Source organism: Sturnus vulgaris, chromosome Z (genome assembly GCF_052056855.1).
Source record: "Sturnus vulgaris isolate bStuVul1 chromosome Z, bStuVul1.hap1, whole genome shotgun sequence".
NCBI lineage: Eukaryota > Metazoa > Chordata > Aves > Passeriformes > Sturnidae > Sturnus > Sturnus vulgaris.
In genome coordinates, this window is record NC_142283.1 from 81705045 (window position 1) to 81809684 (window position 104640).

Consider the following 104640-nt stretch of genomic DNA (forward strand, 5'->3'; position numbering starts at 1 on the left):
AGCCACCCAATTGATGCATCCTTTTGAAATCTAGCCTCTTTTATGAAGCAGGCTGGGGAAGGCATGATGCCCTTTATTAACAGATGCCCACTCACTATTTGTAAGATTTAGCCTTGATCCAGGAATAAATATCAAATTGTGTCTCAAACAAAAACCAACCATATAACCTGTAACAGCATCCTCAAAAATCTCGTGTATAGAGGCTGTGGCCTTGTTGGCCTTCTCACCAGGTATTTGGCAGTTGGAAGAAAAGCAAAATATCCCCTAATACTTTGCATAAATTCTCCTTGCCACTGTTCAAACCTTTAACTTATTTAAGGCTATTACTTTTTTTTTCTTCTGAAAACCTGTGGGCAAAGAAGGTAAATTCCCTTCTGGATGTTTATTTGTTATCTTGGTTTGTTTCTTGTTTTTTTGGTTGGTGGCTTTTTTTGTGTGTGTTGGCTTGTTTTTGAATATTGTGAACGGCGTATGTTTTGCCAGCTCACCTTCAGCACAGTCTTACCCTTAACTGAAAATCCGACAGTTCATGTTTGAGAGAGCAGAGCGTTTCAATTTCCCCTGTGCAAACACGTGGCCGAATGTAAAATCACCTGCTTTTATGCCAAGGCTACACAGAAGAAAAACGGAGATCAGCTGGCCTCTAAAATTGCCCTGATATATACATCCACATATTTCCAAAAAGCATGGCACAAAGTTAGAGGTGCATGTGCTCCTGCCACAAGACTGCCCCAGCTGTTACAGAATATCCTGTGATATCCACTTTCCATACTCTCTAATATTCTTCAAGCACAGTGATCTCATTCCCAACCGTTCCTTACATCATACAGAACAAAACCATGCAAGAATTCGTTTTGAAAATATCAACGTGATTTACTAAATCCATCTATTTTGCCACAGATGAGCTGTTTGGCTATTTTATCCATGTCCATGGTATTTGTGTCTGAGATTTGCCCTGTCAAATCTCCCGTGGGATTAATTCCCAGAGTCTTAAGTCCCAGGAGTGGATTTCGTCCTGAGCTCTTGGAAGAGCTGTCTTGCTTTTCAGCGTGCTTAAATCCCCCAGGGTGATTCCACAGGCAGCAACCTCCGGGCAAGACAAACCTCGGGAGGAAAAGAAGACCCAGCACAGGGTGAGTGTGTCAGCAACGGCAGCTGACGCAAACAGCGACACCTTCACACCGGGAAGTCACGAAATCCATCAGTGCTGACCCAAGTATTTTGGTCTTGTCAAGCGTCATTGTTTTGGACTTCTCCTGACCTCACTTAGCACAACGATGCCACCGCCTGTAAGCTTTGTCTGCAGTATTCGCCGTGATAAGTAGCTCTGTAGGCATTTGTTTTCTCTCATCAAATCATTAAATGGTAATGCAGTTGTTAGTCCGCCTTGCCCAGTTCGAATACGTTTTGCAGCCAGTAACCATTCCCAGTTCATTAAGTGCCTGACCTCAGCATTAACACCCCCTCTGCTCGGGTTGCCTTGGAAACAAAGCTTCCTGTGCGTAATCCAAGCTTATCTAGCTCTTTATCCTACATGTGACCCTTAATTACTTGCTAAATTAGAATGGTTTTCTGAAAATCACAAGAGGAGGTTAATATGTTCTTCCAGAGCTGGTCAAGCTAAGATGACACTAAATTCACAGGGAATTCAAATTCCATGATCCCTGAAGGCGTCTCTTTCAGAAGGAAGATGAACTTTCCCAATGGGAGGCAGTGTGCCATGATAATGCTCCTGTCACTCACTTTCCTTGCCCTGCTTGTCCAGACCCAGCTTAATCCAGTGTGAACAACGGAGTAAGTAAATATCAGGTTGATTAATTATGGTGCAAGATTCAGTAACCACTTGTCTTGTGTAATTAACATTGTAATTGAAATTCAACAATACACTTCATACACAGATTGCTGGCCCAGGAGGAGGAGCAAGGGAGAATCTTCAAGGCTGGATGACAAGGAGATGAAGCACAGAAAACCGGGACTCAATATATTAATTGTCCTTTTTGAACTGTGGTACATTTCAAGAAATTCTTCTGCCAAAAAAGTGGGTTTTTTAAAGGCTGGATTGATGATCTTAAAGGTCTTTTCCAACCTTAATAATTCTATTATTCTAAAAAGAACAATTGTTACTTCCAGATGACTTGAAGTAGAGATGAAATGGGGTTGGATTGTTGAAATGTGGCTTAAAATTTCTGAAAGTCCACTTTCCCTTCACTGATTTGATAAACAGACACAATGAAAAAGGGTAATGCTCTCTAAGATGCCCAGTGCTTTTCCTATCCATTGTTTCCAGTGACAACTCAAGAACAGTGAGTCTTGGGCTTCAATGAGTGGCTTTAAAGCTGTGCTAAGGCTCAAATGCTAAGGCATGGTCTCAGGAAAAATCAAAACTAAAATCCTCTGTGACCTCCACACAGCATTTAATTAACTGCATATATACTCAAGCACAACCAGTGCAAAAATCCCAGTCTGTTTCAGCATTCCCATCTCCTGTGACGCAGAAAATAATTCAGCAATAATTCAAGCAAAGGCTTGCTTTCAGGGATATTTATAAAAATCATGGACTGATCACTGCTATGGGAGGAGACCAGACAGCTCCTCTGGATATAGACACAGCCACTTGCATTTCTGCTCAAAATCCTCAAGTTCAACACAAGACACCTCAGAAGTTTATTAGCATAAGCAGTGGCTCTCCCCATACCTTTTAGGAGAGTTCATTATTGGAGCCTCATTTGTTTTCCTTTTCTCTCCTCTGCCCTTTCCAGTGTGGGCTTGTTAATGTGTCCAAATGCTCAGAGCTCTGGAGGTTGAAAGAGAGATTTATAGTTACTGTGTGTTCACAGAGGTTTTGACTTCACTGACGAGACTTATGGAAAATAGAATGACATTTTTATAAGAATAATGACAGAGAAATTAAACCAACTACTTCCAGGCAGAATTTGAGACAATGAAGGTATTTCATTTGTTAAAATTGTACAGAACTATGATTATACAGATTATCGTACTGTCAGTGCTCTCAGTCCCTGCCAATCCAATTGTGTTTCAGGTCAGTGTGCCATTTTCTGTTCTCTTTATTGAGCTTTCATTTCCCTGTCACTGGGTTTGAATTAAAATATAATTTTCAGGACAGAATTCAAGAAAGTCCTTACAAATAGGAAACATATTTTCTTTCCTCCACTGAGTTCATGCAGCAAAATAATTTGAAGAGACTTTACTTGAAGAGTCTAAAGTGCTAAATATCTATAATTTTGGGAGTCTCTGAATGTTTTCTTGCATTCTCACAGTAGATTGGAGGGCAGCTTTCCACGCCTGGAAAGAATACTTTCCAAGGAGTTTCCATTTTGAAAGGAGGTTTTACAAATCCTCCATGCACAATAGCTAAGACAGTGTCTATGCCAATGGCTCTAAATGGCAAAATTTCAGCCTGCTTTCACCTGTGTGGGTGAGGGGATAAGAGCGAATTGTTTCAGGTCTTGTGCTTTTGGGTTTCCAGTCTCCTTCAGCGTGGTTCTGGTATTTTATTGGCGTCAATTCAGAGCCTACTGCCAAATGCAGGAAGCAGACAGGAGAGTGCATCATGCTGCTCTATTCGGACCTCTGGTGCACACACCATTTTATCCTCCTGAACGAATTCCAGAATTTTACCTCAAAAATCGCTTTCTAGATCTTTAAAGGACAGTAAAACAGCTGAGTTTCCTGTGTCTAGAAAGCTGTCAAGAAGAGACTCCCAATTCCCTTGATATCTCCCACATAAATGGTCTAAAAAAGCAAAATAGATTCATAAATCAGGGATGTTTTAGAATATTGTTGGATGGAAGATACTATACAAAACAAAACATCAAGCACTTCCTTCTCTATAGAAACAAGTGTTAACTGATCAAGAACACTCAATATGTTTATATATAGATATTGTAAAATTTATCTCAGAAACATTTTGCTTGCTAAGTCTCATCTGGTCATATATTTGCTTACTCCTTTGTGTAGCTGAAAAAGAAGTGAGAATGTAAGGTTTTATTTTCACCCATGCTGAAGGAAATGTGTACCATTTTAGAAAAAGAACTTAATCTCTCCTGAATGCCTCCAAGATCATCCTCTTCTATGGTAGACTCTGAACCTACTTACTGAGTCTAACATTGCTCATACACGTAGATGAAGAGAAAAAGAAAGGATGTCAGAATCAAATGGGTACGAAAAATAGAACAAAACCCAAGGGTGGAAAGAAACTGAAAAGAAAAACCACCGCCCCTGATAATTATTTTATTCTCCAAGAAGGCTGTAAGACAGGCTGCTAAACGAAGAGAATGAAAAAGGAAGCTCTTAACTGCTGGTTCAGTGCTTGATTTAACTGTGAGACAAGCCCTGACCCTGCTCTGTGACGCTGCACACTGACACAGCCGTTTTCCCATCTTGGCAATGTCGGGGGCTCTCCCCATCTGCCACCACTGTCACCTGTCAGGTCGGGGCCTGCCTGTCACCTCAGGTTTGTTCTGCTCACCTCCGCGGAAGGTTGGCCTCTCATGTTGGGAGAAACTGGGTGGATTTTCCTGCGGGACTTCCGACTACTCTGCAAATGAATTGAAAAGAGCCCGTGGAAGTGTGGTCTTTTCTAAGAAAGTAATATTGAGGGGAAAGAACAGATTATTTCTCTTTCAGACATTCTCTGCACTGTTAGCGACTCGCAGCTGTTCGAGAGGCCGCACGAACGCGGCGGACCCGCATACCAGCTAACAGCGCGCGGCTCCTCGCACCCGGGCCAGCTCGGAAATTCGCTGAGAGGCACCGGGATGGGGAGCAAGCTCCGACCGTGCCCGGTTGCCCGGCCCGCTCCCCGCCCGGCTCCCCCTCTTCACGCCGCCCTCACGCCGCCCTCAGCCCGGCCCGGTTCCCGCCCTCACCTCGGCCCCGCCTCTCTCCCCGCCCCGCGCGCGCCCGCCCCGGCGCTCACCCAATCAGAGGCCGCCGCGCTGGCCCAGTGTATCGGCCCGCAGCTCGGCCAAGATGGTGGCGCTGCTCGCCCCGTTAGTGCTCCTGCTCGCCCTCGGCCGCCCGGCCGTCTCCGGCGCGCAGGCCACGGAGGGCGCGGCGGCTGCGCCGCATCGGCGCTTCGAGTACAAGTACAGCTTCAAGGGGCCGCACCTGGTGCAGGCGGACGGCACGGTGCCGTTCTGGGTGCACACAGGCAGTAAGTGCCAGGCGGGGGTGGCGGGGCCGGGCTGAGGCAGCAGTGTCCGGTCGGGGGACGCGGGGTCTCGGGGAGAAGCCGAGGGCGAAGCTGGCCCTGCGTGCCGTCCCCTCGGCGCCAGAGGCGCGTCCCGCGTGGCACCAGAGGCGCAGAGGAGATGCTGCGGTGGCGGGGAAGTGGCCGGGCCCGCCGGGCTCCCACCCACGGCCCTCCTGGTGTGGCGGCTGCGGGCCCTGGGCAGGGGACTCGTGGCGCTGCCGGGAAGTGCTGATGTGTCTCTGCCGCCGCGGTCGAGGTCGGCCCGGGCTGTGCTGCCAGAAAAACTGTTGGGTTTCATCGTCTCAAAGCTCGAAATGCAAAGTGTGCCTCGGCGAGTAAGACTTGGTTGAACAACATTTGTGCAGTTTCTGTGCGCTCTGGGTTAAGGGTTCCGCTGTGCTCCGAAAGGCTTGTTGCCCTTCCTGAGTGTCCCGCCTTGAGAAAGGAGTTTGTTGACAGTTACAGTTCCACACTCGCACAGTTTCTCTGCAGTAGCTTCTGCTGTAATTTTGGTTTTGGTCGGGCTTTAGTTGCTATTACTTAACTCTTAAATGTAACTTTTTTACTTGACATTATGCTACAAGTGACGTGAAGGAAACAATCTACGGATGAGGTTTTTGCCCTTGCTTTTTCAAGAAAATAATCCCTAAAAAATACGTTTAATGCAAGGAAATTAATCTCTCTCTGAATGTAGCCTATTGGTTTTTTACACTGCTAAACTCTTGTTTCCTTTCTAGATGCCATCCCAAGTGCAGATCAGATCCGTATAACAACCTCCTTGAAAAGCCAGAAAGGCTCAGTATGGACGAAAAACAAATCAATATTTCAATATTGGGAAGTGGAAGTGACCTTTCGAGTTACAGGAAGAGGCCGTATCGGAGCTGATGGATTGGTAGGAGCAGTTTCATCTAACTGAGAAAAATAAATGTACTTTAAAAGTCTATCTTAACTCAAGACTTTTTGCTTTCTTCATAGGCAATTTGGTTTACAGAAGAGCAAGGCTTGGAAGGTCCTGTTTTTGGGGCAGCTGATAAATGGAATGGTGTTGGAATTTTCTTTGATTCATTTGACAATGATGCAAAGGTTGGTTGGAAGGAAACTCTTCTAGAAAAGATGACAAATAAATTTTCTGCCTGTTGAGGAAAAAAACGGGATATTATTTTCCTACTCCTCCCCTCTTTCATATCAAAGGGATAAAATAAAACAGTCACATTTCCCTTATACTGGAAACATCAATTTCTACGTGTGTCTTCAGAGATGCTCTTTTTATTGGAAGAATTCTGCCTTGAGTAGCTCAGCAGCAAAGATTTTGTAGCAGATGAGGATGACAATTGCTGCTTTCAATTCTCACTTTTCCAGTCCAGAATGATCCTGAAACTTAAATAATACATAGTAGGTCTGATTTGGTACTTTTGTTTTCCCTGCACAACTTTGGCTTGCTTTTAGACATTTTAGACTGATTTTAGTAGTAGGCTGTCAGAGATGTTGCTGATATTTCCCTTCAAATTAAACTAATCCATTTGTGTGCCATTTCTTTCCCTAGAAAAACAATCCTGGAGTGATTGTTGTAGGCAACAATGGAAAGCTGCTGTATGACCATCAGAAGTAAGTTTATTTTTAGTGTTGTTGCTGAATGCTTGCTTTTGAATGATGAAATGTTCCATAAAACCCTTGGAGAAGCAATATAAAGGCTTCTTTCATGTGAAACTTTGTTGTTTCATTTACATTTGAGGGTTTCTATTTGTTAAAACACTGCTTTGGCAGAAACAGCAGAGAAATTGGCAAGTGATGGATATTGAAGTTGCATATGCCCTTTGGGATGGATGAACTCAGAGAAATATAGGTACAGTACAGACTGCTGCTTGTGAGGATCCTCCACAAACAGCTAATAATTGGCAGGAGTGACTAACTGGAAGCTAATTGCTGTTATTGTAATTAGTTGCCTTAATTTTGATTTCTGATTGTTTATCAACAGCACAATGAACACCTTTTTGTATTTCGGAGAGAAGAGGTGTCAAGCTCTACAGCTCAGTTCCATCTAGGTTCCCAGGTGCAGGAATATATCTGAAAATTATATCTTAGGCTGTATATTAGAAAAGAGGTTTCCCCATTGCTGCATTCCCTCTGCATTGTGTCCTGTGTACTGCATGCAGTACTGGAGATCTCTGCAGAAAGCTCAGTGCAAGTACAGAACTGCCTTGGAAAAGCTTGCAGATTGAAAAGCTGGGATGAGGTTGCTTAGTGAGAGTCAGACCCTTTTTGGGTCCAGTTGATTAATCATAACACAGGGTTTTATTGATACTCTCTTTTTGCACAGTGATGGATCCACACAAGCACTGGCATCCTGTCAGAGGGACTTTAGGAACAAGCCCTATCCTGTGCGAGTCAAGATCACATACTACCAAAAAACACTGACTGTAAGTCTGAAATAGCAGAATTGCCTGTCTTCCTCAGCTTCTTAAATGTGAGACTGGCTTTTCACAGAGTTGCAGCGAATATGTCAGTTCCAGTGTTGGAAATGGGGAGCTTGGCAGCAGAGCTTGGAAGGAGGTGCTGTGTTTAAATGTTACACAGGTTCTTTTGGCTGTATTAGAATGCAGGTATTGCTGATTTTGCTAACGTGACTTAGGAGGCAGTCATGCCAACACACTCATAATGTGCTCATACCCTGCCATTGCTCTTGACTTGCCTGGAGAGGTGTCCCAAAGTCAGGATCTGTTTAAGCTACAGGTGACTGAGCAGCTCCTGAACTTGGTATTCCTTAAGCTGATCTAAGAGTTGCTGATTTTTGAAGAAGAGGTTCTTGAGATATGGCTAAAAACCGAATACATTTAACAGTTGATTTAAATTTTCTACTTGAGGCTTCTCACCTCCAAAAAATTGTAGGGCTTTGAAGACTAAAGGTTAAAAACCACTGGTATAAGGGAGTCTTTAAGACTTGTTAAATACTATTCAGCTGATTGTGAATTCCTTCTAGGTAAAGAGAAAAATACTAATGTGGTGCCGGGTTGTCAAAACTACAGAGTGTGAGTTTGTTGGCTTCTGATTCCTTCTGGAAAGGTGCTGTTCATATATTCACAGGTAGCACCTGTAAAGTGCAGAGCTATCGTTTTGTAGTAGAAGTTTCTCTAAAAGTAAACATGACTGTGTAGAAGAGGGCAGACCTTGTACTGTGTTGTAATGGGAAAAGCTGCCTGTCACTCCTGAATGAAAGTTAAACTTCAGCCTCCAAGACTGCTCTATTTTCACCTGGCCCTGATGCCTCCTCTAGGAACTCTTCTGTCCCAGATGGTGCTGTGAAACTTAGCACTTCTCTCTTTCTCTGGGGATGCATTTGCAGAATCTCCCTAAGCTTTGAATCAGAGCTGCAAGGGATGACTGGTGTAGATCAGGTCTGTGTTGCCCAGAACCTTCTTAGGATGTGGACTTTTGCAAACAGAATGCTTATGTAAAATGTTGGTAAAATGTCTCTTTCAGAAAATAAATAGTTTTTTTGTTTCCCACATGAGCTGCTGAGTTACCCACTGTTGTATTTTGTGAGCATTGCTGCAAACTGACGAAAAAATTAACACAAATGTGGTTAAAATCCTAAATGCTTGTCCTTTTAGGTATTAATTAATAATGGTTTTACTCCGGATAAAGAGGACTATGAATTCTGTGCCAAAGTGGATGATATGGTGTTGCCATCACAAGGGTACTTTGGAATATCTGCAGCCACAGGGGGACTTGCAGGTAAGAAATGTTAAAAATTTTGGCAAATGCTGTGGGAACTTGCAAGGCTTGCAAGAGAGGTTGGTTGAGTGGTTGGGTTTTTACTACTAGTGTTGATCCATTATACCAATTTTTGACCATGATGATATAATTAATCCTCTTGCAGTCCCAAATTACTGATATGCTCATGATATGACTCCAGCTAAAGAATTTTGGGGTTTTCCTGACAAATCCCCTGTATAGTCTGATTCCCCACTGCACCAGCTCTTGGGAGGATGCTGTTTTTTGAAGATCCTTTGCAAGTGGAAGATTGGCTTGGGAATTACAGACATTTGTAAGGTGGTTTTATTTTGTTTGTTGAATACAGATGACCATGATGTGCTGTCATTTCTGACCTTCCAGCTGACTGAGCCTGGGAAGGAAGCAGTAAGCATTTTTATGCATGATTAATAAAATATTTTATTGTGCATGTTAGTCTATGTGCAGCACCAGATTATGTTATTTCCTCTTTCCACACATGGCATTCATTGTTTCACAATTTTGGCATCTAGCTGTGCTGTTATCTGGTTTAGAAAAATTAAATTAATATTGTAATGTTTCAGTAATATTTGTCATTAATATTCTCAAGACCAGAATTCTGGAAGCACCACTCAAGCAACAAAAGTCGTGATGTTAAATCAAACCACGCAGTGTTACAAAGTACATTTTCATTTGGAAGTGGGCAAATATCTGTTCTCACTTTCAGTTTTACCTGCTTAATGATTCTATACTGCTGTGCTGCCCTAAAACAAGACAACTGCTAAACAGCATTTATCCTTGTAAAACTAGTTTTAATTTTCTATCGGGAAAATTTTCTATTTGATCTCCATGAGAATGTGTGGTTTTTCACTTGAGCTAAATGTACGAATGTGCTGCAGTAATTTTGTTACATGTTCACGTATGAAATCTGAACAGCTTTGCTACAGTCAGTTGTGTTAAGAGTGGGGGAGAACATGAGAAAAATCTCACATGTGCCTTTCCCTCTAATAATGTTTTAAAGCCAACACCAGATGCAGAAATCCCTCAGAAAGATAAAGAGAAGTATCAGGAAGAGTTTGAACACTTCCAGCAAGAATTGGATAAGAAGAAGGAAGAATTTCAAAGGGAACATCCTGATGTGCAAGGACAGCCAGGCAAGTTATTTGAGCTATTTTTCAGTTGTTCAGGAAAACATTTGTTTTCCAGGATGTCCAGAACTAGGGATACTCTGGCTGATCTTGCTAAGGTCCCACTGATGTTACTCAAATTATTTTTAAATCTTTAGAAACAGCAAACACATTTCAGTAAAGTTATTCTGATGGTGCTTGGATTGAGAACAAAATGAATGACTGGAAACGTGCTGGGAATTAGGAACAGCAGAAGGGAGAGAAGGTCAAAGTGGTGATTAAGAAAACATGGCCTTTTTTCATTATTTAAAGGACATCTTTTTGGTCTGCTTCTGCACATTCACAGAGAATTTTTTTAAAGGTGGGCTAGTGCATATCTTGGAACATGTGCTTACCATGGAAAAGCTTTTTCAGGCTTGCCTAATGCTGGGCAGACAAGAACCTGATTATTTGAAAATATAATGGAAGCCATTTGTTGCTTCTGTGGACTTTAATGGCTGTGTTTGGCTGCACATACACTGGGAATGTACTTCGGGCATCTAGACGGGAAATTTCAGGTTGTCATCTTTATTGCTCAGTGGTAAGTTATGACTGTTCTAAAGGTCCCAGACGTTATTTTGATCTGCATTTTTGAGATACAGTTCAACGTTTCTGTGATAAGAAATAATCCCTTTGCCCCAGAGTCTTTTGGACTTTGGGATGGTGAAGTTGTAGGAGAAGGTAGATAGATGTGAATATGTTAAGGGAGCAAGAAGAATGATCCAGAGCAACCTGTGAGGAAGGTGCACCTGTGTAAGAGCCCCCTGTGCTTTTCTCTCAGCAGCAGATGATGTTTTTGAAACCGTGAGTGATCGGGAGCTGAGGCAAATCTTTGAGGGGCAGAATCGAATTCACCTGGAAATCAAACAGCTGAACAGGCAGCTGGATATGATTCTGGATGAGCAGAGGAAATACGTGTCTGCAGTCACAGAGGAGATTGCCAAAAGAGGAGCAGGGTTTCCAGGTCAGCAGGGACAGGTAAATAAAATCCGTGGTGATTCAGAGCCCAGCCTGATTTCAGCAGTGGGATCCATTTATTTTTTCCAAGATATGTTGATCTTTGTCCTCCCCCTGCCCCTACCAGGTTTCCCAGCAAGAGATAGACACAGTTGTGAAAACCCAAGAAGAGGTCATTAGACAAGTAAAGGAAATAAGGTAAACACCTTCCAAATATTATGGCTGTGTTTTGGATTTTATGATTTCCATTTAAATCCTGTGTATTATTTCAGTTTCATAAACTTGATGTTTGTGTCAGTTCCTTAGTGAAGACTCCATGCATATATTTAATTTCTGTAAAAAAGTCAGTTCATGCCTCAAGGATTGCTAAGCACCCTAATTTTGTAAAGAAATGTTAAAATTAAATTTTTTAAAAAGCGTCTCTTTTTTATCATGAAATTCCACTTCAACAGGTAAGTTCAGCCCCTTTGAAAACAATGAAGTAAAGCCCTTATCTTGAAGGTGCTGTACTGCTAAAATAGATCTGTGAAGATGCTTGTGTTTGATGGGGATGTCTCAATACTTCTTTTAAGAAGTTTTACTGTTGCTGTCTTAATCAGGAATGGCTTTAAGCTGGTTTAGCCCTTCATTTGTAGCATTCCTTAACTTGTATTAAAAAAAAAAAAAAGAGAAAAACAATTCCTTCAGTTGTGCTTTTTTCCCCCTGTATTGGTTTAAGGTCTGCTCTTGTGATTTATCTAAGTAGGTCAGTTTTTTGTAGAATGAAGATTAGTGTGCTTCCATTTTTGCACTTGTTCTTCCACAGAAGCTTCTGTGTTAATATTCTTGACAAATCTTTATACCTTGCAAGCAAATTAGATTTTCTTGTTAACGTTGGCACTGTGCCCTTTTAGTGACTACTTACGAGCTCGGAGTTTGCGTAAGTGCATCCTAATACCTTTCTTAGATTAGAGAAATGCTTTATTTAGAGAGAAAAATAAACAGGCCCTTGGTGCATCACTTGTCATCCCGCAGGAAAAGGACTTAGGGGCCGAGTAATTTTCTTGGAAGACTGTGGATTTCTTAATCACCTGATTACCAAAGAATCCTGCATGTTCCTACAATAGAAACTGTCAGCAGGGTGTTATTAATGCAGAAGTCAATGTAAATTCCATTTGATACAGTCTGTGTCTATTAAGGGGAGTTATTTTGTCTGGGGAAGGTGGGTGTGCAGGTTTCTGTTCATTAGGTAGAGATGGTTCTGTTAGGGGGGAGAAGAGCCAAGTGAGTGTCCCACTCGTGTTGTAACATGGTGAGGTGTGTGGAAAGACAGAATTACTATCAGTGGTCATTAGGCACTGGGCATGTAGGTTTATTTAAGGTAAAAGCTTCCAGTGACACATTTGCTTCTAAAATATATTGTTATAACACTAATTGCAAGTCCAGGGAAATGAAACATTGCTGACCACTCTACAGAGAGCTAGGAGTGTTCCATGAAAGCACTGAATTACACTCCCATCTGAACCAAGTGGAAAGTTTTAAGTAAATTAAAAAGAAATCCAAAGGCATACATTTTGATTGTCTATTCTGTTAATAATGAAAAGATTATCATTCACATGATAAATATTTTAGCTGTAGAATAATCCTCTTTGCAAGTCAAAAGAAACAACACAGTAGGGGAAAATTATATAAACATATTGATTAGAGATTAAAGGTTTTTTTTGCTCATTGACTAGTTTACCTCAAACCAAATTAGTTATGAAACTTCAGCTTTTTCTGGATTTAATTTCATTTGTTGTAGAAACAAAATGAATTCACAATAACACAATATTAAGTATTATGACAATGCACATGGGAATTGAATTCCACATATAAATGGTAATCATGAAACAAGGATGTATCTAAATCTTTTCTTATCCCTAAAGCCTCTTCCTTGTTTTTATTTCTTACATGACAGCTTTTATTTGTTTGTTTGTTTATTTATTTATTTATTTTTCAAACTGCTTTCGAGTTTCTTCCAAGATTGCATTAAACTCTGCTGATCCTAAAGCCTTGGCAGGCATCTCAGACAGAACTCTTGTTCTACAGCCCTCATCAGTCAGGCAGGCAAAGCAGATGTCTGGCAACAGAAAATTTCCTAGTTCTTATTCTCAGCGTGACTGAGAGATGGAGCACTCCACCAACGGCAGCTGTCTACACAATTAACTGTTTTTAAAAATCACAGTTTGACTAAAGGATTATTTCTTGAGAGGTGTTCTTGAAAGCTAGTAAAATTTGCTGCCTTTTGGTGCCACTGTATATTTCAGCCTGATTCTAATGAACTGAAAGCTGTCCAGAATAACTGGTGTTTGTAGAAAAGCTGGTGTGTGTTGAGAGCTGGTTTGTTTCTTGTCTCGTTTCAGAAGTTCTGTGACTGATGCTCTGAGATCCATCAGTGGGGCTCAACATGCTGGTTCTGCTGGAGTCTATGAAACAACTCAGCACTTCAATGACATCAAGGAGCACCTTCACGTGGTCAAGAGGGACATAGAGCATTTGGTACAACGCAACACGGTAATTTCTGTGCTGGGAGTGTAGAGCATGAGTGTAACACAGCTTTCTTTGGCTCTTAGTGAAAAGCTGGGATGAGCCAGCGTGCAATTTAGGGAGCAATTAATCCTTCATTAAGCTGCTTCGCTAAAACTATGCTGCCTTGACCTAACTGCATGATCTGGGTCTTGATGAGAAGTTTTGCACAAAGAGCATGATTTTTAGTCTAATTTCCTGTGGAAACAAGGTCAAGCAATTAAGTTTTCTGGGTGCCTTTTTTTTTGTGTTTGTCCCCCTACTTAACAGCTCTATACAGAGGAGATTCTGTGGTGCTTCTGCACACAAGGGAGAGCTTTAATCAGGGGAAACTCAGGCAGGCTCTGCTTAAGGCTCCTTAAAGCAAAAAAATGACTGTGTTCCCATTCAGGAGTACGTTAGTCTAGCCTAGGTAGCAATTAAGCTCAATTAGCTTATGATCCTTAGGAGGTCCTTGATTAATTCACCATCTTTATGTATTCTTTCCCGTATAACCATCGATTTAACATCAGGCCATTGGTCTGAGAAATGTAAAGGTGGAAGGGGAGAATGAGATGAGGAGTAGGAGAGGAATGACAGTACTCTGAAAAATAATCTGTTTTCTGCTTGTGCTCTGATATTTACATCACATTGCAAAGCCCTGTTTTGTAAGTCTTTTGATGGGATGTCTTGTTTGCTCTTTTCTTGATTTTCAGCCATCCAGTGACAAACAAAAGTGTCCAGAGTTGCCACCATTTCCATCCTGCTTATCTACAGTGCATTTCTTCATATTTGTGGCAGTGCAAAGTGTGTTATTCATTGGTTATGTCATGTATAGGTAAGTCCTGTGTGGCTGGAAGACAGCAGGGCAGATGGTTTTAGAACTGCTGACTGATAATGCCGTTGGGTGTCATTGTGTTAATCTTGTTAAAACAAGCAATCATTCAGATTGGAAGAGACCTTGGCAGGTCTTCAGTTCAATCTTCTGCTGCAAATGGGGTCCACACTGAATTCAGACAGGGTTACTTGGGATTTAAACTGGTCAGGTCTTCAAAACCTCTAAGAATGCAAAATTTACCACTGTCCCAGAACCCCCTGGAAATATTGAATTATCATAATGAAGTTTGATTTGTTCTACCTCCACTCACCTACCATGGATCAAGTGGGAACCTGACCTATATCAATTTTCAACCTGACTGTTGCATCTTTTTTTTTTCTTTTTTTTTTTTTTCCTTTTTTTCATCTAAGCTAATTGGGATGGTCTTTCTGTTCTCTTCCCCCTCATTGTGATGCCATAATGTTGAAATCCTATTTGCATTGATGAAAAGGACTACCCCCATGCTTGGCAGTCTTTTTGCCATCAGCTGGAATGGTGATTTCCAGGACAAACAGTTCTTTGTGATGCATTTGTAGTCCCAGCACCTGGATATGATTGATCCACAGTGTCTGAATCCACTAAGAAAATTAATGATCTGTGCCAGAGGGAAAAGGAAATCCCACTAAAGTCAATTTTTTCCCTGCTTAGTTGCATAGGTTTCCTTTTCTAATATGATATTTAGGCCTATCAGATGCTAAGAAGCTTCAGAAAATGTTCAAGAGTATTTTAAAAGTCAGTTTGTTTGTTCCTTTGTTGTTTCTGGCTTGTGTCCAGAATGTGGGGTTGTTTGTTTTTTTTTTTTCCTTTCGTATCTGATGCAAAATTGGAACTACAGTGATGCTACCCCATGTCTTTCTCAATAGAAAAAATTATGTTCTCTTCCTGTGATATGACTTATATTGTCTCTAAGTCTTTATTGATAAGGAATGGAATCTTCTAATCCTCAAATAAATGAACATTTAAAGCAGTTAGCTAGTTTCAAATTAAAAAGACTTGAAGAATTCTTTTCTGCCTTTTCTTTCAGGAGCCAACAAGAGGCAGCAGCCAAAAAGTTCTTTTGATGACCTATTCCGTTTGTGTGTACATAACAGCAGTCTGTATGCACAGAAAATTCTACACTTCTGTAAATGAGGGAAATTTTAGTGTTGGATATACTTCAATATTATAAATTATTGAATTTTGCTAAATAAAATGAGTTCTCATTTAAAGTCTTGATGCTAAAACCAGGGAGCAAATGCTGGATGGGGGAAGACTGTGCAGGACCTATCTAGGTCTGTATTTTCAGCTGACTTTTTCCTAAATACTGAAAGGCAAACTCCCCACGCCTCTGCTGTTGTTAAGATTCCAGAAGAGGAGCTGAAACACCCAGGCTTGGTGTTTGTTCAGAGTGTGAATTGCAGAGGGAGGATTTCTACAGAAAACTTGCTATTAAGTGTCCTGACATAGCAGTCAAAAAAAAAAATAAAAGAAAAAGAAGGTTAAAAAATCCCAAACCTCAAAGAACCGTTCTTTTATGGGATTTGTTGTTGTTGTTTTGGTTTTTTTTTTTTTTTTTTGGCGGGCAAAAATTTATTATAAACATTTTATTTGTTTACCACTTGGATCTAACAGTATAAGAATATTTTAGTTAGTTCCTATTTCAACAGTTTTTAATATGTGGACACAAAGACAGGCCTTTAAGACCCTGACTCTTGATACCTGATGTAAAAATCCAATTATACAGAACATGCAAAGAAAGGCTTCTCTCTCTGTTTGGCAGTTTGATTTTGGGCAGTGAGAAAAAATGTGATAAAGTAGTTTCTTCAAGTATATTGTGGGGCTAATTTCTTTTTTCATAGTTTCAAGTCTGTCTGTCATTTTTGGGGGAGATTTCTAGATCTTTTCCAGCAAAGATGATTGCTTTATCCATCTTCCAATCTGATTGTATCAAGGATATGTTTAGTATGGGAATTTGTCTTTACTTTTCTAAAGCCATCTCGTATCTTTCATGTATCAAGTACAGATGCTTTGATTTAAATCTTGCTGTGAGTATTGTGAAGTACAGGTGTTGAGTGTTAACCCATTTCTTCACAAACTTGCTTCAGACATGTTTGTTAATCTGTAGACCCAGTATTTTGTGTCAATTCCTGCTTGGATATCAAAAGCATAAGACTGTACATGTGATTTTGATTTTTTTATCAAGTGAACATTTGCTTCGGGAAAGGAAGAGAGCAGAGGGCCCAACTTAGGAATGTGAAATTAATTCAGTTTGCCTTGTTTACATATCTGTGGTAACTTTGTCCTTGAGTTTTATGTAGAATTAGAATCAGTATTTCTGTGGTTTTCGAAATTCTATAAAATACACAAATGCATCAGGATATTTCACTTAGAAGTGTTAATTTGTTTGTCTGGATCTGCAAAAATTACCTTTAATATGACTACTCCTGTTGCATTTCTACAGTCTGCTCCCTTGGAGTGCAACATGCTGCCAAATTCTCTGTGATGATGAAAACTTCAGTATTGTGCCTGTCAGTTTGGAGAAATGATAAATCTATGCAATATCTTTTGTTATTTCAAATACAGTGTCCAAAAAGTGAATGTCTGTGCTATACTAAGAAAATGACAATGGCTGCACACCAATTAACACATCTGCAGTATGGGGGATACTGCAAGTGGTATAGCTCTATAGATTGATTTCTAAATTTGAGCAGGTTTTGCTGTACTAATGAGATAAACTACTGCCTCAGGCTAATCAATGAATAAACAACTTTTCAGATAAAGCAGAATAACAGATTGGAATTTATCTCTTCAGTTCTTTCAACACCAGCAAATATTTCCAGGTGCCTTGAGTCTAAGCTATTACAACTGTGACTCTTGTAGTGAAACTTAATATATTTTCTTAAACGGTTCTGAAATTGTACAGTGGTGTTTCAGTTGCAGAGCTTCTTGCATCAGTGCAATATCCAAACAGAACTCCTTCTCTCACAGCAGGCTTTGCAAAACCCCTTATGCTGAAAGTATTTTGATACATATCTGGCAGAATGAGGAGCAATTCTGATGTGTCCGTTGGAATGAGAGGAGGTTGGAATGGATTTTTGTTACTGTGAATTTACCCACCCATTCCTTTGATATAAAGCTGGAGCAGCCCATATTTCAGTTTGTTTGGTTAGAAAGAAGAGCAGGTTGGGGGTGATGTGTGGAGGGAAATTTGAAGCCTGCAGTTTCCTCTTCAGGATCAGACACGTCTCCCACATGCAATGAGTAAACTTCAGTGGTAGGGACCAGGAGGTCTGACATGGAACACCAGAAAACTGGTACCTTTGCTTCATGATCCATTGCACAGTCACCTCACCTGGGAGCTTCCATAAGTCATTGAATCAGAAGAAAACTCCCAACTGCTCAGCTCCAATTTCATCCTGTGTGTTCTTGAAGTGATAGCAACAAATTAGGATTTTAAGAATATTTTTTTAGTCAATGTAGTCTCCTGTTAGGTTTCTTTCAACAGTGACAGTGTGTTTGATTCTTACCCAGTATGGTTTCACAGCTAGGGGGAAAAGACACCTTGGAATGCAGTTGGACAATATTGGGGAGAACAAGTGATATTTGAGTTGTGGACAACAAGTGCAAATATTTGGCAATGACAAGATAATGAGATTGTACTGGTGGGGGTTTATTAAACACGTGGTTGCCCCTGAATCTTTCAGAAGTCAAATGCACAATATGGTTTGTAAATAACCTGGTTTACGGTTTGTAAATTAACTGCTCTGATTTGTAACTTCTGTGGGAAGAAAATATGACCTTTCTCAATGGATCAATTACTGTAACACCAAAAAATGTCTACTGTTTTTTTTAATTTATTTTAAATTCAAACAGCTGACAGTTTAATGTTTGTTTCTGACTGATGTAAATTGATACGTGGAGTTCAGAGATAACCTTATTTGAATAAAGGTGCATATTTTTAGTAAGCCTTTTTCGTTTCATGTGGTACATATCCATGAAATCTAAGCAAGTGTATTTGAAACATTCTTTACCCTCAGTTCAGAGTCAGAACACTTACAGACCTGATACTGGGGAGTTAATAGCATTCTGAATTTGAATTCCCTCTTTGACTGTCATTTTTCCCCAGCCCAGAACAAGTTTTTTAGCAAGTGGAGGAATCTTGAATTGAATCTATTCAAGATGACAAAGCCCTAAAATACTTCTTTCTGATGGTCCAGCTGCTAGAAAAGGCAACATCCTCTTGGGAGATGGAGGAAGGAGGGGGCAGAATCCCGTGTCTTTCAAGAACACCTAAGTATTTTTGCATTATATGACTGATAGGAACACAGAATCTAGAAAAGATGGGGAATTCGGATGGCATTTTTGGGCTGGCCTCCCTCTGGGATTTGCCTGTTTCAACACTGAATTCGGTGCTGGGGTTAGAGATCTGTGGGTATGGAACACAGGCTTTCACATGTTACCCACTTGCATCAGATAAAACGCAATAGAGTCTTTAATTTTGATTTCACTTAAGCTAGAAGGAAAAGACAGATTTAAAGCAAAGGAAGTGGCAACATGAGTACTTGATTAGCTGCTGGGTGTATGTTTTCATGACGCCTGGGCTTCCTGTCATCAACAAAAAAGCAGTACGTGTTTAACTGCAATGGAGCACCTCCTGAAACAGAATTCCTCTGGGGTACTGGCTATGCTGTGCCTTTTGTCACCAGTCTCTCCCGTGTTTCTCAGCAGCTTCAGTGCCAATAGGCCCAGTAACTTTTAAAGCCCTTTTTGTTATCTTTGATCTTAAATTAACATAGGAAAGCCTTTTGCTGATTGAAAGGTTGAGAGCTGGAGGGCAAGACCTCTTAGCAGTCCCTCCCCAAGCTAGTCCTTGACTTTCTCAATCCTGTGAAACCATCACTTTTAGGCACAAAATTATGTTAGAAACATTTCTAGAGGGATCAAAGCCTACACCAAAATCGGGGAAGCTTCTTTTCAGTAAAGACCAACAGCACGAAACTTAAGAGGTATCACTCCCCATACACATGGAGAAGACCCTTGGGATACAGCACTGGAAAAATCAGTGTTTGCAGAACTCCAGCCAGGAGTATTCTAAATAAAGATGAAGTAGTTGTTACTTGGAATTCATGATTCTGAGTGATAGTTTCAAAAATAAAGTTAGAGTTTCTCATGTAGTCACTAATGATCCAGGATTTCAGATTGTCCTGTGGTGAGTTTTTTGTTTGTTTGTTTGTTGTTTTGTGTTTGTTTGGGGGGTTTGTTTGTTTTAATTGTTTTTGGGGTTTTTTGGTGGTTTTTGTTTGTTTTGGGGGTTTTTTTGTGGGTTTTTGTGTTTGTCTTTTTTAATAGTAATAGGTCTGCTTTAATTAGAAAGGCTGTAATATAGATTAAGGCATTAGGCAAACTGCAATCCTCCCATCTCTCCGTTCTCATCAAAATGATGAGAGTGCTGGGAGAGCCATTTAGATAATCAACATTTCAGAATGTTGCATTAAAGTATGTGCAGTCAGTGCAGTAGGATAAATGCTCAGAACCCAAACTCATGAACTTTGGAAACCTAGCAGGTGATTTTCTTTCCCAAAATAGTCTATGACCTTGGCAGCAGCTCCTGGAAATCTTATCTGAGCATACCTGGAGAGGCTAATGATGTGACTAAAGGTTTGAAAGAAACAAGAGAAACAATCTGTACCCAAAAGCTACCTAGACTGTTTTATGGCATACAGATCCAGATTTATTAATCCTTTCTCAGCAATTAGGATTACAAACAGCAGGTGTTTTATGCAGCCTCAAAGCAGGGATCTAGATGGAGGCAGCCTGGGGAAGAGCTGACAGAAGGAAAGAATAGTAGGAAGAAATGACTTGCTTTCTTTGGGGTTACTTTCTTAAAATAAAGCAATCACAGCAGTGTTGCCTCATTCATCTGCAAGATAAACCAACCATATGAAGAGGGGCTGAAGAAAAACCACACAAAATATTTCTGTCCAGTGAGATAAAATATTCATGGATAAAAAGAAACAGGGTTTTTGCTCAATGAAGTATTCAAGTTTTCAAATCTCAAATCTGAGTGTTTTGCACTCAGTAGGCTGAATTTTGCTATTTTGCTGTGGCTATTGAGTCAAGCAGGTTTTCAATTCAGATCCAGGGATTGTTGTGATCTCTGTGAAACTGAGAGCAAACTTCAAGACTAAAGATGTCAAAATGCTATTGCATACTATAATTGATTTGTGTGTGTGTGTGTGTACAATTAGCTTAAAGTATTAATGGAAAAAGTAGGTAGTTGCATCTAATGATTTTTTTGGAGTAATCTGAACCATCTGCCTCTATATATTAAGGAGTTCTTTCTTTAATCCAGATTATGGCTGACAAACTGGTTTTGGCATTCACGTTTCACCAGCACTGTGCCCTTGAAGAGCTGATGTGGCTGTAGAAATTCTCTCTCTTACAACTGTTGTGTTTGAAAACATTTTTTGTTTGGCTTTCTTGTAGTTATTTTCTTATACCTCTTTTTTTTTTTTTTTTTTTTTTTTTGAGAAGATGGCCTTTCTAATGAAAACTATGTTGAGCAACCAGGTAAAGAATTTGGGACTTGGAGGTGGAGGGGAAGAAAGCAAAGAAGAAAGCACTCCTTCTGACCCAGCTGCAGCTGCAGGAATGACCAGAGAGGAGTATGAGGAATATCAAAAGCAAATGGTTGAGGAGAAGTGAGTACCTGTTCCCTTATTATGAGTACGGGGCTGCTTTTGGTAACTTTGTGCAGATAAAAATAACCCAAGAAAAAGCCAAACATGCAGCTCTTCACTATTTTTTTTTTTAAGCAGATGAATCTTTGCTAAAAAGACTTTCCAAAATAAAAGTTACCCAACTGGAAATGATAAAATATTATGCTCCCTCTTCCTGCCCCCCTCTCCATCTTGCAACTCTCTGCTATGCTTTCCTGCTATCTCTGCAGCTTGATATGCTGGACTCACTCCTAGGTGATGTTACTTTATGTAGAAAAATTTTCCAAGGTGTCAGCAGTGCAGCATTTAATTCTCAAATGTATATGATTTGTTCTAGAACTCCATGTGGAGCACACTTCCAATATGTAATATTTCGTTGTCTACATTTGTTATGGCAGACCTGAAAAAGTCCTGGGTGCTCATTTATCTTGAGCAAAGGTTTAAGGCAGTTATTTTTTTTCTAAAATCTATTAAATAAAGTGGAACTTTAAAATCAATTAAGTCTCAGTTTTTTCTGAAAAGACAATCTTTATCACCTGCTGTGTTTATGAAAACAAGTAAAATGGAGGACTTGGCATGTGTAGGAGTTCAAACCATGCAAAATTATAAATAAAACGATTGACTTTTAAATCTCAAATGCATCTGTTCCTCTAATGGTCAATTACATAATGGTGGTGTAAATCCTTCTTGTAAGATGATTATAGGTGCCAGGTTAATGACTGATGGAACTTGAGGTATCCAGGTCTGTATTTAGCATCAGACATTTCTATCAGGAAGCCCTGAAGAGGTGTCGTTTGGTCTGGAAAAATGCACAGAATGTTTTGCTCTGCCTTTTGTCAAGGGATATTGAAAAGCGAAATGAGCATCTGCTGGCAGGGAGATACTTTCTGGAGACTGAGAAGGAGCACAGGATTCCTGGCACAGGGAAATACCTGGGAAAAGAATGATTCTCTACCGTTCAATGGGGCACGTGTCCTTTCCCTGCTGAACCGTACTGAGGAAGCAGGGCAGGAGTTAGAGACTCGATGAGAAAAGATCATCTCAGGATGAGAAGTGGTTCTGTGTCAGAAATCACTGACACAGCAAGAGGATGTTCCTGTTTCAGGGCTCCCTGGATTTTGCCCAATGTTCAGCTGTGCAGGAGTGGAGACCAGAAAAGTAAATGTTCCTTGCTGAACTCGTGCTCAGGCAGTTCTGAACCCGTAACCAACCAGGCTTTGGGGTGTTCTCAGATTTTAGATTTGTTTGTGGGGGCTTTGTTTTTAGAGGGAGAGAAATCCAAATACTCATTTTGGAGGCAGAGGAAAAGTAATATTTCATGTTGGAAGTAGCTTTTATGTGCCAAACTACCTATACTGAAACAAGATCATTTTTGCAATAGAATTTCCATGAAAATGCTCCCGGGGAAAAAAGAAATTCAAGGGAGAGGAGGGGTGAAAGGTGAATGTTATCAAATGTTACCAAAAAACTTCGAGGAGACACATTTTGCAAATGAATAAATGTGTAATCTAAAAATAAAAATGGTGCAGACCAGTTTTTAAATCTAATGCAAACGTTTTACAAAATCACAGGTGAAGTCAGTGCTTTTCCATACAGGGAAGCTTTAGAATTCATTGCCCTTGTGAAACAATGAATGCACAAAACCCAGGAAAATTTACAGGTGACAGAAGCACAGGAAGTGTGGCCCCTTGTCATCACTTTATTGATATTGCTCCTTTTTCACCTTTGGACAAGTTACTTACCTTGGGGAATAACTCCCGTGTGTAGCTTTTTGCAGCCAAGCAACTGGTCCAGTGGAAAAGATTGTTTCTATTAGCATCTTGAAGAAACATTTTTATTTTTATTTCCAGGATGGAAAGAGATGCAGCATTTGCACAGAAAAAAGCAGAGAGAGCCGTTCTGAGGGTTCACCTGAGAGAAAAGTACAGACTGCCCAAGGTAAGCCTGTAGCTCATTAGCTCAGCTAGTCCAGAAACCAAATTTCAACCCGTTTGAAGCTGCCCATTCCTTTTTCTTTTGTGATCTTGGCACTGTCAAATATTTCCAGGAAAACCAATATATTGAAAGCAAAAGCTTCTAGCAACTTATTTTGAATTTTTTTTAAATTATTGTGTTATTGTGTAAGCTTCTGCCATGGGCAGGAGAGAGGTAATACAGGACAGAGTATTCTTTCCAGGAGTTTGGATCACACATTTGCTCCGACCTGTCACTACTGGGAAGATATTCACATATTTCATTTATACCCCTCGAGAATATGTGTGGTGGTTCTTAGCAGTTTGAGAGCTTATTTGTATTACTCACCTGCCAGCACTGAGTCGTTGCCACTCATTTTCTGATCAGTATTTTCCAGTGCTTTTTGATTAATTAAAATGGAGGAAGGTAAAGAATCCATCTGCTGTAAATTTAACTGATAAAAAACGTAGTGCTTCATCCAAACAAGTCATTTAGGGACTCATCACCAACAGAAAGAGACCAGCATTTGTAGCCTCGTTTAGCCAAACTTTTCAGTAAGTGTTTAAGGTGGAGTTGGGTCACCTCCCAGTGGCTGTGCCTCTCCCAGAGGGAGGCCAGGTGACAGCTGAACTCAGGTAAGATGTATTTAACCCCTAAGAGCCTGGTTCTTCTGGTGCTCTAGCTAGACAACGTACCCTGAAGGTGAGTTTAATTACAGAAAGATTAATTATGCAAAAAAATTAAGTCCAAGATTTTAAGTGATTGATTGGATTGGAGGCTTAAGTCTCTAAACACCAGCATTTTAATTAGCAGCTGAGGAGTAAAATATCATTAGGTGTTGCTTTCCTTTTGGAGGCATATGCTGAGACAGCAGCATTTATCCAGGGTCTCACCAGAGCCTTCAGCTCCAAGAGGGGCTGCTTTGGAAAGCTCCAGGATACCTGAGTGCCCAGGTCCCAGCTAAACATCAGTGGAGCTGTGTGTCTCTGGCTTTCAAATTTTCCCACTTACAGGGCGTTTTTCAGCTCAGATGATGTCCAGGTCACCTGTCCCCCTTGGCTGGGCACCTCTTAGACACACAGGTGTGCAGGTGGTGATCTAATCCATCACCAGCAGGATCTTCACTTTTCCATGTACTAAGCACTCTCTGGGGCCATATTTCAGCAATAACAATAGAAGGCTTGTCTCCAAGGCAGGAGATAGCTCTAAGCCAGAAAAAAATATTGCAGGGCACCTTTTTCTGCATTTATTTCTCGCTATGTAGCATTTTTTGGTTTTCACCAGCCCTTGGGAAAACATGTTATAGCAGGAAGAAAATTAAATTGTTACATGCATGCTTTTTTGTCCCTGAAAAAGAATTCAATGCTTTGATAGAACAATCTGGCAGCAAAATGCTCTCAGACTTGTGATAATGCATTAAATATTTTGAAAATTGAAAATAATTTCAGGTAGCCTAGTATGGGCTAGAAACACTGAATATTACCAGTATCAAGCACTAGCAAGGATTTTAAGTAAAAGCATGAAATTCAGGACTAAGCAAGGCCCCCTTTGCCATGTAAAATCTAAAGCTCCGTGCTATCTGGGCCAGATTTATAAGAGAAAGTAGACCCTTAATGAACCTAATCCTATTAACAGAGTTGTCAACTTAGCTTTGTCCTCAGAAATATGTTTTTAGCCATGAGACATTTGAACTATGGACAACTTTTTCATCTTTGGCGTGTTCAGTGCATCACAGTCATACCAAACATTTAAAAATATTATATAAATACAGACATTAATATTTTAATAATAATATTGATTTCTTTAAAAACTCACCAAACTCTCCTATCCACTTGCTGCGTTTTTCCTGAACTGGGATTCAGCCATGAATTTCTGCACGGTCTAAACACAGGGGCATGAGTTGCTGGTGTGCTGTGGAAAAATGGAGTCCCGATGCAGATGTCAGGAGGGAACAGTCTCCACTCACCAGCTCTGTGCTCCAAGCTGTGATCTCTGGATTCCCTGAGGGTGTTTCTGGGGAGGAAGGCTGCTGGCTCAGACATTTGGCTCCTCGTACCCACTTGTGAGGTGCTTGCAGCCCTTCAGTGGCATAAGGACGATGGTGCTGCTGTGTTGCTAATTTAAGTCCCACCTGCAGGTCAAGGCAAGATGAACTTTGATTTTGCATCTCTGCACATCAGCATAGATAAATGTTATGGCAGGATAGGTTCGGCATAAGGAAAGCAATACATCATGCAGCAATGCTGGAAAAGAGTTCTGTTCCCCTGTGGATTGGTCTGTGAGCTTTATCTTTTTTGTTTACAAGCAGACTTCATATAAGCAGTGTTGAACCAGCATTTGGTCTTTGCTTCTTAAGTTGCACAGAAGACTGTAACATCATTGTTCAGAGAATGGAAAGTGCCATTTAACAAGCAATACCAAACTTTATTTGTTCTTCTCCCTGCCTGGAGGGGATCATCTCCCTTTGATGGAGCTTAACAAAACTTCTAATGAATGAAGCTGTCTCTCTCTGAGGGAGGTTGCTTTTCCTGCGGTGGACATGGAGCTGTCTAATGTTTAATCTGTATCCTTTACCTGTGGGAGCCAGAGAAGGAATTTCTCCTGTGGTATCACATGGTGACCATCTCCTGCTTGCACTATCTTAATCCTTCTCCCTCTCTCTGATTCATCTTTTTTCGCATTTCTGTACACAGTTAATGCTACAAAATCAAGTTGGTATCCTTGAACTGGACCTTTGCACCTTAATTTGGGCAGAGGACTTTACCATCAAATGGTAACAAAGCAGATACTCAGACAGTTTTCTGCTCACACCTACCTGTGTATCATTGTATATGTAAAGAGCTCTATTGCATCTATAGCAAAACAGATCTGGGACTGACTACATCAAATGCATAACCAGGGTCAAAAAATATTACCATGCACACGGACTCTATCAGCTGTGCTGTTGAATTGTCAGAATAATGTCTGACCCAGTTTTGGCCTGGGCACTCTCCCAAGCAGTTCCCAGGGCCAGTTTGGGAGTGTAGGACAGGCATTCCCAATGGGCTGCTAGATGGGACCACCCTGTTTGGTAGGGTGACAGAGTTCAATGGCATCCCAAAGGATTTTTCCAGGCCAGCTGGCCTTGGGGCAAGACTAGTGCCAGGCACATTTAATTTAGCAGAATAGATGTTGCTTCTGCGTTCACTTTTCCATTTCAAATAAAAGTAAACAAGTATCAAATGTTCAAATTTTAGAAGGAAGAGAAGAGGCCATACATGTATCATGTGCTTCTTTGCTTCTTGTTGAGCAACCCCTTTTGGGTTTATTTTAGGTCTATCAAAGCTAAATGCCAAGTGGGTAGAGACAGGTGGCTTGGGCAGGACTGTACTGGGTTAGACTCTATCTCAGTATATTCTTTTTTGGTCAGAGAACACTTTGAAGCCCCAAACTGTTGCACATCACATCTCAGACTTCCATAGGACAGTGGGCTTTGGTGCAAGAACATGCCAGACAATTGTTCACATTGCCAATCACTACAGTAGCATGCAGTGACAATTCCTTACATTAGAAATCATTCTAAAGGAAAAAACGTGGAACTGTCTGATATGGGGCACTTTTTCAGTAGTTAACATTTTTTATCATCCTCTACTGCTACTGGTGAGGATTTCAAAAGGGCTAACTCCTCTAATAGCCATCAGTTGTGAATAAAAGCTTAACACAATTTTTTCTATTACTCAATCAATAAAAAAATACCTTTTCTGCTTGGGAGATTGTTTCTAGCTCCCACAGATCTGACTGCAGCAACTCTTAACACAAAAGGTGAAGAGATGTCCTCACCCATTCTATCCACATAGCAGTAACAATCCTGCTAGAGCTCTCCACAGTTTCACAGGAGATATGGAGAAAAATCAGATTAAAGGAAAGTGCAAATGCAAAGTGTGGAAATATGGAACTGTAAATAGTGGTTATGCAGCCGACCATCCCCAACCTGCCTGTTCTTGCTAAGGCCTGCAGCAACAGACATTGCTCATATATGTCCTTGCATTCATTTATCCTTTCATTCATGCAAAACCCAGACCCCTCACTCTAAAAAACACCTCCTGCTGATAGCATTGCTGCTTATTCATATCAGGCCTTTGCTGCTGTCATGCTTAATTTTGGAGATGTAATGAGGCATTAATGCTTATCTTTGATGTGTGAACTGTGTCAAAATATCCTGTTCTTCTGAGCTCTGGATCCATCAGAATCCACCAGAAAATGTGAACAAAATCACCATTGTTTGAAAAATTGACATAATCCCACTGATGGAGTGTTTCAGTGGGCAGACAGGAAGCAAGTGTGTGTAGTGCTTACTGCATCTCAGCCCTTTTAATTGCTTAACCAGTTTCTTCTCCTGTCTCCTTTTGCTTTCTCAGACTCACAACCAACCTCCCTCCTCTTTTGTTGCCCAAGTCCTCCTATTACCCCACTTACCAGCACTGCAGCCCCTGCTCTTCATCACAACTCAGAGAGGCCAACCAAAGACCTAGATAGAGTTTAGACATAGTTTGGGAAGAGGGGGACTCTTTTTCCAGTAGTTCATTCTGCATCTTTTTTCCAAAAGGCTTCAGTTTAGTGCTGAATTAGTGCAACTGAACAAGGAAATGGTACCACATGTTTTCTAAAGCTCTTGTTTCATTGACCAGAAGCTGACAGGCACAGTATAGCAGCTGACAGGCTCAATAGTGTCCTGCAGCATGGTTTTGGGGGATACAAATAATTTGGAATGGAATTCCTGCACTCTCAGCATGGCAAAGATTTCTAAAATGGCAAGTGACATTGAAGGCTTCGGTTTTGACAGTGTTGAAGCCCCTCAAAGAAATGTAATTGACATTGCCAAAAAAAATCTTAAAATTTTCATGGAGACTGATTGAGGCCCTGAATTCACAAGTTGCACCCAAAAAATTTGACTGAAATATCTATGCATCTGTTTTGGCTCTCCCTAAAAACCAAAAAATAGAACAAAACAAGAGGCTCATTGGTAGATCCTGAGAGAGCAGAAATACTCTCATCTACTGGTTTTGTTTCCTGCTTTAGAGTGAATTGGATGAGAATCAAATACAGATGGCTGGAGATGATGTGGGGTTGCCAGAAGACCTTCAGAAGATGGTGGCAGAAGATCAGGAGGAGGAAGAGGACAAGGACTCTATCCTGGGCCAGCTGCAGAACATCCAGAATATGGACATGGATGCCATCAAAGAAAAGGCACAAGCCACCTTCACTGAGATGAAACAGGCAGCTGAGCAGAAATGTTCTGTGATGTAGAAGAGCCACCACTGCCCAAGGGCTGTAACCTCAGTCTTGTGTTGCTGGGGCTGCAGAGGGAGAGCATGTAGCTCTATAGCATTCAGTGTAAATATAGAACCATGATGAGAGAGAGACTTAAAACCCTGAGAGGAAAGTAAAAATTTACCTGCTGGGACTGCCTAGAAGGAAGTTAGAACTGATCCTCAGTTTTGAACATAACTTTTTTCCCCCATGGAAAAAAATATTTAGAATAAGTTAATACTGGGGAAAAAATGTGCCTTTTTCCATTTTTTCCACATGATTGAAATGCTATTAAATGTGTATGTTTGAACAAAATTGTACTTCTGATACATGACAGATGGTAACTGCTCAGACAGTATAAACTGGACAGATAGAGGTAACTGCTCATTTAATCCTGCTTTCAGAAATAAACATGTATATTTCTTATAAAAACATGTGTCTTTCAAACATCTTGAGGTAAACACAGTATTCAGATATTGACAGCATATTTGCAGCAAACCCTTGATTTTTAAAATCATCTCTACAGTAAGTGTAGCAAAAGACAAAAAATGAAGTATGTAACTCAACAGCTTGGGTCAAGAATGTCATATACACTGAGTGGGCACTTGTAGGAAAAGTAGGGCTTGGTGGCTCTCAGTGAGCCCTGCTCTGGAGCAGTGCAGCTTTCTCCAGTCTGCTTTTATTTCTCTCAAAGATACTTCAAACATCAAGGGACAGCAGTGACCCTCTTCTTGTCCTCTTGTCTTCTCTGTGTGCCAAATTCTGAGGCTTGGGGTACCAGCACTAAGCTAAAAGCAGCTCCCCACGCTGATTCTGGGAGTTGTCTCCATCGAAGGCTAAACATGGAAAGTTATGCCAGGGTAGGGCACCTAAACCTGAGGAAAGGCATAGCTCTCACTAATGTTAAATCTGCCTGGGTCCGTGGGACATGCAGGCTGCTACTCACAAGGAATTTTATGAAATTAATGGCTTTGTAATTTCTCCAAGAGCTAGCCTGGGAATTAAATTTGGACATGAATACATGTAGCACTTTCCTACAGGTTTATAAGTCTCTTTCTCTCTCTCTCGTTCTGTCTACAGCCAATCAAGTAAAAATATTAATTTTAAATTAACAAATGCACTAAGTATGATTTATCTCCTTTCTTTTTCTTTCCTTCCTTGCTTGCTTCTTCCTTCCTTTTCTCTTTGTCTTTTCTCTCTTTTTCCCCCCTTTTCCTCCTCTCCTCTCCTCTCCTCTCCTCTCCTCTCCTCTCCTCTCCTCTCCTCTCCTCTCCTCTCCTCTCCTCTCCTCTCCTCTCCTCTCCTCTCCTCTCCTCTCCTCTCCTCTCCTCTCCTCTCCTCTCCTCTCCTCTCCTCTCCTCTCCTCTCCTCTCCTCTCCTCTCCTCTCCCTTGATCTTGGCCTCAGGTATTGGTTTGTAAAGTGCACAAGATACAACCACAGCACACTCCAGGTGTGGAGACCATTCTGTGCTGAGCCCCCTTTGCCTGCTTTGGGTAAGGTCCTTCAGCCCCACAGAGCAGTGGGGGCTCTGCCAAGCCCCAGGGAATTACAGGGCTTTGTGGAGAGAAGTTAGGTCATCCCGTGGATCCTGGAAGGTACCACCACCAGCAGGGAGAGGAAAAGTCAGGATAACACAGGTTCCACAGGTAAAGTGGAGGAGTCAGCAGTCACCCACAGCTCCACGGGGACAGTGACAAGGGGCAGACAGACGCAGCAGCCCAGGAAGGCTGTGGGCTGTGTTGTGCCTGCAGTGTTTCATCGGCAAAAAAACCAGAGAGGGCAGCAGACAGCTTTGTGTGTTAATCACATATGGATCATGTTTGATTAAGGCAAATTACATTTATTTGACAAATACATTTATTTGTATGTCTTTTAACCTATTTTTGACTAGAATCCTTTGTCGCATTTCAGGTTGATTGCCAGTTTTCCCCAAATGTTTCTGCTGAGCACACAAGCACTTTCCAGCTCTTCCCAACCATATGTTAAATGTTCTCACAGGTAGTTTCTACTTTCCCTGAACACAGCCAGTTTGCTAACAGTAAAAGGAAGCTGAGATTCCTTTCTACAAATAGAGCTTGAGAAAGTTCTTTCATCGATCACTCTTCAAATATAAACTGAACAGACTTGCTTGAAAACCTATTATCCAATATTTTCTCCATTGTAGCATTAAGCAAATAAGCATTTTCTTCTTGCTCATCTCTTTCTTACCTAAGAAACCCAAGTTGACAAGTTCTGAGGATCCTTTCTTTTTCCAGAGGATGTCCTAGTGCATTAAATGTCTCTCATCCAACAGGTAATTTCCTTAGTGAAGAAGAAAACCTATCTTCAGCAGGTGTCTCAAGCATCAGAGCTATTTTGCCTAAACCCACCAAGACTTCTGATCTGATTTATTCCTTTTGGAATTCTGGTCTCACATGGCACCACAGTATCTAATTATTTATGTGGAAAGACAAGTGGGGTCTTTTAGGAGGTCTTTACATCAAGTAGATAAAATAGTCACCAGCTCAGCTCAACCAGTCTGAGGTTTGTGAGGCTCAGTTAATTTCCCTGTGCACTGGCAGAAATATAGGTGGTGTATGCATGCTGCTGTGTTTCTTTACAGACTGAATTGTCCTATCTATAAAACACCAAAATAAACAAGCCTAAGGGTTTTGACCTTTGAATTAAAAGGAGCCTGGGACATCCCGAAAATCTTACTGAAAGCATCTGGTGCTTTAAAGGATCTAATTAAATTTGTCAGCAGATATAGGATCAGCATTTTCACAGTTTAAAGGGTCAAAGAAGAAAGTCAGAATCACCAAACAAATGATTAATGAGATTCCAAAAAAATGTCAGGGCTGGCAGAGACAAGCAGGACTGAGAGGTGGCTTGGGACTGGCACAGGATGGGAGCCCAGCCCCATTGAAATGCTGCTGGCCAGGCAGTGAGCTGTCTTAGGCACCCACATTCAGTCGGGATTGGCAGAGCCAGGGCAGGGTGGCAAATCTGTGCTGCCCTCAGCAGGAGCCTGATCAGTTTGCTGGAGGTGGCTGCCTGCTCCTGGCAGCACCTGCAGGGCTCATCCCTCCAGCACCGGCTTTTCCCATCTTCAGCCACCAGCCACAAGCCTGGGGAGGCACATGAGGAGGAGGTGGTGGGGCCGTGCCAGGTACATGCGGCTCTCAAGGTGCTTAGCCCTGGTGGTAGGTCACAGAGGAGCCACTGCATGTGTGTGCCCGTGCACGTGTGCTGGGATGTGTGTCTGGGGATGTTTGTGTCCGTATCTCTGCACAAATGCACATGTATGTGTGTGCATGCAGCTATGCACGTGTGAGGATGGACAGGGAAATGTCTGTGTGTCCGTGTGTCTTTGTCAGGGGCAGATTAAAGGGTTAGGTCACGCGGCAGCCACTGCTGGATGGACTCTACCTGGGATTTGGGTTCTTAGAGTTAATAGGATCGCTGGAGCTCAAGACCATCATCCCATCAAGATAAATGTCTCTAGTGCCCACTTTTAAGCAATCCGAATTCAATTAGGCTAATTGGAAAACAAGAAGGATTGCATTAATATAGCCTTAGGGCATGAACCTCCCCTCTCTCCCTCTAAGCATGGCAAGCTTAAATGCCACTGCCCTCGCACCCAACCCGTGGTGGTCCCACCAGAAAGGGCTGCCTGGCTCCCAGAGCCTATTCCATCCCCACAGCCTGCACAGACAGCAGGACAGCAAGACCTCTGTGCAATTCCTGGGTGCCAGACAGGACCCTGGGAAGTGGAGAAAACACAGCTGATTCTCCTGGGCAGATCAAGCAAAGTCTCAGTAGAAAAACAAAGAAGCAATGTGAGCAATGCAGTGACAGGAGGAGGCAGCAGCTCCCTCATGAGTTGTGCTTTCAAGGTTCTGAAACTGCACCCGTAGGAATTTTTGGGGAGGAAAAAAAGTGCCTTTTTTGGTTGTTTTTAACAATCTACTGGATGATATAGAGCATGCAAACTTCAGGATGCTGCAGGTTCCCTCCAGGTGAATATTTCTTCCTTTTCCTTGCTTCACTCCTGTTGATTTGCAGTCTGACCTTGGAAGCCCCCTTTATCTTTCAGGGAGGTCCTCCCTGCTGCACATCTTTGTTCTGGAGAGTGATGTCTCTCCTGCAGCATGACTTCAGCTTCAAATCTCTGCTCTGCAAGGCAGTAATTATTTCACTTGGACATAAAGAAAAGGCAGGAGAAAAGGAAGGAGGAACCTGTGGCATTTTATGATGTTGATTTCATTGTGTGAAACCATGTCCCCTGCGATGTCTCAACAGCGACTACAGGATGAAAACGATTTCCCTTTAGTCTTCACTATACATGTATAGGAAGGAGGTACAGCAGACAGCACTTTACAGACTGTCCATCGTGAGAACTTTTGTTACTTTACAAACATAACTTCTGCAGAAATTTTAATAGCGCATTGCAAAAGAATAAAAAAGGTGATGGAATAGGGGTATCCCTTGGAAAGGCAAGTAACAAACCCTGCCTGTTTCATCCCCTAATGAATGCTCTCAAATTCGATTCTGGTTTCCCTCATAAGTTTCCAAAGGTCAATGGTCTTTGCAAAGCTGTACCACAGGATCAGTTTCTGAGGCTTCATACTAATATGATACATATCCTAGAGGGCTGCAAGAGATTCAACTGACAGCCAGGACATCAGACCCAAAGGGAAATGTTCCCTTACCGTTCTTTGCCTATCCAAACCTTCTGTGTAATCAGAGGAACCATTAAACTTCTTCCCTTCCTGAAGCACTGTGATGCCTCATGCATGTCACACAGTCTGTGCCTGAAGTATGGCAAGAGAGAAATGAGAGGTGTAGAGCTGGAAGAATCAAAGCTCTCTCTGCTCTGCTCCAGGGTTATGGGTTTTTTTCCAGATTTTTTTCTTCAAATTGGGATCAAGGGAGTGGTTTCCGCTTTCAACAATTCCACTTGCTTGCAAGAAGGGTGCTGCAGTGACAAACTAGCTCCATATGGAAAATACAAGTGGAGTACTCTACTGCCGAAGAAAGAGGAGGCTTCTCTGGCAGGAAGGTCTCTTGTGTCCTGTGTGGGACACAAGCACCCTACCTCAGAGCTGGAAGGCTTTTTTGCTGCCTTCATATTGTGATTAACAGCAAAAAAATCGAGTATTGACCCTGTAACTGACAACTTTGACAGGTACCTCAAAAGCAGCATCTCTGCCAGGATCCAATGCCCTTTATGGCACTGGCTAAAGGGTTTTTGTTCCTTCATCTCACATTCCTATCTTTCTTATCTACAACAAGAAAAACTGATTCCCCTTTTTGCCCAGGACTTCTGGAGGGACAGGTGTGTTTTGTGCTGGTTTTGAGTGCTGTAAACCCCCAGCTTCAAATTAGAAGAAATTAGGGACATTGCACTGTCCATTCATCTTCACTAATAGAGTTCCTGCGAAACACACATGTAGATTAAAGGAATACAATGGCCCCTGGCTGATTGCTTTGAGTACCCTCCAATGTCCCTACAATGGTATTGACTGGCTTTTTATAGCCTCCACAAAAGCCACACTAACCTTTTCTTTTCTCTTCTGTTGGCTTCTTCCCTCTGTGCAAATGGACGTCTGAGTTCTTTCGGCCTCAAACCACCCCCCAAGCAGTCAGTGAAGGCAAACCTCACCTGGAGCTAGGAAAAGTCGTGCAGTCCTACAAGAAATCAATTTGGGGACATCAGAGCATAAACCTGAAAAAGGTATAGACACCGGCAGAAGCAAGCACTGCCAATCTTTGAAATGATTCCTCTGAAAAAATCTACATGATATGGAATCTGTCGGGGCAGATTTATTGAGAGAGGACATAGTTATTAGACTAGCTAATACATCTGGAAGAACAAGCAGCAACTGCAATGTTTTCCTTTCACATACACTCTCCTCAGGCTTCAAATAGAAGCATCCTCAAAGCTAAGTGTAGACTGAAAGCCACTCTGGATGTTACTGGGTTTGTCATGTAAACAGGCTGGGACAAAAGGTAGCTGGTGCCTCAGAGGAACTGGGAAGTACTAGTGTGCAGAGTAATAAAATGACAGAAAGACAAAACCAGGAAAAAGATCGATGCAGGAGACGTGATGCTGTTACATGGTCGATCCTGTGAAGGGTCCAATTTTCCACCAAACCCAGTAAAAATTGGTGTGTGGAATTTGGCTCGCTGCCTCACCTCCAAAAATATTTTGTGCATCTCCCATGAAGCCATGCCCTGCCTGCTACCGCCCCACCAGCCCCACTGGTACTGTGGAGTACAGGGTCACAAAAGCAGCTCTTCTCACAGGCTTTGTCCTACAGCAACATGCTGGAAACTTCCTCGCAAATATTGCTTACAGCTTCCTTGGGTTTGTGAAGTCTGAAAGGCTGAACCCACCTCCTGAGTCTATCCTGCCCAGGAGCACCCGGTCAGTGAAATGCCTTTGGGGTCATCGGGCGCAGGGCGAGTGTACCACAGAGCACCAGCGCAGCGGCGTTTACCCGGTGCCCCCGAGTCGGGCTGGGGCCGCGGATCGTCCCGCGGGGCAGCTTTCGAGCGGCCACCGGCAAACAGACGCACCTACAAACCGTCCGAGATCTATCTCGGCTGCAGCCGTCGGGCAAGAGAAAAGCAGCGAGGCCCCGAGAGCCGCCGAACAGCGCGGGGCCGTGCCAGGGACCTGCTGTCCTCCGGTCCGGTACTCCCGGACTCTCTCCCCTGCCCGTCCCGTTCGCTGAGGCGCCTTTACCGCGCCCCCAGCAGCGGCTCCCGCGGCTCCCGCCGTCCCGGTTCTGTCCCCTCGTGCCCGGCGCGCCTCTCTCCGCCTGTCCCACCGCGGTTTCCGACAGTGCTGCCCCTGCCCCGGGGCTCCGACCGCGGCACTCGGCCCAGACCAGCCCCCGGCTTCAGCGGGGGCCGCCCCACCCCGCCTCGGGGGCCCCGGATGGCATCGCCCGGCGCCGTCTGAGGTTGGGGCCAGGGCCGGCGGGGAGGGGCGGGGCGGCCGGCGGGGGCCAGGGGATGCCCTGCCTCCCCGTCCGTGCCGAAGAGGCGCGGGGGCCTCTCCTTCCCTCTCGCCTACCGCCCCCCGGCACTCCTCCCCCGCCCCAAGGAGGCCAGCCCGCCCTGCGACTCCGTGCCAGACTTGCCCGCGCCGCCCGGAGGCCGGGTTAAGCCCGCAGCGCCGCGGCGGAGCCCCGGGCCGGCCGCCTCATGCACCCGCCCGGCGCCCCGCTCGCCATGGCCGAGGGCGCCTTTTCGCTGGCCGCCCCGGCGGCGCGGAGCCCCGGGGGAAACCCGTCGAGGCTTCACAGTATCGAGGCTATCCTGGGGTTCACCAAGGAAGACGGGCTGCTGGGCGCCTTCCCTCCCGACGGCAGCGCCAAAGAGGCGGACCGGCGAGGGACCCGGCATTGCCTGCCCAAGATGCCCGGAGAGCCGCCGACGGCCGAGCCCCAGAGCCGCGCCGAGCGCTTCCAAGGTGAGCGCTGTGGACGAACGCCGGGTGCCGGGGGGCGGACGGGTGGGCGCCGCTCCCCCACGCCCTCGGGAAAGCCCCGCTGGGAGATCCCGCCGATGACCCCCCCTGTCTTCCCCTCGCAGAGCCGTACTGTCCCGGCAGCACCAGCCCCGAGCTGCCCGCTGGCAGCAGCGGCGAGGGGAAGCCGTCGGAAGAGGAACAGCCCAAGAAGAAACACCGGCGAAACCGCACCACCTTCACCACGTACCAGCTTCACGAGTTGGAGCGTGCCTTTGAGAAGTCCCACTACCCCGACGTGTACAGCCGCGAGGAGCTGGCCATGAAGGTCAATCTACCCGAAGTTCGCGTCCAGGTAACGCCTGACCCTGCTCCCCGCGACGGCCGGGCCTTGACGGCCCCCGCGCCGGGAAGCCACACACGGCCCGGTCCGACGCGCTTCGGCGCAGCCCCGTGGTCCCGGCGGCCGGAGCAGCCCCGAAGCGGAGCGCGGGCCCGTGACCGCAGCACAGCTCCGGCCACACTCGGGCCTCCCTCCCCAAGGGAGCGCTGGGCGCGGCTGCCGCACAACCGCGGGCCGGCCAGGCCGGTGGGACAGCGCGGGGCTCGAGACAGACCTGCGTCCGGCAGCCGCGTCGTCGGTGCTGCTATCCTTTGGGTGGCGTGTCCCAGTCCGGGGCTGCTGAACCCGCTGTGTGCCAGGGCAGTGGTGGGTGGATGGGCGGGCCAGCTCCGCTGCGGGACTGTTATCCATCAAGCGCAGGGCTGTGGGTCGTGGAGGAACGGGCGAGCGCCCCAAATTCCCTTCTGTCCCAGCTCGGCAAGGCGTATTTTCTTCATTTTGTTTTGTGCGCACTGCTGCAGCCAGGAGCAAGCCTCTGTCCAGTACCTCGGGCCTGGCTGATACAGCTCTGCTTGCAGGTTTGGTTTCAGAACAGAAGGGCTAAGTGGAGGCGGCAAGAGAAACTGGAGGTGACCTCCATGAAGCTGCAGGACTCGCCCATCCTCTCGTTCAACCGCTCGCCGCAGGCAACACCCATGGGTCCTCTGAGCAGCAGCCTGCCCCTGGAGACATGGCTCAGCCCGCCGGTGCCCAGCAGCACAGCTCTGCAGACCCTGCCTGGCTTCGTGGCCTCGCCGCAGAGCCTGCCCGGCAGCTACACGCCACCGCCCTTTCTGAACTCTCCAGCAGTGACCCACGCACTGCAGCCCCTGGGGACCATGGGGCCACCGCCGCCTTATCAGTGTGGGGCCACCTTTGTGGACAAGTTCCCTTTGGATGAGGCAGATCCACGCAACACCAGCATTGCCGCCCTGCGGCTGAAGGCCAAGGAGCACATTCAGTCCATCGGCAAACCCTGGCAGACAATCTGAACTCCCTCTCAGCACCTGGGAGTAAGCCATGGGGAAGGCGCATCTCAGAACGCCCGAGGGACACCCTTGCCCTGCCTTGACTGCGGCGGATGGCCAGACACAGGAGGGCTGCCCCTTGCACCAGCCTTTCCCTTACGCCTTGAATTGCTTTTGTATTTTGTGGTCCTTTTAATTCCCTTTTCCACAGCCCCTGAAGAGTTAGGGGCCTGATCATAGCTTAGGAAAAAACAATCTCTTTTGCTCTCCCTCCTTCGCTGGATGCTTTAGTTGCAATAAAAGCTACAGTAGGGCAAAGAGCTATGTAAGGCTGGGAGCCCAGGACTGCTGTACCTGGGGAGGGGGTTCTGCTTTTGCACCATTAAATGGCACCATCTGCATAGAGACTGTGCATCATGTTTCTGAACCCAAATGGGCATCTTGGGCTGGACCCTCCTCTCCGTGTGATGCACAGAGGGGTGGGAGATGCCTGGCTGTGGGCTCTTCTCTGTCCTCCTCCATCAGCAGAACCCTGCCCAAGCTGGCTGAGGCACTGGGGGCTGCTGCCCCATGATGGAGAATGTGCCTAGATGGGAGTGGGCACAGAGAGGCTGGAGCCCTGGCAGTCCTTGGGCGAGGCACACCACTCCTACAACTTCCCTTGTGCAGCAGTGCCAGGCTCAGGTAGGCTTTGCAGGCTGGAGTCAGTGACAGTCCTTGCTGCCTCTGCAGACAAGGGGAATGGCAGGACCCCCAGGGCTCCTGCCCCTTGCAGCCCAGCTGCCCACAGGGAGAGACAGACAGTCTCTGGCTGGGCACTGGCACCCATCTGGGGCCTAGAAGGCTCATCCTGCCCTCTCTGCTGAGAACAGCCCCTGGAGGCTGGCACAGAGCTGGGCCATGCCCGCTCCCCTGCCCACCCAGCGCCCATGGCCAGGCTGCCAAAATAAAACTGCGGCATCTTTATTTTTCATTATCTCTGTTACTGCCTGTAATGGGGCTGAGAAGCTGTAATGAAACTCCCCTTCTCTTCTGCTGGGCATGGGGTGCTCTACACACTCGGGAGGTTGTGGCAATTAATGTTTCTCATTAGGGAAGAGAGAAGGATGCACAAGTGCCCTCATTGTGTCCTGGGGATGATTCAATGCAGACTGGGAGACCTCTCCTTTCACCATTTCCCACTCGTTGTGGCCAGACAAAGGCTGGCGTCTAATTATATTTTCACAATCTGTGCGTATCTTTTAAGAGTCCTGTCAGAAACAAGTATGTCAGCTTTGTTCAGCTTCACTTCAGAGAGCTTTTTAACCTTAGATAGCGGTTTCTAAACATCCCTTCATAGCCTTCTCCACAGCAGCCCCCATCTATTGTATGGAGAGCTTCTCTTACAGATAATAATAAGAATCCCTCTTGTTTTCAAACGTCTTTTGCTCTGCCCTAGCCTCCCTGCAGAACCAACCTGCCTCTCTGGACCAGAGCACACAGTGTGTTCAGGACCCCCAGCTTCCCTTCCCTGAGCTGTGCTGGTCCAGGGTATGCAGGGAAGCCAAGTGAGTGGTTCCCCCTGAATTTGGGAGGAATGAAGCTCTGCTTGGGGAGACTGTCCTGCTGGACTTGACAGTTCTACAGTGCGTGCATTTGTGGTGGTGCCCACTCTTCCCAGCACACATCTCTCTGCTTCCTTGGCAGAGAGAGGAAATGCTGCCAGGAAAATAACTGCCATTGCTGTCAGGACCAGGGAAATATTTTGCTAACTTATAGTAAGGACACCTGAGTAAAAGGGGAGGACAAAAATCATATTGCTTCCGTTTTTAGGTCTTATTCTAGTGGTCCTCTCACAGGTGAGCTTTGCTTGCATCACCAGTGATGCTGGAGTTGCAAGAAGGCATGGCTTTTCTGGTGGCTGCAAGAGAAGGATTTCTCTTGGTGTGCTTGAGAAGTACTTGCATAGCCTGGCTTGTGTCAGCAAGACACACACACTAATGAGTGACTGCATAGGCTCTGCACACTCTTCTTTCTCAGGGTAGGAACAATTTCACTTGTCATTACTTGGCTGCAGTCCAGCTGTGGCTCTGAAGCTGAAAACGCTCCTGCAGGTGAGCACATTAAATTGCTGCCCTAAAGTTCTCCACTGTGCTTATTGCTAGTGGTTAATAAGCAACTCCCCAAGATTTCAATAGTGCTTTCCCATATTTTGGCATTACTACTCTCACTTTCTTTTACTTACAGTTCTTCTGTATCCTGTAAAGCCATTGGAAAGGAGCCCTCGACTTCCTGATCAGTTGTCACCAGTGCTGATGCTTGGTTACTTGAGATAGTCAAAGACTGGCCATAGATAAAACCACAATGACAGGGCAGCTGAAGATACACCTGCTCACTTTTAACAAGGTCCTGATCCAGCACCTGCAAACAAATAAAGAAACATTATGGCAAGCTATGGTGATTGTTCTTTTATTGCCATATGAAACAGATCTTCCTTATACCTTGTACATGTGAACCTTGTAAGTGGATCAACTGTGTGCAGTGGCATCCTTCAAGGAAAACTGTGAGTTTATTGCTAAAAATGAATATTTTACCAGCTACATGTAAGTGGGCAAATAAAGAGACAGAGGCATATGTAAACACATCTTTCTTCTAGCCTGTCTACTTTTCCATGTTCCTACACTTTATTTCAAATTGTTCCATTCCATTTTAAAAGCCCATTTGTTCATTTTGTTGTAAATATCTTCTTGTTCTTAATTGGGTGCTGAGTCTAATAATCCTGCCTCGGCTTGTTAACTGTACAATACCAGTCAGAGTTAATGACCCATTAGCGATTAATTCCTTAAACAGCATCTAATTGCTCACTGTAAAACCTTTTCTTAAAACTGGATTAAATCATCTAGATCCTTAACCACTTCTTTACTCCAACTTTGCTAAAGCTATTAGCATGGCCTTCTGAGTGGTCTGTTTCTTCTTTTGCTTAAACTGTATTAGCAAAATAATATTTTTCGTATACATACTTGACTTTGTTGCAACACCTGAAGTTATAAGGAAGAATAATACAGATAAAAGACTGCCAGGGAATGAATAATTATGAGGAAAATGCCATGATGGAATTTGTTCTCAAGAGTGTATTCTGGTCCCCCTTCCTTCTCCCTATCCCCGCTCAAAGTCCTGTCTGAATTCAAGAAAACTAGGAGATACCTGAGCTCTTTAATTTTCACTTGAGGTTCAGCTCATTGGTTTCCCGGTGGATCAGGACTGTCTCTTTGTGCAGGAGGGACCCTCAGTCCCCGCTGGGTGGCTCCGAAGCTGTCATTCCCTCTGGAGCGGCAGGCTGGCGGCTGCGTGTGCTGCTGCCATGGTAGCTCATGGCCCCTGTGACATGAAAACACACGTCGCTCAGCCATAGTTTGAATTTCTCTTACTAGCTGTTGGGGTTGAGGGCAATAGTGCTCCTTTCCTACGTGCAAAAAGTTCAACGATCTTGCTTCATCTACCCTGGCTGCATCTGACGGGCGTTTCAGTTATGGACATTCAGTTTCTAACTATTGAAATAAGTAGCTGTTCAAGAAGCTCATGGTTACATATTTGCTTATCTCTAGGAATGTACTAGGAAGTCCAATAGACATTAATTGTAGGGTGTTCCGTTCAGCTACAGTGTTTCAGCTTCTCTCTTCTATGCAGTCAGCCGTCCTCCTTTGTCACTGTTACAAACCTTGGGACTTCCTTCAGCAGCTTGTCAGCCACAGAGTACCCCCCCACCCCGGGAAAAGGCTAACATAGGAGAAAATAGCGGAAGAAAAGAAAAGAAAAGAAAAGAAAAGAAAAGAAAAGAAAAGAAAAGAAAAGAAAAGAAAAGAAAAGAAAAGAAAAGAAAAGAAAAGAAAAGAAAAGAAAAGAAAAGAAAAGAAAAGAAAAGAAAGAAAAGCTCATTGCTCGTTAGGCCAGGACGCTGATATTACCAGTTTCTCTGGTAGAATTAACACCGTGTGTCCTCACTGAGCACCTCTGTGCTCTGCCAAGGCATTATGTCAAAACTAGCTGAATTTGGCAGTCGTCTCTGTGTCTTATGACACTTCTGACTCACTCAGGTTGGGATTAGAGAGCCGGGCAGAGTGGTGCGACTGAGATACAGCAAACAGCCGCAGCCACGGAGCTCACCTGGTACTGGAGCTCACGGGAGCGCTCCCCTCACGGCCGGGGCCCGAGCTCACGGGAGCGCTCCCCTCACGGCCGGTCCCGGAGCTCATCGGAGCGCTCCCCTCACGGCCGGGGCTCAGCCGGTCCCAGAGCTCATCGGAGCGCTCCCCTCACGGCCGGGGCCCGAGCTCACGGGAGCGCTCCCCTCACGGCCGGTCCCAGAGCTCACGGGAGCGCTCCCCTCACGGCCGGTCCCAGAGCTCACGGGAGCGCTCCCCTCACGGCCGGTCCCGGAGCTCACGGGAGCGCTCCCCTCACGGCCGGTCCCAGAGCTCACGGGAGCGCTCCCCTCACGGCCGGTCCCGGAGCTCACGGGAGCGCTCCCCTCACGGCCGGTCCCAGAGCTCACGGGAGCGCTCCCCTCACGGCCGGGGCCCGAGCTCACGGGAGCGCTCCCCTCACGGCCGGGTCCCAGAGCTCACGGGAGCGCTCCCCTCACGGCCGGTCCCGGAGCTCACGGAGCGCTCCCCTCACGGCCGGTCCCGGAGCTCACGGGAGCGCTCCCCTCACGGCCGGTCCCAGAGCTCACGGGAGCGCTCCCCTCACGGCCGGGGCCCGAGCTCACGGGAGCGCTCCCCTCACGGCCGGGGCCCGAGCTCACGGGAGCGCTCCCCTCACGGCCGGTCCCGGAGCTCACGGGAGCGCTCCCCTCACGGCCGGGGCCCGAGCTCACGGGAGCGCTCCCCTCACGGCCGGTCCCGGAGCTCACGGAGCGCTCCCCTCACGGCCGATCCCGGAGCTCACGGGAGCGCTCCCCTCACGGCCGGGCCGAGGGCGCCGCCTGCCGGAGGCGGCGGGAGCGGGCGGCCGGGGCTCGTCCTGGGCCCGTTCCGCTCGGCGCACGGCGGAGCCGCCGGCAGCCGGCCGGGGCTGCGGGGGCAGCGCTGAGCGGCAGCGGCACCTCCCGGGCACACACGGGGCACGGAGGCTCTCAGCAGAGCGGCTCAAAGTGCACCACAAGCCCTGTCCTGGAAAGGCAGCGGCCCTTGCTACTGGCTTTTACACAGAGAATTTCACTGCTTAGCTCAAATAAAAGCATAAACTCCGCCTTTTTCTTGGTACTTTTTATTGCGAATGTTTCAATATCATGTACTTCAGAACTAAGAGATTAAATGATTCGATAAGTAAGTCATATAATTAATTGGAAGACCCTTCCGTTACTCTCTATATATATCTATATATATAGATATATAGATATATATACATCTCAATATCTCAAAGCCATTCAAATGAGAAAAAGAAACCTTGAAAATGAAGTAGAGGATTTAGTTCTTGCTGAACCATACAAGAATATGTGTATTTAAATATGTACTTCACACAAAAGAATTCTTGTGTACAGAAAAGTGACCTTGTTGATTATCTGATACAATCAAGTGCTTGTGAAATATAGTCTCTTACAGAAAGTATTTAATTTCTTCATGATTTAGTGATCTTCTTTCAGCTTGGAGTGCTCTCTTTCATATTCACAACTTGAAGCAGATAGTCCATCATCTAATAAAAGAGAAATATATTATTTATAGACCAGTCCTGAAAAAAGTAATTCACTAAGTTAATAAACCTACTGTAAGTTAATAAGCCTAACAGATATGTGCTCTGTGCATTCACATAACAAACATATTCCTAATAATCTTTTTGAAACAGACCCCATTTGTCTTGGTTAGTGTAATAACCAACTGCCAAAGTAGGAGGAAAGTCATTCTCTCAAATAATTCTATGTGCCATCTCATTTATATCCTGTCTCATTAGTATGAAAAAGCCAAGTAATAGAAACAATTTAAAGTTTATTTTCCAACTTACTTTTGCACTTAATCCAACTTGCAGGAGAGATTTGCACCCTCTTTAACTACATTAACTGTAATTTATTCAGAGAATAAAGAGCAGGCAAGGTATAACTGAAAACAAAATAACACAGGTGCACTATCCTAAGCCAAACTCCAAGAAGCATTAGGCTCACCTCTTCCATTTTTTTACTGTTTGTGTGTTACAGCCATTTTCCTCCTCTGGGTGAGTCCTTTAAAAAGAATTCCTTTCTTCTTAAGAAATGTACAGCCCAGTGTGAGCATCAGTGGTGATGCACGGGATGATTTGGGCTACTAAGAAAGATCCTGAACTGAGTTACCTGTACTTACCTGCATTTACTTCTAGCTTTGGGGCTTCCTGATCTTAAACTGAAAATTCCAGCTTTGAATTAAATCGGCTAAATTTGAAAGCATCCATGAAACAAAGTTCTTGGAGCCTGTCTGTTCCCAGCACAGCCAGTCTTTGCTGTGTGCAGACACAGACTCCTCGTGGCCGGCATCTCTGTCAGTGCACGGGAACTGCAGCCCTGGGTGGCCCAGTGCTCCTGGGACAGCCATTCCAGAAGATGGCAGCAGGGTTCATCATTTCCCTTCCTTCGGTCACATTTAGTATCAGTCTCCAACAGGCCACTGCACAGGGAACAGTAACCCGCTGCAGTTTTGGTGGCTGGTTCCTCCTAGAACAAGTTTCTGTTCCAAACTCACACGAAATATGCCTGGAAAAGTGTTTCATGCCAAAGACAAATTTTCTGGATGCTTCCTGCACCTGGTAATCCTCTTCTGTGGATGGACACCTTCCACAGCTGTGGTACTGCAGCACCTTACCCCAAGGTGTTGTCTCACCAAAGTATGTGCACCTGAAATCCCTCACATCCTGATGAATCTACACATTCTATCCCTAAAGGCCACTTATGCATTTGTACCACTATGCACACGAATCCCACATTCCATATATCAGAGTTCTACCTTTATAAATAAGGCCTCTTTTAATCAAAATAACTTTTTAAAGAAAAATAATTCTCATTATTTAAATGTTTAGGAAACTATCACAGCCCTCAAAAGAGTAAAGCACATTCCTTTTGATCTTCATGTTTTCTTCATCTAGAAGGAAGATCCCAGAAATACCTTAAATTTCGGGTGCTTTCTTGAAGCCAAGGGGAAAACAGGTCATCATATCCTATCTAGGGTGTGTATCATCAGGTATTTGTGTCCAACAGCAGGAAAGCACAGCTACAGCTACTTCCATTAGATTTTACTTCAGGGTGGAGACAAAGAAACTCTTGAATGATGGAAATCAAAGGTTCTATGGCCAAATGAGGTTCTATAAGTTGTCCTCTTAGTCACAGGAAGAACATGAGCTTTTTTACTAATCTTTGCAGAAATCTGGATGCTTAAGGCAATAACCTCATTATAACATAAGGGTGCTCAATGTCTGACCACAGAAACGTGGATATTAATTTATGGTGAAAGTACACACATATGGATATGATTCCACTTACCAGAGGCAACTTCCAGCCTTCCTAAATAGGATTTATTGACAGCTACTTTTAGAAGTCAGAACATTTCCCTCTTTGCATTAAATAATGGAATTTGTTCATCACTTAGTCCAGGAATACTAATGACATCATATTGCAGTAGAATACGGGAAGGAAAAATCTTCCCAGTTATGTCTTTAAGGGGGCGTATTAATCTTTTTATTCTATTTCATTGTCACCCAAAAGAATTCTGCAGCTTTGTCACCATGACTGTGCCTGAGGCACTGTAAGAAAAGGAGTTTTCTTGTAGATCCTGTGATTTGCATTACACCCCGATTACTTTCTGTAAAACCTCACTGTTATCCTTCCCAGTGTATTTTATAGGATTTCGCCAAAGAATAGGGATTAATCTATTCCAAAACCCTGTTGTCTTGTGCAACAGCACTTGGAAGGACACTAACTTGAGGGATGAGGAGGGGCAGCTTATCAGTAGTCCCAGACTCCTTTAGTAAACCCAGGAATGACCACAGCAGTAGCCAGCACCATGGGCTGGAAGAAAGGCAAAGGACAAAAGGGACAAACCTGGGACCAGAGAAAATTCTACAGCCCTCGGCTTTATTCAGCCCAAGGCAGAACATCCTGAATGGTGATGGAAGGGGACAGTCAGTGTGATGTGGTTCCTTCTGCCCTCACACTCATTTTTCACACTGTCTTGGCTTTGCTGGGCAGTTTGTGCTGCCAGGTGATCACCTAAGCATGAAGAAAAGAATGGCCCAACCAAGCAGCTCGAAGGGAACCCAGGCACTAAAGTCTACTGAATGCATGCCGTGTTTATGCCTGGCAGCAAACGAAGTCATCAAAAATAATTGGTGAGTGATAATCTGTAATCAAGAGCAGAGTCTTACTGCACAGTGTCTAATGCATGAGATGCATTTTTGCTGCTTTTCTGGACAACCCACCAGTTAGAGGAATCTGATATGTTACTGTAAACCAAAAACTGAACACATGGAGTATCTTTACAGGTTTTATCTTACTTACGTGTTTCCAACTGTTATTGTCATCTGTGTCCCAGGTGTTCCTGGTATACCAGGGAAGCCCTCCTTTTAAAAAGTGACCACTTTTATTTTCATTCCTTTCTAGCAGCCTTAGCAAGTATTTTGAGATTTCTTCCCATTGCAGATACTCTTCCAGCTGCTTGATATTGTCAGGTAATGCTGAAAATGGTGTCTTGTTTTCTTCTTCAGAACCGTAAGGAAAATCTCCAGTGCTTTTTTTCCCCATTAAATGTCCTGTAACAACAATTAAAATAGCACAAAATTAACCAAAACTGGTAGAGATTTGATTGTTCAAGCATCAGTGGGATAGGGAAGGGAAGGGAAGGGAAGGGAAGGGAAGGGAAGGGAAGGGAAGGGGATAGATAGTGTCAAATTGTAGCACTACTGGGACTGAAGATTTTGTCAGCGTCACATACAATTAATTTCTTCTGTCTCTTGTGTTACACTGTTAGAGAAAAGCGGCTGAGAAAGGGGCAGCGATAACCAAGTACTTTGCCTGGAGATAGAGAGAGGCGCTTGGCAAGATTTGCTGGAATAAAAGTGGACGGAGAAGCTGTAGGTTTTAGACTTACCCTGCCTCGACACGGGACGCGGGAACCGCGCGTTCCATTGCCTTGGCAGGAGCTAAACCGCACTTACCCACAGCCCAGTGGCTGCCGCGAGGGTAGATCTTGGTGAGCGCGGGGGTCCCGCCGGGCTGCAGGGGCGCCGCTCCGCCCTGCGCCGTCAGCAGCGCCAGCGCCAGCAGCGCCAGCGCCGCGGGCCGCCCGCCCCGCATCGTGCCCTGCTGCGGGTGCCGCCGCTGCTGCCCCGAGCCGCGCTCCGCTCCGGCTCCGCCAAGGCTCCCGAGTGCCGCCGCCGCCGCCCCCCATTTATCCGGAGCCGGGCCCGGCGCCAGCGGAGCCCCCGCGCCTGGCGCCTCCTCACGGGCCCGCTCCCCGCCCCGCGGGGGGAGCTGAGGCGGCGCCGGCCCCGGGCGCTGCCCTGGGCGGGGGGGCCGTTCGCTCTCTCGGTTACCTTCGCAACACGGGCGCGTCCCACAGGTTCGCGTTCCCCCGCTCCGTTCGCCGGCGGTCGGTGCTGGGGGCGGCCCGGGGCACGTCGGGGCGGTGCTGCCGGCGGCGCCCGGAGCTCCTCAGAGGGCGGCCCGAGGCGCGGAGGGGCCGCTGAGGGGAGCCGGGAGCCGCAGGGGCCGAGGTCACCCCCGCACTGCGGGACCGCACCGTGCGGGCTTCGGCTCGGCTGCACTTGGGGCAAAGGGTCTCGCTGTCCCTCACTGGAACAGAAAACCTCGTGCAAAGAGCTTACTTTAATTTCCAGTATCGCCTAAATTTCCTGTCACAAGTGACAGTAAAGTGGAAGCGCATTTACGGGACTTGCTGCTTTCCTTGCACAGGGAACCTGTAAACTTCGCAGCACCCTGCGGTACCTGCAACTGGCCAACTTTGTAGAAAACGGATGAAAAGAATTCCAGACTGAAGAGGCAGTGCAGGGAAAAGATGGAGACAGTGCAGCCCTGGAAACGCTCTGAAGGGGAATACAGAAAGTGGTTTCACTGCAGTGAAGGTGGGTGAGCCGTGAGGAGATGTGAAGTCCTGATGCGCCACTTGTCACCCAGGAGAACAGCAGGGACAGGATGAAGCCACGTGTAATGGGGACAGTTTACGTGATAATTTTGCTGTCTAGAGAACTATGGCAGGACGTGGGATATACAGGGAGCAGAGCTGACTGTAAGGAACCCGCCAGCTCCTCCAGCTAGCCCCACATGACTAGAACTGAACTATCCCTACTGGAAGCTCCCACGGATGTGAATTAACATAATTTCTGGGCAAACTCTTGTACAATTCCTTTTGAAGTCAATTGTGTATCCTGCTGTACTGAGCCAAATTGCTCCCTTGTTTCGTTTTCGTTTACTGATTAATGTGATTCATTCTTTTCTTTTGGTTATTAATTATGCATTCCTGCTTAATTCACAATAGTATTCTGATGCTTGAAGTTTCAATGTGCACTCTGCAAGACAGCTAGAGACGTGCTCTGTGCTGAATGACAGCTGATCAAATAAAATATTGCCATCTAGAGAAACTTCTAATTGTTTGGAACAATCAAAGCAGGAAATTGAAAAATTCAGGAAATTGTCCATTTTCAGAAAACAACACCAAAGCCAACCAAACATGAGTTCTTACTCAGTTCCTTGTTGCCTGGTAGTCCCAAATCTCTTTTACTGAAAATACAATGCAAACAAATAAACCTTTCTCGTATGTTGTATATGTGCTATGTCTTTCTTATTTAATTACTTGTTTATAAGGATTTATTCTAATTCTTAATTTATTACCCTTCTAAGAAAAATAAATAACTTGATAATATAGGGAAATATTATTCTGGACCCCCCACAATACAAAAGGAACCAGGTACAACCAAAGGATGTTACGAACTGAGAGTGACTCAACTCACTCAAGACAATCTTTCTCTTTAAGAAGAAGCCTGGTAACATCAATCTGTGTTTGAACGTCAAGAAGCAAGTCTCTGTTTTAAAATACCCTTCCCCTTTTCATATACCCATGGCAAAGCAAAACGTTGCCGTGCTTCACGGCAGGAAAACACGAATGGTTTTTAAATGCTATTACCACGATAACACTCTTTAATCTGCTTCCTTTACATTTTAGACAAGCATCATTGTTCTATCAGCAACGCACATTTGATGGCTATAAAAAGGGATAATATAAGAATGGTGTGCCTTTCATCATCTTCTTTGTAGGGATCCCGGTGTTAGACACAGCCAGGACGCACATACAGAACAAACACTGGTGGAGGACTATCTCCAACGTAATAACAGGCATGATCACTGAGGAATACTCTGTAAATGTTGAAGATGCTGAATACACTAATCTCCAGCATTTCCACCCTACACTCAGGGCAGGTGTTCTGCAAATAACCTCAACATCGACTCAGTGCAGCAACAGCTCCCTGAAGAACTGAAGACATTTCTCAGAAGAGAGCTCCACAACTTTACAGAGGCTGAATAATATGAAATAATAACATTTATTTAATAAAGCCCGGTGTATGATAGTTGATACTGTTTGTGCTGCATTTTGGGAAGCCCTGGGACAGTTGAAGCTTGACCACAGTGATTGCTCACTGCATATTTAACATGTGCCAGGCTGCTGTGGCAGCCACAGGTTTGGGTTTAAGATTTTTGTGGTGGAGGGGTTCAATAATTGGAGAATTCAAATGGAAGCATTTATGGACATGCCTGTGGACCAGAACAGCCTACAGAGACCATCCAGCCCAATAGCCTGAGCCCTTCCAGGCTGCCCAGACACTCAAGGGCGTTGTCCAAGTGCTGCTGGAATGCTGAGCCTGGGGAAGCTGCTCCAGGTCTGAGCACCCCCTCAGTATGGAAATGCTTCTTAACACCCACTCTGATCCCCCCAGCACAGCTCTGAGCCACTCCTGGGACTGGATCCCAGTGTCACATTGGCCAGATGCAAAATGTCCAACTGCACTCTCCAAGTCAGAGCTGACTGTGCTCGCACTGGGGTAGGTGGACAGCATAAATCTGGATTTCAGCAATACCAAGAGAAAAAAAAAAAAAAAAAAATCTTACTCCACACACACTGTCTCCAAAAAACACATCATTTTTTCTTAACTGGGAGGATACACTTCCAGGAAGACTGCATTAAGGATCCCAACATTATTTTGCCATGCCATTTATTATACTCAATTTTATTTCTATACAATTTGACACAAAGTAAGTAATTTTTATAATACAGTTGGATGTGAAAACTGCTTAATAGGACACAAAAGAAGTAATATTACTTGGAGAAATTCAGCAGTTGTCTGCTGAGCATGAGCTGTTACAACAGAAAAAGGTGTCATTATTGTATAATAGAGTATTTTTGCAGAAGTAAGGGATTACAGAAGAAACAGAACTCCAGAGGAAAAAAGCATCATGCTGTTCCTTATCAAAGCTACAAAAACAAAGCCAGCAAGGAAAACAAGTTCTGCTTTGTTGAAGCTGCAACACTGACATTTGAAGGTAAGAGAAAAATACCAAATTTCATAAAAGACAGTCATCAGGTAAGTTTTTAAATGAAAAATCAATTTTATGTTTAACACTATTCAGGTGTTATATGATAGGAGAGAATAATACATTCTCTAAACTGGCATAAGAGTTCTGGCCCCTTCTCGGCAATATCCCTGAAGTGTACTACTGTGCTATTCATTCAGTAATTTATGAGTGTTATTAAAGCCCCAGAAAACCCTTTTGTTAGGTTTGTTTAAGAGCAAGAACACAAAAGGCAGAATCGTCAACAGCCTGAACATTAGCAATACACACAGTCCCTAAGAACCAGGCCTCTAAAAATCAGGCCATCTGGGCTTTTTTCCTTACCCCACGAAGGAGCAAATTTCAAATTCAGGGAAAAAGCTCCGAGTCCCCACTGCTCAGTACCAAGGCAGAGTGAAAGTCCCCTCCTCGTCTGTTTTTGTCAGCCACAGCCAGCCGACTTAGGCATAAGTGTGACTAAACTCCTAGAACTTGCTACCTGTTCAGAGATTCTGTCCTTACAAGCACTGATCCAAACAATTAGTATGGCGGAGAAAAGAGGGCACTGACAGATTAAAAATAACCCCCAAAACAAACAGGAGGGCAAAAGTGGGTTCAGATGCAGCAGCAGACAAGAAAACCCACTGTGGCACGGTGAGAGAGCCCTTAGCTGCTCCAGCACGACAGCCCTCCAAACCAGTGCCAGGCTAGCTGAGAGCAGTCTGTAGAAGGTGGTAAAGATGGAATTTTGTAATGAGCCAGCAGCCAACAGCTTCACTCATTAGGTGTCATTTATTTAGACAAGACAAAAGCTTGCACAGTTTTGTAACCGTATACAGAAATGAAACCATCTGAAATATATTAGTTTTTCCCCCTGTATATTTGCCTGTGTTGTTGTGTTTAGGATTCCCGTTTGAGCAGTACATATGCTCCCATCACTGCCAGGAGAGCATACTGCAAAGAAACACAGAACACAGACTCGTTACCATTGCTCTCCACTGAGCTCTGAAAGCACAAACTGTTCTAAAGGTGCCCACTTAAAATACCACACCTTCCATAACTACAGAGCTCTGCTCCTACAGAATTGCAGGAAGATTGTAAAGTGATCAAATTCATCATAACCAGGCAGCACAACTGGATAAGCTTAACTAACAAAATTCTAATAAATTACACGTTTTCAACTAATTACAAACAACAAATTCTACTGTCCAACAGTAAGCAGGGAAACCCAGCTCATCCTACATTAGGCACCAAACCACAGACACAAATTTATTAACGTGTATGTTTGGAGGCAAGGTTCTTCCTGTCTGTACTTGTTATTTTAACAATTCAAGAATTCAAGATGTCAGTACACATACCTTAAATTTTGGGTAGTCATTCATTATTATAGTTACCATTCCTACATAGGGCAAAAACCTGTAATTGATAAATTAACAATTGTTAATTGAATTGATAAATGCAAAATTAACCCACAAATATTACATGGAAGTATTTTAATGTTATTTTAATGGACTATTTCAGTGCAATCCCATCATTTATGCCTGTGACTAATGCAGATCTGAACAGGAAGTAAAATTCATTCCTTTTCCCTAATCAAAGTTATCTGAGAAAATGTGAAGATATTTCAGCTCAGCTGGAGAAGAGGACAAAGTCAAAACCTCAAACCTTTCATAAAATTCCTGTGGAATGCCAAAACAGTTTATGAGGAATTTCCAGCCATTACAAGGAGAAGCTGGTTAATTTTGTATTTTCAGATGAACTATTTGCTAAATGTCCTTTTTATCCCCCACACTCCATATCAGTGGGATCAGTGGGAGCACTATAGGAAGCAACTTTTCCAGGTTCTCTTTTTAATTACAATTCTATTTAAGAAATTTTAAAAATACATCAGATCCGGTTTGTATCAACAGCAGAACCGATTTAAGAGCATTTTGCTTTACTTACCCTCTTGCTCTTCCAACAACATCTTTCTTCTCTAACCAGTTCTGACCTTCTTTGTACAAGCCTCTATCATCAACTTCATTATTATCCCCTTTAGTCAGAAATTTGATGTTCCCATTTCCTCTAGAAGGCAATGAGGTGATAAACTAAATGGCACTTAATTTAAAAATCTCAATTAACATCTACAAAGCAAATGAGGATGAAAAGTGCTACAAGATTAGATAACAATGTTTGCTTTCAGCCCTGCTTATTGAACAAGCACCATTAAATCATTAACATTACAGACTTTACTGACTTTATCCATCAACAGGTATTAACAAGAAACGTTTTTTACAACACTCCTAGATTGTCAATTGATGTAAGCAATTACACAGTGGACATGAAAAGGATATTATCCACCCAGGCACTAAACTTCCTCCACAAAAGTCCTGTGTGCTTTTTTGCATTTTCAACAGAACACAAACTCAAATAAAGTTCTTAAGCTTACAGTGTGCAAATGAATTTTGCTCAAGTACTGATATCAAGAAATGAGGAGTTCTCATAAAGACAAATTAGGTAATAATAAAAAAAATAAACAGGCGATTCTTGGGAATTTTAAAAAAGCATGGAAGAACAGATATTACTCAAGAAATAAACACCTTCAGTTCATGGAGCAAATATGCCAGTGCTTGCCACCTCCAGCTTAGCTTTTCACTGTGCAGAACTAGGAGCAGAACAGTGGTTTGGAAGGAAGTGTTTAGCAGAGGAGGCATCTGCAATCAAGGCCAAACCAAGCCCTCTCCCTGCTGCTTTTCAGCAAGAATTGTTGTGGGCAGTGTGGCCAAGAGACACAAGAATAAGAAGAATCTCTTCTTTTATCCTGAGTCAAATTTGGAAAACTTCAGTTAGCAAAGCTCACACACTCTGTCAGACTGCACCCTGATCCTGAATCTCTACCTTCTGTCAAAAACTTGCTATTGTAACTAAAACTCTAACTGGACAACCATCAGCAGAGAGTGGATTCTGCTCCCATGCACATTCCTGCTGCCAGGATTCCTCCTGGTCATAGCAATCCTGAGCAGCTTTGCTGAGGGAAAGATCTCAGACCCTCGAGTAGTGTGGCACAGAACTGGGGAGAGAAGTGGATCATATCCTACAGCTGAGTTCTCTCTCACTGCTTATCCTCACTTGCCTTCCTCACACACTAAATCACAATTAAACTGTCACTGAAAGCCATGGGGAAGGAAAGGAGCTTTACAAACAAAAAAATGCCAAGTTGCATTACTTTTCATGTACTTTGATAACTCTGTGAACTATTGGAATGTCTCTGCCTTCAACTTTAAAAACAACTATTTCACCAGCTCTGATTGGGTCATCATGGAAATTTGTTAGGAATAGCAGGTCTCCCCTGTGAAAAGCCGGTTCCATGCTGCCACTACAAACAACAAGAAAGAGACAGTTTGTTGGCATAAATGAAAGAAACACCATGAAATCAAAGAACATTTAATTCTCACAGATAAACCCACAATTTTAACTGAGATCTGTAGCTTCACCCATTCAGTAACACTGCTCAGACCTTTAACAGAACCCAAATCCCAGAGAGCAATCTGCAGGAGTTTACCCATGAAGTGAAGGAACTTGGATGTTAAAAGGTCTCACACATTTACTGCTCCTACAAACCTCAGTGGAAACTGAGCCATGGCTACTGACAGCGTGACCTTTGCCAGAGCCCAAACACAGCTAGGAGAAAGTGTTTGAGTCTTTCTTTAAATAGGAGAGATTTCAAATTCAAATATATCCAAGGGGAACGAGGAGGAGACAAAAGGCAAAACAATACCTGGACTTGCAGCAGAAAGGCTTTCCATCGACTCACCTGAGCACCACAACAATGGGGCTCTCACTGCCAGTGATCACGATCAGGCCTTTCCAGATCATTAGGGCAGAAGACACAATCATAGCAAAATTTAAGACTTGGTAATATAGCTGTGTGAAACAAGAAAATTGCTTTTTAAAAGTACTGTATTTTATTTAGAAGCACAACATAGAACTTCAACTCAAGTGCACCACAAATTCTAGGTTTTTACGCTAAAATCCTATTCCAACACGAGTCTGGTGGCACAGAAGTGCAGCATAAAGCTGGAATCCTCCGTGTGCCTTAGTCGTGGCTAAGCCACTCCTGTGTGTCAGTGACAGAGGCAAACACTCTGATAAAGGCTTATAAAGCTGGGGAAGCGAGCTGGCAAACCATCAAACCTGGTTTGGTCACAAGGCCCCGACTCCCTCCGGAGTTCAGAAATACCCGAAAGGGACATGTGGAACACCGGACTATCAGCAGAGGCTGACTTTCTGAGAGTGACTTTTGTTTAAAAAGAGGAGCTGTAGGACGCGAGAGACGACAAAGATCATTTCCTGCTACTATCATGCTGAAATTTCTTATCTAGAAAATCACAGATTTGATTTTCTGCCCCCAAATTCTCCGCCAGCCCTTCTAGCAGCGGATGCGCTTTCACCAACCACGCTCCTTCATTTTTTGCTCCTTTTCTCGGCAGCACACGGGACAGTGGTGGGAAGGAGCCTGCACGCTGGTGTTTGAAAAGCCCCGCTCTTGGGCGAGGGGTGAGAGCGGCGGGGGCCCCGGGCCCAGCCCCGGTACCTGCCGCTTGTTCATGCGCCGCAGGTCCCCGAACAGATCCATGGCGGCGCCGCCGCGGATCCCGCCGCTCCTGGGCCAGCAAAACCCGCGCCCCCAGCGCAGCGACAGCGATGACAGCGGGACCCGCGCTGCTCTCCGGGATCTGTAGTCTCCTTCCTCTCCCGCCCTGCTGACGCACAGAGGGCCTCCACGGCCAGGTGAACTACAACTCCCGGAGGCACCGCGGCGAAAGGTCCTGATGGAGAGGCCCCTTGCTTCTTGCCCCTGAAGGTGCCTGAGCAACTGGCTGTACCGAGGACCGTCGGCGAAGGCTCAGACCCTTCGGCTCGGCGGGAAAAGCCGCGCCCGCCCGAGAAACACGGGACGGCTGCGCCGGGGTCCCGTGAGGGGGGCAGAGTTTGGGGTCAGGCGACTGCGGCGGGCACCCTGGGGCCGCCGCTGCGTGTGCGCAGCTCATTGGCGGGCGAGGCGGCCGGCAGGGGGCGCTGTGCGGGGCGCGCGGGCTCTGCGCAGGTGGGGCGCTGTGAGGGGCGGGCGGGGCGGCCGGCAGGGGGCGCTGTGCTGAGGGCGGGGGCGGCCGGCAGGGGGCGCTGTGCTGAGGGCGGGGGCGGCGTGAGGGGCCGTGAGGGGCCGTGAGGGGCCGTGAGGGCGGAGTGGGGCGAAGGCGTCAAAGAGGGCGTCGCAGTTCGGTCCTCGCCGGCTGTGAGCGGAATCATTTCATGGCAGCAGCTGGCCGCGATCCCAGTGTTTGCTCAGGGACCGCGACACGGCCTCGATCAGAGAAGAGCACAGATGCCCAGAAAAGCCGCAGCCCCTCGGTGCCCTCCGCAGGTTCGGCGGCCGGCAGGGATGGGCCGGGGCTGCTCAGAGGGTGCCTGCCTGCGGGTCAGACCCCCAGCAGCACAGGTAGACTTCACACCCATTGCCACTTGGTCACTGAATGATTGCATGAGCCTGAAGCAGCAAGCAGCCACACAGATACAGGTCAGAGCCCAGAGCCTGATTTCCTGGGAATTAAACGGCCCGAACCGAGTCAGGCATTCACCAAGTTTAAAATTTCCCCCTGAAGACTGAGAATGGGAGAGCAGAGAACACATGGAAGTGCTACTAAGATAAATGGAAGGAAACTGACTGACCAGAGCGGTGTTTTTGTAATTTGCCAGAAATTTACCTGGACTTCAGTGCTGGTAAACAGTTGGGCAAGACTAGGACTGACTAAGAGAGGCAGAACTGGCATTAGATCACAGGGGAAGGTGTGATGCTCTCAGGAATGAACAGAAATGGCAAATTGGAAAGAAAGCTCCGAGGACACCAGCTAGGCACGATCTAGATAAGATGCTTCACCTCACCTGATGATTCTTCCAGTGACACCAGTATGTTACTTGCTACACAGGAGTTCCCCTAAGTTTACGTGATTTCAGGTTAGTTCTCTTCTATCCTTTAAGTACTCAGGGAAAAGCATCTGCTACTCTCACCTTTGAGCAGATGTAGTATTCAGAAGTAATTACTAAGATAAAAGGAAAATACACAAGAGCACACTCAAAGGTGGTGAAAAGATTCTGAATTTTCTTTGTGCAATTAAGAGTTTAATTAAAAAGGTGTGTAACAAAGTTAAGTGTTCTGTATGAGTGGGATCTGCCCACTGAAATTATGTATTGACTCTTGCCCAGCAAAAGGTTTTCTGCAATTCCTCTGAGTAGGTTTTTCATACCATACTATTTGGACAGATTTTTTCAATAGAGTTGCTTGCCTTTGTGTACAAATCTGCTTGCCCTTATTTTATAAAAAACCCTGAGAAAAGAGAGATTTTAAATGGTGATTGGGCAAAATTATCAGGCTGTACAATCAACATAAGGGAGACTAACAAAGTCTCTAAAAACTTCATAGAACACAGCAGTAATTTACACTAGGGTTCAGACCACTAACTCATAGGCAATTAAAAACAATTTGTCAAAAACATATGTGTTAAATTTGCTTTGCTATTAGAAGAAAATCTCTATCATTATATTAATGCTGAGTATCATCTGCATCAATATGAAAAAAACACAAGGAAAGAGCTTTTGCTCCAAAACACTGTGTATCACACCCAGATTCCTCCTAAAGAAGAATAGATTTAATCCTTACTTAGTGTTTAATTATGTTTGCATTTAACGGTAAATATTTGACACTTTTCTATTACCTGGTCACTTTTCTATTACCTGGAGAGAATTAAAAGTGGAAATCGAGGTGGTAAAGTCTAATTCTGTAGCAAGCAGAGTTTGTGTATGGCGAATTTGGAAAAGCAAGAAGGCAGCTTTGTGTTGAGACCTGGGAGGATTGAAGCTGTTTATTTTTTGTTCACATGGATGGGATTTTATTTTGTCTGAGGCATGAACCTACACTTATTTCTGAGATTGCAGTTCCTTTGCTTGTTGGTTCGATTGTGCTTGGTGTTTGACAGCTCAGAACACACTCGGACTCCTCCACTGTTTGTGGTGAGGCAAGAGAAACATATTAGGAAGCAGCTTTTCTTCCTTTTCCAGAGATGCTGGGAATCACCCACACCTCTGTTGGTGGCTCTGTTATTTTACCATCTGCGTGATTGCGATTATTAAAGGTTACAAGTATTTTGAAATCTTCCCCTGCACTGGATGTTTGACTTCAATATTTGTACACTAGATCTTCTGGAGCTCTGCAGCCAGAAAATTATGCTCGTTTTTTAGTACAAAGAAAATGTAGCTCTTGACATTCTGGCATATTTGCCAGACCTTTGCACACAGCCAGGCGTTAGTGCTACCTGTATATATAATACTGAACGACACTTCTTTGTTTTCTAGGGGATTGCTCACCCCTCTTGTGCATAGTTTGAATACTTGTATTTCATTGCAGTTTTGTAACAGTAGAAAGATTATTTGCTTCCTGCACGCCCATGGATGCACACCCCCGCTTTGGAGGCTGCTGCTGGGGAGCATGGGTGGCTTTTGTCTTGTGTAACTTTTCTCCTCAGTCCGGTCGTGTGCCTTGGGAGCTGGCAGGAACCCATTCATTTACAGGCACAGTTTGCAACCCCAGTGTCACTTTCTACATGTATGAGTCAACATTTTGAATCTGCTCTGTGACCCGGTGTCTGCAGAGCTAATTGGATTTCAACTGAGTGAATTTGTTTCAGGGAATAGTTTATTTGTGAAAATAATTTCTTTCTCGGGAAGAAGGGTAAGGGGAAGGAGGGATCCAGCTATCTGAACATTCAATTGAATTTAGCGAATAATGTTCTCTTTTCCTTTCCTTTCTCCCATGGAAGAGAGGAAAAAAAAAATCAGAAACAATCACTAAATCAGGAAATATTGTTGTGCTTGACCTGTAATATTGGTCTGGCCTGCAGAGGTATGGCATTGTCAGCCAAGTACTGGAACGACCCTGTGGAGAGCAATGCTGATAATGCACTGCATCCATATCCCCACCATCACATTAGAGCTATTGAATTCAAAATAGCACAATTTGAGAACAGAAAATAAATGAACTGCATAAAGTCTTCCACCAAATCATATAAGGGGACGTATCTGAGAAGGATGCCATGCTCAGCTTATTTGGCTAATAGTCACATTACTGTTTCAAATACATTTCTTCCTTCAAAATAGAATCCCAGGGCTCAGAGAAGAGAGCTGTAGTGCCTTCAGTTAATTTTCCAGGTGAATCTGGGTCATTCCCAGTGCAGTGCCTCACTGCAATGCCCTCAAATGGTCCCCAGCGAGGAAAGCTCTTTTTGACCCAACTATGAAAGAAACAACATCAAAACCAGGTTTTATATGGTCACTATTGAGGAGCAAATAATTTTTTTTTTTTTCAAAGTGAGGAAGTACCCAGGGATGAGATGAGAAGTGGCTCCTTCTTTTGTGCTCCTGCATCCACATCACTTCTGGCTGCAGAATCTACTTTGTACACAGAGCCCAGGGATGTAGGTCAGGAACGCTTGTGCCTTCCGTGGTTGACCAGTTCTGTAGTTATTTCTCTGGTCAATCCATTCCCTGCTGTTCCTAGTTACCCTTCATGGAGCCTAGGCAGATAACCTTTGAGTAATAATCTGAAATTCAAATACAAAGAATTGACTGCTGAACTGGCCTAATATTTGAGAAAGGTTTTAAGCTAAAATAGGTTTTTCTGTGTGCTGTTATTGGCCTGGCGGTGGTGTGTGTATGCTAAGTGTACTGAGAAAGGTAATATTAACAGACTGAAAAGGTCGGAGTTTTATAAAAATCCTTTTAAAGTAAATAGGCTTGCCAAACTGAATTCCCCACAGGTAGACAGAGGTTAAGAACTGAGAACATTTGGGCCTTTGGCAGGTCAAGTTGTGCATCTGCAAATGTCCTCCAGGAGTACAAACACCAGACAAGTGTAGAGAAGTACCGGGATTGTGGCCAGCCAGGTTTAACTCTCGCTGTACCTACAGGCAAGCAGGCCAAGGCTCAACAGCTCCTGAGGGAGGTATCTGGGGCCACCATGAAGAGTGGGCACAGCACACCTGTGCCATGCCCAGAAACAAGGGACGCAGATGCACGTGGTAGTTCATTAAAGGCATCATGCACCGGACAACACAAATGCATTGACTTAATTAGGCTTATTTCTGTCTGGGCTTAGAGGGACAGCATAGCCCCAGTGTGTATGGCACGATGTGAAGGATTGGGGCATGTTAGAGTGAGGCAGTGGGTGGCAGGCTGGGAACACACCCTGTGTGAGGGAGCACACAGGACACAATCACAGAATCTGCTGAGCTGGAAGGGACTCACAAGGATCCTCACAGCTCCATCTCCAAGAGCAAGGGGCTCTGCACAGGACCATCCCCAAGAGTCAAATCATGTATTCCAGAGTATACCAACACTTTGTGAATTCTATCAGGCTTGGTGCTCTGACTGCTTCTCAAGGGATCCTTCTACCCTCTGGGTCAAGAACCTTTCTCCAATATCCGGCCTAAATCTCCCCTGGTGCAACTTCAGGCTGTTGCCTCGGGTCTTGTCCTGGGAAGGATTTGGAATTGTGCTTGCCTTTCCCCTTAGCCCACTGCTCTTGTGGCAGAGCATTTTGCTTCCTGTGAGGTTGATTGCACAGAGTGAGGTGGCTCTGGTTGACACAGTGTCCCACTTCCCCTTATTTTTCCTTCTGTCCGGTCTCTCAGCCTTTCTCAAGGGCATCTTTATTTTGGCAAATTGCACATTTTGGAAAGCGCCTTGGTATGGCCCTGGGCACAGTGAGGAGGGCCAGGTCCGTGCTGCCTCACTGTTGTGAACTCTCCTGCTGTCATTTTCTGTTACTTCCCCACTGGTGAGTGCATGTCCCCATGGTTTGTGGGTTCCCCCCTCCGCCCCACTTACTAAGCCTCAGTGACTTATTTTGGTGCTATTTCACAAAGACTCCACGTCCACACAGCCCAAGCCAGGTGATTGGGAGCCAGGCACTGTCCACATGCCCCGAGGTGAGGTATTAATCAATATTAGCAGGTGAAAAAACAGTTTTATTGAGGCATTGTTTGGAAGTGGGACCTGAGCCTTGGTGCAGTCCTGGTTAAGCAGTTTGTGTGCAGCTGGATATTTGGGCAGAGGTCTCTCAGGACACTCTCTGCCTCCCTGAAGAGTAGAAGGAATGGAATGGGAAGGCACACAACAGGAGGAGACATATAGCCTTAGTTTCTGTTGCAATTTGAGGTTGCACTGTTAAGCACCTTTGTTTGCAACCACAAGAGTGGCTGCAAAATGGTGGAGTCTACATGATCTCTCTTCTAACCCTCAGAGAGCTTTTATGAGGTTTAATCCATTACTCAATCCTCAAAGGAAAGGGGTAAAAAAGAGGAGTAATTATGTCATCACTGACTGCTAGTGTACAGTGTTAATTAAAAGCAAACAACTCAAATGTCAGATCTTGGATAAAAGTAAGTTTAAACATTTTTTCTATAGTTTACAGGAGGAAATAACTCCTTTGGGCATGCCTACTGATATTTGTGCCTTTTCACCTTATCTCACGTTGCTTTAAAACCTTCTGTTCACCTCCTGCTTTTCAAGATGTGGTCCTTCTGTTAAGGAGGCATGTCAGTTCTGACATAGAAATGTAGCTGGAGCTTATGGGGCAGTTCAAAACCCTCTATCCCTTAAACCTTTCAAGAGATTACTGGCAGGAGAGTTCAACTGATCTGCCAGTTAGAACTAAGAGAGCCCACTGCCAAGCAGCTGGGCTGCCCTCCCTGGCTGTGCAGGAGCTCCTCTGGGGATATGAGTGGCAGCGTGACACCCTGGCACCATGATGCCATTTGCAATCCTCAGGTTACTTGCAGGTGTAAGACAGTGAAAAGGGAAAATAAAGAAAAGTATTAGTAATGGCTGTGAAAACGGAACTTTTATTATCTGTTCACTGTATACAAAACACCATTCTGCATAGTGATAACTCATTTGTTGTACAGTTGACAGTGCACATCAACAAACAAGTGTTCAGAGGTATCCACTAAATGGGAAGGGCAGTGGTGGCACACACGGAGGTGCTGTGCCCGCTGCACACTGGAGGATGAAGTACCTCACAAGCACTTGATATGCCAGTAATATAAATGGGCTAACAAGCATCTACCCAGGGGCCAGATTAGGAATGAGGATGAAAAGAGCAGAACTAATGTATCTGATACACAATTGCCAGAACGATTAAGTTTTACAGAGGTGGCTGAGAGGATCCATATTTTTTTAAACACTTCAAATTTTAAAACTATTAAAATTTAATGATAAATAACAGAATCTCACAAATCTTTTGGGGCAAAATGCTCCACATTTATTTACATATGAAATGTGTTTAATACAGTCGTAATGGACATAGTGTATAGTAACACCTGACAGCAGCAAGACTTATAAGGAACCCAACAATTACTACTGTTTATCATGCAGCTATCTATATATACACAATTTGTTTTAAAAAAAAGTACAAAAATTTTTGTAGGGTTACATACAAGGTATAAAATGCAAAAACAAACTAAAAATATACTCTCACAGAGAACTCTATTTGAAAGGGACAGTATGGTACCTTTTTGTACTTGTGCAAGCAAAACTAGTGGTGCTGGACAGGAGTTTGCAATGTCTGGCCGAGCTCTGCACGGCCTAGGCTAAAGCTGCAAGCCCCAGTCCCAGTCCTGGCTGGGGCTGGCTCCTTCCCAGTTGTGGCTGTGTGTGACACTGAGCACCAGAACGTTTGGCATGATCATGTGGAGCTGGCAAATCCCAACCCCTGTAGCAAGGGTCAACTATTTCCTTTCAATAACCAGGAAGGAAAATACATAATGCTGTGTACTCACTTCTATATGTTTAATAAATTACATGACAAAAATCATCATCATTATAAACCTATTCCTCTAATTACATCTTATTTCTTAAATCTAGAGCAGCCCAGCCCTTTTGTAACAATTTGAGCTTTGATCACAAGCACCTGATGACCTAAAAAATCACTTCATGATACTCAGAGTTGTGCATTTATACTCGTCAAGTACTTTCCCACTCCAGGGGGTCTGCACCAGTTTTGCTATTGCCACCAAAAAAACAGCACTTAATTTTACACATGCAGTGGTACTTTAATTTTTATTTTATAATATATTTTGTAAGAAAAAGTTTAAAAGCTTCCTTAGACATATGGAAGCCCAAGTTCTTTAGAATTTATAATCCCCCCTTAGCTTGCCTCCTCCCTCCTCTCCCCTCCTAGCACCTCCTCCTGATGCTCTTCCATTAGCTAAAGTTTCTTTGAGAAGCATTCAAAAACCAAACTGTTTAAGAGAACCTAAGAAACTGCCCCAGCATTCAGAACTCTGTTTTAAAGAAACTTACTACAAAGGAACAGAACCAAAACAGAAAAAAAACCCCAATTTTTCCACTAGATACTGATACAAACACATAACAAAAGAGTATAAAAATTATTAGTTTAAATATATACAAACTCTTTTCAACTCAAATACTGCTTCAATGGTTCTGAGGGTATAGACAATGAGGTGAAGGGGATACTTTTATGCAGAATATATTGCAACAGCCTGAACAGTACTGTTAACACTATTATACCTTGAACTTTCTGTAGCAAAAATGTCATTAGTATTCCAATGTGGAGTGAGATTTCTGCATCCCAAACAATCTGATCACTTGTCAGCTGAACTCATTCTTTTGGACTTGATGAAAGCCATGCCATGTGTTCTCATGTGAGTGTTTAAGGCCGCTTCAGTTTCGAAAGTCTTTGCGCACACTTTGCATCTTCTGTCCGATGCCACACTGTCGGACAAGTCATCCTCATGATTGGGTTTGTTTTCTTGCTGATTATCCTCCCCAGACCCATTCTGTTTTGATACTGGCTGAGGCTCCTTCAGCTTATGTACAATGAAGAGGTGTCTGGAAAGGGACACATGAGATGTGTAGCAGAGTCCACATTCCCTGCACTGGTATGAAGAGCCATCAGATTTATGCTGGGGAATATGTTCATGAAACTGGAGAAGATTTTCTGTTGTAAAGCCACAAACTGCACACTTGTGAACTTTAAAAACATTTATCTTCAGCTTCTTTAATGGCTGAGTGATTGCACCTCGTGGAGGTCTAATCTCCATTACAGGTTCTTCCAATTTACGCTTTGGACTAGGAACCTAACAAAAAGACAGAAATGCTCTATCAGACACATGTAAGCATCAACATGCAGTTCTTTTCATAATTATTTGTGACTTGCAAATGTCAGAATCTTTCCCTTGGCAGATTCTAGAACAACTCTGATAAATAACAATCTTTTTGGAACTCTACTTCACAGAAGATGAGACATTTATTGCATCAAAGTATCTGTATTTATATAAAGATCCTGAGTATATACCCACCAAACAAATAATTCTCAGTAATTGAATGAGTCTTCTAAGTGATTACCTTTGTGTCTTCTTTTACTTCCCTTTCTTCCATATTGGTAGATTCAGCCATTTCTTTCACATCAGGGTCTTTAATGCCGTGCATCAACTGAATATGTTTTTCCAACATCAACCTCTTGGTAAAAGTACGTCTTGAATCTGGGCAGTGCCTGCAGACACACCCACACACATACACAAACATTCAAGTGTCATGCTTAACAGGTGCCTTTTGTAGACTGGAAGAGTGGTTGTGTATTTGAGAGACTCCTGAAAACCAGGTTGCCCAAAGTGGAACTGCTCAGCTCAGCCAAGTTTCAGATTGCTCTCTCAGAAGCCTGACACGTTTCTGCAGGCAGGACAGGTAATTGATTTGGCCTGTCCTGAGCATCTAAATGAATGGGACACTGGCTCTTACACAGTTAAGGAAAGATGTTCAACTAACAATGGTTTTTGTATTCCATTTCTAAATAAATAAAAATAAAACTTACGAGCACGTATAAACCTTCCTAATGCCTTTGTGCTTGATACGATTGTGCCGACATAAACTATGGGATGAACTGAAAGATTTGTCACATTGCCGACAAGGATGTTTCTTCATTTGCTTAAAAAAGAGAAGAGAAAGACTTTCATTAAAAAAGCTCAGTAGAAGTGGTGCATGTGTTGAACCTTTTTGATAAATAAGAAAGAAACTCAACTTACCCGTTTTTGGTACTGTACTTCACATACACCCCCCCACGCCCCCTTTAACAATGCTGTACAAGTCGGAACTGAACCTCTTTCAAAGCAGCGTGGCCCCCATGAGCCACTCACACACACACACACACACACACACACACACACACACACACACACACGCACACACACCCCCCTGTCCCCAGCTGTAAACTGGTGTTTCGGATGGTGGGTGCAGAGAATTTCTTCCACCAAAGAAACAGGGAAGATGAGAGGACTATTTCTGTATAGACTATAAAGGCAGCAGGATGAGGGTGTAGCTTTCCCTCCCCATCACCAAACCACGCCCTCAGCTGCTGACCAGGAGCTCCTCAGCCACATACAGGGAGCGGTGAAGAGCACAGAAGGACCAAACTTGAACTGCGTGGAGACCGGCACACTAACAGGGTTCAGAAAAGTCGTAACAAAATGAGCGGTGTGATCTGCTGTCAACTTGATGGCCATGTGTTTGGGGAATTTGGTGGGGCTGATGTTGCAGCTCGTCAAGTGGAAGGAAAAAGTAAAGGAAGAAACTGAGAAGGGCTGGAGCAGTCACACATCGTAGCTGTGTGGCAGTGAGCAGAGGCATCAAGCCCATGGTCAGGAAAGCAGGAGGAGGATGATGCTCAGCAGGACCTGGGGGCACTATGTGAGGTAGCCACCTGTGACGCCACACTTGTTCTAAATTCCCTGGGGAAACTCGAGATAGACACCCCAAACAGGATTTTGGATGCATTAGTTTCAAATTGCAATGGCAACCAAATCAAAAAGAACTGAAAAATTAGTTCTGTAATTCAGCATGATGTGCTGTACAGCATCTTGTCTTGACAAGAAGAGGATGATCAATGAACAAGTTGGAGCTGGTAATTCTACTTAGAAAACATCTGTCCTTTCACAGAAACACACCTGCACACAAGTCCGAGGAGCTCAGTGTATGCCTGCCTGGTGGAAGGCAGACACACATGATCCAGTTTCAGACAGGAGTTGTACAGGCTTGTTGGAACCCTCCCTTGTCTGGGCTGATAACTTTTTTTTTTTCCCAGCACTTTTAAGATCAGGCAGAGAGTCACAGCAATGTAGGTACACAATTTCCTGCCCTACAGCTGGCTCCCTTCATCCAGGATCCTCAGGAAAGGATCAGAAAATGTGAATCTGTCTGTGTAGACAGTTCCCAATAAAGGCTGGAACCTTAAGGATCTGTCTGAAGAGGATATACACGTCAATACCTCTCCTATGAATACCTCTGCATAATCCATAATCTGGCATCAGCTAGGAGTTACAGATCTTTCACTCTGATCCTGCAAAAGCAGAAATTAGAAGTTTGAAACTAGTATTTTCCTATAGCTTGCATGACGATGGATTTTGTGAATAGCACATGAATTGCTTAACTACAGTTTTAAACAATCATTCTGAAAGGATCATTTTAGAGCATTTAACCCACACCTATCATTCTTAAGAAAATCATACTGTAAATTAGGTCCTCTATTTATTAAATCCATATCACATACTTGGTCATCTTATGCTCATTTCTATTCTCTCTATAGTAAAAGTTTAGCTTTTCAACAGTTTTTTTGACAGCTAGCAATTACTAAAAATGTTGACAGGTTGGGATGGAATGTAGCACCTGGTCTGTATTCCCCATTTCTGAAAGATATGGAGTTGTATTTCTGTTTATTTTAGTATCTATGTGCCTCCTGTGTTATCCAAGAACTGCTTGAATGGGGATAAAAACCAGCACCTGAATGGAAGCAATGAAAGAGGCCTTCAAGGCCAGGATTTGAGTGCAACAATTATCTAATATTTCATACTAAGGGCTGTTCTTGAGGTAACATTGCACATAAACATCAAAGAGAGAAAGACACAGATTTAAAGCTAATATTTAGAAAGCATTATTGATATGTTACTAACCTTCTTTTACATGCCTTTGGCTACTCTGGTGTGGATGGAATCAGACTGAATATCGCTCTCTAGTTCACTCAGAAGTGACAGTTTCATTGGGAGGTTGTGCTGCTTTGTTTTTAAGAATTGCATAAATGTACAATGCATTCGGTCTTAAATGCATTTCTGATTGCCAGTAAAAGCTCTGCTGAGTTAATATTTGGGCAGCAGGAAGCTGAAGGAATGAGGTGGGAGTTACTGGAGGCAATGATGCTGGGGTGCTATTTGCTTGAAGTTGTCCTAAGAAAATTGAAGATGACACTCAATAGTCCAGCATTTTCAGCTTTTCCATAAAACGTTTATAAACAGAACAAAATCATTTGCAGAACAGCTTTGGAGAGAATCACTGTAATAGAAACCTCTGGAAATGTGCAGTCATTTGTTACAGCACATTAGAATCCTGAAAACTACGGATTTTCACTCAGGGTGGTTCTCCTCCACTTAGACAAAATCAGCCGCAGTCCTGCTCTTCTGCTGCAGTGCAGCACAGTCCATCAGTTTAGCTCCCTGGCTCCCAGCTGGGGAAAGGTCAGAGCATTGCCACCAGCACACAGCAAAGGTGAGGACTGGCTTGGCAGGTGGCTGCCACATGTCAGCAAGGGGCTGGAGCCTGCCACAGCTAATCAGGGTCACCACTGCCTTCCTGCCTGCCACAGTCTTTCATTTCATTTAACTGGAAATGTTATTGAACACAGGAAGAACATCAAGCAGTCTCTCTGCTGACATGAGGATGCAACATTCCCATTTTCACTTTCAATACGTTTTAAGGAAGATATCTCAAATTCAGCTGCTTTAAATACAAAATTCAACTTGTTAACTCAGCTGAACTTTCAAGTGTAAGACTAGAGCAGCAGCTCAACTGCAGAATGTGTCTGCCTTTAAATGAAACACCAGTTGGCACTCACTGGACCAGTAAAACATGACTGAGTCTCCACTTCCTGAGACTAACAGGCACTGAGCTTCAGAACAGAACAGAATCAAATTGCTTAAGCTGGAAAAGATCTTTAAGACTGGGTCCAACCGTTACCCCAGGACTGCCACGTTCACCACACCACCATAAAGAGAGGGAACTGAGAAGGCACAAAGAAGAAATAAGAACCTGGAATGGATTAGATGGCTTGGATGAAATACAGCAATATCTCTCACTCTTTCCATCTTGAAAAATTTCGGTGCTGAATGAACAAGCCTACAATTGATTTTCTCAGTAGAATGATGTAGAAACTGAAAAGAACCAGCCAGCCAAAGCAAAAAAGATTTAATAGATATAAGAACACTGAATAATAATGCTGGGACTTAAAGGACTTACTTGCAAAGACAAAAACTGAATTTAGAAACAAATACTTCACCTTTCAGGTTTAATTCACCTTTTTGTAATTGAATATATTCCTTTACCTTTCCATGTTCTTTCCTCATGTGGGAGATGTAAACGTCTCTCTGAGTGAAGAGTCTGTCACACTCCCAGCATGTCCAGCCAGGACTAGCGACTTTTTTAGGTTCTGCTTTCTTTATGGGAGAAGGCGATTTCTTCTCCAACTTTTCTGTTCCATTGACAGATTTTGTGTCCTCCTTGTTGTGACTGGCTGAGTTTTGAATTGTGGGTTTAGTACTGAGAGGCAGATTTATCCCCAGGTTTGGTGGCCCCTCGACACTTTTCAAAGTTCCATGCATAGACTACAAAAAAAGAGAGAGGAAAAAAAAAGGGTACAAAACTGACATAGAAATACACAGTTGTACTCAACCAAAAGCCTTCAGTTACTTCTTTGGCAATACTATTATCATTATCAGATCACATTCATCAAGAAACAGAGTTAAGTAAAGGCAAGACCTAGCACGACCTAACACTAACAGGCACCCTAAGTAGGTACTTTCACCAAAAAAATAAGACACTTACTTTAGAGGTTAAGTTTAAGTTGTGGTTTAACACGGAGGAAAAAAGGCACAGTAAGAACTTTATGTTAAGTTTCATTTCTCGCTTTACTTAAGTGACATGTTAGCTGAGCATCCTCATTCCAGACTATGTGACTGGAGTTTTCCAAGTAGGAAAGGCTTTTTTACTGACCAAATGTTGACTTGGCATATTGGTAAATAAGATAAGGCAACTGTGGAAACATTACAGGGCTGTGTAATTTAGGATATATTAACATTTTATGTTGAGGCTGAGGTTAAGCCCTGCTTTACTCTCCAGTCAGGTTATGAGCATGCTCATTTAGGGCTACTTTGCTAACAGCCCTTAGAATCCAAGGTGTGCACGGCTGACAGGGTCCCACAGCAGATCAGAGGGGTCTAACCAGCTGTTCTCCAGTCCCTGAAGCTCCTGGGTGGCAAACTTTCCTCAGGGACTTATGCCTGCCCTTTAAGTCAGTGGTCAGTAAGAAGGGAAGAACTCCTCCTTCCCCCATTTCCAAACCAGTGTAGTGTGCTGGTGTGACACCTGAGCCTTCCAACAAAGTGACTTGTTCAGGAAGGGCTGGGGGGCTTCAGCTCTGTGTCTGAGTTCCTTGTGTGGATGTGGACACAGCAAGAATGAGGAGGTTGTGGGCCAGCAGGGATGACTGCAGCCCAGAGCTAATCCTGCTGAACAGGGACCTGCCACTGAGGTCTCATGTCTGAAAGACTTTACCAGGACAGTGTTCTGATCCTCTCACCTGCTGACCCTTACTATAACCCTCTTGGATTATACATTTAACCAGCCCAAACGGAATTATTTTTCCTTCAGGTAAAACCCATTCAATCCATTCTTGATTCTGGGAATGTAGGAGTATCAATGTGATACTCCAGCAACAAGTTCTTTTGTAAATACCTTGGCTCTTGGGACTACCCACTGGCTCTAGAGCAAATATCAACCTCATCAGTAAAATATGATCTTTGATATAACAGCTTTTAAATAGCAGAAAAGCCAGTCATTAACTCCTCTAAACTGTTAATAAAAAGTGACCAACAACTAAGAGCAAAGTGCAGGTGTGTAGTAAAGGAGGCTGGCTTTAGCATCCCACTGCACAGGGGAGGAGGAAACGAGGTTTCTGTACCCTTAGGCAACTGAAGCTGACCTGGAGATTCCATTCCAGCCTAACCTGTCAGCATGTAAAATGTTAGCGCTCCAATTTTCAAATGTCTTTTAAATACAATACTTGAAATTTCATTTCTTATTTGGAACTACACCAAGAGCCTTAGAGCATAGAATGGAGCCCCAGTGCTGACCAAACAGGGAACATCACACCTCCAGCCCAGCCCAGCCCAGCCCAGCCCAGGCCAGTCCTTCACCATCAGCTCTCACTGGCTGCTGGAAATTTTCCTGTAGCAAGTCATTACAGGAAAATAAGACATACATTTTGCCATCAAGAAATACTGACATCTGTAGGAATTATTCTGGGTTATTTTCTGTAGCTTTAAATAATCTCCTCCTGAGCTTCCTTCTGTCCCTTTCTGTCCTACTTTCACCCAGGTCTGTCTCTGCCTTGATGGTTTGTGTCTAGCCATACCAAACCATTACTTTTTGTGCAGCTGAGCTCTGCCTCTGTCTGGCACTCGTACTCTCCCTGAGTCCTTTTGTGCTTTTATTGTCTCCCCAAATCATTTTCTGCTTTTATCTGTAACCTGTTACTGTTTTTTTCAATCCCCCTTAACTGAATTCCAATTTTCACTGCTTTGCTCCAGTCCCTACTGCTATACACATGTGCTAAATGCAAAACCAACAATACTGCTACTACACATGTATTCTCTAATCCTCTAATTTTAGTCTCAAAAATGTCTGAACCATTAACAGTGAATCATGCTAAAACCCCACTGGTTGAAAGTTCATATACTGGCATGGAACACTAAAGTCAAAGAAGATAAGTAGTGCCCAAGTAATGGAGCAGATCTTCAAAATGTGAGATGCTGAGCACCTCGATTTCTGTAGAGAAAGCTTCTGGCCCTAACTGCAGTCAGATCGAGCTCCTGAAAGCCTTGTCTTCAGGTCTTACAGAAGTACTTAGGTACTGATATAACAATAATTTTCCAGTAATATCTGAGTCAGGAAAAACTAATTACAGAAACAATACACAGAATTTGCCTATTTAGTTAAAAAACTCCCCATCATCTGAGTAGATCAAAGGAAACAGAAAACAGTCTTGCATTGCTGCATGAGAGAAGCATCTAAGATACCTTGCAATAAACATGCAAGAACTAGTGCTACTAGTTCAGAAACAAAGAAAATATCCAGCCCTTGTATTTCTGAACATCTTGGCTCAGCCCTTTCCTCATCTCCTCCTCAAGCTGAAGACTGGCTTTAAGACCACCTGTTTTTTAAGACTTGTGATCTTATTTTCAACACAACTTTGGAGAATTCTGTGGTTACAACTGCCATATTTGGGACTAAAATGCAGAATTATGGTTTTAGCAGCCAAAAAAGATGTCTGGTTTTCCACTCTGCTGTAGAGAAATAGTACTCAGGAATGGTGTCACTGCCAGAGAAGTGCAGCGAGCTGCACAGTACCATTCTGGACTGCAGGGCTGTGTTCAGGCACCAGGGGGGTTAATAAGGCATAAAAACCTCAGCTTGGGCTGTATGACATGAGCTAACAGTCTGTGTCAAACACACAGCTACCAAATGATAGCCAGGGGACTGCTGATCCTTCAAACCAGGGCTTACAAGGATCACAGTGAATCGTTAGCTGTTGACAGTGTTTGTGAGGAAATCCACTTGGAGGTTTTTTCAAAGCACGTGTGTTCAAGTTCATATGTGAATACACACAGGTAACCCCTACATCTAGCAACATACTGCTTCCTGGTGAATTCTGATGAATTCTGAACATCAAAGATGTTGTGATGCACTCAGCATTCTCAGCTCCTAACAGCTGGAATAATACTTAGAATACTGTAAATAAAACTCAGTATTTGTTAGTATTGGACTTGCTGAGACATTCCCAGTATAACAAAATCAACATTCTTACAGAAGAATGAAGTCATCACAGATATGCTGAAGACCAGACAAAATATACCATTTTAACATTTGAGAACAATATTCACAGATTATCCCTTCAGAATTATTAACATCTTTCTCAACAGTCTTGTTATTCTGTGCCTTTTCACAGTATGTTCTCACAGCATATATTGCATGACAAATGGTATCATGAAGGAAACGAGAAGATGCCTACACACCTTGATATGATCCATCATAAGCTGCTTCTGTGCATATAGAAGAGAACAGTCTGGACACTTGAAAACAGACACCTTCTGATTTTCAATGTGCTGATCAAAGTGGCGATAGAGCAAAGGTTGTAGAGTAAACACAGTGTCACACATAGAGCATTTATATATTATTCTAAAAACAGAAGTACAATAAACAATGTCAGTCATGTTGATGACCTATTTGCAAGAATCATGATGTGAACTTTTTTCTCATCACAGATAAGATCTGACATGTTTAAGCAATCATTTCACACTGCTTGAAAAAAAAGTTAAACTAATTCGAAACATCCTCCAATTTCAAAATATGGGAACAATAGAAGGAACAGAAAAATAGAAAAATAATTGAAAAAGTGCAAACAAGAAGCCAGAAAACAACAGCATGTGCCAGTTACATATACAACAACAACATCTGCTCAGATACTCTGACAGTTCAACACCTTCAGTTTCTGAACTCACATTGCAGCTAAAGGATAATATCCTGGCTCCGGGTTACAAACACAGGATGTTTTATGGGAGTCATTCGTTCAATTGTAGTTAGTAACATACTTCAAGATAAATACATTTTTGGCAATGTTCGTGGCTTTGATCCTCCTGAATGCCAAACCTAGACTCTATCATGCCCTGAAGCTCCAACAGCACAGGACAGGATTTCCCTGATCTGCCATTCCAAGCCTTGATGAATCTGTCATAGAAATGTAGAGATACCACCAAGTGCTTCCTCTCTTGGAGCACGTGTGACTTTTAAACTTAGGTCCCTCAGCCTCCTGTTCTTACAGCAGTTTTCTAACCACAGATCATCAGATGAGAGAGAAATCCAGGACATCTAATCTGTAGTGCTGCAGAGAAAGTTTAGCTAAAATAAAAGAAACCCAACCACAGCTGCTCGGTACAGCAACAGGTGCTTCCCATCTGTAAGAGTAACTTCCACCAAAAAACAAAAACCAACCCTCACACCCCCTGCCTACTGAAGTGCTAAATCTTCTCATTAGCCAGATAAATGTTCCCAGTCCTTTCTATATTCCTCTAAGTAATTATCACAGATAGCACATTGTTCCAGAGCTCTAGGGATCACTCTGCACTGTGTTTTGAGATGGCAAGAACATGGGCATTGCTTCCATGTCCAAGCTGTCCTGTAATTCCAAATGAAAAACAATACACTTCTTCATATTAACTGGGAAAAACTTTGTTTTTGTAATATCAAGTGGTCCCAGTTTCTCACATATGCTAAGATAAATGCAGTATTTACACAGCATCCTCTGATGCTCAGTGTACTATTGTCCCACTTTCTGTGGTGAACCTTCACTGCAGTGAATCTGCTACCAAAAAAAAAATTATCTTGGAATAAATACAGGTGTTATCTCATAGGAAAATACGTTCAGTCTCATAAAACACATTTAGCATTTGGAAAGCTTCTGCACCAGAGAATAGTATTATTCCTCCTTCCCGAATTTTTTTCTCTAAAAAAAGGAACTTGTAGAATAATACACTTTTTACCAATTGTATGTAAATATCCATAATTTGGCTTGATAAACAAGAATTCAAAAAGAGATCAGCCATGAAAAATATCTTAGTGACATTCTTAGGCACTGTTCACTGAAAAAAAGAGGATCACCTCTGTGGTCTTCTGGGAAACCAAAGCTTAGAGTATGTTACAGGATAGAGCTTCCCAGAGTTGAAAGACAAGACAGCCATCCATTTCCCTACATTAAAATAATCTTATTTCATCCCACTGACATTCCCTGAATATAAAAGTCATTTTTCATACACTAAATAGTTTAGTGCATGTGTTCTGCAGCAACTGTTTGTAATGTAATTGTAAATCACACAGTTCCAAATAAATGCCAGAGGCAGGCAGGCAGATTCCCCAGGAGCCCAATTCCTGTAAACAGAGGAGTGTGACCTACAACAGAGTCCCTCAGAAGCCATGGGGCCAAGGGTCCTGGCACTGCTGAAGCCATGGCCAGTGTCCTTGGATGTGCCACACACCTGGGGTCAGGAGTGAGGCTGGCAGCCTTGCACTGGCTGCCAGTCACACAGCTTGGGTGCTCCATGGTGCAGCACAGATAGCCCAAACGTGAATGTACTGAGAATTTTCATTTTAGCATTTAGCCTCAAATACAACCTGTCAGCTCTCTTCTGAACTGGCCAAGCCAAGAACTCTGAACTCTGCAAGGGCTGGAAAAATCATGCATTTAAGGCAGCATCATGATTAAAACTGGCAAATTTAAAGGGAACACCACTTCTTAAGAGGAGTGCTCAACTATGGAGTCTGTGACTTACAGTAGTACATAATAAAATTTAATTTCATTTTTTAATAATGAAAGTAAATTTGTAAAGGAATACAATTATTTCTGTCTATATTGAAAGAAAACTAATGCAAAATACTTAATTCATGAGCCTGATCAGAAAAAATTTGGCAGATCCAAGCACATTTCATTTTTAATATGTGTAGCATCTTACACAAACAGTGATCTTAATCTTTTATGTTTCTCTAAGAACTATGGGAACCTGAAAAAAGTTTTAAATGCTACTATCTCACAGCCTCTGACTGATGATGGCATCCTGAATTTAGACAATGTATCATTTCCCACTAGGCAGAAATGCCTTCATTTGGTATCAACATGGCAAGTTGGTTGCCATTTTGCTTTGATGGAGGTGTAAACAAAGAAAAAAATCACTTCACCTTAGAAGAAAGAGTGAGAAAGGGAACTCTTAGGAACACTGGTTATTACATCACATGGCACCTTCTATGTTCTGGAGCCTGCAAGTTGTTACCACGCTGGTGCTCTGTGCACACCCCAGAGAAAACAGAGTCCAGTCCCTCTGGGCTCTGAACAGGGCACTCGTAGCAGTGAGGAAGAGGCAGATGGAGGAGAAGGGGTGCTCAGAGAGAGGCTCACACCCGAGGGCTGGAGGAGTTTGCACACACAGCAGCACCTGTGCCTTCAGCAGAGCCTGCCAGTGTCCAGCAGCTTTAACAAAAGACCCTGGAGTCCTACCTGTGCCCTGTGTCACCACTTCCTGCAAACTAGCACCTTTATGGACAACTTTCCTAGCTACAGAACAAAACCGCTTCTGCTTTAAGCCAGAAAGAGATTACCTACTGGAAGAAAGCTTGTACAAGCAGATAAAATCGCTTTTTCTCAACTTTCCACCACATTATGAAAATCACCACATAAGCACTGATGAGTCTTAGCAGCTCTTCTTGGAATCACATTACTTTAATTCACAGTAAAAACGCCGATGAGCTAAGCACATTAAAACATCAGAACGAGCAACACTCTGGCCACCTGTCAAAATATTCGTGTAATTACATTTTGCAATCACTCTCTTGTAGCATGCAACACTTAAAGATCTGCTAGTGCATTCAGAGAAATGTCACCTTTGCCCAATGAACTGCCAACTGAAAAGTCACGAAAGCACCACACAAATCCCACATAACAGCAGGCTGACAAACTGGTGGCTGTCAGAGGTGACTTTTACAACTGCAAGCACAGGACGGAATGCAATTTCACAGGTCATTCAAATGCAGGCAAATGCAGTAGAAGATGAATTTTGCTTACTTTGGTTCGCCTATCTTGATACCCGGGTGTTGTGTGTAGGCATGGGAGTGTGTGCTGGGAGCAGATTTAAATGCCATGGGACAGATAGGACACTTGTAAAAGACTTCACAGTGACAACCTTGAATATGAGACTTGAGTGCCGCCACGTCAGAGTACACAACATTGCAGTGCACGCAGCTGCGGAGAGAGCGGAGGAGAGTCAGTGCAGCCCTGCCCCAGCAGCGCTGGACATAATCAACATGGATCTTCAAGCAAAGGGAAGAGAGAAACACACATGGATAACACTGGGTAAAACGGCATTACTCTGTCAACCTAAACAATCCCGTAAGAATCAACATAACCAGTGATTTGTGGATCACAAAGTAAGGGGAAAGAAATTTCACACATTTTCATTTGAAAATCTAAGAGATGTAAGGGCAGAATATGTTTTTATGTTATTACAATAAAACAGGCAGAAGAGTCGACAGAAAAATACTCTATTGATTGCAGAAAAAATGCTTAAATCTTCTGCAAATTTGGAAAAGAGATTTTCCAGAATACATTTTTATCACATGCAGGGTATTGTTTAAAGTACACCGCAGCAATTTAGAAACCACCACCAAATGGAAAACCAGTAAGGAAAATATTTTCACCATTTCCCTTGTTCAGATTTAATGAAGATATACTGGTAATGATTTTCTGTACATGTAATCAAATCAGCACTTGGATTAAAACTCAGGAAAACTAAACCAAATCCTTACTATCAGATCAATGTATCATATTGGAATTCGGAAAATATTTTTCAAAAACATACTTCTGCTGTGTCGAAAATTTGTGACCTTTCTGCATCTATTCTAAAATGAAACGATTAAAAAATTGAATTAATATTAGAACATAAGAATTTCGATACACAGCAGTCCCCTTTAATGCCCTACATGTCCAGTACCAAATGCTCCCAAATCAGTCCAAGAACACAGTGCAGTCAGCAATTATCTGTCAAATGAGACAATTTCTTATTAGTCAGTATTTTGCTGTGAGACTTTTTTGCTGTGAGAAGGCCTCCACCCTTCGAGAATTTTAATTTTAGCATCTATCATGGCAGTATGATTGTTGTCATATAAATGGTTAGTGCCCTGATGATAGCAATAAAGCAGGAAATACAGTTCTACAGTTCAAGGATCTCATTTTACTTTTAAAATTTATCACCCTTGAATTTTATGAAATGTCATCCTTTCTTTCTCTAGGCATTTAATTTATACCCATCTAATCTCTGCTTACCAATGCATTCTCTAAAGCAGATAATTCTGATCTTTTTTGGCTTTGTTAAGACCTTCTGTGCTCACACAGAGCTGAGCACTTCTTCACAGCAGTATACAGCATGATGCACTCAGTAACACATCTACCCATGAGATGTCCCTCCGGAGGGCTGGGTGGCATTTTCACCTCCCCATGCCACGGCTTGACTTTAGTGATGCCACGTAACAACTCATCCTCAGCATCCACCACTGTATGTTACACACAAGGACCAAGCCTTCCTCTCGGGGCCTGCTCTGACAGCTTCTGCTTTCACCTTGGACAGGGTGCAGTGAAACTTCAGGCTCAAGTTTTCAGCTGATTCAGTGCAGACAACTAGCATCAATCACTGGACTCAAAGGGAACTTCTTGGCAGAGGCCCTTTGGAAAGGCAGGACAGGATATGCTGCTCCTTAGGCAAGAGCATCTCAGTTCTAAGGAGAGGCTGAGGAGTCTAAGGAGGGAGAGAGGAACATTCCCAGAGGCTGCTTTTGCTTGCCCGGGTAACTTTGCTTTAGTCTCACCAGATCAAGAAATTCTGACTTGGTGTGACATGAGATGTTTATAAGACATCTTGAAAAGTTTATTAACTTAGACTCCCAGTGAAGAGAATTCTGTTGGTGGTACTGGGGCAGGCCAGGAGGCGCTAGAGGCGATTCCATGTACAAATCCAAGAGACATACATTAGAGGGAAGAGCAGTAGAGTGCAGGAAGCAGACGGAGGAAAAGCAAGACGAGACAGATTACTGCTTGAGAGAAAAAGGTAAAAGATCCCAAAGAAATGAAAAGGGCTTGGAGTTGTGTCAGGCCATGGATTCAAGCTGGAAATAGAGGCTTGATGCAGTAAAAATGCTTTCTTGCCTCAGAGGAAGATTGCACAGCCATCCTGGAAAATGAACTGTGACACCTTAAGGGTGGAAGGAGCTACCTGCTCTAAGATTTAGAATGGCCTTTTTCCAGGCAGACAGGGTGAAGTGGATGTGGTTTTGGAGTGCTAAGCAAAGCTCTGGATACGGATGGCTCTTCTGATCTCTTGCTGTGCTGCCTGCCATTCAGTGCCAGGAAAATTCTAACAGAAAACATGTTTTCAAGTCTTTCAAAACTAAACATTTCTATGAAATGCTTCTGCTCCCCATTTTCACAGTGAGCTGCCATTACAGGGAAATGTAAAAGTCAAAGGGAAACTGAAGAGTAACAAAAGAGAACCAAAAGACAAGGCTGTTTGAGAAAGGCAATTTCCAAGTGATGTAAAGCCAAAGAATCTTGACTTGCCACAGAAAAGAGAAAAAACAGACAGGTGCAATATGCCCATCAACATCTCAACCATACATTCTGGACGTACTGAAAATTCCTGTTCTACCAGAGAGAACAAGCTAAAATTCAGTGTTTCGAAAAAACTCAAGAAGTTTTTTAAAAACCTGAAATTAAGACAATGCATCTGAATTCTCTAGACTTTATAAACCGTGAAGTCCTGAATCTGTGTGACACTAGCTAATATTCTGATTTATTCATATACAAAAGTGGATGCCCAAAACAAAACAGAATCCTAATGTATTTATTCCAAAATTTTAGTACTAACAGTACTGTTGCCATGACAATCTTAAACCCATGAAGCTGGTATTGTCCAAACAATGCTTATGCAAATGGAAAATCACTTTTAAAACCATAAATTATACATAAATTGACAACAAAAGGAATCATTATACTGACCGAAACCCAACTCTTCGGGTATAATGCAGGCAGTTCTTAGTGACGTGGGTCTGGAAGTGGACAGATCTGCAGATTGCTCCACATTCAGGACACGTGTATGGAGATTTATGCTGATGAATTCTCTGGTGTGATGCAAAACTGCACTGGTTAGGAAGCAGCATCTGGCAGATATTGCATGTCTTCTAAATGATAAACCAGAATAGATGAGACAAAAGGTTTGGTTCAGCTCTACATAATGTCTTGTGTCAAACACTGCAATATAGCAAATAAAGGTTAAATGCTGTAACTGGGATGGGACCCAAAGCAGCAGGCAAGTACAAACACAAGCCCTGCTGACAGAGCTGGCAGGTGCTGGTAGCCAGACTGACTGGCATTCTGGGCCACAAAGCTCCTTCATATACCAGTGACCAGGGGAGATACACATGGTTTACAGATATACCACTCAGGTGCCTTCCCACATTATCTTAATAGTGCAAGGGGCCTACGTACAACTCCAGAATCAAATAATTACTATTGTCTCTTATGGCTTGAGACTTGTGAAACTCACCAGTGACTTGCAAAGATTTAAAATCAAACCCAAGACTCCTTCATGACATCAGTATATTTTTGAACATGTATTTGCATATTTTTAGGGATGTTCTCTCTAAGAGTCTGACATATGTAGTGATGTGTACACTCTGCAAGAATATTGACAAAAACAACCAAAAACAACCAAACTCCAGAGCTACATTATAAATGATTTACTAATATATGCATGAAAAAATCCTGAAATAAACGCTCTGGGAGCACTGTGGCCTGGTGTGTTTGAACACAGTCTGTACAAACAGAGCTCTCCCATGCCCTGACACAGCAAGATGGCAAAATGCAAACAATTAAATACACAGCGTGTTAAGCAAAAAAAACCCTGCCATCACTGCAATGCAGGTTCCACTGGCCCTCCTGCCAGCCCACTACAGTAGTGCTAAGCATGGGCACATGTACTGCTCTCCTGCCAGGCTCTGCCTGAGTTCAGCTATCTACAGGGATTTCAAACTGGCACCTGCTCAGAGCCTTTGGAACACAGGAAGGCTGTATTGAGACACACTGAAATATTCACTTTGAAATGCCAAATACTTGGCCTTAATTGACTAAGCAGTGGCCAGAAGTGGGGGACTCACAGCCTTAGGCTGACCAGAACTGTTTTGGGGTGCTAGCTTTGTCTTAAGTTCAGCTAAAGGAAAAGCCCTCTGACCAGCCGTAAGTGCCACATTTCTGGGCTCAGTACCATTCCCCAAACCTCTCTGGCTGTTCCTGTATTAACAAGCTGTAATACAATACTAGAGAATCTGGAGCATTATTTGATTACATAAGAAAACAGCAAACCAGAACTACTTATTCCAGTAACAGAAACATTTGGAGGTTTCAGAGTCCTTCCAAAGCCTTTGGCTTGCAGGACTTCTGAAGGAAACCGGGGTGTGATGCCACAGAAGAGCCACACGACATTCCAGCCCCAGCTCAGTCATCTTCCTGATTTTGCAGCAAGCTGCCAGACTCGTTGGCTGACCCAACATGCCAATAATGCTCTCAGTTAAGGCCCCTGCTCTGCTACTTCAATGAGTACAGAAAATGTTTAATTGTAACTGATTACAGTAGAACAAGAAGCATCTACTGTGAAATTCTGACATTCAGCACATTTGCTTACCATTTTATTTTGGGCTTAAGGTGGCATTAACTTCCAGTTCTCTCATTCCAACCCACACCAAAATAAAACACAGTTTGTGAAAATCATCACCTGCCTGCATTTAAAGTCAAAGTTTCAGAAAAAAAAAAGGGTTAGAAGGAAAAATGGTGGAGCTGGAAAATAAAGATACACACATACGCTGAGTATGAAGGGAAATGATGTAGTTTCCATGGGAGCTATATACTCCTATCTATAACTAAGAGAAATATTAACATTCATTAGCCTAGATTTGCTACCTTTTCCCCCCAGCAAGTAGATGAGGGTTTCGTTCAGCCAGAAAACCTGCCAGTGAGTCAGGGTTAATACTCCTTTATCAGGAATATTACTTTAGATTAATATTCCCTTAACAGGAATATTAATGGCAATAAAACATTACAGAAAGGTAACAACTTTATAGGGAATGTGTTTTCTTAGCTAAGATTGTTCTACCATTGCTTATTTTAAACAAGACATTCTACCTTCGTGACAGGAGTATAAGAGCAGCTACTTACTCATTGGAAGCACAAAACTGTACATTTTCCATTTCAGGAGCAATTAGATGGGACATTAAAAAGGATAGTAAGCTGCAAATAACCTTTTTTTCCTATTACTTGTTTGCAAAATCTAGGTATTCATTTTTATTCTTTCTTCCTTCCTTTCAAAGAAAAAATACCAATCTCATCTAACTCCCCTGTCTTCTTCCCCCCACAATAATGGTACTTTTACAGCGAAAAGACAGTGCCAAGCACTGAGAAGGAAAACAAGTCAATCCAAGCTTCTCAAGAGGTAACATCTAATGAAAGAGTAGCAACATACTTAGTAATCAATGCCTATACAGAATCTTTCTCCAGGAAACACTACCCCTACAGGATTCAACCAAACAGAACATAAAAAACAGCAGCTGCTTGACATATGAAAAGGACTATGAAAAATGTTTAATTAATATTTAAAAGGCTATTTCAACAAAGAAGATTTAAAACTACATTTATTAAGTGTTCTTTTCAAGTGGAAGAACACGAAAATAGCTTCTTTTCCTCTAGTGCTTTGCACCATTTTTTTAAACCTGCAGCTCTTAAGCAGAGCAAGTTTCCATGAGGAGACACAAACACCCTGCCAGGCAGCAGGCAATGCCGGCTGCTCCTGCAGCTCCAGGGGCTTCTCTCCTTGAATAGCAGTACCTGGGAACTCACACTGCTCTCTCCACACCTCCCTGCAGCTGCATTTTGACATCCATGAACATCGCAATTGTTTTCCTTTAGTAAATTACCAGGATAAACAGTACCTAAGGGACACGTATGGAGAGCAAACTCAGCAGCAACAGGGAAAAAGCACCAGAGGGAGAAAGGGAAGGGCAAAAGGTTTAGTTTACTTGGCCATAAAGACAAAAATCCTCACACACTGAAAGTGAGAACACCACTTGATCTTTGTTCTCTTTCTTTTCCATTTCTATTTTAGCCTCATCCTCCCAACCTCTTCTGTGTCTCACATCCAACTGCTTTGTCTTGGCACCTTCCTACTTGCTCGATTCTCCAGTATCAGAACCAACAGGTTTTTGCAAGGACTACTGGATCTTAGATGGAATGTTACCTACTGGGCTTCTTAGAGGAAAGAATCCATCCACAACCAATAAGCACCAGCAAATCAGTTAGCTAAAATCCCTAAGTATTAAGTCGCTCAAGCTGGTGCAGAATATATTCATGGTCAGCCTCTAGATCCTGTTCAGAACTGCAGCAACATCTACGGAGGGACACGTTTGCTGAAGGAAACTCCCTTAGGTAGGCACACTTGTACTATCTTACACAGAGACACTCATTTGCATGGCATTCCACTTGGAATCCAGGCTGTTTCAATCTAACTCTGCTAGCCAGTTAAAGGGAGGACCTAAGGCAGAGCCACATAATCAAACTTATTTCCACGTGCAAATCTCTTTACATTACTACCTGTAGTGGTAGGTGCAGTGGAGCTGCTTCGTGGTACAGAACAGGCCCTGCATGTAGTGAACAGATCCTGACAGGAACTTGCCTGTGCTCCTAGGACTAGGGCATTTTTTCCTAACTGCAGGATTTCAAAATCTTTAGCCTGTCCACTGTTGTGTGATTCCCAGGAAGACTCCTGGGGCATTCCTGTCTTGAGCATGCTTGCATGTTTTCAGCTTCCCCCGCAGCAAAAAGCTGGAGCACCAAGCTCACCTGAATGCTTTGAAACACACCAGAATCCCTTTTAATTGGCACACCCCAACAGAGATCCAACCATATCATTTAATTAACCACCTTCACTCTGCTAGGATTATAAAATACATCGCACACTGATTAATATTAAGTTTTATTGAATGACGTATTTCTTTCAGGTCAGGCCACATACATTAATAAAGAATTTTCAAATGGTTTTTAAGCTGAACTCATTAGCATTTTTAAGAGGAAAAGAAACCCAACCAGCTAAACCAATGGTCACACAGAAAGGAAGATGTGCAAGTGAGAACAGCATTTTGCACTTTCTAAGGAAGAGCTGAGGCAAACAGCAGGCATTCCTGTCAGTAGTCAGTGTGCCATTTGTCACTGCTTGAATCCCTCCCTGCATGTAAAGGGAATGCCTCGCTCACTTAGGGCACTTGGTGAAAACTCTAAAACCTGAAGACCAATCAAGAATGAATCACTTAAAGTTATCATTCAGGTTGAATAGATGGGCTGTTAATGAGGGTGCCAATTAAGTGGATTCCACAGGCTAGTCAAATTCCAAAGCACAGAAAGCATTAACATACTATTAGTAAAACCCATTATTATTTTCTGTATTATAATGTTCAGCTGTAAGAAAGCTAATGCTAACTTTTAGCAAAAATACACGGCATCAATTGCAGACTTCAGGGCCTAAAAAGATTCTAAGAAAAAGTCTTACTTAAAAAGTGTTGATATTTACTATGTAAGTGCTTGCAAGACTTTCTGTGGTTTTCGTTTATCATTTTAATCACAGAGGTTCAGATAATTAACAGCTAAATGAAAGCAAAAACATATCCAAAGTCTCCTAGGCTTATAGATGAAACATTGGAATGTAAACATAGGATACTCTACTTGTCCACTTGTGTCTGCGGCCTGCTGGAAATGAGTTGCAAGAGATGTCTCATCTTGGAAAACTTCATTGCACTCCAAACACTTTAGACTATGTCTACAGAGTCTCGATGGATCTTCATCTAGCGGCATAGCTGGAATGACAGGAGAGCTCGCAGGGGCCGAGATCACTGTCCCAGTTAAGCCAGTCTGGATCTTTGTTACGGAGTGCGTGCCAGCTCCCCCTGGGCTCTGGAGCACGGCCGCAGCAGTACTGCTGGAAGGAGATGCTATCATTTGATCTGCTGGGACTGGTTTTAGGATCAGGTGGGAACACTGCATCACGACGCCTTTCTCCTTGTGCCCACGAGCGTGGGACAGGAGACTACATTTATTGTAGAAAACTAAATTCTTTGTACAATGATTACAAGTCACTTCAATTCGCACACTCCTCCTGTCATAATGCTGGGTCAGGCTCTTCTCAAGAGCAAAGGAGTCGCCACACTCCAAACACTTGTAACCTCGTGTTGGTAGCGTGATTCCGGCATTGGCAGGGGGGCTAAGGTTTGGGATGTAAACTGGTACGGGATTGACACTGCTCAGCACCTTATTGAATGCTTCAACTACAGAGCTCTGTAGAGAGGACACCACCTGCACTCGAGACACTTTTTTCGAAGGCTGGGAGGCAGCTGCAGATATTATTGCCTGCTTGATTTGCTGCTGGGGTTTTGTTAGCACTTGGCGCAGTTCAGAGGTGGTTTGAGCACCCTGAGGCAAAAGGTTAAGGTTGGCAAGATGGACTGTCTTTGGCACAAGTTTGGCACTGGCAAGGCTCGATGCTGGCACCACGACCGTCTGCTGCTGGATGGCGTTGGCAGCTTTGATAATGGCGCTGCTGGCGCTCTGCACGGATGCAGCAGAGATGACGGTGGCTTTCACTGTGGTGTTGTTAGCCAGCTTCAGATTGATCACTTGGGAACCTGCTGTTTTCACTGCTGAAACGGGCAGGAAGGCAGTTGCCACGGGTTTGATAGTGACCTGTTTGGGGGCAAGTTCTGCAGATCCAACTGCATTGGTGACAACTGAGGACTGCAGAGGAGCTCTGGGAGGAGAGGAGAGAACAGCAGCAGAAGTTGGTGAGGACAGGAGAGATGTCATGGACGTTACCATGGAAGCACTCTGCTCTGGCTTTTTACCAGAGTCCAAATCAACTTCTGGCAACACTCTAGTAACAGTTCTCTTGATCTCCCCAGAAGAAGTCTTGATGGTTTTTATGCGAACCTTAGGAATTGCTGGTGTTGACCCTGCAGGAGAAGACGGAGACCCTTTGCTACTGTTCTCGCTTGAGACGCTTCTGGGACTATCGGGCGGTTTAACAGACGGCTTCTTAGCACCATCAATGAGACTCTGAGACTCGGGAGATTTTTCAATAGCCCGGGGACTTTCACTCATGTCTTTTGGTAATGGAGAAGACTCTCCTGAATTAGACTGTAAATCTTTACTGCTATCTGTAGCTGCCTTTTTAGCACTCAGTGCTGCAATTGCAGCAATACAGGACGAAAGCTTTGCTGATGACTTTGCTTTGGACTGGGAAATGCTGGAAAGATTTGTGTCACATTTTTCAGTACTCAGTTTTCCATCAAGTACCCTGTTTTCAAGAAGCTTCTCAGAATTGTCTTTTAGTAACTTGTCCTCTGTTTTTCTAGTTTTAAAAGGCTCATAGACACCTAAATTCATGGAGTTTGTCTCTGTCTCTCGTTTAGCAGTTTTATTTTTATCTATACTACTTGAAACAGTGATTCCAGATTTAATTAAATTCTCCCCTCCAAGTGCCTTTAGTTTGTCATATTCCTGCTGAGATAGAGATCCTGCCAAGACATTTGCTCTGAAATTTGCACGCATCTCCTCTTTATCCGGGGGGTCATCCACCTCAATTCTCTCATCATCATCAAATTCTTCTGCACTTGATATTGGGCTGAACTGGTTGAAAGCTGAATCCTTCAGTGTAGTCTCAGAAGCTGACCCATCATCTTTAAGTGATTTCCCTTCATCTTTACTGTAACTCTCAAGAGCTGCTGATGTTAGGAAGCCATTGTGCAAACTATTGCCTGTGGAATGGTGGCCATCCTTGTCCAGACCTTCGGAAGAATCAATAGTACGCACATTTTTCACAATGACGCTCACCCCAACATCAGATGATGATGGGACATGGGAGTCTTCATCTGCGTGAGCATTTTGTTTTATGTGGCTTTCGTGGTCATCATGTCCAGATTCAATAGCTGCTTTGGGATCTACCATGTCTGGTATGTCAAAGGCTGCAAGAAGGTCATCAAAATCTGGGGTCTTCATATCCCCCATGGCCATGTATTTGATTAGAAGCAAATCTGTAAAATAAGCAGAAAGTCATCACTTTAAGCTCTAGTAGCAGTCTTAAACATTCTTATACAGTGTAACAGTCTTGTTCACATCTGCCATGTAAAGAAGTGTTATTTCACTTCTCAAGTAATGTTTTCAGAGATTATACATCACAGAACAGTGTTCCAGTCCGAGTGTACAGTTAAATTATTACACCAAGAACTACAGTAATTCATAAACTCCACAGATGGTAGCCTGGCCATTTTATTCTGGGCCCAAATTGCAGTGACTTTCTTCCTGTTCCCTCTCTTACACTCCCTCCTATCCTCACCGAGACTGCAAAATACATGGATATGCATAAAAACAACATGAGACACTTGTAATTTCTCTTAAATCTTGACCTTCCCTAAGAGCTGCACTATTTATCTGAGGAATCTTCTTGAAAATAATGAAGTATAAAGTAATAAACATCTGTAAGACTTAGGTATTCAACAACACTGGCTCCTTGGAAGTCATTGTGGACACTGAGAAGGCAACTCAGGAAAATTTTTCAAGGATAAATTTTAAATAAACAGACACAGATAAACAGACACTGACATTTCATGAAACAGCTTCAAATAAATATAGAAGGTTTGGAAATTTGTTTACACAGTTAACTTAGTGGTTTTGGGCCCTTTGTCTAACTTAAGAAGTCCTTAATACAAAAACAGATGCATGCATAGTATCAAAATCACAAAGCAAGTTTCTATGAGGGTTAAATGGAAAAGATTGCAGATACCAAAGCATATCAAATTCATGTAAAATGACAGAAAGCTTTGACACAGTTTCTCATAATCTGGGATACTAATTGCATTCTGGCTGTACATCTGTCCATAGGTGTCTTTTTACAGTTGTTGCATACACTCAAAAAGAGCTAGATAGTCTCCCTAGTCTGAAACTTCCTCTAATTACATATCCTGGAGTTTAATTAACATTCACCTATAACAATGAATTAAGGCTTGCTTACACACTTAATTCCTCCAAGTATGTTTAAGATCACAACTGGCCAGCAGAGAAAACACAGCTGTCCTTTACTGAGAACTACTGCTGACCTTATCAAGAACTTCTCTCATTCTTCAAACTTTTCAAGCAATCAAAGTTAAACAAAAAGGGAGACAAACATGGTCAGTTGCGATCCACAAAGAAGAGAAATTCTGACCTGGCCATTTTATTAATCTCTTCCACACCATTCTAGAGCATCCATCTTAAGCTTCAGTATATAAACTATGTTTGCACCACAACTGCCAGGACTCTGCAGGCCTATTCCTCCCAGTTTTTCACCCTCCACAAACCTTTCCTTTAAGGATAAAACTCTGCCCTTTATCCAAGATCAAAATCAACTGACACCTTAGCTGCCAGAAAAGTTGTGAGTCTGTTCCTTCTCTGGGCCGACACGATGCCTGTAAATACTTCAGAAGAGGCAATGAGGCAAGCTCCTGGTTCTCTAGGAAATCATGATTTTCCAGGAACTGGAATTTCTTTGAAAAGTGCTCTGAGAATGCTTGAGAAAAGTTATACAGAAAACCAGTTTATTTAAAAATTCAAGCATTACTTTGCTTACTTATCATTCAATGACAGAAGTGACAAGGAAAAAATCTGAATATGGCCAACAGAATTACACAGCTAGGGAACCACAAAGCAGTGAGGTGAAATGCTTCTGGGTTCTGCTTTTCTGATGGTGGTTGAGAGAGCTTCTGGGAAGATAATAAGTCTTAAAAACTTAAAATAACAGATCCTGAATAAACCCTTACTATACGGTTTCCCTGAATCTCTTCAGTCACAACACCCACCCCTGTATCTGTGTGTCAGATTCTTACTGAAAGTTAAGTTCTGGGGTGAACCAGCAGTGCTTTATGTGTGTTCATGCTTTCCCAAAGCACGTGTGCATGGTCACTGACAGGGAATTATGTCAAAACAAGAACCACACGGTGAGAACTCTCTTCTGACAGTCGAAGCAGCAAGCAGGACAAACAGGACTTAGAAGTAAACAGCTGCTTCTGAAGAAATGACTTTTTGTTTTACTGGATGGAGTTGTTATCACTCTTCCTCAACCCCTGTATCTGTACCTGTACTCTAGCCATATGAGGAAAAACAAAGCTAATCTTTCATGTTCTCTGTTGAGATGGGGGGACACACCAGAGAAACACACACATTTTTTCTTGCTTTCAAAGTCAGATTTATCTTGTAGCTCTGGCTTCAGGACACCTGCAGATTAGGCCTAGCATTCTCCACAGAAAGACCAAGATGCCTAGAAGCTGTTGCTGAGATTAAAAGGTACTTTTCTGGGTAAAGCCAAGCATTTGTAAACACTGCAATCAGAATTGTTCTGGGGAAGTTCAACAGCCTAATGAAGACAAGGAAATAGAATAACCTGGCAGTTCCCAGCCAGGTCCTATCTCCAAACTGCTCAGATCCCTAATTTTTGTCTATCAGGTACAAGAACAGCCTCAAGCTTTCCAGAAATGACAAATAATCCTCCTCCCTTCTCAATACTTTTCCAATTAATATTCCCTATGCATGAAGGCTTTTATAATTTCTATATCACAAGCATGGTCTTACATGTTCAATTTTTACTCTTTCATTTAATCCTTAACCTTTGAAGAACCAACCAACTTTTCCCCTTTGACACTCACCTTCCTATTCATCCAGATCTTCCAAATAGCTAAATCACAAAGTCCAACAACTTTATACAATCCCTTTAACTGGATCAGACCATCTTTTCTGCCTTACTGAATTCCTACCCTTTGCCTTCAAATCCCACTTAGATATTTAACTCCTTGCTTTTGTTCAGACAATTACTCAACTTCCAGCTTCCCTCAGCAGCAAGTCCATTTGTTATCAAAAGAAATGGGAAAACTGCCAGATTTAATCTTCATCTACCTGTGGTATTCATGTTCTGTGACTACATTCCTTTACCTGCCCTAAACTCTTGTTTTTACTGCTGTCTGTACTACATACATTTGTGGACTGCACCCTTTAGGACAGAGACCTTTTGAGACCTTTTCTTCTGCATGCCCTTCCAAAACCACCAGCATTCCTTTCAGTTTTGTGAAATGAGAACACTGAGAGAACACTGAGACACCTCTTTTCAGGGTCTGGCACGTGGCAGTGTCTTGGTTCTGGTATAGTCACATACAGAAATTAGTCTGTTACTTCTATTGATTCCCAGGCAGACACACTACTCCAGAACAAAATTCCAGTAATCTGGAATAATTATCCCACTTCCAAACAAGAGTAATGATGTCTAAGTAACATCAAGCTCGTTCTGGAAGAAAACGCCTACACAGGGAGCAATACCAGCCTAATCAGCATAAAACCATACTTTTTTGGGTTTGGGTTTCTGTATTGTTGTGACAAGAAATTTCACAGGTAGAGAAGACATAAGGGATTCAATCAGAATTACAGTAACATATATCCTAACATTAGGCAAACTTCATCCTAATACACAGATTATGAGCAGTTCATTGGTTATTAGTAATTATGACCGACTTGCACTGAGAGCCAAGCGTTGTAAAGGCAGACAAAGCAATATGTTAATCTAACCACAAAACCTTCTTCAGGAAATGGGAACCACATCTCCAATCACAGCCTCGCCTGGTTTGACATCCTCAGCAGGCAAGTGGGATTGTGCAAGAGGCCTCTTCAACCACAGCCAGCAATGGCTCTCGTGCTCATATACATTAAACACAGGTTCCTTTTTACTAGCAAAGGGCCCACTTACTGTTGTAAAACCCAGACAAACACCCACTTCCACAAAATCACAGAAATTCCTTTAGTATGCAAAGTAATTCTTACCCTACAAAGTTTCGATTTCTCAAGATAAAGGTCTTATTTAGCATCCATAGCATCCGTAACATCATGCCAGCCCTAATGCAAACATCTTTGTAAAGATGTTTCACATCTAAAGGTGTTTCACAGTTAATCTCAAGAACCTACTTTTTCTATATGATACACCATATCTACCTGCCTTCAAAAAAAGAGGAAAATGCAGTTTGTTTCTATGCTCAAGACTCAAAGAGGACAAGACTTAATCCACCATTCTGACAGCCAAAAAAGTGTTATTTGTAGTTTATGACTCCTTAGGAACTTCATCTTGTAGTCCAACACATCAATTTTTGAACTGGGTACCTCAGATTCTCTTAGGATATGAGAAAACTAGAAGGGAGAGAGGAGAGGAATCTTCAAGAATCTGAACCACTGCTAGCACAGCTTGAAGGGAACCATATACAGCTGGTTCAAAGTTCAGGACAATCAGCCTTTGGCTGGCAAAAAGAACAGGGATGTTTCAACACATGAGCAAGCAATCTCTCTATGCACAACATGGGGCTGAACAGGCCATCCCCAGCTACAGCTGGACACATGAAAACCACCTGTATTTATCAAGAGATTCAGGCCAGGGTTTGTGTCTTCCCAAATCCCTCCTAAAATAGAGATGAATTCCTAAAAAGCAGGAAAATCTACATGCCATTCTTTTTGCAGTCTACTTAGAAATTAATTACAGTTATGACTTAATTTTTTACTTCTATATGTAAAATAGGCTGGGGCAATAACATGTGAGTAATTCAGATACACAACAACAATTAAGAGAATTTTGAGATTCCCAAACTAATGCAGACTTGAATTACATCCTAAATGGCACAAGCTTCCCACCTCTTTCCTTTAAGGTACTTTTTTTGAAGTGGATGGCAATTATGGCCCAAGCACAGAATGAGCAGCCACAGCCTCCCAGAGAGCTCTCCCAGCCAGGCAGGGCCCGTCAGGGCAGCAAGCAGGCCTGAGAACACTAGGGCCAAGTTTGGGTTTTTCTGAACATATATTCCTGGTACTCTGCTGCATATTTGTATTTTAACACATAGGCATATGGCTAGGAAAATAACAGTTAGTCAATTCATTCCAAAGGGACTTGGAATGTGATAAATCCTTACCCTCATTCTGGAGATCAAATAACTGAGACCAATGCAAAATGAGATCCTGGGTGCTGATACAGAAGACCAGCCCTCCAGCATTAGCATTTGCTGCTGGAAAGCTGGCCTGCGTGCACAATCCAAATCTCCTGATGAAGAGCATTTTACAGATATTACTAGACTGAAAAAAGACAACTCACCAAGAACACTGCAGACTCCATCTATTCAGTTTTCTCATCTTACAGCCAACAAAAATGCCTGCAAATTCAAAATCTCCTTTGCTAAAAATAAAAATTCATAATACAGATAGCATTCAAAAACCCAAACAGAACAGATTCAAGGAATTTTGTCACAATCCAAGAACTTACAATTTTAAAGCTGCCTACTATTCTGGCAGAAGGAAAAAAAAAATCCCAAAAGATACTCTTGAGTAATACAAGATTTTTAGCTGACACCTGGAAAAGAACATGCATCCTCATCAGGAAGAGATCCTATCCCTATCGTGCAACAGGAATTCCTGTTTGCCAGCATCATTCTGCTACAGATGTCTATAGTCAAATATAGACCCTCTGCATCCCGATGCTGAAGAACAGGAGCAGAAATCAGCACAGTGATCTGTCAGGCATTTTGCTTCACCACAAGCTATTCACTGCTCTATCAAACCTGAAAAACAACACATCACAGCTGCAGTAAAGCCCACAAACCCAGAATTTCAGGCCAAATGTTACCATGCTATTTTCACTTTTCTACAGTTAATAGCTCAGTGCCTTACGTAATCGACTGCAGTCAGAAACAAAAAGGTTCCCTTGTATTGTCACCCTGTCTCAGCAGCCAGCACACAACTTACCCAGTATCCACAACCTCTCAAGGCTTTTAGGACTGTCTATTCTGCTGAGCACAGAGGAAAGCACCCTCATTTCACAGCACAACAGAGTATTTCCAATGTTTTGCCTCCATATTATCTTGATTGTAGATTACCAAACCAGCTAACACAGCCAGGACTGGGAAGATTTTTTTGAAAATCACACTGGTTAGGATTCTAGAGTTGCTGATTTCCTGTTATAGGAAGTAACAGTTCTAGCAAAGGAATCCCTCAGGCAAAATGTTTAGTGATCCACTGTGCAAGCTCCAGCAGCCTTTGTTCTTTCCTTTGCTAGGTTTCATTACTGCTTCCTTTTCTCTGCCCCTCTCCCTCTCTCTGAATCCTTCTGATTTCACTGTAAGATAAAAACTCCAGCTCAAATCGAAGTACACATTTTGTATTTACTAGTTGAGAAAAAAATCTAAAAATTCTATCCATTATCCATTGCTTTGAGTTAGAAGCAGTCACCCCTGTGCAGCTGCTGCACTGCCCATCCGGTTTCCTATGCACAATATTATAATTCACACCACTGATAATGCACTGGAGCTCCATCCAGCCCCCCAAAATACATCTCTCCACTTGGCTGCTGCAAAATCCTCCCCAGGTTACAACGGTTTAAGAAAAGCCATCCATACTGTTTCTTTTGCACAGGCTTTTTTCTCTGTAGGCAATATTAAGTACATGTTTAACACTGAAGTCTTTAATTAAAAACCAAGTATTGGGTCATTGAGATGTGGTCAAACAATAACGTGTAAATAATCTGCAAATTACACACAGCAAATTCTGCACGTGTGTATCTCTAATACAGCACAGAAAGGCTCCCTGCCACAACTGCTCCACAATTCATGATTGTCATTCAGAGGCCTATTCCATATCACTACAACTGTGAAAAAAACCCTACACCTGGATATATTTCAATGAAAATACTGTATTTAGCCAAGATATCAGTAAGTCTTTACAAATAATAGCTTTAATCCTATTAAAACTGGAGGACCTTAATAGCATTTCTTCAGTAACACTTAAACAATTGTCTCCTTTCTAATGTGCCAAGTGTGCAATCAGGATGTACCTCCACGCTATTGTTATATTCATCCCAAAACACCACATCTCACCTTGTGAACCTTGACCTTTGAGAGATTTTTTTAGCCAGTGCTCAGTTACTGCCACAGCTGCATTACCTCTGCAAACACCAAAGGGTTAAAGGCAGCCCCAATCAATAGGCCTACAAAGGAAAAAAAAAGGAAAAACGAGTATGCCTTATAGCATCTTTTCAATGCTTTTATGCACAATTCTACAACAATATTGTTTCCTTCTGGCCTTAGAGAAAGGCACAACAACCCCCCCCATTTATGTTTCCTAAGGAAGCAAACCACAAGACAGCACCCTGTAAATAAAACAGCATGCAAAGCATCCTCAGTCACAAGCATAACTACAATTACAAATAATTTAATCCGTTTTATTTCATTTAGTTTTAAAATAGACTGCATAACCAGTGTCCCACCCTTGCAAAGCAAAAATATTTTAGTAAGGGTCATAAATCTCAGCTCTTGCCCATTCCTTAAGCATAAAAAGGCACGAAAAGCCAAAGTAATCTCAGTTACTGCAAATATGTACATTTACATACAGAACCCTTTATGACTACGTTAGCCACATACCAGTGCTGTGTGTCTAAAGTGTGCATTCACATACTGTTTTGGGATGGTATCTTTCTGCAAGCTCCTCTGCTTTTGGCTGCCATGAAGGGAGGAAGCTATCCCAGTGTAGTAGCTCAGTGACTGCATTGTGTTCAGGAGCTGATCTGCCTCAAACCAGTTCCAGCCGGTTCTGGTCACCCTACATAAAAAGCTATGGCAACCCTCGCTGAGTTGCCAACAAGACCCTGAAAATCACAGGGGCTGGTTTTTGTGTGGCGTGTGGCCGGCATAGCCCTGTGCCCCGGCTCCCCTCTTGCCCGGCCCACGCTCCCCAGAGCCCCCCGCACGCTCCCTTGCTCGCCTCCCCCACTTACCTCCCACAACCTGGCTGAGAGCTGTGTGTGCGTGCCTGTCTGTAGCTAACAAAGAGACCGCAATAAAAATCCTCATAGGATCTCTCTTGCAGCACCAGGCAGGCTCGGCCACAGCCCTGGGAGACAGGCTGCTAACCCGGGCTGCTACCCCTCTGCTCCCCCAGATGAGGGGTGGCTACTCACACACGTCACATCTGCCCCCTCATGCCCAGGGCCACGGGGTGCCCGATCAAGGGCTTCTCCCATCTGCCCTCCCCACTCCTCGTTCCATCTGGGGCCGCCCGAGTGGCATTTTCTGTGCTCTGAGCAGCATTGCTACAGAGTACCCACAAACGCGCCTCCCTCCCTTCAAGAAATCCATTTCCGCAGCAGCAAGATGCCTACAAAATAGTTCCTTTGCCCCCTCCTCGCAGCACCGACTTGGCTGCAACACTGATTTTTTTTTCTCTTCTCTTCTTTTCTTTTGCTATTCGACTATGCTGGAGGCCTTGAGAAGCAGCGAGCTGCAGCCCCACGGCTGGGCAGCCCCCCCGGCTTGCACCCGCCGGCCGGGCAGGCCCGGTCTGGCTCTGCGCAGCTCCCACCCCGCAGAGATTGTGCGGACCGAGCGCCTGCCCGGCCCTGCGCCTCTCAGGCGATGCCTGCCCAGGGTCTCGGCCCCCTGCGGTGCCCACGCCGCTCCGGGGGTCCGCACCCACCTGTGCCCGTGGCCGCTGTGCTCCTGCCCGCTCCCCTTCACCTCGGCCACGCAAGGGCCTTCCTCCTGCATGGCTGACAGGCACCCAGACCGAGACAGCAGCCACCCCGCTCCTCTTGGCTACTCACCCTTGCTCTGGGAACACCAGTAACCACCTCCGCCTACGCGCTGAAACCCCCTCCTCTCGGAGGCTGCGGGAGATGCTGCTCTGCAGGGCTCCCTCCGGGCGAGCGGGCGACCCCGGCAAAGCCCCTCTGCCCCTGGCTGCACCTGCAACTGAACAGAGGTCTCGGGCACAACCCTGCACCCCTCCCTGCGGAGACACCTTCTTCGCATCCCTCATCCCCACCCCGTTCTGGGGAGAACCACCATGTTCTTCCGCAGCTTCGGCCCGTCTTCCCCACACAGGCTGTTGCGGCCGCAACCGCGGCCGGCCCTCCCTCGGCCCCTCGGTCCGGGGGGCCGCTCCCTCCTCCGGGCTGCCGCGGCCCTGGGCACCTCCCCGCGGGTCTGCGCGCTCCCGGCCCGAACTGGCCCTGTCCGAGCGGGCCTTGCGAACCGTGGGGACGGCCGGGGAGAGGAGGCCGTGGCCCCTTCGGCGGCGGGGACAACGATCCACCCCCGCCGGGCCGGCCCGGAGCAGCCAGCCCGGGCAGTCCCTGCACGGGTGCCCGCGGGGCTCCGGCCGCCGCCGGGCCGGGAGGAAGCGACCCCATAGCATGCAACCTCCGGTCCCCATGCGACACACCTGCTGCGGCCGGAGCCGGCGGGCTCGGGCAGGGCTACGGCCCGCGGCGCGGCCCGGCCCCGCGTCGGAGGAACATAATGGCAGGAGGCTGCGGGGCTGGGCGGTGGGGGTGGGGGTGCTCGGCGGCACAGATGGGGAGACGCTCCCGTGTGATTCCGTGTGGAACGGCTCCCTGGAGAGTGCCGGGGGCGGGGAGGCTGCGGGGCCGCCGAGCGCCGCGGGGCCAGGGCCGGGTCGCGGCCTCCCGCAGCCCGGCCAGGTCGGGAGGGGGGGGTTTCCGAGCGGTGCCGGCGGGCAGAACCGCACCGGCCGCCGGGGCCGATCTCCCCCGCGCCGGAGTCGGCGCCGCCCGGGCGCCGCGGGAGAGGCTGCCCGGGGCCCGCCGGCCTCTCCCTGTGCCCGAGCGCCTCAGGCCTCGAAGGGCAGCCGGGGAGAGAGCCCGCGGCCGCTGCTCCGGTTCCAGGCCAACAAAGGACGGGAGGAGCCACACGCTGCCAGCTCTGGCGGTTCAGCCCCTCCGCCGATGCTGCGGCCGCCGTGCCTGGGCCCGGCCGGGGTCACTCTCCAGGTCCCGGGGCGCGGCCGGGAACCGTGTCCCGGAGTGGTACTGCCTTTCCTTCCACACCCCATTACCCGGGCATTCTCGGGCCCGCCTGCACAGCGCCTGCGGCCCTTGCGCTGCCTCTGACCAGCCGCCTTTGTTGGCTGCGCAGCATCCTGGCGGCATCGCCATTGCTAGGAACGGCAGGACGAGATCCCGCCCTCTCTCTGTTACCGCCGTGCAGTACCATTTTCAGAATGTAAAGTTTTGCACGCGAATCGCTTTATTGAGTCATACTAATGGCTTTAAATAAATAACGTCTCAAACTTATGCTATGAGCATACAGTATAATAAATATTCTAGGTAAAATAATGCTGGTGTCTTAACATCTCTTACGTTAGCCAACTGTTAGGAGGGCAGCAGAAGGCATTCTGCATAAGCACAGCTCCTTCTGGGAAGCTGCCCCAGAAGCTGTGCCCGCAGGTAGCGGTAGGGCAGGAAGTTACCCATCGGCTCATACCCTGGCTGCTCCAATCCAGCCTCCAGGTGAAAATTCTAACTTACTCCAAGTAACCAAAACAGCAGCAGAACACAGGATCTACTGATTGTCAGCAATGGCAATCAGTGAGTCTAACAAGTTTCTAGAATTTGACTATAATAAATCGATTTTAAGATTTCTATAAAAGTGGATTTATGCACTAATGTTCAAGAAGGGTCATGCAATTCAGCTTGCACAAGCCTTGAGCTAATCCTGAAAATGACTTGTAGAATTAGGCCATGATAATTACAACACCCTATTTCTTCCCAATTCACCAGTAAAGTGATTTGATTAAAGAAGTGAAAACTACATCTCTTTACTTACACTGAATTTCTGTGGTCAGCTTGCATAATAACATAAAGATGGCAGCTGCTAGTACTGCTCTGGTATTAATATCTGAAATGTTAATCGATTTCACAGTTCATACATGGCACAAAGGTCCTTGCGTGTGCTGCCTTTCAGACGAATCTACTTGTTTTCCTTCCAGCCAGGTGTCCTTGACATCTCCATGGGAAAAAAGTCTGTCACCCTAAGTATTTGACTTTAAAAATATAAAATTAAGATCACTTAAAGTATATTTTAGAAGCCGTGCCAGGCTGATAGCACTTGTCCAGTGTTTTTTTTTTTTTTTTTTCATTCAAGCACACAAAATAACAGGTTCAGCATCATGAGTGTGCCTACAGTCACTTCGGCACTGGGAGGAGTTTTTGGCACGCTGACCTTATGTCTTGGCTCTGAAGTCCTCCCCCAGACACTGTGCCATATAATCCTCAGAACCTGTGGTAGAAGAAATTCTTCTTGTTTAAGTTCTTCTGTTTTATCCCTTGGCTTTGCAGCAGCCAGGTTCAAAGTCCCCAACCCTGCTGTCCTCGCATGGACAATCTCCATCCCAAGCAATGAAACCATCACCAGTGGATCCTTCCAGCTGGACTCCAACCCTGAGATGGGATCTCTTGGCCACCTGTGCTGACACCTGTGGAGTCCCGTAATCCGTAAATCTGGAGCCCCTCCTTTTCATTTCCTGAAGAAATGCTTCCAGGGCGGCCTGCTGATCCTTCTGAGCAGTCAGCAAGCAGTGCTGCCAGCTCAGAACACTTTGATGCTACAGTGAATGCTGAACTTGAGTGCAATAATAACTTCTTAATTATTTAACTTCTAAGGATTTTAAAAGACTCTTGAAATTCAGAGCTCTAAACAGCGGTGTGTTCATTTCATGCCTTCTGTACAGGGATCAATTTTAACTGCATCAAACAGAGCTTCTGCCCATTAAAGATGTGCTGGGGCTGAAGAGGATTTTGCAGGTGGATTGGCACAATAAAAACTGAAATCAATTCACATTTGATTTTTTTAATGTCAGAATAAGTACTGCCTTTTTTGTCCTTCCTACTTTTGGGGAGGACAATAACAAAACATTTCCTTTCTAGCTAGCAAAACATACTTAACTTAAGCAAGAAGGGTAAAATACAGATTCCGTATTTCCAATCCCATATTTGTTTTCAGAGTAATAGCTTTACAACTTCTGGCAAATGCTTAATAGTGCCTGTTAATTCCATTGCTTTTTTCACCTTAAAATTTCTTGTAACATGTGATCAACAACGGCAGAGCAAAAGCTTGTGTTTCTTGTTTTAGAATACTTACATTTTTATTTTTATCACTGTTTAGAATGCAGTGGTATTTTTCTTTAACCATATATATTTAAACATTCAGTATTTAAAAACTAGCTTACAATTAAATTTCCCCTTTTCAGATGCTCCTATCACTAATCTCCAGGTATTTTCTTGGGAAATTTTTTTTTTCCTTTCCTGGTTATTAAAATATATCTTCTATTACATTTTGGACTAAAACCCCCATGATTGCTTTTTGAAATGATGAGATTTATTAAAAGAAGGTGATCTCATAAGAGATAAGATGAAGGACTTTGGTAGGGAGAAATCTACAGACACTGCCCAGAGCTGTGGAACATCTCCACAACAGGCAGTTTCCCCAGATTTAAATGGATTTAATTAAATGTATCCCCAGATTTAAATGTATTCACGGAAGTTGGCAATCTGTGCTATCCATCTTCAAGGACAGAATCTTTACCTACAGAGTGAACATTTGCAATGCCCAAGTAGCACGAAGAAACCGTAATGACTCTCAAGACGTTAAATACTGTAAAAGCCCAAATACTGCAATGTCTTGAACAACAAGAGACTCCCATTTTTAATCATCTGTAAAAGAGATGCTGATTTAGGTGTAATACAGAGCCAAGAGGATTTGTCAGGGCTTAATTATACCTTTTTCTGGCTGTTAACAAACCAGAGCAAACGAAGCATTATCCAAAGAAATCAGAGTTGGTTAGTGAGGATGATGGGCTTTGAACACGTTTGTGAGGAGTTAGTCAATACTTCAGTCGTTCCACACGTACTGGGAGGTATGAGGTAACACCATGCTGTGCCATGCTGAGAGGTCACAGCTCTTCTGAACTGGCAAGAGCAGAGCACACACACCTCAGGCACTCACCTACATATGAACTATAGCATGAAGAGTATTCCCAGTGGGAAAGAAAAGGCTTTGCTCAAAATCTGCACATACGTGAGACTGGGTGTTGCACTTGCAGCACGCCTGGTACACAGGCCATCTGCCTGCAGCACTTGCTGGCTCATCCTCAAGCTGCCAAGTGGAGACACTGGTGTTCAAGGCAGACAGCTGAAGGCATTGTCACAGAGTTACATCTGTTGGCAAAAGCATGCCTTCAAGCCCAAGCATTTCTAGATATGAAAAAGGAAAAATGAAATAGATAAACTTGTATGACTCAATGATTGCCAAAAGCTGGAAAGGCATCTCTGTTGCACAGGAGTACTGAGTACTGTTTTTGGAGAAAGTGACTGCTCCAGAGGCAGGGCAGCCACAGCTCCTCTGGGCAATGTGCCAGTGCCTCACTCCCCTCAACAGGGAAGAATTTATTCCTTATTTCCAATCTAATCTTGCCCTCTGACAATTTAAAAGTGTCATCCCTTGCCCTGTCACTACAGGCGTTGGTGAAAAAATATGTATCCTATTATAACCTTATGTCTGTATACTCCATTTATACAGCATCTACCACCCTGAGGCTCTCTGAGCACCGGTCACTCAGTGCTGTGAGTGCACCACACCAGTACTTTAGCCAGATCAGCAGCTCCGGGTGTGCAGGCAGGAGCTGCCGAGGGACAGCACACACTCAGCCGTCTGCCCGGCAGCACAAGGAGCACGGGCTCAGGCCAGACCTCCCAAACGCAGTCCCCCAGCTGCTTACACAACACAACCACAACCAGGCATATTGCAGAACGCGAGGCTGATGGATTTTTGGATTTTCCCTGACGCTCTGCTCTTTTCCAGTTACAAACACCTTGCGAGTGCTGGGCCAGAATCCCTCAGTCAGTTCCTCATCGGGAATTAGACACCTGCGTGATTAACATCAGTAGCACAGAGCTCAGCAGCCTGGCACATTGAAGAGTGCCTGTTTTGTTCCCTTAACGTGCCATATGTATGGGGCTTTTTCCTTCCTCCTCCTGATATTTATTCAAGTATACGAGGATTATTTCTGAATTATTCATCATACAATATCTGATTAGACTGTGGTGGTGCCGATTCTCACTGCTTAATGAATGAGCCATTAGGCTTTTGCAGATGGTGCCATCAACAGCTCCTGTGTGTGTGTTCTGTGCATTTACCCAGCAAAAGGAGAGTGCTGAACCTGAACACGGGGTGGGAGATGAGTAATTCCCGTACAGTGATCCTGCAAACCACACAGAGAGCAAGTGTTGCTGCAAAACTTCGATTTCATTCTAGATGTTACCTAATATAATTTTCTCAGAAAATCTTGGTTTAGCTGAGTATATATCCCACCAAACTACTCAATACATCATTTCAAGCAGTGAAGTAGAGGACAGAAACTGCCAGCAGTTTATGTATATGTAGTCCTGCAAGGTGTGACAACTGCTGCCATGACTTATGGGTGTGAGCAGGGGCAGATACCATCTGTGTGCTCCAGGCACTTCTTTCTTGGGAGACCAAGAAGTGAGAGAAGACACTGTATTCCAGAACCCAAGAGGGTTCTGTGTCTGTGAGAATAGACAACAGGCACGGGTGCACCCTTGCTTTTGGGGGGCCTTAGGAAGTGGGAGACACTGCATAGCTCTGGCTGTCAATGAGCTCGAGAAATCCATCCCAAATCACACAGCTTGGTGGGGTTCCTGCTGGTCCTTGAGGGCTGGCACCTGGACAGCTGGGGAGAGGGGCGCTGGGGACAATGCCGTGGTGACACAAGAGGTGCTGCCACTGTGCAGGAATGGGCACACAGGCACTCGGGACCAGCAGCAGCTGTGCTTGCACTTCTGCCTTTCCAGAGCCTACTCTGGAAAATGGAATAAGCACATAATAAAGGAAGGAGGAACCCGAGAGTGATTCTTCTGCCACTTTTCCTCTGTTTACTTCAGGAAATGCTGTCCTCACAGATGAGGGTGGCAGCAGCAGCTCAGCCTGGCTGTGGTTGTTGATTCCAAGCTGCCCGTGATGATCTTCCTACAATGGAAGCGAAGTTAAAATCAAGGTGCCTTGCTGGTTTGTGGCCGGCACTGCCAGGAAGTCTTTCAAGCACTCATACTTTCCATGCTGCTCCTTGGCATCTCCTGCTGGAAAAAGGTCATCTGATTCATCCCCACCTACCGAAGATGAGTCAGGATTATACAAATTCCATTTAGTTTGTGTAACAACACTACTTCCCATGTTGCAAACTTTCCTGTCTGCTGCCATAAAAGTCTACTGAACAAATCTCTGAACACACAGGGATCAGCAAGAGATGCCCCTGGGGAGGGGGTGGGGTGGGGAGGCTGGTGGCTGGCATGTCCTGGTTTTGGTCCCTCCCTAGGACAAACAGGGGTTATCACCATTTAAATTTCTTTCAAATTGCAAATACTGCTACCTCTGCAGTGATTCTTCCACCAGACAGGATTTAATAACAGCTAGCTCTTGGCTGCAGCTCAAACAACAGCTTGTTGGCAGCTTCCCTCTCCTGACCCCTAAAGGTCTACTGCAGGCAGTCTCCTAGCCCAAGGTACATGTCCTGTCCTTGCCAGTTCACTAAATCCTTACTGGGCTTTGGCATTGCCCATTCTCCAAAGATGACTTTGCCTGTGTTAGCATGGCAAGAGGGAGGGAAGCTGCTGCACATCCCACATGGGGAGTGCTCTGCTACTCCACAAAAGTGTTAAAAGTACCCAACAACCTACACCACCAAAATATTTTAGAGTGCAGCTAAGTTAGGAAAACACTTGTGCTGGCGTACCACACCACCCTGTGGCACGCCACACTGCTCCTCGGATGTGCCAGCGCTAGGGACAACCCTCTCCCATTCACAAAGGGAGAGAGGAGACCAGGATGATCTCTTGGGGATCGAGGAGGGCAGAGGCACCCGAGCAGCCTGCAGCCATAGCCACAAGGGTTTCAGTGCTCAGCAGCAGCCCATGCTTAGTTCCATCAGCCGTATTAGCAGTCTCAGATGGCTTTCCTCTCTGCAGTACAAAAGGGCAGGTGGCAGCCTCATGACTAGTTTCATGTGAAAGAACAGCTACAGCAGAGTTACCTACCTGGAAGGGTCCCCCAATGACAGAGCACTGCTCCCTGTGGGGCAGGAGGTGTGGGGGCACATGTTCCCCCAGCTGCTCTGCTTGAGCGTGGGTTTCCCATGCAGTGTGGTGGCCAATGGCAAGGCACCTGCTGCTGTCACCAGTGACAGTGCTGGGGGCTGCCTGCACCTGCTTGGCCAAATTATAGGCTCGTGTTGTCTGGGTGGGGATGGGCTTATCCTCCCTTCCAGCCCCAGGAATCTTCTCTTTGTCCCCTCACCTCCGAAACCTCTGCTTCAGAAGTTAGGCTCCCATAGTAGGCAGCCACCGTGCAAGAAGTGGCTTGGCTTCAGATCAGTCAAAAATCTCCATCTTGCACTGCACGGGTGCAAGTAATAATGCAGGCTAAAAAAGCTGAGCATCATCTCTCTACTCCTGAGATTCTTTATTACTTAAGGCTGTCTTACATAACTAAGCCCACTCTAGTTTGTGATACATCAGAATTCTAATTATACCTTTTGTACCTTATATATACACCACAGTTTGAACATCCTAGCGCTGGCAGGCAGATGGAGTTTAGCAGGAACTATTCCATCAACAGATGCTACTACTGAGTTCTCTTTGCTCAGTCTGGGAATAAACTGATGGGCAAGGCAAGAAAACATGTTTTCTTACAGAGACACCATCTGCCAGCTTGAGAAGCTGCTGTCACCAATGACTCAGGATCACTTGTATAGGGAAAAACATTATTAATACCATTCTTAAGACAGTCCTACTATTAACTATATATTAACTGTATTGTGACTATTAATTAGCATCAAGTCTATAGCAATAAGAAAATACTGTAACTAATTAGTCTAAAAGGAAAAGAACGGTAAACAAAATTACTTGAGAAAGGGTTATTTCTCTTGGGAACCTTTAGGTAACAAACCTGGGTTTAATCCTTCTTTGCTGTATTCTGTTAAGAATTGTTGCATGACATCAGATAGAGCTTTTCCAGTTGTGGAAACTCACAGTCTCCACAAAACAACAACAAAAGAAGTGCTGTCTTGTGTATCCCATCACAGGAAAGCGTGTTGTACTCATGTTAAAACCTGGATTATCCCAGTGCAGACAGCAAGAAACAAACTAGCAGGGAAGCTCTGCAGTGGTAATGAGTCTCACCTCTGATTTGTGTGCTGGGATGCAGTGAGGTGCAAACAGCCTCAGTTCTCTACCTGCTGGCATGGGTAAACGGCTTGTCACGAAGCACAGCTATTTTCTGATTCAAATGAACCCACTATTTCTACTAAAATAAGAGCTGGTAATCCAATGGGCGTTTCAAAATCATGCTTTCTTGCAGCTGCAACACTGAACCAGAATGTGCAGCAGTTTTCTGCATATCCCTAAAGGCAGGCATGATAAAAAACCTACAAAGCTTTGAGAATCAGCAAACCAGTATTTTATAGTGACTCAGTAGCTTATTAAAAGACTGTTATGCTTCTTACAGACAAAAAAAACCCCCTGGATTTGGTATGTTATGAGTATCTCTAAGCAGTCCTGAAAAATTTCTGGACCAACCCTGGTCCTGCAAGGCAGGTCTCATGCATATTACTGCCATTCAGCAGAAGAGGAAAGAGAGGAAAAGAGCTGGCAGGCACAAAGAAGACAGGATGTGAACAGAGAAAACTCCTGGGACTGCTCTAAAAACCTACAGCTCTGGCAAACAGCCCTTTCAGAGGAGAATAATCAGAGCAGTTTCTGACAGGCTGCCTGATGGTAATCCACAGAAGAGGTGCTTACCTCTGTAGGCATTGATCTCTTCTGTAGTGACCATGGACAGGACCCAAGGGAATGGCCTGAAGTTGTGGCAGGGGAGGTTAAGCTAGGCTTAGGTTAGGTTTAGATTAGATATTAGAAAAAAATTCTTCACCCAGAGGGTAGCAGGACACTGAACAGGCTCCCAAGGGAATGGTCACAGTCCCAAGGCTGCCAGAGCTCCAGGAGCATTTGGACACTCTCAGGAACAGGGTGTGACTCTTGGGGATGGCCTTATGCAGGGCAAGGAGTTGGACTCCATGATCCTTGTGGGTCCTTCCAGCTCAGTGTATTCGGTGAGTGTGTGACTTGTGCTGTCCTCCACACACAATCAACATCCCTCTTCTTGTAGGATGTTGGGAAGCAGAGCTGGCTTATGTTTAGAGAGATGAAATAAATCATAACTTCCACGTTAAGTCATCAGCCCAGGTAGCATCTTAGAGCAGCTTGATCTTACGTGTAGCAAAGTAATTTGCGTAACAGGATGAAGACTTTTCATCCTAATTGCAAGTGACTTTGAAAGCTGAAAGCAGGGTGCCAGCAGATTCTGTCTGAAGGGCAGATGGGGAAGGCCTGGTCGCTTCCTCCCACGTGCTCTGCACATGTGGAGGCTGGTCGCTGTGGTAACACACCCCCACAGGGATCCAGGGCTCCTGCTCACTGTGTGCCAACAACAAGGATGGGAGACAGCATTTCTTCTCATTAGGCTTAAAATAAGCCTGGTATGATTAAAGTGCTGCAGCAATACCTTAGAAATTAGCAACTGCCTAATTGCCACAACATGGAGGTGTCCTCACTCCATTCCTAGACTATTGCAATTACTAAATGATCAACCTTTTAAAAAATGCAACAAACCAAACTCCCTGAAATTCCCAACCTGCCCTCCTCCACCTGATACTTTAAACCTATCTCCAATTCCCAGCAAAAACCTTGGAGCTCAGAATGCTGCACTCTAAAAAGTGAGCAGATCTTACTGTGCCTAAATTAAAATTCTATGCAAAGAAGAAGTAATACTGAAACATATCCGCATTACAGCAGTGAGGAATTTATGTCAAGGTGAACATAGCCCAGGAGCTTACTGCATGTGAGAGCTGCCAGAGTTACTAATTAGCTGACAGAATGAGGAAAAGGAGTTGATGCGTGAACCAAGGCAGTAACTACAGAGACAACAACAGCAGCCCTGAAATCTACTGAAGAGTTCAATGGTGCCCAGGGTCTTCTGGAGCCAGAGGCAGTTTCAGGACTCTCAGGATAACAAGAGGAGCCAGCTTGCACAGGTCTATGGAGGTAGAGAAGGTAAATACACTCCCACCTTACTGCAGTGAGCTGAGGGACAATGGAAGAAGTGTCTTGGCCTTTGTGAAGCACATGAACCATTTTTTTGCCAGAGAACCCCGAGTTTATTTGGATTACCTTAAACCTTTCTTCTAAACCTATTCAACGTCCAAACCCAGGTAACAAACACTTAAATTATACAAAACCATACAGCAATGCTAAAGCAGAGGGCAAAGTAATTTAGCCTACCAGATGCTTTAGCAAAAAATAATTACCTCCAAATAATTGCACTGTACGAGAAAAACAAACCCTGAGGCTTTGATTTAGAAAGGGTACCACAAGCCAAAGAGAGCTGTAACAACTGCCTAGGTTTAGGCGTGTCTTTTAATCCCACCGATTTCATTGAGATTGAAATGTTAATTTATGCCTGTTGAACTTTTAAAGTGCTTTCCTGGACCTGGGCCAAAGGAAATGGGTGCTGCTTGCAGCTTGTGCTGAAGAAGCAGAGTATTTCCATCTGAACACTAATGATTAGAACAGTTAGAGCAATTCCTACAGACAGTGCTGCAGTGAGAAAATGCCTTTCCATCACCATTCTCTTTTTAAAGAGGGCTCAGACAGATAAGTTTTCCTCCACACTCTGGTACCACAGGCAGACTTTTGTCAGACGATTTGGACAAGTCTGAGTGGTTTAGGTCACTTAGAGAACCTGCGTTGAAGGTATTAGCAAAAGCAGGTTTAATGTAAATGTGCAAAAGGGTGATTAGAGGTTGAATGGCAGGGTTCACTCTGGTAACTGCTACGTGGATGATGCACACAGAGGAAAATCTGTCTAGAATCAATGTAGAATGATTTACACAGGCACTAAGGATGCCAAAGGCTAAGGCAGGCCCTGCTGCTGAGTCACAGGGTTCAGCCTTGGGCAAGGGTTTATGCCTAAAGGATTTAGCAGCACCTAACTGCTGACTAATTTAACAT

The 104640-nt window shown here is 44.1% G+C and overlaps 5 protein-coding genes across 15 annotated transcripts; 2 read left to right on the forward strand and 3 right to left on the reverse strand.

Moving 5' to 3' along the window:
* Positions 1–4953: 4953 nt before the first annotated feature.
* Positions 4954–29660, forward strand: LOC148219970 (complexin-4). 5 transcript variants are annotated; one of them, XM_088156937.1, is made up of 14 exons: positions 4954–5176; positions 5953–6107; positions 6191–6298; positions 6759–6820; positions 7533–7632; positions 8824–8947; positions 9294–9352; positions 9966–10098; positions 10892–11088; positions 11195–11265; positions 13449–13599; positions 20981–21147; positions 23016–23103; positions 28177–29660. In XM_088156937.1, exons 1-14 carry the CDS (start codon positions 4993–4995, stop codon positions 28402–28404), a joined length of 1827 nt encoding a protein of 608 aa, XP_088013063.1. In that variant the 5' UTR covers positions 4954–4992; the 3' UTR covers positions 28405–29660. The 5 variants fall into 5 exon arrangements, with proteins under 5 accessions (XP_088013063.1, XP_088013066.1, XP_088013067.1 ...); XM_088156939.1 differs by having other exon boundaries at positions 4955–5176; positions 10895–11088; XM_088156940.1 differs by lacking the exons at positions 20981–21147; positions 23016–23103; positions 28177–29660 and adding exons at positions 14307–14428; positions 15492–18411.
* A 5943-nt stretch (positions 29661–35603) lies between these two features.
* LOC106863888 (retinal homeobox protein Rx2) lies at positions 35604–37623 on the forward strand. 2 transcript variants are annotated; one of them, XM_014893469.2, is made up of 3 exons: positions 35604–35871; positions 35994–36223; positions 36790–37623. In XM_014893469.2, the coding sequence occupies exons 1-3, from the start codon at positions 35604–35606 to the stop codon at positions 37240–37242; spliced, it is 951 nt and encodes a 316-aa protein (XP_014748955.1). In that variant the 3' UTR covers positions 37243–37623. The 2 variants fall into 2 exon arrangements, with proteins under 2 accessions (XP_014748955.1, XP_088012421.1); XM_088156295.1 differs by having other exon boundaries at positions 35604–35853; positions 35946–36223.
* Positions 37624–42449: 4826 nt separating this feature from the next.
* On the reverse strand, positions 42450–46507 carry LOC148219971 (gastrin-releasing peptide-like). The gene is made up of 3 exons (XM_088156949.1): positions 46369–46507; positions 45713–45963; positions 42450–42891 (listed from the first exon to the last, which is right to left on the reverse strand). The coding sequence occupies exons 1-3, from the start codon at positions 46505–46507 to the stop codon at positions 42838–42840; spliced, it is 444 nt and encodes a 147-aa protein (XP_088013075.1). The 3' UTR covers positions 42450–42837.
* A 2913-nt stretch (positions 46508–49420) lies between these two features.
* On the reverse strand, positions 49421–54546 carry LOC148219972 (signal peptidase complex catalytic subunit SEC11C). Of its 2 annotated transcripts, none has more exons than XM_088157080.1 (6): positions 54348–54546; positions 53568–53677; positions 52980–53129; positions 51719–51838; positions 51133–51190; positions 49421–50728 (listed from the first exon to the last, which is right to left on the reverse strand). In XM_088157080.1, exons 1-6 carry the CDS (start codon positions 54387–54389, stop codon positions 50675–50677), a joined length of 534 nt encoding a protein of 177 aa, XP_088013206.1. In that variant the 5' UTR covers positions 54390–54546; the 3' UTR covers positions 49421–50674. The 2 variants fall into 2 exon arrangements, with proteins under 2 accessions (XP_088013206.1, XP_088013207.1); XM_088157081.1 differs by having other exon boundaries at positions 54352–54447.
* Positions 54547–60688: 6142 nt separating this feature from the next.
* On the reverse strand, positions 60689–93601 carry LOC148219973 (zinc finger protein 532). 5 transcript variants are annotated; one of them, XM_088156933.1, is made up of 10 exons: positions 93307–93601; positions 91586–91695; positions 82338–84697; positions 77574–77755; positions 74592–74768; positions 70999–71161; positions 67252–67530; positions 63699–63811; positions 63233–63380; positions 60689–62964 (listed from the first exon to the last, which is right to left on the reverse strand). In XM_088156933.1, the coding sequence occupies exons 3-10, from the start codon at positions 84675–84677 to the stop codon at positions 62470–62472; spliced, it is 3897 nt and encodes a 1298-aa protein (XP_088013059.1). In that variant the 5' UTR covers positions 84678–84697; positions 91586–91695; positions 93307–93601; the 3' UTR covers positions 60689–62469. The 5 variants fall into 5 exon arrangements, with proteins under 5 accessions (XP_088013059.1, XP_088013062.1, XP_088013061.1 ...); XM_088156936.1 differs by lacking the exon at positions 93307–93601 and adding an exon at positions 92482–92958; XM_088156935.1 differs by lacking the exon at positions 93307–93601 and adding an exon at positions 92163–92423.
* Between the last annotated feature and the right edge of the window lie 11039 nt (positions 93602–104640).

Coding starts and splice junctions, on each gene's coding strand:
- LOC148219970 (XM_088156937.1), top strand. CDS start 4,993: ATGGTGGCGCTGCTCGCCCCGTTAGTGCTCCTGCTCGCCCTCGGCCGC. Junction 6,299..6,758: donor CATTTGACAATGATGCAAAG/GTTGGTTGGAAG, acceptor TTCTTTCCCTAG/AAAAACAATCCTGGAGTGAT. Junction 21,148..23,015: donor AAGCAAATGGTTGAGGAGAA/GTGAGTACCTGT, acceptor TTTTATTTCCAG/GATGGAAAGAGATGCAGCAT.
- LOC106863888 (XM_088156295.1), top strand. CDS start 35,604: ATGCACCCGCCCGGCGCCCCGCTCGCCATGGCCGAGGGCGCCTTTTCG. Junction 35,854..35,945: donor GACGGCCGAGCCCCAGAGCC/GCGCCGAGCGCT, acceptor CCCTCGGGAAAG/CCCCGCTGGGAGATCCCGCC. Junction 36,224..36,789: donor TACCCGAAGTTCGCGTCCAG/GTAACGCCTGAC, acceptor CTCTGCTTGCAG/GTTTGGTTTCAGAACAGAAG.
- LOC148219971 (XM_088156949.1), bottom strand. CDS start 46,507: ATGCGGGGCGGGCGGCCCGCGGCGCTGGCGCTGCTGGCGCTGGCGCTG. Junction 45,964..46,368: donor CGGCAGCCACTGGGCTGTGG/GTAAGTGCGGTT, acceptor TTGTTGTTACAG/GACATTTAATGGGGAAAAAA. Junction 42,892..45,712: donor ACAATAACAGTTGGAAACAC/GTAAGTAAGATA, acceptor CTCTTTTATTAG/ATGATGGACTATCTGCTTCA.
- LOC148219972 (XM_088157080.1), bottom strand. CDS start 54,389: ATGGATCTGTTCGGGGACCTGCGGCGCATGAACAAGCGGCAG. Junction 53,130..53,567: donor CCCATTGTTGTGGTGCTCAG/GTGAGTCGATGG, acceptor TGTTGTTTGTAG/TGGCAGCATGGAACCGGCTT. Junction 50,729..51,132: donor ATGACTACCCAAAATTTAAG/GTATGTGTACTG, acceptor GTTTCTTTGCAG/TATGCTCTCCTGGCAGTGAT.
- LOC148219973 (XM_088156932.1), bottom strand. CDS start 93,514: ATGCGAAGAAGGTGTCTCCGCAGGGAGGGGTGCAGGGTTGTGCCCGAG. Junction 77,756..82,337: donor CCGCAGACACAAGTGGACAA/GTAGAGTATCCT, acceptor TTTATCATTTAG/AAGACATGCAATATCTGCCA. Junction 62,965..63,232: donor AAGTAAAAGAAGACACAAAG/GTAATCACTTAG, acceptor TCTTTTTGTTAG/GTTCCTAGTCCAAAGCGTAA.